This window comes from Apodemus sylvaticus, chromosome 7, assembly GCF_947179515.1.
Source record: "Apodemus sylvaticus chromosome 7, mApoSyl1.1, whole genome shotgun sequence".
Lineage (NCBI taxonomy): Eukaryota > Metazoa > Chordata > Mammalia > Rodentia > Muridae > Apodemus > Apodemus sylvaticus.
Window position 1 is genome coordinate 7,954,299 of NC_067478.1, and position 121,896 is coordinate 8,076,194.

General features: G+C 46.3%; 1 protein-coding gene and 1 non-coding gene across 3 annotated transcripts; one reads left to right on the top strand and one right to left on the bottom strand.

Moving 5' to 3' along the window:
* Window positions 1–34,182: 34,182 nt before the first annotated feature.
* Window positions 34,183–121,486, top strand: Tgfbr2 (transforming growth factor beta receptor 2). 2 transcript variants are annotated; one of them, XM_052187046.1, is made up of 8 exons: window positions 34,183–34,489; window positions 51,963–52,037; window positions 78,708–78,876; window positions 80,608–80,798; window positions 98,472–99,271; window positions 102,925–103,066; window positions 116,082–116,209; window positions 118,641–121,486. In XM_052187046.1, exons 1-8 carry the CDS (start codon window positions 34,396–34,398, stop codon window positions 118,818–118,820), a joined length of 1,779 nt encoding a protein of 592 aa, XP_052043006.1. In that variant the 5' UTR covers window positions 34,183–34,395; the 3' UTR covers window positions 118,821–121,486. The 2 variants fall into 2 exon arrangements, with proteins under 2 accessions (XP_052043006.1, XP_052043007.1); XM_052187047.1 differs by lacking the exon at window positions 51,963–52,037 and having other exon boundaries at window positions 34,184–34,489.
* Window positions 49,319–49,402, bottom strand: Trnastop-uca (transfer RNA opal suppressor (anticodon UCA)). Its single transcript has one exon. It is a non-coding gene; the product is annotated as a tRNA-Sec (tRNA).
* Window positions 121,487–121,896: the final 410 nt, after the last annotated feature.

Below are 121,896 nucleotides of genomic sequence, written 5' to 3' on the forward strand. Positions count from 1 at the left end.
GCCAATTTGGGCAAAAAGTATAACTGGCTTGAACTCTGCCTTTACTCTCAGTAAATATATATTATTTTCTTTAGAGGGTAAAAATATATAAAGGGACAAAAAGAGAACTTCTGGGCAGTGGTGGCACACACCTTTAGTCCCAGCACTTGGGAGGCAGAGGCAGGCAAATTTCTGAGTTCAAGGCCAGCCTGATCTACAGAGTGAGTTCCAGGACAGCCAGGGCTACACAGAGAAACCCTGTCTTGAAAAGCCAAATAAAATAAAATAAAATAAAATAAAATAAAATAATAAAAAATATAGCTGAGAAAGAAAGATAGATAGATATGAATGAATGGATGGATAGATAATAGAAAGATAGATAGATAGACAGATAGATAATAAGTGGTTAATGGTTAATGATAGAGATAGGTAGATAGATGCATAATTGAGATGAATGACAGATAATTAGAGATGACAGATAGCTGATAATTATAATTGGGAGACAAGGGTCAGGGCTCAGAGCCCCGACTTGTATGTACTCTGCTACGTCGCATAAGAGAAAACCACTGGTGGAAGAAATGGTCAGGACAGACAGGCTCAACTCCCTACCCTTTGCTACCTGTCACTATTTATACTCTTGTGCCTATAATCCCCTCCTTGGGTGATGAGCTTTGTTCTTTTGTGACTTCCTACATGGAGTACTTCAACGCCATAGGTAGTAGGTCTCTCTCTCTCTCTCTCTCTCTCTCTCTCTCTCTCTCTGTGAAGTCAGTTTTGTTGTAGTGAAAGCATTTCTAAACTCAGTGGCTTTTAACAACAAAGGTTAGTCTTTGCTCCTGCTATGTGGACACTTCACCACAGCTAGGCTGGGGGTCTGTTCCTCACAGAGAGATGCTAGCAAGAGAGGAACTGGAGGAAGTGGGCCATGCTCTGAGAAACTCACCGTCCGTTAGCCATAACGTCAAGTTCAAAGTCAGTAGCAGCATCGGGGAGATGTTCACCCTGCTTCTGGGAGGCACAGAAAGGAACTTGGGGCTGTGTGGGTAAGCATTTCTCCATGGGAAAATGGGTTAAATGACCACCAAAAGATAATCTACCACCTTCTTTTAAGTATATCTCTGGACGGACACACACACACACAGACTATCTGTGGAAGTCTCAAATTACTTACTCTATCAATACTCCTAGTTATTGACTTGGCATGACTCTGGACTCTATCTCTTCCTTAGCTAAAGATTTTCCTTAAAGTGAACAAATTGAGAGCCTTCAGTTCTTTCTCATTGATTAATTTGGCCATCTGAGCATTGCATACAGGCATGTCATTCATTCTGATTTCTCTCCACACCCCACCCCTTCCTCCCTCATTCCCAGCCTCTTCAGTGCTCCGCCTCCTGACTGAATCCTTTCTGGATTCCCGACCCTTGTTTTTATTTTATGATCCATTCATTTAAACCAGGGCCATCTTTTCCACCACTGGGTTGGAATTAGAACTATCTGTTGGATCCCTGAACCTATTAGTAGTAGATAGTTCAGCAGGGAGCAGATGGCACTCCTGAGTCCCCCTCAGTATATCCACTCCTGAATGTTGACTGGCCCATTCTTGTGCAGGATTTCAGGGTTCTACAGTCCAACCCTTTACTGAGAGAGAAAATGACACTGCCCATCCATTCTTTTTACAATAACAGCTATCCTAAGTCTCCTTCAGAGCATGGCCCCTAGAACGAGGAAATCAAAGTCCATCAACAGCTAGAGCACCCGCAACCAAGTTATGTCAGAACAAAGGCCGATTATCTAGAATGTCATGAATGGCAAAGTACTTCTAAGCCTCACAGTAAGGCCTTAATCATGTAAAGGTATTGCCTTCCTCACTGTGGCACAAAGGCAGCGTGCTGAGCTGGGACATTGTAATAATAATAATAAAAAAAAAAGTGTAGCTTACTCCTAACTCTCTCCAACATCCACTCAGGCAACACCTACTCCCACAGATGTGGAAGTTACCGGCTCCATCTCAAACCCATGCGTATTTGCTAGACAGAAAGAAAGGTGAAGGAGCAGAGAAAGAAGAAATGCAGGAGCTCAGCCTCCTCCTTTCAGGGATGAAGGAGCTCAGCCTCCTCCTCCCCCCGGGAGATGCTGCCCCCATCTCAGTGCTCAGCGTGGGCTCACCGAGATTCTACTGCAAAGAAAGCTGAGGTTAAGCTCTTTTTTAAATATTTGAATTATTGTTTGTTTTAATAACGAGGAGCTATAAAGAGTTGTGAAGCTGTAACGATCATATCAAAAGTCCCACCTGGTATTTAGGTGATGTCCTTCAAGGACAGCACCTTAGTTAACTCCTGGAATTAGTGAGATTGAGAACTGTTTCTAGATTGCAGCTAGCTGAACTGAACCATTACGATTTCACAAGTTCAAACATTGATTTTTATTTTATATGTATGAGTGTTTCTCCTGAATGAATGTGTGTACACCATGTGTATGCTTAAGGCCTTCAGAGGCGTAAGTAGGTATCTGATCCCCTGGAACTAGAATTAATGACGGTTGAGAGCCTTTAGGTAGGTGCTTTAGGCAACCACAGTCAGATCCTCCCCGAGAGCAACAAGTGCTCTTAACCACTAAGCTGTCTCTGATATCAGCAATTCTCTCATATAGACTTACTTCCAGATGTTTACATCTGCATGCCTAGGGCTTCTGCTATTTGAACCCATTGAGCTGAAATTGTTCCTCTACCACAGAATTCCAGAATGCGTGTGTGTGTGTGTGTGTATGTGTGTGTGTGTGTGTGTGTGTGTGTGTATGTGTCCATATATGTATGTTGTATATACTGACTGACACTCTGAACAAAAACATGGATGCTGCTAGGAAGGAAGGAGAGGAAATGGATTTGGGTTAGGAAAGGAGTGGTATCTGCCACAAAGAACTGTTGCTTTAATTTAGAGGGAATTTCCCACGATCCTTGAGGCAAGCATTGATTCAAGCAACCCCCATCCTTTCTTGTACCACACATATGCCTCTCATTCTTCAGAAATCTCTCAAATAAATACTATACAGTGTGGTTTATCCCATGTTGCAAGGCTGTAATGGCCCCGTTGAGATATGGGCTTTATGGTCTCAAGCAATAGCAAATCTATGTGTGAGTTCAATGCCACTGAAATCTCCCAGGAGATCTATGAAAGAACAAAGAGGTTTTGTGGTTATTGTTCTATTGAGAATAACTCTGCCACAGAACCAAAAGACAGCAATGTATGGGGGAAATGAAAAACCCAGAGGGTCTCGAAGCATATGCTGTTTGGACAAGGCAACGGGGATTAGAATGACCTCTTAAGAGCAAGCCAGTTGCCATTTGCAGACTGGTTCTGCAGTTCCCTGAACAAAATCCAACAGTGTGCTTAGGGTGGGACCCTGAAACACCCTCTCTCATCCATCTCATTGATTAACATGAAATTCTCAGACTCTATAATGAGAAGGAGCAAATGAAGGGACATTTAGAGAGTATTAATAAAGCAACATGTGTGTGTGTGTGTGTGTGTGTGTGTGTGTCTAGAAAGTACAAGTACATCTTAAAAATAGCAGCACTTATTAAGTGCATTTGTTCTATCAAAACAAGGGCAAGCTTGATAGGGTTGATTGATTGGTGAGTAATAAGGGCAATCTCATTATACTGTAATAAGTTATAGAAGATTGGTTCTCCCTACAATTATTAGCTAATGATGAGTCTATGGCAAGAAGAGCTATTATAATCAGCTGTTCAGACCCAGAGATAATGACACCAGCCTGAGCAGTGGCAGATAATATTACCTGCACACGTTTGCTGAATATCGTTATCCTGCTGCATCCTGGACCTGCAGAAGGATGTCTTCCCAGTGATGTAATGGCTGGGAGTCTTGGCTGAACTGGACTGAACTGGACGGTGAGCCCTTCATCCTCTTCCTGTTGAGAGTGAGCTAGAGTCAAGTTCTCTTCAGCTTGAAACTATGCTGACCACAGTAGAGTGCAAAGAAAAGTATGTTCTAGAACTTCCAAGGCCAGACCTTTGGATACCTCGCTGGTCCCACCCATGTCTCTTAGGAAAACAGAGTTTCTGTGTGTGAAGTTTGAGGTATAAAGACTGTGTGCTGGCTTGTTCAATCGTCAATAGGCCCTTCACATTTTAGTCTTTCCTGAGCTTAGATGTCCAGCCAGATATCAGACATGTGAATAACGTTATCTTGGTCTCCTCAGCCCAGACCAGCCACTGGCTAAGTACCACTGAAGGAACATCTTCAGTGCTATGTGGCAGAACTCACGCACATGCAGCCTGCCATGTTCTGACCCCACGCAGTTGTGCAGAGAAGAACCCACACTGTTCAAAGCCACTCAATCCAATCCAATTAACAAATCAGTATTGAACCCTAAATGGCTTGTTCTTAGAGCAAACCCCAGGTAGATGTGGCTCTATTCAGGAGAACAAACACATTTGGAGCATTTTCTATAAGCTCAGCTCCATCCTAATCAATAGGTGTGCTTCTTAGAATACTCACCAAGGCAATCTCCCACTGCAGTCATCTTTCTGAGGCAAGCACAGCAGAGCTGTGTGGCTTTTTATGTTCACCTAGGTAAGAGGCAACAGGGCTGGGCTCTAAAGCCAAGCCTGACTCCACAGCCTGTGCTCCTAACAGCTGCACTAACAATCACAATAGCTGCTTATATAGTCAAATTTCAAAGTCTGGTGTGGTAGGACATGTCCATAACCCTAGCACTTGGGTGGTGGGTGCAGAAGGATCAGAGTTCAAGGCCAGGCTTGGCTTCATAGTCTGACATTACTCTGGGTTACATGAGATCTTGTCTTGAGAAGCTGAAATCCAGTCAGATTCTATTTACTCTAGTTTTTAGAGGCAACTCTGGTAGGTTTCACTGTCAGATGGCTGGTATGTCTGACATCTGCTTTGTCCCCTTATTCATCAGGGACAATGTTCATGAGGTTCTTGGGGGACCAGATGCCCTGCTATGAAGCTCCTGCAGGTGACTGAGAAGGAGACTCAGATGGCACCATATAATGGTCTCTTTATAAGGATCCCTGAGAACAGGGGGAAAAGCATATTCTTCCCAGAGATCAGGATCAGAATCAGTTATAATCGCTCTGATTGCTTTGCTCTGAATGTTAGTAGCCTCTGTTTAAGCACAAACACTCTGCCGCACTCCTGGGCATCTCAGCTTGGGCTTTCTATTTTTCTTCACCCAAACCTTTCATGTTCCAAATTTTGTGGGGTTTTTTTTATTGATATATTTTTTATTTACATTTCAAATGATTTCCCCTTTTCTGGGTCCCCACTCCCCACAAGTCCCATAAGCCTTCTTCCCTCCCCCTGTTCCTCCATCTACCCCTTCCTGCTTCCCTGTTCTGGAATTCCCCTATACTCTTGCACTGAGTCTTTCCAGAACCAGGGGCCACTCCTCCATTCTTTTTGGACATCATTTAATTTGTGGATTATGTCTTGGGTATTCAAAGTTTCTAGGCTAATATCCACTTATCAGTGAGTGCATACCATGATTGATCTTTTGAGACTGGGTTACCTCACTTAGTACAAAGACAAACATTTTTTTTTCAAAAACAGCACTAGTTAGTGTTCTCTTAGGTGAGAAAGCGGAACGCAGACCTATTGAAACACAGATCCTTCCTCGGGTCTGCCATGGCATCAGCACACTCCTGTTCTTTGCCTAGGTGGACACGAAGATGAACTGTCACTCCGTGATGAGCTGCTGTCAGCTGCAGAAAGGAGGGGCAAGCAGCTCACAGAACAGAAGCTTCCCACACAGACTCCGGAAGGCTTCTTACAGATAGGTCTCCAGGGTCCTGCGATCTATGGCTGGGCCGCCATTTTCTTATAACCTATCCTGGCCTAAAAGTACATCAGGATCAATAGTTAGGGAGATGAGCAAAGATCAAGATAGAAGGACCAGAAGCAAGGAGGTGTTCAATGGTTAAAAGAACACGACTCCACACCCTAGGACCAGAGTCTGATTTTTGGTCCCCATGTGGTGGAATGACCGTCAGGTTGCCTTCCTACCTCTGCATACGTGTACCAGGGTGTGTGTGCCTCCCTGTACCTCCATAAATAAAATTAATTCAATAAAAATTAAATAATTTATTTTTATTATGTTAAGTTATATATGTGTGCCTATGTATGTGTACGTGAATGCAAGCACCTTTGGAGGAGGTCCTGGAGTCAAAGTTACAGGAAATGGTGAGCTGCCACGTGGGTGCTAGGAACCAAACTCTGCTCCTCCGGAAGTTGCTTAAGTGCTCTTCACTGCTGAGCCGTCTCTCCAGCCCCTAAAAAAAGAGAATATTTTGAAGCCACAAGGATGATGGTTTCTTGGTTCTCCTGAATTACACTTTTCTCCATCCCTTATACCCTTGTGCTTCACGGTTATGTCCAAAAGTTTCATTCCATCTCTGAAACTGCATTCCTGGTTTCTCTTGGCTCGTGTCCATGTGCGGAAGTAAAAGTCCAGATAGGCACTGAAAGTGTTATGTATAAATTACCTCATGGTCCCTGCCAGGAAGCTTTCTTTCCTTCCGTCAATGAGGCAATATTTTATAATTGTTCTGACTCCCCGGTACAGGCTCCTTCCAATGAGGAGTTAAATAAAAACAGACAAACGAAGAAGGCCAGGACTTTGCAAACAGTTGGAATTCAGGTTTTCCTTGATTAGCCTGTGACACTGGGAGGCAGACTGTCTTCCAAGCATGAGGACTTTCAGAATGGTCCTGTGACTGCAGAGCATCTTGGGGGCATTCTTCTGTAGGAATTATCTCCCTCTCAGGTAATGAGATTGTTTCTAGAAATTAAACAAGGAAGTTCTTCCAAAAATTATAGCTCCTTTTCATTTATCACAGTAATAAGAAAAAACCCTGCAGATTAATTAAGCATGTGCTCATTTGTTTCTGGGCAATATTGATTTCAGCTCAGAATTCAAACCTATCTTCTCCCAGGAAAAAGCCTGCTCCTGAGCTGGCTTGAAACCCTCTTCTGAGAGGATTTAATTCATTATACTATGTAGTCCCTGTTCATCCCCAGTTTTAATTGTTCTTAACAAACAAAGCAAATGGGTCTCGTCACGCTTGGCAGACTAGAACTAGAAAACCCTCAGCTATAGACTCCTAGCTTGTTTTTGTAATTTTTCCTGAGACTTCATTATTTGTGACAAAGTCTCCTCTTTGTTATGATGTGAGCATGGACCCAAAGCCTAAGACTCTGGGGTTCCTTCCTAGGGGAATTCCCTAGTTCCTACCATGGTAATCAAAAGGGATGGTGTATAAAATGTTTATTACATTTATTTATGTGTATGAGCATATATGTGCTCATGGAATGCATGTAGAAGTCAGAGAACGACTGGCTAGAGTTGTTCTCTTTCGACGCTGAGGGTCCAGCATGCAATTCAGGTGGCCGGGCTTGACAGCCAGCCCCTTTGTGCTGTCCCATCTCACTGGCTCAAGAGGAACAGTCTGAATGACCAAACAAAAACAAGACTTCCCTTCTGGCTCTTGAGCGTCTCGACGTCACCTCTTGGTCCCCAATTTCTTCATCTTCTTAATGGAATTACTTTTTCTTACTAATATTTAAACTCTCTTTGCAGAGTCCCCAGCAGATATGATTTTGAGTGTCTCAAAGAAATATTAAGGCAATAAATAAAGGAGGAGCTACAGTGGGATCAATCACCCCCCTACACACACACACACACACACACACACACACACACACACACAAATGCCAACCACACCTGTGGCTTTCTGTACCTTGATTCCTCTGTGATCATGAATTGACCTCTTACCTTGCCAATATTCTATATTATTTTTGTCACCCTGCTTCTGTCCAGTTTGGGGATTTCCATTTGTTTCATTTCCGTTTCTAATTCCTGTTTATGTCTTAACAGAAAAAAAAAAAAAATCAAGCTAATCCTAAGTGGGCCTCAAAGTCCTGCTGCTGAGTGCAGACAGTTGATAAAGATAATCCCCCTTTTCTCCCAGTCTGCTGTGTGAAGGCTGAGTGGATTAAGCAGATTTGAACCAAACCAACAATGGTTTAGGAAAAGGCCAAACCTAGAGCTTGTCCTCAGGGAAGAAAACACTTCTGGATCCTCTGCCTGGATCCTCTGCCTGGGGCAAGGACTCAGGCAGCCTCCCTCTTTTCTTTTTTCTTTTTTCTTTCTTTCTTTTTTTTTTAAACAATGATCAAATCCCTTAGGATACCTTAGAATTAGCCTGGCCTGATGTTCCACAGCTGTAACCACAGAACTGAGGGATGGAGACCTAAAGATCAGGCGTCTACTGTCCTGGAACTCAACAAGGTTAGTCCGGCTGGCTGGTGGCCCTCACAGATGCCCTCGACAGTGCTGGCACAACACAGATGACATCGGTCCAGTTTTTAAGCTTAGGTTCTGGAAACAGGACTGAGGCCTACCGAGTGGTCTCCCCAGTCCTGAACTGCCTTTAAAAATTTCCAATGAGCACATCTGTAGTCGCGTTGACCTTCACACTGTGTGAGCTCACCTGTGATTGCATTCACAAGTATGTGTGCAGGAGCTGCCCACATTCAAACCACAGCAACAGATACATAGCCAATTAGAGTCATTTTCCACCTAATTATATTTTGTATTCTTTGTGAAAGTTCCCAAGCTGACAACCTGACCCAAAACATCTGAACTCAGCTCCATAAACTCATTTTGAGAAGTCTGGGGCTCATGAGAATTCAGAAAATTCCTGTCCCCAAATCCTACTGAATTGTGTTCCCCTGGGTTCAAAATAAACAATGTTGATAACACATTTTGCAGACAGGCTGAAGTACTCAAATGACTTCAGTCTGGCACCCCATAATTGTTTTATTTTATGTTCATGGGGGGGGGGTTGCCTGTGTATTTATGTTATGTATCTGTATGTATGCAGTGCCTACAGAGGCCAGAGAGGGCATTGAATCCCCTAGGTCTGGAGTTACAAGATGGTTGGGTTTTAAACCAGTATATGGGTACTAGAAATTGAACCCAGATCCTTTAGAAGAATAACCAGTATTCTTAACTGCTGAGACATCCCATAATGTTCTCATGCCTGTTTATATTTCTTTCCACATTCTACCATTTGCAGAGCTGTGGGCTGAAACGTGAACTTCTGTGTTAGGCTAGGGCTCTGTCATAGCAGGTTTTCAACAACCCTACATCTGACTAAGTGTTGTGCCTACTAAGTGTTTATAATAGAATTCCATGCATTGTGAAGTTTTCCTGGCGTTCTCCCACTCCTGGACATCTAGAGTAGTTCCTACCTGGCCCCTTAGCACTTGTACCTATGTCTTGAATGAGTGTTTAGATGACAACCTTTTCCAGTAGATGTAAGTTCCTATAACACAGGGAATGTACCATAACTGATTAATTTCTGCAATGTTTGGGTACTCCATAAGTTTCATTCGATGAATGACTAGAAAGTTGAATATTAGGATGCTGTTCTCAGTGAACAACACTTCTTAAACACAAAAGACATGCCATACTGTTACATTGAAGAGACAATGCTAATACCGTCAATAGCACTTTAGATCCAAATCTCACTTATGTGACTATCAGGAAATAGGAACAAAGTCTTTGGAGATCCTGAAATAACCAACCAATGGCACAGAAGAGTCTCCTGTCACACCAGCACCGTCACCAGACACTGCACACTTCTCTATATTTTATTTATCTGTGTAATTACTTAGGGTCGGGGATTGGTTCACTAGTTGGCTAGATGGTTGCCCTGCTTTTTTGAATAGGATTTCATTTTATCCCATTGTCTGGTGGTCTAGTTTCATTCTGTTATGGTGGTAAAGTACCCCAGGAAAAGTCAATGTATGGGGAGAAAAGGATTTAGCTAACAATTTCAGGTGACAGTCCTTCATTGCAGAGAAGTCACAGTGGCAGGAGCTGGAAGCCGTGTGTTCACATTATCTCCATAGTAAAAGGTCAGAGAAATGCAGCACTTAGCATCTGCTTGATGCCACCTAGGTGAAGAGTGGGGCTTCTCATTTCCCTGAATTATCTAGACACTCCCAACAGACATGCCCACCAATCATGCTGATCCAGGCAATGCCTCCTTGAGTCTGTTTTCCCAGGTGATCCTAAGCTGCGGCAAGCTAACATCATGGCTTCCGGGTCACTGAGCTACATCTCCAGCCCTTGCCCTCTCTAATAACCCGTTGTCTACTCCCACAGCAAAATGACCCCATTTATCTCCAAGAAACATGTCACAACAACTGCATGCAAGTAAAAATAAATGTGTGAAATACAGTGTGTGAGTCGGCTTCTCAAAACACAGATCAGGTACTCAGCACCCAAGAAAGAGCTTTCTGAGCTCCCAGGTCTCCGCATTTAGTGCAACTGAGGGATAATTGCTTTTCATTCAAAGTGCTGATAGATTGAATGGCTCACTGCGTAAGCTAATACATCTTTTTTTTCTTTCTTTTTTTCTTCTCTCTCTAGTTCTCTCCAGTTCTCTTCAGTTCTCTCCAGTTCTCTCTCTCTCTCTCTCTCTCTCTCTCTCTCTCTCTCTCTCTCTCTCTCTCTCTCTCTGTGTGTGTGTGTGTGTGTGTGTGTGTCTACATGCACGTGTAGGCTACAGGATAACCTTGATTTCTGTTCTCCAGCAATACCCACTACCTTTGTATTTTGAAACACAGTCTCTCACTGGGACTTGGGGCCTTCTGAATAGTGGAGGATGGTTAACCAGATAGCCTGAGGAATCTGGGCTCTGCCTCCCAGCGCTTACATGACAAGCATGCACATCCATGTCCAGCTGTTTAATTTTGTATTTTCGAGTAGGTTCCAAGGATCAAGCTTAATGCATTCAAGTCACAGACCGAGCTGTCTCTTAACCTGTTCTTCTTTTAACTCTCACAATAAGAATGTGTAGAGCAAAGTTCACTGTGAAAATGAAAACACCTTCCCGTTGGGATTCCAAGAGAGGGTTTCCAAGTTCAAGCTGGCTTTAGCTGAAGTCCTCTTAACCCTTGTGTGAAACGGCTAACCCAGCTCCTTAAAAGTGTGTTCTGTTCCCATCTCCTCTCCCCCAGGAGGCACCCACTTGGGCTTGCCTTGTTATTAGAGGCCTGTCTGCTCAGAAAGAAGGTCTGCAGCAGGGGCAGAAATCAATCTCTGGGATCTGAAAAGCCAACAAGAATTTTAGTAAACAATTTTTTTTTCCACAGAAAGAAAATAAGTACCTGGGGTTTGGATTGTGCATGGAAGCCCCCAAAGCATTTAGTCATGATGTCAAAATAGAATAATAGCTATGAGGGTCTCCTTGATGGCCATACAGCAGACACCCTCCAGAAACACACACCAGAGCCAGAACTGGCTTTCCTGGCCTCTTCAACCTGTGCGCTCAGCATGCAGACCACAGACATCTGCTGGAGTTCAGCCACCACCATGGGCAGCAAAAGGGAGACCCTGCCTGGGTAAATCTTACTTCTCACCCTGGTTCTGCTATCAGCAATGGTAACACTGAAACTTACTCAAGTTCTCTGACTCATTGGCAAAAATTAAGATTATGTAACACTTTGTTGAGGCAGCCAGGGAACATGTTATGTTTATTGATTATTACACAACAAACCATTCTAGAATTGGGCAGAGTCTGGGGGGTGTGTGTGTGTGTGTGTGTGTGTGTGTGTGTGTGTGTGTGTATTGGGAGTTCAGGTAGCATAGTTGCTGTAGCTTGCCTGAATTCTGCTGTGTTAGAAACTCAACTGAAAACTCCCAAACCTTTGAGTGGCAGAAAGCCAAAATTACCCAGAATCCTGTCCTTTGGATTCTGAGCCAAAATGGTGCTGCTGATTCCATGTGCCCTGACAGCTTCGCCATAGGGTTTAGTTTCATGCAGGTCTTACAATTGTGGTGACCTGTAGGTGAGTAGACTTCTTCCTTAGCAACAGGGATGCTCTGCTCTGCTCTGTCCTCAGCAACCCATTCACTGGCGTATTATATCAACATGGCCTACTGAGGAGAAGCTCAACCTTGCTCCAGCCCACCCAAAATGATGTATCCTACTGTGCCCAGGAAGCCCTGAACATGAGTTTCTATGACAGGGGCGCAGCAGACCATCTTTTCACCACAGGACAAAACTGGTTTGATGATCATGAAGAGCCCCCCATGGGATTGGGCACTGGCCCCATGTCTCTGGCGAGCTTTCTCCCTTTGCACATACTGTTTCCCTAGGTCCCTTTCTGCTGGGAGTTCTTTCTCTATAAGTCATGAGGACCTCCTCCCTGGTGACCCCCGCCTGGGAAAATCCCTGAAAGTATTAAGAGCCACAGGTGGCGCCTTCCTAGCTCCACTCTTCAAGCCATGAACTCCAGGACAATTCCAGGTGCTCAAGGGAAGTCCAAGTGAAGCTGTGTTGTTGTTTATAATCTGAAGGCTCTTAAGGACTCCTACAGAAGCCACTGGGTGCTCCCTGGGAAAGGCACGCGAGAAAAGTTCTATAACGTGACCTACATACAACGGACAGCTGTGGGTTGCTAGCATAAGACAGAGTAAAGGGTAGTAACGAACTAGGTGTGCTTCTGATACATATACTAAGGAGAATTGTTTAAGTCTGATAGATTGAATGGCTCACTGCATAAGCTAATACATCTTTTTTTTGTTTGGCTGCTTTGTTGGTTGGGTTTTGTTTCTGTTTTGTTTGGCATATTTTCCAAGCCAGTGAGAGCCAAATCCACTAAGGTACATAGGAGACCACTAAGAAACAGGGTGGGTAGATGACCAAGTTCAGGTCAGAGGCTCACACATCACTGCCAGGATCCCACATGACCATGAGAACATGAGTCTACCTTTTCACAGATTTCCTGGGTTACAGAATTTGAGGACTCGACATTGGGTTTACAAAGCTATGGCACATGTCTCCATATGGGAACATCTGAACTTGTGCCCTACAATAAAGTAGCCATTTATCACAGGTCGCTATCGAGCCCTTGAGATGTGACTCTTCTGCAGTGACTATGTACAATACATTTATAAATGGAAATGTATGATGAAAATCAAAGACTTAGAGGTTGTGGTGGTGCATGCCTTAAGTCCCCATACTCCAGAGACAGGCAATCAGATCTCTAAGAGTTCAAGGTCAGCCTGATGTACAAATAGAGTTCCAAGCTAGTCTGGGCTACTCTGTCTCAAAAAACAAGCAACAGGTGACTAGAGACATGATTCCCTGGTTAAGAGCATTTACTGCTCTTGCAGAGGACCTGGATTCAGCTCCTAGCACCCACATGGTCAGGATCATCTTGAACTTCAGTTCCATGGATTCCAATGCTTCCTCTGAGCTCTGTGGACTCCTGCACAAACATGGTGCACTACGTTCATACATGCAGTTCATACATGCAGTTCATACATGCACAGAAAATAAAATAAAAAAATAAAAACAAAAAAACTAACCAAACCAAAAAAAAAAAAAAATCAAAGACCTACTGTAAAGAAAATATACTAAAGTGTGAATTGAATACTTTAAGTGAGCTAGTACTATTTAATTCAGTCTTGTTTTAACACTTGTAACATGGCTATTAGAGATTGCAAATAAGATGCTGGTGACCTCTTGAGCTTATCCTTCTGTGATACTTTGCCCAGTTGTGACCAACTGCCTGACCAAAAGCAATTTAAAGAAGGAAGGATGTGTATGGCCTCATAGTTTAAGATGATACAGTTCAGCCGGGTGGTGGTGGCACACCACTGCCTATAATCCCAGCTCTAGGGAGGCAGAGGCAGGCAGATTTCTGAGTTTGAGGCCAGCCTGGTCTACAGAATGAGTTCCAGAACAGCCAGGGCTACACAGAGAAACCCTGTCTCAAAAAACATATATACATATATATACATACATACATACATACATACACACACACACATATATATATGTGTGTGTATGTATATATATATATATATATGATGTAGTCCATAACAACCAGGAAGGACTGGCAGCTAGCTGCTTGAGGCAGCTGTTCATATTACACCTGCAGCCAGGAAACAAAGAGAAGACAGGAAATGGGCTGTAGGACCTCCAGGTCTGACCTCTGACCTTCTGCACACTTCCTACAGTAGGGCTCTACTTTAAAGAGCCCATGGGCTGGAGAGGCAGTGCCCCGGTGAGATAGCTTGCCACTCTTTCAGAGGGTCTGAGTTTGGTTCCAAGCTCCCACATTGGTAAGCTCACAATCATCAATAACCATAGCTCTCCCAATCTGACCCAACTTCCATCCTGTCTCCATCAGCCTCTGCACATGTATGACACATATATGAACATAGACATAAAATAAACCACTACAATAGTCACACATAGTCTGTCATAACAGCTTCTTCAGCTGGACAGCCAGCATCCAGAACTTAGTACCCATAGGGGACACTTCCCATTCAGTGACCTCTTTATTCTTCCCCTGTCCTAGGCCCAGCTCTGATAGCCCATGACATTAGAGAGCAGCCAGACTGACCCCGCCAGGTTACATTTTAGAGTTTATTGCACAAGAGAAAATGTCTTCACCTTCAAATTTCCTTAATAAAGGCAAACGACTCAAACCCTTGAAGGTCCTGAATCTATGACAAGGGGAGAATCCCATGATTGGTGACAAGAGACAACAAAACAGGGAATGGGGCCAGAGGTGAGTGAGTGAGGAGTCAGGGAGGGGCCATCTCTTCAACACCTGTCCCAACCTCCACCAAGGGATAAGCCAGTTTCACAGTAGGACCTTCAGTGGTACTGCATTAACTGGTTTTTTTATCCCTATAAGAAACAATAACAGTCAATATAAAAAGAAATAGTTTTATGCTGTTGGAAGTGAACGGTCAGTGAGGCTCCCTTGTCTGTGCCCCAGGCAACACCACACATCATGATGGAAGCACGTGGACAGCAAAACTGCTCATCTCCAGGACAAGACGCAAAGGAGAAGCAAGCGGCTAAACCCCTCCAGGGGCTCACATGCACTGCCCTCCCTCGCCTTTTCCAGGTCCCTACCAATTGCACTGCCCTGGAGAACAATGGTGCCAGTTCGATTTCGTTCTTTGAAGTGACACAAGCTGGAAAGGGGGAACCCCACTCGAGAAAATGTCTCTCTGAGGTTGGCCTGTACATTTTAAGTCTGTGGGACACGTTCTTGATTTTCACTGATGTGGGAGGGTCCAGCTCACTGTGGGCGAAGTGGTCCTGGGCTGTGTGAGAAAGCAAACTGAGCAAGCCAACCGCAAGGAATAGTAAACACTGTTTCTCCTTGGTCTTTGCTTTAGTCCCTACCTCCAGGTTCCTACCTTGAGTTCCTGCCCTGGCTTCCCCCTGTGATGTACTATGATCAGAATAGGAAAGCCAAATCCTCCACAGCTAGCTTTTGGTCATGTGTTTGTCACAGCAATACATTAACCCTTTATGCCACACGACCTTTGGATGGCCTTCAAGATGATAACTGACACCCTGAAGGTTAGTCAGGGAGACAAACGTCCTTCCTTCGAACAGGCCTATGATACCATTCTGTCTTGCTTCCTCTCATTCTTCCTCATTCTCTTGCTCTGCCATTGCTCTAGGGTATTGAATTGTTTGGTTTGTTTTTGAGATTCTGGCCTTGAACCCATAGAGATCCTCTTGTTTCTGACTGCCCAGTGCTGTGATTAAAAGGGTGTGTGCCACCATGCACTGACAAACCTACCATTGTTTTTGAAGACCTATGTAGACAACCATCTTTCTGGTCATGCCAAGGTAAAACGGAGGAATCACAGATCAAAGCACATTGGTTGCAATAAAGTCATTTGCCTGCTGCATGAGCAAGACTGAGCCCCAGGGTGAAACTTTGATTGCAGAATGCTACTTAGCTACATGAAGAGTCCAGCCAAGGTTTTTTGAGGGCCGGAGAGGCTGTGGGCATCACTGTATAGTGTAGATCCAATAAACCGACCTTGTGGGTGTTGACATACTTCCAACATCACAGCATGCAGGCTTTTCACTGTAGTCGCTCAAGATGCCACCTTTGAATACCACACGGCTTGTGAATCCAAGTTTTCAGCCAGAATACAGCAGTTGCATCTCTACTTCTTCTTCAGAGCATACCTCACCTTCTCCAGACCAGTACCCCACCGCTTAGACTGAATTCAGGGTTTCCTTGGTTCTTGAGATTCCTCCAGAACTTTGCCAGACATCTTCCTCGGATTCATCTACTCATCGACCCATTCATTTCACAAGTGCAATATCAGGAGCTTAAGAACTCAACCTTCAAGAGCACTAGCTGCTCTTCCAGAGGTCCTGAGTTCAAATCCCAGCAACCGCATGGTGGCTCACAGCCATCTGTAATGGGATCCTATGCCCTCTTCTGGTGTGTCTGAAGACAACTACAGTGTACGTCTATACATAAATAAATCTTTATAAAAGAACTCAACCTTCCAGTCAGGTGTGGTGGCTTGTCCCAGTACATGGGAGGCAGAGGTAGATGGATATTTAGTCTAACCAAATTTCACGAGTTGTATGTCAAGTTCCCGAGATAGATTGGAGGATCAGGAAGCTAGAACCTCAGCCTTAGCTTATAAGAGATGCGTATTTAATGTGTCTCAATCTGGGAGATGTTTTGTTTATGTCCTACGATGCTTTGACTGATACTTAAGAGAGAACACAACATTGCTGTATCTGTTTAGTGTAGGCTAGTGTTAAATGTGTGCAGAAGAGCAGTGTGTGCTTTCATAAGGAATGGACTTTAACATGAGGTTAAAGTAGACTAGCCATTGTATGTGACAGAAAACCCAGCCGGTAACATCATTAGAATGTGTTGATTCGTGCAGCTGGGATGTCAGAAGCTGGGCAGCCTTTAGGTCTGATCCAAAAGCCCCTGGCGTCCTCAGGTCTCATTTTGCTGTAGATTTCTTAGTTTCTCTCCTTTGTGGTTTGTCTTCATCCCCAGTCTGGCTTTCCTCATGAAGGTAGGCAGGACCTCTGGTGGGTCCATACCTCCTTCTTTACTTCAAGGCAGAGGAGATTACTTTTATACTAAATATCAACGAATACCCAAAGTTCCCCTGTGATTCTTAGTGTCTGTCACATCAGCACCTCTAAATCAGAAGAAAGGTGGGCTATCCTGACTATCGTGAGCCTGAGGTGTATTCACTCTGGCTTAAGTCTGATAGCACACATCCAGAGAAGGAAGGGTAAAACAAATGCCCGAGGGCCACCAGAAGGTCACTGCCAAGAAGGGCTAGCAGTCTGTCTGAGCTGTGTTGCGTTCTCACTCTGGATGTCATATGAAACCTTTGCCACAGTGTGCACTGCAAGGAAAGAATTCACAGGTTGGGTTGAATGAATTTACCCACAAGATAATTATAGTCTAGGACTGGAACTCAGTAAGTGACCAATAAAAGTAATATTGTGTGATAAATCAGTATCGCGAAACACAGAAATGTGGAGCTTGGAAGTACCTGGGCTCGCATCCAAGTTCTGCTCCGCACCAGTTGTGGGGCCTTAGACACGGTTCCTTGGCAGTGGATACATATAAAAGCACTTCATAATCATGGGCAATTCAGCTACACATAAAACAAAACCAGACTGGAAATAGTCCAACTATGAGATAGTCATTTGCCTCATGTTAGAGAAATCAGAGTGACAAGTAGCCGTCCACGACATTGTTGAGAACCAAAATGACTCTTTTGATGCTCGTGTCTTTTTCTACCTCTTCATGTCCTACCTCTTCATGATTGCTAGCTTGTTAGAGCATCATTACCTTTGCACACAAACATGCTCAGAACCCCCACGAGGAAGCCCTACTTGTGTTACCCAGAGCAATGAGACTGGCATAAACTACTTTTGTCTTGTCTGCCTACCCACCCCACAGCCTTGGCAAATATCCTGTTTGGCTAGAACAGTACCACATGCCCATGTTTTGAACTTTAGATGGCAAGCTGGTAAAATTGCAAGACAGACACTTTGGAGTGTATGTTCCTTCTCTTGATTTTGCAGGGAGAAGACTTTCTTTCCTGAGGATTACGAGCATTTATACAAAGGAGGCCCACAAACAGGATCTAAAAAGAGATCTGGGATGGAGAGTTTATAAGGTGTTGGAGGGTATGTGCATGGCTGTTTTGTGATATAGTTCTGTCACAAAGGCCCGAATATGAGAACTGTCCAGGAGGCACTCATAAGCAAAGTGAGATTATCTTCTTTTTGTGAGACTCTTCCTGGTTGCTTTTCCAGTGTCATTTCAGAACAAATGTCTCCTGTATCCTCTAAGGTGATGTTTTTATGACCATCAAAAGCAACCATGAAGCCTTCTATCCCCAGCCACTCACATGTTGCGGGAAATATTAAAAAAGAGACCCACCAACTCTCTGCGGGTTCTGATCAAGCTCCTGGGCTCCTGGGCTCCTGGGCTCCTGGGCTCCTGGGCTCCTGCAGCCACCAACTCTCTGGAGCTGCTGGTCTCTAGGCCTGCAAACTCTCTACCCTGCAGGGCCATAGGACCTCTGCTGGGCCATCTCAGTCAGGAGGCCCCTCTGTTAGCCATCTCTCTGGCAGGGGACCCTGGAGTTCCTCTCGCTTCCACGCAATGCACACCACACCCACCGTCTGCCAGCTCACCATCCAATTACCTGATAGAAGCATGACTCTCAACGCTTGATTAGTTAGCCAATTAGATTTATGCATATTATAAACACAATTACAAGATAGCAATAGATTATTCAAAAGCCAAATGATAATAAATAAAGCTTTATCCCAATATTTCTAACATTTCGATAACATCACGTCTGAAGCCATCTTGGTTCCCATCCTCCTCCTACGACCTTTGTCTGCCTCCCCAACTCCTAGCTCTGCCTCCCTTTTCCTGTCCAAATAATAGACCCTCCACTGCCCCAATGTGATTGGACAGGAAATACCCTGCAACACTCACGCATTCAGCCACATCCAAATCCCAGATCTATGGGGCAAGCATCTGATGAAGAAACAGGTGGTCCATACCATCACCCTTACACAGGTTTCCCGAAGGGCGACTCTTATAGATGCTGTTTACCAGGATCATACCTTAGACTGATTTCTATAATTGGAGACACATACCTGGTGGGGCGGGGAGTGGGGTGTGGGGTGCACGCGCATGCGTGTTTAGTGTATGTATATAACAGATGTGATGGGTATGGCACATGATCCCATTCTTGTGCAGAGGCCAGACGATTGCCTCAATGTCCTGCTCATTACTTTCCACATAATTCTCTCCCTGGGCCTAGGTTCTGGCCTGTCTGTGCGTTCTGGAGATCTTCTTGCCTCCATGCCCCACCCACTCACACATACTTGCACTTCAGAAACTTCTGTACCCACACTAATCCTCTTACACAGTGCTGAGGCCTCACGCTCAGGTGCTAATGCATGCGATGCTCATGCATGCGACGCGCATACTCTTACCCACCAAGCCATATCCCCAGCTTCAAGGAAAATACCCTAAAGTGCATGGATGTTAGTTACCATGAGAGAAGTGAATACATTTCACTGGGAGCAGGCGGCAGAGTTGAAAAAGGGGTAGTATAGTACAGACATCCATGAAACCAGTCACGCAGAACATTACCCAGTAAGTGCAAATAACACGGTGTCGTAATATCTTTCAGGACTTTGTTTAATGTGTAGAGGCGGCGTGATAAGGAGAGATGTCAAAGGTGACTTTCCCCAAGCAACTTCCTCTGGATTCTCAGAGGCTGGTAGGATCTGATAGCCCGTTAGGTACAGAAAGATTAACTGGGAGAGGTTGTGTGCCCTTTATTATAACGTGAAGATAAGTATTTACAGTAGCAGTTCTAAGCACTAAGCAATGGGCTCATTGTCAACTTCAGAAAGAGGCAGCCTTTGAAGTGCCCAGGCCCAAGTGGCACATGCAGGTTAATCATTACTATCCCCTTGAGACTTGCACAAGCCCTTATGTAAGAGCAGGAATCCCGCTGTGCATTCCTTACTCCTGGCATACCAACGCCCAAGTGCTTCATTTCCAAATAGTCCTTGCAGTTGCTCTTAGCATACAGAGAGCTATTCTGCACCAAACAAAGCCAAGGCCAGCTTGCCATGAAGGGTTACGATTGGGTTTGGTGAGTGGGAGATGCTAAAGATGAAGGACTCGAGGTCTCCCCAAATCCTGCTGCCAGGCAACATGTAGAGGGCAAAGTCTCAGACAGAATTTGGCCACATGTGCCAGTGTCTATTGACAAGCCAGCACAGAAACAGCCTCTGCTATAAACAAAGGTGAAGACCAACTTTTGGCCATTGCGCATGCGCTAACCCACTCTTGGCCATTGTGCATGCCCTGACCCACTCTTACGCATTGCGCATGCTGCGGATAGCAGTCTCTAGTCGTCTAGAGCAGTTCGTTTGGAACAAATGTTAGATTCCAAAACTGGCCAAACATGGGGTTGAGAACTTGAGGTTCAGGTTCCATTCTGGAGGATAATGGATTTTTATGTCTTGTTCATGCCACAGAGGGACTATTACTATACAGTCTCTTCAACCAATCCCCACATCTCAGGTACTAACCATTTTACCAATGGAAGATTTATTTCAGGCCTTCATCACACCAATTCACAAAACACTTTTAAGTTGAGGATAAAAATGACTGACACATGACAGAAGCTGTCTGAGGAGGTAGCCTTCTGGAGAGAGCTGCACAAAGGCTAATACTGCTCTTAAAACAGCTATCTTTTATCAGGTTACAGCATCTCAAAGACTCTTTGAGATTGAGTATAGTTAATTTACATATATATACATACATATGTATATATATATACACATATACACATACACATACATATACATATGCACACACACACACACATATATATATATACATATATATATGTATATATATATATATATATATATATACGCCTATGCGCCCCAATGTGTGGCACTGTTTCTTTTGAGTACACATCAAGTGGTACTCACACAGTCCTTTAAGTGGTTATTATCATCATTTATGTCAAGACTTAAATCACCCTAGAGACAAATCTCTGGGTGTGTCTGTGAGGACTGTCTTGGCTAGGTTTACAGAGATGTGGGTGACACCACTCTCTGCGCTGTGGCCCTGGACTGTGTACAGACGTTGAACAGAGCACCAGCGTTCATCCTTGTCCGCCTCCTGATGGTGGATGCTATGTGACCAGCCTCTTCAATCTCCTGCTGCCATGCCTTTCCCGAGGTGAGGAACTATATCCTCAGACAGAAAGACAACAAAACACTTGCTTCCTTAAGTCAATCATCAGGTAATTTGTCACAGCAAGTTAAACAGTAATTAATAGTTACTATTATTATTTATTGACTAAGGTTATTTGTCTTGATAAGGATTTTTAAGTCAACAAACTTATATAATTGATGTTGTATTTTTGCAAAATCAAAAGTTAAAATGGTTTGCTGTAATTCAATTGATAACTGATGACTGATTAAATATTTGGCTTCTGAGGTTCGTGATGTAGTTTGGTTGATAAATGCTCCTAACATTCAAAAGAGAATGAAATTCAATCTTTCTATGAGTTAGAAAAATAAAGCTTTTGTCTTGTAATTTATTTTTAAAGTTAAGAATAAGAGATAGATGTTTTGACAGCATGAAACTTATCCTCTACAAACAGATGAAATCAGCTTGTACCATCCTTCCTTTCCATAAGAAGCCTCAGCTTCAGTGTTTCAATAACAAGTTCCTGGCGCTAGGTAAACTCCAGGCCAATATTACCTCCCTCACTCGATAGCCGGGCAAGGTGGTTTCATTTGCTAAGTCCACAGCCTTTAGAGTTTCCACTCCTGACTGTTAAAATGTTTTATACATTGAACCAACCTAAATGGGGACTTACTGAGTTTACACACAAGAAGCTAAAGATCTAATAGACACAGTCTTTGCCTCAGATGGGCACAGATGGGGCTGAGATGGCTCAGGCAGTCAATGTGCCCTCAAAGCATAAGGCCTGAGTTCGATCCCCAGGACACATATCCAAAGGGTGATGCCTCCCTATAATCCCAGCACTGAGGAGATGAAGACAGACAGATCCCTGGGCCTCTCTGAGCAGGCATTCAAGTTCTACTTGATAAGTTCCAGACCAGTGTGGGGCTATGTAAAATAACCAGAGAACAAACGAACGAACAAAAATTAAAAGGAAGGAAGGAATAAGGGAAGGAGGAAAAGAAGGAAGGAAGGAGAGAAGGAAGGAAGAGGGAGAAAGGAAGAAAAGATGGAAGGAAAGAAGGAAGAAAAAAGGGAGAAAGAAGAAAGGAAGAGTGATGTCGACGAAGCTGGCCTTGAACTCACAGAGATCTGCCTGTTTCTGTCTCTGGAGTGCTGGGGTTAAAAGTGAGCCACCACTTGTTTGCTTAACAGGATCTTATATCCTCAGATGCATATTTCAGACTTTCTTTTTCCTTCTTTAATTTTTATTTGTGGTGTGTGCGTGTGCATGTATGTGTGTGTGGTACCCAGAGAGGCCAGAAGAGGGCATCAGACTTGTGGAGCTTGAGTTGAAAATGGCTGTGAGCTACATGACATGGGTGCTGGGAACTGGACTCTGATGCTCTGCAAGAGCAGCCTGCACTCTTAAAGCTGCTCCGTCTCTCCAGCTTCCCACCTCTCATACTTCCTGATGGCTGGGTTGGACATCTACCTGCTCATTTCCAGTTGTCTCCTTCCCTTGGTAAAAATCTGTCAGGTACTTTCATTCATTAAAACAAACCCGGACACTGAGCTTCCCCAGGCCACTCTTAGGTGTAGGGTTTTCTAGAAGGGCTGGAGAGATGGTGGCTCAGCTATTGTTAGTTCCTCCTGCTCTTCTAGGGAACCCACGTTCAGTTTTCAGCACATTTATCAGGTCTCTCCCAGCCACCGTTAAGTCCAGCCTGTGGGATCTGGTGCTTTCTTCCAGCCTCCATGGGCACCTGCATTCACATAGAATAGCCCTCCACACACATCACACTTAAAAATAAATCTTAAAAAAATGTTCCTTATGGTAGGTCAAAGTGCGTACATGTCTGTCCATTTACATGGTAAGAATGTAAGAATGAGCGGAGCGTTATTTGGCTTTCTTCATTTTAGGTAGAATTAACAGCTCATCCATTAGTCATGCCTCTCATAACCTGTGACCTAAACTGTGACTCTCTTGCTGTTTCTCTTTCTTCTGGTAATTTCTGAGGCTACAGAGTTCAACATGGCATCATTCCTGATGCCCCACAAGTCTTGATCTGCTTTCTATTGCTGACAGAATATCAAGTAAAGTCAACTTGGGGATAGAAGTTTCATTTGGCTTAACATCCCAATTACAGTTCATCATTGGGGGAAGTCAGGGTAGGGAGTAAAGTTAGGGCAGAGACGAGAACCATGGAGAAATGCTGCTTTGGCTTGCTCTCCATGGCTTGCTCAACTTACATTCTTAGGAAAGCCAGTAGTACACACCCAGAGCTGGCACTGCACCCAAGAGCATATCAAACTTTAGTCAGGAAAACTCTCCACAGACAAGACCACATATCAATCTGGCAGGAGCAATTCCTCAGATGAGGTTCCCTCTTCCAAAAGTGGCCTTAGTTTGGACTAAACTGACAAACACTAATGGGGACATTACAGGAAATACTAAGAAAGACCGGCCCGCCAACTTTCCTGCAATGCCACGGCGCAACACCATGTCTCGGTGGGATCCTGCTTCGCGTAACCCCAGCTCCCTGGCAGTCCTGCCAGCCTGGTCATAACTCTGGTCTCGTGAGTTCATCTCACTTCCATGCAACACCCCCCCACCCACAGTCTGCCAGGTCACCATCCAATTACCCGGTAGAAGCATGACTCTTAAAGCATGATTAGTTAGCCAATTAGATTTATATATAGTATAAATACAATTACAAGATGCCAATACAGTAACTCTAGAGCCAATTAAAAATGATAGAGCTTTATCCCAATATTTCTAACCTTAGGAAAACAACAGAGCCCATCCTGGTTCTCCAACCTACAACCTCTCTCCTGAGACCTCTGTGTCTCCCCAAGTCCTAGCTCAGCCTCCCCTTTCCTGTCCAATCACAGGCCTTCCACTGCCCTAATATGACTGGACATGGAAAATCTTGCAACACAGGGGGAATGTATTGGCTACAGGCAGGCTTCACACTCCTTGCCCTGTGAGCTCTCCAGAGCTTGGACTGTTTCTGAGTCGGGTGGTTAGAATTCATACCTGGTGATTGGTTTCTAATAGAGAAGATCTCTTACAGACAGGAGGAAAAGCCAGCCCACCTCGAGTAATGGATAGTCAGCAGGACTGGATCAACAAGCACCCAGGAAATTCCTACAGTGTACTTCGGAGTGCATCTGTGAATGTCTTTCCAACAATGATTATATTATGAGGGTTCTGAGCTAATAAATAATTTGACAGATGAAGATTTTGAAAAAACTATTGGGGGAAGGATAGAATTGTGGAAGGTGGGACCTGATTGGAGGTTTAGAGTCACAGGGGTATGACTTAGAAGGTCAGAGCTAGCACTGTCCCTCTTCCTCTGCATTGCTTTCATCATGTGCTGAATAGGGCCGTTCCGTGATCACCTCCCTGCTATACTGAACTGAAGCCCTGGAGGCTATGAAATAAAAATCAATATGTTCTCCTTTTAAATCATCTGCCCTTCAGGTAGTTTGTTACAGCAATGAGAATGCAGTCAACAAACCCAGAGTCAAGGAGAGAGAAAATGGAAAACTAGGCCCCCTCCCATCTCTCCATGTAAGAGTCACTATCTCAGGAAATTAAGAAAAGATGAGCTAATGAATGTCCTTTTAGGAAGGAGTCGACAAACTCCTGTGATAACCACAGTGAGATAGTGTTGGCTTCCACAGTGTTGTTCTATATGACCTTTAGGGGGCTTCATTGTTGAAGGCAGAGATGAAGCATTTAACTGTCCTATCCTCCTCTGAGTATGTTTCAGGGTTGGTACAGAAGGGCTAAGAAGCAAATGATACATTTTGTTTTGTTTTGAGGTGGTCTCATTGTGTATTTCAGGCTAGCTTCAAACTCATATCTTTCTGCAGAGCTCCACAAATGCTGGGATTACCGCCCAAGGCCGTGACACCTGGCCAAACTGGAGGGACGTCATGGCCGAAGGGGTGAAGCTGCTGGTCACTTGGTATCCACAGTCAGGAGCAGAGGGCGATGAAGGCTGGTGCCCAACTCAGCTCCTCTTCTTCAGTCCGGGCCTCCAGCGCACTCACATTTAAGGCCCCTTCCCTGAAACACTCTGGCAACATCTTCCTGGATACACCCAGATGTCACTTCAACTCCCATCAAGGTGACAATGAAGATTAACCATCCAATGTGGGGCAGTAGCAGCCACATGGTGGTCAAGAAGATAAGATCGAAAGAGTCCTTCATGGGCTGGAGAGATGGCTCCGCGGTTAAGAGCACTGACTGCTCTTCCAAAGATCCTGAGTTCAAATCCCAGCAACCACATGGTGGCTCACAACCACCTACAATATCATATGATGCCCTCTTCTGGTGTGTCTGAAGACAACTACAGTGTACTCATAGATATAAAATAAGTAAAATAAATAAATCTTAAAAAAAAAAAAAAAAAGAGTCCTTCAAGCAGCAGAGACAGCAGCTGAGCTGACTCCAGGTGGCCCACAGCCTATGTCTGTTGAATGTGAGATTTGAACTAAACATAGAAATTTCCCAGTGGAGGGCGATGTCATTGGATGATTGGTGTGGGTCTTCCCAGTTGCTAACATAAAATACCATGACCAAGGGTTGCGAAGGGATAAGAGTCCACCATGTTGGGGAACTGTGGCTGCAACCCGAGGGCTTGGTTGCAGGAGCAGGAAGCTGAGAGCTCTCATCTTAACTGTGCACAGGAAGAAGAGAGAAGAAGCTGGAAATAGCTTGAGGAATTTAGCCTCAAAACCTATCCTCAGTGATGCACTTCCTAAACCTCCGTAAAGACCCACTGTGGACCTAGTGTGCAAATGCCAGAGACCGCGAGGACATTCTCACTCAAACCGCCATAACCAGTGACACACAGGAAGTAACGATAGGAGAGACAGCTTTGATCATTCTCGTGCTGCTTTAAAATCATATAGTTCTGGGTCAAGAAGGGAATCTGAGACTGCAATGGCCATATCTACTAAGTGACACACAGGTTACAGCAGGAAAGCTGAACGTATCTGTGGCACCAGGACAACAAAGGAAAGACACCTGAGCACTTGGAACCCAGATGGGATGTGACAGGAGCCTGGTACCCTCTGGAAGAGGGGGGAGTGGCACCTGTGTGGTGCCTGGAGGGGCGTCCACAGAATTGGGAAAAGATGACTGAGGTCTTAGGACACACCTTAGTATGCAGCGCAGTGTGCCTTGGTGTGGGTCAACCTCTAGTCCCTTGAGATGCAGTCAGTCTTTCTAGGTAAATAACAGTCTAGGGAAGGCTTCTTCCTCAAGGCTCTGTCAAAGGGCAGATAAGGGGGATCCAGGAAAGCCTTGCCTGCATTTGTGTCTTGGAGTATCTTCAACTCAGCAAGGGGTAAACCAAAGCCATGTACTTTGGGGTGTCCTATCCTGAACTTTCTGAGTACATTTTTAAAGCACAGCCTCCAGGGCCAGGAAGGCTCTGTTTGGGCCTGGACTCTATCCCGCTGGCTATGCCAAGCATTTAATCTCACTAATCCTCAAATTCTTCATCTGCAACAGGAAGATTAGGCTAGCACTTGCTCGCAAATGTTAGCCATGATTTTCTGTCAGGTTAGGGCTAGGTTCATCTTTAGTTTTTCTGCAAGGCTTTATCTGCAGTTCCTATTTTCCTATAATTAACATACATTGTATTTGTAGAGTGTTATGCTTTTCCAAAAAGAATATGCTAATGCTTTATGTAAACATGCATAGCTGCAGCCTATTAATAGCTGAGAAGAAGGGCAAACAAGAAGATGGATTAAACAGATACAGCCCTTTTCCCTTCCAGTAAAAACTGAATACATACACTGTGGGACACAAAGTAGAAATCTAAGGGGGGAAAAGAATGTTTTGTGATTTCTCAAAAGTAAATGAAGACCTCAACATACTCCTTTGTCAGGACGGGCCAGAAGTAGGAAATATGTGAAATACTGGCAAGGTGGCTCAGTGGGGTTGGGGGGGCTTGCTGCCAAGGTTGAAGACCTGAATTTAATCCCCTGACGGAAAGGGTTCGGGGAGAGACCTGACGTGCTAATAATCTCTCTCTCTCTCTCTCTCTCTCTCTCTCTCTCTCTCTCTCTCTCTCTCTCATACACACACACACACACACACACACACACACACACGGACACGGACATACACACGCATGCTCACATAATACACATACACATGCACACATGCACACATACATATGCACACATGTGCACACAGTCACACACACTAAATTAAATAATTAAAAATAAAAGCAAAGCTACAAATTACTCTTTTAAAAAACAAAACAACTCTGATGTATACTTTATTCTTTCTCTCCTTCCGCCTTGGGGAGAGCACACACATGTCTCACAGTGCGTGTTGTGGATGTCAACGAACAACTTGCAGAGTCAGTTGTCTCCCACCACCATGGTGGGCACCTGGGATTGAACTCAGGTCCTCAGACTTAGCTTAAGGCCCCTCTACTCTCTGAGTCATCTCGCCAGCCCTGTAATTTACACTTGTATTATTCTGGGCACAGAAAATTATGATAATCCAAGTTTAAAGTGGTGTATGAAAACAGTGCCCCTTTTCCCTTGGTATTTTGAGATAGGGCCTCATTCTGTAACCTAGGCTAGCTTGGAATTCATTAAATAGATCAGGGTGGCCTTGAACGTGCTATAGCATCCTAGCCTGTTAGTCTCTGTAGTTGTGGGACTACTGACAAGAACCGCCACACCCAGCTCACATAAAATCTCTGTTGAGACCGTCAGACTTGCCTTTTGTAAGCATCCCAGAGGAGAGGCAGACTCTGAAAGTTTAGGTCTTTTCAATACTGAGCGTTGTTTCAGAGACTCTGAATGCCATGCACGTGGGGTTAGGGTGCTGTGACCTCACCGTGTGTTTTAGAAGTTTGCACTGTGCACTGCTGAATGCAGGCCCCCTCCCCTTCTGGAACCGACTGGGTTACATCAGCAGTGTGAAAGGCCAGAACAGGTGCTGTCGGGTTAGCAGTGTGATATGACAGTCAGTGCTGCACCAAGGCACAAGATGCTACGTGTAGAGCATGTCCTTAGCACAGCTGTAGTCTGTGTGTGTGTGTGTGTGTGTGTGTGTGTGTGTGTGTGTGTGTGTAGGGCAGAAATGAGTCTTGGCTGTTAGTCCTCAGGTGGCATCTGGAATGTCATTCTGTTGCTGTTACTGTTTTATTTTAAATTTTGAGACAATTTTTGTCATATTTTTTGATTTAAAGGACTCAGGTAACATCCTTGGTCTGACTTTTCTTTCTTTTCTTCATTCCTCCCTTTTTTCTTTCTTTCTTCCTTTTTTCTTTCTTCCTTCCTACCTTTCTTTGTTTCTCTTTGTTTGTTTGTTTGTTTCTTTCTTTCTTTTTGCCATAGTCCTTAACTACTACTACACAACTGCAAACAACCACTCAATGATCTTCCTCTCTTGATCAATTTTGCAGAGACCTGCCCATTCCTGGATTCCTATCATGAAGAATCTTAACCAGGTTGGTGTGGCAGTCAGCAAAGAGGCTCTTCACCAACCTGACACACAGGCACATCAACACTGTCGGCAAGCTCACAGAGATAGCCTACCGCTGGTCTAAGGCTCTGGAAGATTCCTAGGTACCACTTGCTAGGCCATTGTGTGCAGAGGTAGCCCTCCATCCTCTTGGAAAGAAGGGTTCTCTTAAGCCTCCAGCAGCAGGGCTTTCCTTGGGCATGGTGGATGCTTACAGGTGGGGCCAGATCTTGAAGGAGTGGGGGTGTCAGCTCTTGTTCAGGAAAAGGGCTGGGTGGCTGGGCTTGTGTATGATGGACTCACTTGTTTTGCTGTAGTGTTTATATGTGTGTGTGTGTGTATGTGTGTGTTTTAGACAAGTTCTCCGGCTGGCTGATCTGAGACTTACCATGCGGGCTAGCTTGGAGAGCCAGCAAGCCCCAAGGGTCCATTTGCCTCCTTCTCCTCCTAGAGCTGGAACTGCAAGCTGGTGCCACCAGGCCTGGCTTCATTCTTGTAGCTTCTGGGCTCCAGCTCAGGCTTTCCTGCTTGCAAAGCAAGTACTTTATTGTAGCTGGTCTTTGCTACTTTCTCCTATTCTTTATCCCTGCCCACAGTTTTATACCCTATCAGTAAGAGAGCTAGAGCTAGAGTGAGAGCAGCAGGAGGAGCAGAGGGAGGGGAAGGGGGAGAGGGAGAGGGAGGGGAAGGGGGGACAGGGAGAGTGAGGGGAGGAGGATCAGGAGGGGGAGGGAGAGAGGAGGAAGAGGGGAAGAGGGAGGGGAGAGGGTGGAGGGGGAGGGAAGGAGGAGGAGGAAGGGAAGAGGGAAAGGAGAGGGGGAGGGGGGAAGGAGGGGAAGACAGAGAGGGGAAAGGGGAGAGAAGGGAGAGGAGAAGAGGGGGAAGGGGAGGGGGAGAGGAGGGAGAGGGAGAGGGGGAGGGGAGAGAGAGAGAGAGAAGAATTTGTAAATCTAATTTCTTCTTTTTCTCTTCTTTGCTTGTAACTGGTCTTTGCTACTTTGTGGATTCTTTTTCCCACCTTTTATCTCCTCCCCCCCTTTCACCCCCTGTAACTAGATAGGTGAGAATGAAGGATAAAGGAGAGAGAGAGAGAGAGAGAGAGAGAGAGAGAGAGAGAGAGAGAGAGAGATCTGAATCTAATTTCTTTCTTCTTGTTTCTTCCTTGAGCACAACTACTGATAAACCTCAACCAACCCTCCTGAATGACTAACAACCACCGACCTGACATCTCTGGGCTCTAGCATTTATATATCCTCTGAAAAATTCCCAGAATTCCAAACATCACTTAACTGCAGAAACTATAGGCAGCTACTAAAACCACACATCTCTGATAGATCATGAGGCAAACATAGTCAGCTGCTGTGGACAGTCCAAAGCAGCCCCAACTCCCCACATTTGGGATTAAAACAAAAAAAAATTCTTATAATATTTCTGTGTTCATTTCAATAAACCAAAATGCCAGCATTCTCACTACACCTTATCAACTGTGCTATCTCTCCAGGCTCCTTGGGATGATTGGGAGAGATACTTGTTTTAGCACACACAGAGAAGACAGCACATTTGTTATGGATAGAGAACTTAGACAAACTTAGGGGAAATTAAGAAGACAGAAGAGAGCAGGTTCATTTCTCCTTTCTCAGGAAAGGGAAGCAGCAACATTGGCAGAAAGCTCCTGTCTATTCATATCTCTGTCGGGTTACATAATGCTTTCCTCAGAATTATGAAATAACTAGGTCCCCGAGGTCACTCGTCACCTGAGTCCTTGTTACCTCACATGCTCACTTCGCCAGCACATGTCTGACTACACAACTGAGATGCGTTTAGTATAGTGCCTGCCCTCAGGACCTTTGAAGTTGAAGGAAGAATGGAATTGGAAGCTACTGAGAAACATTATGGAACCCAGATATAATAAATGTAAAAGGCATCAGGCATGGTGGGTGAACACTTGTAACCTCTGCAGTTGGGAGCTGTAGTCAGGAGGAGCCAAGGTTCAAAGTCAGCCTCGGCTCTCTGGCAAGTCAGAGGTCAGCGAAGAACATGAGACTCCTCCACCTCAAACAAACAGACAGAATGAAAAGCAGGCTTAACATGGAATAAGCACCTGGGGGCAAGCATATGGAGCCATGCTCGAGTGTGCACACGCACCACACACACACACACACACACACACACACACACACACACACACACACAAAACGCTGAGAAGGCAGAGACAGGAGGATCTTTGGGATTTGTTGGCTACTCAGTCCAGGTAATTTTGTATCCCCAGAATCAGTGGGAGACTCAAAATCTACTTTACACAGATCTACTCAGACAGGCGAGGACAGGTGTCAACTTTGGACACTGAGACAGCCAGGACAGAGGAGGTCACAGTGGAAAACTGGGGCTCTCCAGGGGCAGGCTCTGGGAATGTAGAACAGGTTCTGAGCAGAGCTAGGTTGTGTGGAGATGGGGACTCTAGAACAGGTGCGATGAGGGGTTGCCTCATATTTTCTCAGGCTCAGCGAGCTCTGGGATGCTATTCAATGAGTTAGTAACGGAGCTTACACTTCAAAAAATGTCTTCAGCTTAGATCTCAGGCAGTGAATGGAAGGGCCCAGAGTGACGCTGCCTGAGGGTGAGTGACCTGCAAGACAAATGCTCAAGTGGCCTGGGAAGACCGCCCAGGAAGGAAGGTGAGGAATCTGACTTTGAACTCAGCCTGTCTCCCTCGATAACACGCTATAACTGCATGGCTGCATGTGTGCTGACAAGCCTCCACCCTCCTACTGTCTGCTGACCAGCCTCCACCCTCCTACTGTCTGCTGACCAGCCTCCACCCTCCTACTGTCTGCTGACCAGCCTCCACCCTCCTACTGTCTGTCCACACATTCTCTCACCAGATGCCTGAGAGACAAGAACTCTTTGGATAAAAGATGACCCTTTCTTAGAAGGTGCATCCAGAGGTAGTTTTTGGTGCTGCATCAAGACTCAGAGTTTCAGTTTTAACAAGATCTCCTTTAGCCTGCCAAAGTCGCCTGCAGGCATCGGGTTTGAGAAAGGGCCTTCTGCCTCTGCTCTGGGTGTACCTAGCAGACAGCCTGTCTTGGGCACAATTCACTGTAGGAACAGTGTCTCTTAACCTTCTAGGTGGTTGTTTATTGTTGACACAGCTAGAATTATCTGAGAAGAGGGACCAACAGTTAAGAAAACACCTCCATCAGATTGGCCTACAGGTCATTCAGTGATTGATGTGGGTGATGTGAGTACCAACTCATGGTGGGTGGTAGCACCTCTGGGCAGATGGTCCTGGGTTATGTAAGAGCAGGTTGAGTAAGCCAGGGGGAGCAAGCCAGTAAGTAGCACCTCTCCATGACCTCTGCATCAGCTCCTGCCTCCAGGCTCCTGCTGTGGGTGAGTTCCTGCCCTGACTTCCCTAGATGTAGAGCACAAACTATAAAATAAAATAAACCCTTTCCTCACCAAGTGGATTTTGGTCATGATATTTCTCTCAACAACTCTAACCTGAACCATGAAAAATTGAGAGGGCTGGTTGATCACATACTTCATGATCTAATCAGATATCTCACAGAAAAAGGAGATTATATTAATAAACTGCAAAACAGGGGCTGAGAAGATGGTTCAGTCCATAAAGTGATTGACACCTAAGTTGAGACCCACCTCTAGCCCCCATATAGAAAACCGGGTGCTGGGGCAGGAGAGACTTCAGTGTGTAAAGTGCTTGTTGCACACCTTGAGGACCTGAGTTCAGGTCCCACTACCCACATAAAAAGCCTGCCATTGCCTTGTGTGTGCCAATAACTCCAGTATTGTGGAGGAGACAGAAGGATCATTGGAGCTTGCTGGCCATCAGCCTAGTTTTAGGTTCAGCAAGAGACCTTGTCTCAAATAAATAAGGTAGAGAGTGACAGAGAGGACTCTGGGTATCCTCTGGCTTCCATAAACATGCATATTGCACACACACTCAGACGTGCCCATATATACATAGCCTCTCCCCCCCGACAAGCTGGCCCAGATGCACCTGAAACCCCAGTGCTGCTGAAGCAGAGACAGGAGGATGTCTGGGTTGTTGACCAGCTAGCTGGTCTAGTTAATCTTCCATCTCCAGGATCAATGGGAAACTCACATAAGGCAAGAGGCTGGAGAGGCGGCTCAGCAATTCAGAGCACTTGCAGTTTCTACAGAGACCCAGATCCAGTTCCCAGTACATACTCACATAGTCACCTCCTGGACTAGTTCCAGAAGGTTCTATGCCCTCTTATAGCCTCTTCTGCAACAGGCATGCATGCCAATGACACACATACAGACATGAAGGCAAGGCGCTCACACACATGCAATAAAATGAACCCTTGAAAACAAATCAGGCCAGGTGATTAAGACATACATGGATGTGGACCTATGGCCTCCACGTGCTGCATACAGACAGGTGCGCGCGCGCATGTGCGCGCGCGGACACACACACACACACACACACCATAGAGATTGTCTCTGGAAAACATGGTCACCCCAGAAAGAATGAAAATTCTGATGGGTCTTCCCACTTACTCATAGCCTTTCTACCTTCAGCCAAGTATTTCCTCTCCTTACTCAAGTTATCTTATTGAAGCAGACCCCACCACCAAAGACAATATTTTTTTTTCCAAGACAGTATAGCTTTGGCTGTCCGGGAACTCACTCTGTATATTAAGCTGGCCCAGAACTCACAGAGACCCGCCCATGTGCGCCATCACGGTCTGGCCCCTAACACTCTTTTATTTCTTTAGTTTCTTACAGACAACATCCTGAAAATATCAGCCCTACCGTGATCACAGAGCTATTTGGCTTCATCCAGCAGGCCACGCCCAGGAAATGGTCCTTCCAATGAGAAGCTCTACCCAGGTGCTCATTAGAAATGCAGACACTCTGGGTTCAGACCTACTGAACCAGAACCTGCAAGTTAGCTGAATTCACAGCCCAACGTCATTAATACACACATTAAACTCTGAGACACCCCCCTGGATTTTTGTTCCACAGTAAGAAACAGCCCTTTACAACGTGATCACGCATGCATGTACATAAAACTGAAACTAAGCTCTCGTGAAGAAGTGCTTACCGTTATTTTATTAGGGGAAACAATGTGTTCAGGACTCTGGAGCTACATTTCAGAGCTCTCTCCTGGGTCTCAACGGAATTATGAAGCCCCTGGGAGACCGCCTAGAAGCTGTGGGGGATGCCTGGAGGGGTATTAAAGAAAGTGGTTTACACCACTTTGTAGCTTGTTTTGCGAAACGTGCGCTTAGTCACTTCTGAGTTTGAACTTGGAGCCGGGACTTGGTGGGGTGGGGGTGCGTGGGAGCGCTGGCAGTGGGCAGCTCAAAGTTTGTAGGGTCCCGGCAAGGTCCAATCCAGCGGCCTTGATTGGCGGCCGGAGGAAGGCGAGGGTTGGAAGCTGGAGGAGAGGGCCGGAGCTGGAAGGCTCTTGGGCGGCGAGAGGTCCTGCCCAGCTGTTGGCGAGGAGTTTCCTGTTTCCCTCTCGGCGCCCGGGTAAAGTTGATGAGTGAGTCACTCGCGCGCACCGACCGACGACACCCCCCGCGCGCGCACACGCTCGCCTGGGGGACGGAGCCCCAGCCTCCTGCTCAGCTCTCCTCGGCCGCCGGGGGCCTCCTCCCGGCCTCCGAGCTCCCGGGATCGCCGGCCACATCTGGCCCGCATCCTGAGAGGGCGAGGAGTAAAGGCGCAGCCCGGGGTCCCCGAGGCTCGGTTCGCGGCGCCCCAGGGGCCGGTCTATGACGAGCGACGGGGGCTGCCATGGGTCGGGGGCTGCTCCGGGGCCTGTGGCCGCTGCACATCGTGCTGTGGACGCGCATCGCCAGCACGATCCCGCCGCACGTTCCCAAGTCGGGTGAGTGAGTGGCCGGGGCGCAACGCTGGGGGTTCACTAGGGCTCCCCGTTCCTCCTCCAGCCCCTAAGGCAGCGATTGACAGTCGGCCGCGGGACCCGGTGGTGCGAGGGCGGAAACGGGAAGTTTGTAGCGGCCCGAGTCGGCTCGGGCCCGCGGGGATCCGGGGAAGATCTCTCGCAAAAGAGCAGGACAGTCCACTTGCGGGGAACTTGGGGACGCTCCTGACCCCTTTGTGCGCGCTCGAGAGGCGAAGGCGGCCGCGAGGGGCCTGCACCCCCGGAAAGGGAAGTTTAAGAAGTTGGAACTTGGAGGAGCATCCGCAGGGGACTGGCCGCCCAGCTGCTGCACACCTGGGCCGCCTTCTGCCCTAGACACCGCGATCGAGCCAGACTCTCAGCCCTCAGCTTTGCCACCTCGGGGGGGATTCTGGGCCGCGACTAACTGGATACAAGTTAGAGAAAAGAACTGATCTCTAGCCTCACTGTTTTCTGGCCTGCTGGGATGGGGACCCAGTGAGGATGGGCAGGTTGATGGCTGAGAAAAATTTACTACATGCCTACTAAGTGCTGGACTGCAGGGGTGCTGCCCAGAATTAAAGATCTCAGCAGCTGGCATTCAGTGGAAACACCTAACCCAGGTTGCCCCCCAGGTCCCAACACAGGGGTGGTAGTTAAGGGGGGAAAAGCAGGAACTAGGGCTTCTTCCTAAGGACTTGCTTGGGAAATTTAAAATCTGACATTTTTAACTCTCAAGTTAGAATTGTTGCAGCTATCTGTAGTTAGGGCCACTATCTGGGCAAGTCACACGACTCCAGGCCTCAGTTTCCCCTTCTGTACAACTTAGTGGTTCAGTTTGTGTAAGTTTACACTCTTCTCATCACTGGCTTTCCGTGACCTTCCCCGGTGACTAAGAGATGGCCAGGGTCCATTTGGGGTGAAATGCAGAGGATGCAGTGGCCGTGTGTGTGTGTGTGTGTGTGTGTGTGTGTGTGTGTGTTGGGGGGTGAGGAGGTGGGGTGCGAGAGAGCTCTTTGCAGATGTCAATAGTTGAGGTTAAGAGTTTTGGATCATGTTGCAAACAGCAGTGGACTATTTCAGAAGGGAGGAACCACGGAAAGGAAAACAGTAAAAGTCCTACTAGGATTTTAGTTCTGCCATTTCATGAAGTCGGCTTTCGCATCGTTGGTTCCCATTAAAGTGCAGGTCCAGAATGGTCAACTACCTCTGATGTTACCCCACCCTCTTAAAACTGACTTGGGAGATTTGGCTCTGTGACTAACAGCATTTGCTGTGCAAGCTTTGAGGACCGGAGTTCAAATCCCCAAGGGTCTGATCGCAAAGCTGGGTGTGGTTCTTTGTCAGCCCAGCGCTAGCGAGTGAAGACCAGAGACCCCCTTAGAAATTGCTGGATGCCAGGCTAGCTCTAGGTTCCGAAAAAGACTCGATGAGAGTGACAAAGACTCACTGGAGGGTGACAGAGGACACCTTGTCACCCTCCCCATGCACACAGACCCTACCCCAACACACATAAATACACACAAGAAAAAAAAATTAAAGAAAAAAAAAACACTGGATTTTGCTGAAGACCATCCACAAGGACACCCTCCCTTTTGTGTACGTAAAATGTTTGCTTAAGATGGGGAAGAACCGAAGTCTAAAGGCCCAATTTGGGTTTTGTTTACAAGATTAAGATTTGTGATTTTTGAATTCCAGGCTCTGTAACTTGTGAGTCATATTTATACACAGTTTTAAACAATTAGCTGACTGGCTTGGTGGGTCTTTTTAATTTGGGCTTTAAATCGTTTTATAAAACGGAGAGTTTTTTTTTTTTATAAATACATTTTATGGAATTGCGATTCCAAAATGTTTGGACAGTTCATTTTGAGTTGTATCCATGTGGCCAAAGTTTTTAAAGATGGTTTAAAGTTGGAAGACGGCTCCTAGGGAAAGGCTGTGTGGAGTTCTGCTTGCCTTCTCAGTTTCCCCAGAAGGGAAAGGTCTCGGGATTTCTCTGACATAGTGGTATGTTGTGAGGATGTTTCTCAAGATACCTTAATGCAAGAGACAAAGGGAAGGAAGGAGATTCTTTACAAAGTCCTAGTCAGCCCTAAACAAACAAACATCTTAATGCTTACCAGCCTGACAGGTGAGCAAGCGATTCAGCGTAAGAGAAATTTACACACACACACACACACATTAAGCTTTATTTTCCTCATGTTTCTGTGAGGGTGCTCTGGAATAGGGTGGGCACACTCTTGGGTGCTCATGGGTGTGAATGAAGGAGGTTGATATTGGGTATCTTCTTCAGTAGCTCCACTTCATTTACCACGGCAGGCTCCTTAGATGGTGCAAGGATTCTAGCTGACCCCAGAGTGCACGGTGTGGGTTTGTCCCGCTAGTCAACTTGCCTTGGAATCCCTCCCCCAGGGACTACCTCCTGGGTGCTGGCACCAGAGGTGACCAATACATCCTCCTGGCTATTTACAGAGTTCTGGGGATCTGATTTCAGGTCCCTACACTTGCATGGCAAGTGACTTACGAGCTGAGCCATCTCCACAGCTGACAAGAAACAGACAAATTTTAATTTATAAAATTTATTTATTTATTTTGTGCATGCATGCGCGCGTGCCTGCCTCTCGATCCTGTGTGGAAGGAACCAAGGGACCTCTATGGTATCTTGGAGGTTGGCTCTCTTCCTCTGCCATTGGAGACCTGTGAACTCAGATCTTGGAGCTTACCCGCTGAGCCCTCCTGTAGGCCTCACACATTAAAATACTTGTTTTTGATGTAGTATGTTCATGCGTCTAAGTGCTCAGAGATCAGGAGTGAGGTCTAGGGGAAAACATACCCTGGATGCATCAGACTTCAGAAGACACGGTTGTGCTTTTGACTTTTTAGATGCCTACGGGAGAGTCCTTACAGGGGACTGAACATTGGTCCTAGTGTCACAGGGACCACCAGTCCCTACAGGCTCTCGAAGGATGTCCTCACACCTGTCCAGGTCCTGGACCAAAAATCTTTAGTTCTTTAATCATTTGAGCCTACTCCCCCCTTTTCCCATAAGGTGCATTTTCAGCCACAGGGCACTTCCTTTAATAACATCTTGTTTTTAACAAGTGGATTATGCAGAAAATGCTAACCAGGGCTATAATTTGCGGCCCCTGTTTTGACTTAAGCGCCCCGCATTGAGGACTCCCTATTAAATGGCCACCCTCCCTAGGTCCTCAGTGGCCTCCAAACCTCCTCTTTCTTCCCATTTCTACCCTCAACCGGCTTTCTTTACAGTTTTCCTTACATTTATGAATAACTATTTAAAAAATTCGGTTTTATTCATTTCGTTGTGTGTGGCAGCTGTGGGTGTGTTTAGGGGAGTGTAATGTATTCAGGGGCCTGTGGAGTCCCAATGCCTCAGATCCCCTGGAGCTGGAGGGGGGCGGGGTTACACGTGGTTGTAAACAACCCAGTGTAGATGTCAGGAACTGAATTCAGGTCCTCTGCCCCAAAACAATTGTTTTCCCAATCAATAATGGAAACTTATGAATACTGTCTTCCAAACTGCCTTATTATTCTTCCTTCTCAAGGGTATTTACTGAACGGGGATGTATAGACTCAGGACACTACCCCAGATAAGTGCAAGAGACTCACTTTGTTACTTTCTTACTCACTTTGTTTCTTTGAGCCCCTGTATCATGTGACAGACAGAGCACAGGACACATTGGGGCTTAGAACACTGTTAGGTCCCGTGTGGTTACTCCAGTCCCCCCCATACCCTAACCCATCCCCCCATGCTTTGCTGAATGCACAAGAGGAGGTGCACACTGGATGTTTGCTTCTGTCTCAGTGCCTCTGCATGAGTTTCTCCTAACTGCCTTTGTACTTTACTGTCTGCCTGGTCGACTAGCCGTAGAAGATCCGCAGTTCTTCTTCATTATTCATATGCAAGCTGGACCAAGCATGTCCAGCCTGTCTTTCTGTGGCATGGGCTGGGGTAGACTGAGAGCCACACACTGAAGATCAGGTTGTCCTGGGTTACAATCCTGCCTCTCCCCTGCAGGCTGGGCGGCCTAGGAATCCTCCGGCACCAGTGGGAAGATGGAATAAACAAATCCTTTCAAGGGCTTAGCCCCATCTTCATGCCCCACAGGTGGCTCTGGTCCTTGTACACTCTCAGTCACACCTGACAAAGGCCTCACCTACCCCACTCCTTCTGACTTTGCATCCCGCCAAGGCCTGGAGCAGCAGTTCTCAACTTGTGGGTCGACATCTCCCCCACCCCACCCCGGCCAGAGATGTAGATCATATCTCCCGCATATCAGATATTTACATCATGATTCATAACGGTGGCAAAGTTATGGTTATGAAGTAACAATGAAATATGTTTATGGGGTGTGTGTGTGTGTGTGTGTGTGTGTGTCAGGGGTCACCACAGCACATGGAACTGTGTTAAAGGGTCACAGTGTTAGGAGGTTGAGAGCCACTAGGGTATCCTGGGCCTCAATTTAGGCAGCTGCTCCTCTCTGTTGCCTCTGTCTGGAACACCTATCTGCCTAATTTTTCTCATCTTTGAAGACCTTCCTTGGGCCTCCTAAGGAAACCTGCTTTGAATGTACCACGTGAGCCAAGAGGCCCTCCTCTCCTCTCTCAGCTCCGAACACAGCGAGCAATCACTTTTGTGTGATTCCCTAGTCCGTTGAGCCTGGCAGCTGCTCAGGGACTAGCAAGGTCTGTCACTCAGAGGCTGGTCTCCAGGGCTGCCCCAGGACAACAGCACATTCTCTTTCAGGAAGGACTCAGGTGAACCGATCTTCCTTCATCCCTCTGTGGCGGAGTGTGACTGCTGCACAGGCTTAAACACCCAGGCAGCCTCCTGCTATGTTGGGTGTTCGGTCTGGATGGCCAGAGCATCTGAATGAACTTGGCTATTGGTTTACTCTTGCAGTCTGCGGTTGGACCCAGGACTCAGTATATCTCCATGTCTCATTTTTGTAGCAGGCTCTCACTAAACTGCCCCATTGGCCTTAAGTCCTGGGGCAAAGCCACCCTCAGCCTGCACTGCCTTTGCTTTAATAGCCAGGCCTCAGGGCCCCGCACCTCAGGGCCCAGCCTTGGCTATTTCTATGCTATGACATTGGTTCCTATAATCTGACCAAAGATAGAAAAAGATGTTTTGACTTATGACATAGTTTTTAAATGGCTACAGAGCCGGCAAAACCATGACACCTTAGCGAAGTTTTCACCTATAAAATTATGCTATAATGTTATGCTATATTCTCTCTTTCTTTTTTTCCTTCTCTTCTTCCTCTTCCCCCTCTTTTTCCTTCATTTTCTCAAAGACTGTAGAAAGGAGACAGTAATCAAAAAATATAATGCTGAATTGATACTCAGGTTTTGACATGGTGTGTGTTTGTGTGTGTGTGTGTGTGTGTGTGTGCGTGTTTCAGTTTGTTTTTGAACACAGAACAAGGTTTTATTCTGTGACCTAGAATCTAGACTAGGCTGGCCTCACACTCATAGCAATCCTCCTGCCTTAGCCTCTCAAGTACTGCTCCTCCGGGCATGAGCTGCCACATCCATCTTGAATTGACTGTTTGTTTCCTACCCACCCAGGCTTTATGTTTTGGTTTCTGAGCAGTGTATCTAAGGGAAGTGTGTGCCTCTGAAATTGGCTCTCTATCGTAGAGCATCCTGGGGATTATTTAGGTCAGATGCAAACCACTGAGGCATTTCAAAATAGGCTGTGCGGATCTGTACTTCCTGACCCTGGCTCTGCATATTCAGCCAAGTGCTATATAAAAGTTTCACCCAGACTCTCTGCAAGGTTTTGTGTTCTGCACCCGTGGATCTTTGGATGGCTGAAGTTGTTGTTTTCAGAACCAGCCCAGGGATGACCAGTAGCAGCCTGGTGTTCCCAGTGTGTTCTTCCTCCCACAGGATCCTGTCAACTCTGACAGGACCAGAGAGTGATTGATCACCTTGTTTCTGGGTGGGGTTTGCTGAGGGGTTTAGGAAGCGGCAGGGATGCCTGGGCTTATCTTGAAGTGCAGTTAGGAAGAGGGGTGGCATTACTTATTTAATCATAGAAAGAGACCTGAAAGACAATTCTTACGATTCTCTATTTCATAAATAGGTGGAGGCTGTGTGTGTGTGTGTGTGTGTGTGTGTGTGTGTGTGTGTGTGTTTGTGTAAATAGGTCTTCATAGAGAAGCTTACGGGGTCAAAGAGATGTCATATCTGAAAGTGGAGGAACCTTCACCCCTCAGATGCCCTCAGTGGGTCACCCCCGGTTGGTTCATGCACTTTTACGATTTGCTATCATTTTTTATTTCATTTTGTATTTCTCCTTATGCATATTCATTGTACATAGTCCTCTGTGCTAGAAGGACATTTTTCATGGAAATATGCATCGTTCCTCTTGATGGTCTTCGTGCCACAGAGAACCAAGACAGGAACCGTAAGTGTCTTGCCCGTGGGTTATTTACAGTTCCCAGCCTGACAGTGATGCCACAGTAGGAAAACCAGGGTGGCCTAGGCGTCTATAAGTGCTAGCAATTCAGCCGCATCATGTTCAGTATAATACAATAAATATGTATTTATTGTACAATTGCACAATGTGTTGTATAGTACATTGAAGTCTATTGCAAAATTCAAATTCCAAGCATACAGGACCATCACATAGGTCCGGGGCTCAGACAACAGCTGGTGGTTCAAAGCAGAATATATTTGACCTGAGTTAGTGAAGGCAGAGGTGAAAAATTTACCTCTGATCCAGCTAATCTGACAGCCTGTAGCTGGGGGAGGACGTCTTCTTCTGCCTCTTCTTCTTCTTCTTCTTCTTCTTCTTCTTCTTCTTCTTCTTCTTCTTCTTCTTCTTCTTCTTCTTCTGATTTATTTATTCATTATATCTAAGTACACTGTAGCTGTCCTCAGACACTCCAGAAGAATGAGTCAGATTTCATTACGGATGGTTGTGAGCCACTATGTGGTTGCTGGGATTTGAACTCAGGACCTTTGGAAGAACAGTCAGTTCTTCCAAAGGTCCTGTGCTCTTAACCACTAAGTCATCTCTCAGGCATGGAGGTCTCTTTTTTACATAACACCTGACAGACTATAACTCATTCTGGCCTGCGCCCTTCTCTTTCCCCTTTTCCCCCTCTGTCAGCCCTCGAAGCCCAGGCTGTTTTCAAACTCACTGTGTAGCTAAGGTTAACCTTGAACTCCTAATCATCCTGCCTCTGCCCTCCCAGCACTGAGATTACAGTTATGCCATATTATAACTGGTTTGTGTGGTTTGGGGATAGAACTCAGGACTGTGTGTACTCCGAGCAAGCGCTTTACCAACTGAGGGAATATCTAGATTCCCTTCATAGAGCAACTGCCCCCTTGGCTGCAGTTGATTTGGCCTCTGGCTTCCTGGCTAGGTTTTGAAGGGGGAACTGGCATCTGTGGGCCGGGGCTGTAAACGTCAGAAGGAATTAGCTGTAGGGCAAGGCCTGTGAACGGTGAGATAGTATCTGGGGAGGGTGGGGCATCTAGGCTCTCCTTCTCTTTATCTGATGAAATATTTTCTTTCAAATACTTTCAGCATTGCAACTAAAATATGAACTTGGTATATGAGCATGTCCTGGACTTTCAAGGGCATCCAACTCAGGCATGCCCGTGGGGTGGGGACACTCTTCAGATTTCTAATCCTTGTTCTGCTCCCTTTCCGACCATGTTTGAGGTATTTGGATTGCCAAATCTTTCTACCCCAAACCCACTTCTTCAATCTGCAAGGATGCTTGGGCTATATTGTAAAGGCCATAGTTGGACTAGAGTTTATACTGTAGTGGTTCTCAAGCTGATTGTTGTGACCCCTTTGGGATCAAGTTTCAGACGTCCTGCATATCCGATATTAAACAGTTTTAGCATTAGGAAGGCTGAGAAGCACTGCATTAGAGGGTATACAGAATGAGGGGGGGAGGGGGAGGAGGGGAGGGAAGAAGTGGGGTGAAAAGAGGAGAGAGAACTCTTTTGAAGATACAGTTCTCCATTTCAGTGTCTTGCTTTTAAACTTCTATTTGTATATATGTGTGCATATACACATCTGCATACTAGTGCAATGTAGTTGCCTGTGGAAGCCAGAAGAAGGCGTCAGACGCCCTGGAGCCAGAGTTACAAGTGGTTGTGACCTGCCCAGTGTGGGTGCTGGGAACCATACTCGGTCCTTTGTGTGCACAGGCCGTGCTCTAACTACTGAACCCTGTCTCCATCTCTTCATGATGGGACAGGCCACAGAGAGGAAGACAGGATGTCAGCCAGGGCTCCCCTTTCCCAGGGAAGGTCCTTGAGCACGGAAGGACTTCTGCAGTTCAATCAGGCCTTCCAAATACTGGGAGTTTGTATTTCTCAACCAAGGCACAAGGATTCATTTGGCCCAGCAGCATGCTGACTTGGTTTGTGACTTTAGCCGTTTTGGTTCATGGCATTCTCTTCCTGGGCCTTCCGGTGTTTGGGTGGGTTAGAGAATGGGAATGAGCCGCCTTCCTCTGCAGAAGAATTGGGCAAAGGTTGCATCTGCTGACTGCATCCTGTTTTCCCTGGAGCAGAGAACATGCCCATTAATGAGAGCGAGGACCCTGGCCATCTTCTAGGGTGAGGAAAACTCAGCTTCATACAGTGGCAGTTCTGTTGAGGGAACGAGAGAGCTTGGTCCGCTGGGCTTGTTCTGCGGCAGCAGCGTCCATAGTTTCCAAAGTCTTGGTTTCATTTCCTTTGCATAGGGACATGATTAGCACAGGGTGAATGCATTTTTTTTTCTGGTGTCATGAATATTTCATTTGAGCAATCCACGGCTTCTCAAGTGTTCTTTTAAAATGGGGATTTTAGGACAGTTTAGGGAAGTTAAACCCTTTCCTCAGCTCTCAGGCACAGCACTAGTAAAAATATGCTTTCTGGAGAACTGCAGGTTTGACTGAACACAGATGTCTGCAGGAAAATAAGGGCCGGTTTCTATGTCTAACCTATGCCACAGTGGCTCTTCATCCGCTAAAGCTCGACACCCTTTAAACAGATGGATTTACTTTGAGGCAGATCACTCACTGGTACCTGGGGAGGATCACTTCCGCCTCCCAAGCTCTATCGGCCTCTTTCACACAGAGAGGTGCTGTTGTTCTGGGCGCATGGTAGTGGAGGGATCTGAGGTCTTTATGGACAAACCTCAGATTTACTAACCATGGCAGGAGCTCTAGGTGACTGAGATCATCCCATGCCTGAACATGCTGAGTCCCCACAGTGTGTTAGGTACTTGCCATACCTCTCTCAAAGTAGGTTTCCTAATTCTAATGTCTTAGGTCTCTGTGGCTGTGGTTAACACTGTGGCCATAAGCAGCTGCTGAAGGAAGACACCTATTTGTCACAGCTCCTCTCTGAGGAAAGTCAGGGCAGGAACTCAAGGCTTTTAGGACTCTGGAATCAGGGGCTGATGCAGAGGCCATGGAGGAGTGCTGCTTACTGGCTTGCTCCTCACGGCTTGCTCAGCCTGCTTTCTTAGAGCACCCAGAATCACCAACCCAGAGTTGGCACTGTTCACAATGAGCTAACCCATGCCACATCAAGGGAATGCACCATAGGCTTGCACAGGGCGGCGCTCTGGTGGGGGCATTTTCTCAATGGAGGCCACTCTTTCCAGACGACTATAGCTGTGTCTAGTTGACATAAAAACTAGGCAGCACATGTGTTAAGTCTTTTGAAGGATTTGGTTTGGGGATCTAAACCTGGGCTTCTTATGGTATGCTGAGTCTCGACTGTCTTAGTCAATATAAGGGGAGACTCTGGGAGTTAAGAGAAACAATGGTATATTCCATATGTTTCTGCTGCAACAGCATTTAAAGCATATTATCTTGTTTAATTTCCCTAGTGAGCTAAAATCAGGCCTGAGCTATGTACTGTGTATATCAGGCCTGATGGACAATAGCCTCTAGGTGAAAATGCACAGTATCTTGCAAAAGACAAATTCTCAGCTGAAAGGTGGAGAAGGAGTTACACTCAGGGACATTGGGTAGCTTCAGTAAGACCAGTGCCGTATTGGGAAGACCTTGGGAGGTTCAAGACTGTAGCCTGTAGTCAAGAATACATATGGCAGATCGTGGAAGATTTGCCATGAACCGTTTGGAAGTCAACCTCCAAGACCTTCCTCGTCTTATCACATTTCCTGGTCTTGCACTGTAACTAATAAGTATCATCGGTGCAAACAGTATTTAAGAAGCCTTGCAAGGCCTTTGCTTTCCTGCTGAATGGTTTTCCTAAGTCTGACGGCAAGCCAAAATGCTGATATGGCACCACTTAGAATGAATTATGAGGACAGTTTAAAAAAAAATGGGGTTGAAGACATGGCTCCAACATTGCTCTTCCAGAACACCCGCGCTCAGTTCCCAGTACACACTTCCAGAGCTAACAATCAGCTGCAACTCCAGCTCCAGGGAAATCCCACACCCTTCTCTGGCTCCACAGGTTCTGCATCCGCAGACACATACCCAAGCAGACACATGAATAAAAGTGAAAATAAATTTGGAAATACATAAGCGATAAATTCCGATTTGGGTCTTAGAGGATAAATAGAAGGTTTTTTTCCCCTTACAACAGAAGGCATTACAAGATCATTGGGAAAAGATGATTTAAAAGCATGCAAAAAATATCAGAGAAATATTCAGAGACATTTGTCAAGCCACCAGTGGACAGAACGGTTTGTTTTTCTGTAAGGGTTTTTATTTGTGGCATTTATAATTTGTAGAATACCATGCTAATAATTCTAAGTAAGCATTTGCCCACACAGCAAAGTTCCTGTTCTTAATCATGCATTAGTTTCTCAACAGAGTGCCTCTAAAATGTCTAAACATCACCTTCCTCCAGTCTCAAAACTGTGCCTAATGGTAGGGTTCACTCACTGGCTTAGGAGACATATTTAAGAATGCCTCCTCCCCCTCCCTGCCAGCTGTAAACAGAGACTAAAGTGTGCACTATGGCTTCACTAAACAGAAACCTTCCCTCACTCCGCAGCCCCTACCTCAGGCACAGCTAAAGCCCTTCATCGCTTGCCTCCCTGCGCCAATGAGAAAGGACCTTGATCTTAAATGAAAGGTAACCCAGAACTGACCCTTATTTTGAGATCAGAGGCACAGCCAGCAGGTGGGGACGGAGGCACCAGGCACAGGACGGTGTCTGGGGACCAGCTTGAATGCTGGCTTCATTGGGACTTGTTTATATCTGTGATGAAACTTGGACTAGAAGAGGTTCTTTTGCTTTGTTGCTTTTTATCCCTGTGTGTGTGTGTGTGTGTGTGTGTGTGTGTGTGTACATGGATGCAGGTGTCCAGAGATCAGGTTCCCATGGAGCTGTGTTTACAGGCAGCTGTGATCCGCCCAACAATGGTGCTGGGGACCAAACTCAGCTCCTCTGCAAGAACAGTCCACACTCTTAATTACTAAGCCATCTCTCCATCTCTCACGTCTGGCTTTTTTATATAGTTTCTGGGGATCTAAACTCAGGTTCTCCCGTTTGTGTACCTTCCCCACCGAGCCACCTCGCTGGCCCTCTGAAACATGTCATTCTTTATGCTAATAGGGAAAATTACCAAGGTTGACTCAGCAACCATTTATTAACTCCCGAACTAATCCGAATAGAAAACAACCCAAATCCTCATAGCCCACTGTTTCCTTGGAGTTTTAAACTCACTATTACTAAAGAAAAACTAAGAGTGTGCCACCAAGGTCATTTTGAGAATTCCCTGCAGCAGGCATGTGAGTGATAGACCAGGGTCGTAGTAGGTTTACAGCCGCCCTTGGTTTGGTGATGATGCCTTTTTTTCTTTGGTCACAGACAGTGTTTGGTTCTGATCCTCCCTTGAATGAGTGAGGTGTTCAGGTCAGGAAGGTTTTTCCCAAGGTAGAAAAATCAAGAAGGACTTTAGTCTGTCTGTGTGCCTTGGGGAAGGAAAGGAAGCCTGTGGGTATAATTAGTGTTCTGCTGCCTTTCAGAGATTGCGCCACCACTTTCCTTAAAATACTCTTGGAGGGCACAGACATCGCCATGGCCTGGCAGCTTCTAGATTTCTGTTTTAGGCTGGGGAGGAGCTGCTGAGACCTGTAATTGCATTTCTGTTTAGGTTCGTTAGACATAGGGTAGAAATATTTTGGGGTGTGTGTGTGTGTGTATGTGTGTTTGTGTGTAAATCTGTGTGCAGGTACACATGGACATGTGTGCAAAGATGGACATCTTGGTTTCCATTCCACAGAAACCATCCACCTTGTGTGTTTGAGGCAGGGTCTCTCATTAGCCTAGTTGACCAGGCACCCATCAGTTTCTACCTCCCTAGCTTTGTATCATAAATGCATACACCTAATGGCTTGTGGGGGCAAAGAGGGTCCATTTTCTTCAAGGGTATGACTCTTGGTAGTTCAGCCACACCCCAGTGGTTGCCCTATACCCTGAAGTAAAAAAAAAAAATGTTAAAAAGAGAACATGTGTGCTGGAGAGATGGCTCAGCGGTTAAGAGCACTGACTGCTCTTTCGAAGGTCCTGAGTTCAAATCCCAGCAACCATATGGTGGTTCACAATCATCCATAATGAGATCTGACGCCCTCTTCTGGTGTGTCTGAAGACAGCTACAGTGTACTTATTTCTAATAATAAATAAATCTTTGGGACAGAGCTAGCAGGAGCTGAGCGAACAAGGTTAACCGGGAGTGATGAGGGTTGACCGGAGTGAGCAGAGTCCTAAATTCAATTCCCAGAAACCACAGCCATCTGTACAGCTACAGTGTACTCATATACATAAAATAAATCTTTTAAAAAAAGAGAGAGAGAGAACATGAAGTTGGGGGATGAAAAGGCGGGAGGGGCAGCTATAGGAGGAGTTAAGGAAATGAAATCAAAATACATTGTTGGCAAATTAATAATGATAGTGATCTGATAAAGAAAAGAAACAACGAACAAAAGAAAACAATAGGAGAATGCACCCCCACCCCAGCGCACCCCACATGTTTCAGCGTTTTACGTGGTGGTGCTGAGGCACAACTCAGGTCCTCACACTTTCCAGACACGCCCCTACCCACACAGCCATCTCTGTCTCCAAGCGTAGGTACAGCTCTCAGTGTTTCTCTTGTGACCCTATTATCCTGTTCACGTTTTAGTCTCTGGAGACACAGTGCTTGGAGGAAACAGTCATTTGATATCATGCACTTCACAAAATATGTAAAAAGGAAAAATCAAACCAGGGCATTTGACTGACAGTTGGAAGCCCTCAGGTTATGCGGTTCTGAGCTGAATGTAACTCTCTCAAACCCTGCCGGGCACTTTTTAAAAATCATGGCCCTTGCTGGGAAGACTTCTGTGGTCATCGTCCACATGGCTGTTCTCATTCCCAGCTGGGGATCAAGGGGCCACGCTGGCTTTAATCCCCACTGGGCTCTTTGAACCGTGTCATCTCTTGAAAACGTGTGGCATTGTCTTCCACACTCAGTGCTGCGTGTGTGCACGCCCAACAAGTTCACAAATTAATGGTAGTTGTTTGGGGAGTTAGTTCTCAATCTTTCAGTATTGCTGCCTTTAAAAAGATTCATTTATTTACATAATTTACCCAGTAAATATAGATTTTTTTCTTCCTGAAACATCCATTTGTTTATTTTGCTCACATATGGAAGAGGAGACCAGGTCATGGCGAGCATGTAGAGCAGGAGTATAATTCATTCCAGAGAGTTCTCTACTTCCGCAGAGGGCCCTGAGACCAAGCTCGGGGACCGAGGCTTGGGTGGCAAGCACTTCCGGCCACTGAGGCCCCTCCCTGACCTATCCTCCCTCTTTTTTCCAATTTTCTTATCTTGTTTTGAGGAACTTAACTGGCCGACGCTCAGGAAGGACTCCCTAAATGTCACCAGCTCTCTGGACAGGGACTTTCACCTTTTCTGAGGGAGCCACGGCTCACCGGCCTCCTCCGTACTTCAGTCGATCCTAAGGCGGTTCTTAAACCCTGGCTATTCTCATGCTCCAGGATCGTAGCTGCTGTCCGTGATAAACGCCCCTAAGTAGCGTTGTCCCCATAAATAGTTCTCAGGACTAAGTTGCTGACCTTTCCAATCATTTTTTCCCCTCACTTAAAATAAATAAATAAATAAATAAATAAATAAATAAATAAATAAATAAATAAATAAAAACCTTTGCTAACAGAACTGTATGTGACAAAAGACAGAAGAATGACAAGCTGCCCACTGCCTGGACGTCAGCCTTATGCTGCTTAAGAGCTCCACTCCATCCGGCTGACTTGTGATCCGGGGCCGTTCAGTGAGACGCTATTTACAGCAGAGCCCTGTGGGGCGAACTGCAGAGCTGCTTGGTTTTAGCTTTACTCTCCAGTTAAGCAGCTACGGCACCAACTTCCTCTTGAAGACCCTCCAGGCTTCTCCCCGTCACGCTTGACTTTAATCCGTCTGCACCCATCTCCAGTTGAACGTCCCTTGGCTCAGCCTTCTGCCGGTTCTCTCTCTAAGTCCTGGGAGACCAGATGGCTTCCCTTCTCTGTTGAGGTCAGCGTCTCTGTGTGCCTGGTCCACATACTCGGCAATGCCACCCAGATCTATTTCATGAGAACACGCATAGATCAGAAAAGGTCTCCCCCCCACCTCTCTCTCTCTCTGTCGGTTTTTGTTTTTGAGATAGGGTTTCTTAGTATAGCCCTGTCTGTTCTGGACTCACTTTGTATACCAGGCTGGCCTGGAACTCAGAAATTCGTCGGCCTCTGCCTCCCAAGTGCTGGGATTAAAGGCATGTGCCACCACTGCCCAGCAAAACAGGGTAGATACGACCAGAAGGTGGAAATGAACCACTCTGTTGCTAAACAGCTACAGGTTTGAAGCCTACACCCCAGACCACTGAGGATCATCCCAGCTACTATTGCATACTTCATGCTCTGACTCCTACTTAATTAACCAATTAATTATTAATGACTTATATTTGGTGTGTGTTTATAGTATCCGTGAAGATATACATTTGTGTGTATATTCATGGGATGTGTGGGAGTGGGGACTGGGTATGTCTATGGTACGTGTGAGGGTTACCATAGACACACCCACTCATAACATTGGTCACCTTTTAAAACTGCCGAAAACATGTCTCTTCCAAGATTTTAATGATGGTGCGAGTGAGCATGCTTGTGGTCATAACATCACCAGTTACCCTGCTGAGGGCATTGCTAGGCATTGTCACAAAGTCAAGAGTCCCAGTCACCCCTCACCCCATTATTCATGGAATGCCTAGGACGCCTCCAGGGCACAGAAGAACTCCCAATTTCTTCCTAAGAGGATTGAATTTGTTATTTGGCAGTTCTGTACTAGACATCCTGTATCCTGACTGCTTCCTCCTCACGGTCTCTCCTATCTCCCCCCAACACCCCTGTCCTTCCCCTACTCGGGGAGTACGTGGCTTTTGGGTTTGTGACCCATTTAGATAAGCAGGGCCACGCATGTGACAGTGAAGTTGGCTGAATACACTTCCAGCTTCTTAACAGTTCGGTGTTGTCTGCTTGACTCACAGCTACAACGTCAACTCCCACCAACTAAGTCCATCGGTGTTTTCTCTGCCAATGTGCAATAACAACTTCTCTCTTCCTTTTCTCTTTGCATACATATGTATGTATTACATGTGTGTGTATATAGTTCCTCTGTGTTTGTGTGTGTGTGTGTAAGCATGTTGAGACCAGAGGTTAATGTTGAATGTCTCTTTCCATTGTTTATATATATATATATATATATATATATATATATATATATATATATATATACATACATATATATATATATACATACATATATATATACATATATGTATATAATAATACTAATTATTATTATTATTATTATTGTTGACAGAACTTCTTTGAACCTGGAGCTCAGCAGCTAGGTTAGACTTCCTGGTCAGCAAGCCCCAGGATCCTCCTGTCTCCACCCCCACAGCGACAGGCTTGTATGTAAGCACTGTCATGTCCAGTTTTTTCATTCAGCTGTTGCAGTACATCTGAACTCATGTCCTCTTGAGTACATGGCAGACACTTTACTGAGTCATCTCTCACCCCCTGAAACTCCTTGTATAAAGAACTAGGTATCCGATGTCTGTGCGAGTCATGCTTTGCCAATCCAAACAGCCCAGGGCTTCTCTAGTTCTTTAGATGTTCATCTTTTACAAGTTCTGGGAAGGGAAATGAGAAACCATATACAGCCTCTGCTACGAGGCTATTGGAGCATCGGCGCTGAAGCAGGGCTTATCCGCAGGCGGGCCTTTGCGGGCAGGCCTGGGAAGCTTTGGCCGAGTGTCATTGACAGTGTCACTTCTAGTAAATCTTTCACTGTGATTTCACCAGGGTGTCCACTACTCGGCACTTAGGCTTGGTAAATGGAAGGGTCCTAAAGTTAAAAGGAAACAGACAGGCCTGAAGGCGCAAGCGATCACGTGCCCCGAAGGCTCTATGCACTCTGTTGGAATAGCCAGGGCTGAGGCAGAGCCACCCCGGGGCTGCGTGGCTGCGTCAGGGACAATGTCAGTGAGCGCCACATCTCTCTTGGTGACTCCTCTCACTGATGGGACGAAATGCCCAAGGAAAGCAGCTTGAGGAAGAAGGTTTACTTTGGCTCACACTTTGGGTTCCTGTCAATGACAGTGGTGAAGACATGGGGCCGCCACAGGCAGGAAGCAGAGAGAAATACAAGCTGGTGTTTGCTTGACTTCGCCTTTTCCTTCAGTTTGAGGCCTCAGCTCATGAGATGTCACCTTGTACAGTCAGGATGGGTCTTCTCTCTCCAGTGAAATCTCTCGAAACACCCTGACAGACACACCCCCAAGTTGTGTTTCCCTGACAACACAACTCTAAACACAATTCTAAATCCAACCAAGCTGACCGTCGAGTTGAGTCTCCTCGGGGGCTCAGTCCTTCTCTGTTCCATATAATCTTGGCACACATTTAATGCTTTTCACTGTTAGAATGGATACGAAATGAATATTAAAATGAAATGAATATTTAAAGTGAACATTAAAACGAAATGAAGAATTTTAAAAAACAAAGCCATTGTGAGAACTGGGAATAGCACTCAGTAGTGAAACGCCTACCTAACATCTGGGGGCCCTGAGCTTCAATTCCCAACACCGCACGAAGTTCCAAAATGATTATTTACCCACTTCTCCAGGCAGATGGGAAAGTAGCGCCAAGAAAATGGAGAAGAGAACCAACTTTAATTATTTTATTCTCAGTGAAATAGGCAAAGCAGCTAGACTTGGGGGCTATAGTTGGGCAAGTTTAAAGACAGCGTACTGACCATACCTGGCTGTAGTATTCTGTATCTAATCTTTTACACGAATACAACGCATAGTTAATTAGAAAAATGTGTTCACTGCATGCCATTTTAAATCTTGACACAGACCTCTGAGAGGGTATAATTCTCCATCCCGTTTTATAGATGTGGAGACGGAGGCCCAGAAAGCTGCATCCATGCACCTCAGCTGTAATAGGACCATCCACCCACTGAAACATTGTAACGTATTCTGAATTTGTCTTTTTCATATTTCTTTCGCTTGTAGTTAAAATGTTTTTTCACTGCATCCCAGTTTCTGAGTAAGTCTAAGATAAAAATCTACAGTCATGGAACTGGAAAGATGGCTCAGTAGCTAAGAGTGCACGCTGCTTTTACAGAGGCTCTGAGTTCGGTTCCTAGCACCCATATAGGGCAGATCAGAATCACCAGTAACTCCAGCTCCAGAGGACCCAGCCCCCTCTTCTGGCCTCTCTGGGCACTGTACTGTGCACAACCCCATTCTCAGACCTACACTCGTGCACATTGTTTAAAAATGTTTATGCCCAAGTCTATTGTATTTTCTCACACTTGTAGCTAGTGGAGGATGCGGCGGAACTGTTTTTGCTTTGAAATTTAGAATGCTAGAGACTGTCTTCTTTTGGGGTCACACCTTCCCGAGGGTTTCCCCCACTCCATTCCCATCTTGGTGGAGCTCAGACTGTGCAGAGTCATTTTCTTTTTCTTTTTGCCTTGCGGGACAGCCTCCTTTCCAGGTCCAGCCCAGTTTGCTCTATGAGATTGTATTGTGGTTGCCAGGAGACACACACTGCCACTTACAAAAGGCTGTGTGTGCCACACCGGGTGGTGTTGGTACAATCTTAGAACCCCAGTGCTTGGCACATGGAGGAAAAGAGGGTTGGAAGTCCAAGTTCAAATTCCTGGCCAGCCTGAGTTACAGGAGCCCTGCTTCAAGATACTAAAATAAGTAAATAAGTGAAAATATGTAACGGTCTGCTAGTTGCTTTTGTTCTGTGACTCCCCACTTTTCCAGAGCTTTAGGGATACTAGGGAACATAAATATCTCCAGGTCTTCACCTTGGAGTCCCAAAAGGCAACTATTTCCTTGGTCTGCTCTTGTAACTGCTTAAACTTGAATCTCTGAATAAAGAAAGATGTGAAGAAGAATAAAGGTAGCTCAGAGGCAGAACACAAGTAAGAGAGATACCTAGTGTAACACCAGATTGCTTAGAGAGAAAACAAGATGGCGTTGGAGAGATAGTGCAGCCTGTGTACAGCTGCGGTATTTCCAAAGGATATGGGATAAAGAATGTCCCACGGGACTGGGAGGTGGCTCAGTGGTTAAGAGCCCTTGCTGCTCTTGAGGACATGAGTTCAGTTCCCAGCACCCATGTCCAGTGCCTCACAACCCGCAGCAACTCTAGCAGGAACTTATAGGCTCTTCTGGCCTCCCTGAGTGCACACACACACACACACACACACACATACAAGTAAATAAATAAATAAATGAATGGATAAATGAATAAATAAATAAAAATTAATAAAACAAGTCTTTTTTTTTTTTAAAGAGTAGCCTTGGCTAGCAGACAGTGCATGGCTTGTCATCTTATCAGGCTAGTTGACACCCCCAATTTTCTACAGATTGCTTTGCAGAAGTATTATTATAAAAAAGGGGAAGTTGAGTCATGATATTTTATTTAATTTTGGTCAAAACATGAATTAAACAAGCTCTGGGGACAGTGGCTTCATTCTCTCAGTTTCTACCAGTCATCAGCAGGGTGAGCTTCCTGTGGCTTGAGTGAGCTGGAGAGGCCTCAGGATCTTCCTTCCTGCTGGAGATTTTCCATTAAGGTCAAACTTCGTTAAGCAATGGCTGGATTAAGGGCTGGGCTTATGTTAGAATTGGCAAACTTTTCCTCAAACTCTTAGGAATTTCACTGTTACTTTCTTCTTAAAAAATGATTGCATATTTTTAAGTCTTCTGGGATAATCCTTTTTATATAATCCTTAAAAATGTCATTTTTACATAACAGTTTCTTTGTATTAAGGAAGAAGGCACTGTATAAACAACAACACCGAATTTGAACATTTCAGCAAGGGGCCCTTCTTCAATGGTTAAGGGACTCAAAGGCAATGTGAAGGCTAAGAGAGAAACTTAAATCACAGGGAGGTGGTGAATTAAAGTGCATTGTGTTTGTGTTATGATTCTGTAGCCTTGTGCTTCTTCTGAAAAAAAAAATGTTCTGATCTGAGGAACCATTTTCTGTTGGATCATGGGAAGGTAGCAGTAGACTCCATGGCCATCCTGATGGGAACATATCAACAGATAGGCAAGTATGATTCTGGAGCAGTAGCTGAGAGTCTATGTCTTCAGACAGCAACCATCAGGCAGGGATAGATAGGTAGATAGATAGATAGATAGATAGATAGATAGATAGATAGATGGATGGATGGATGGATGGATGGATGGATGGATGGATAGATAGATAGATAGATAGATAGATAGATAGATAGATAGATGGATGGATGGATGGATGGATGGATGGATGGATGGATGGATGGATAGATAGATAGATAGATAGATAGATAGATAGATAGATAGATAGATAGATAGATAGATAGATATGTGGGACTAGCAATGGTATAGAGATAATCTCGTGTGCACTTTGTAAAAGCATTCACCTGCCAATGAAAAGCTGATTGGCCAATGCACTTAGGAAGGAAATTAGTAGGTGGGACATTCAGCAGAAAGAAAGAGGGTGGGAGATGCTGAGACAGAGACAAACACAGGGATTGGCCCCAGAATGCTGATGGAGACAGCAGGAAGAAAAAATCTGAAGACAAGTTAATCAGTCACATGACAGAACTTAGTACAGAATAATGGGATAATTAGCTCATAAGCTGGTCAGGGAAGAGGCAAAGCTTATGGCCTAGGTATTTGACAATATTTTGGAGTCTCAGAGTTGTTATTCTGGGAGCAGGCGCTAAGAGGCAAAACACAAGCATACAGAAAACTCACAACAGCAGAGTGGTGTGACCTTTTGAAACTTCAGAGCCTACCCCCGACACAATGTTTCCAACAAGGCCACATCTCCTCATCCTTCCCAAACAATTCTACCAACTGGGAACCAAGCATTCAGTGCTTATGGGGACCATTTTTATTCTATCAAACAGGCTGCCAAGTAGCCCAGGCAGGCCTTGAACTCTTCCTGTAAGGAAAGAATGACCTTGAATAACTATTCCTCCTGCCTCTGTCTCCTGGGTTCTGGGACTGCTGGGATTGCAATCTTGTCTCCATGACTGGTTTACTGGACCCAGTGGATCAAACTCAAAGCTTTGTACGTGGCAGGCAAGTACTCCATCAGTTGAACCATATCTCCAGACCTCAAGACACATTTTAGTTTTTTAAATTGTTTGTATCAAATTTATTTATTTATGTGTATGGCTGGCACATCTGTGTGCATACATGCATGTGGAAGTCAGAGGACAAATGGAGAACTTTTGGAAGTCAGTTTTGTTCTTGTGGTTTGAATACGCTTGGCTCAGGGAGTGGAACTATTTAGGAGGCAAGTCCTTGTTGGAGGGAGTGTGTCACTGGATGGAGTAGGGTTTGAGACCTTCCTCCTAGCTGCCTAGATGTCAGTTTTCTCCTGGTTGCCTTTGGAACAAGATGTAGAACTTTCCGTTTCTTGACTGGTCTGCTTAGATGCTGCCACGAATCCTACCATGATGATAATGGACTGAAGCTCAGAACTTGGAAGCCAGCCCCAATTAAATGTTGTCCTTTATAAGAGTTGCCTTGGTCATGGTGTCTCTTTACAGCAATGGAAACCAAACTAAGTCCATTCTCTTCTTCTACCTAGTGCTTTATCGGGGCATGAGGCTTGAAGACAGCCATCTTGACCCCCTGATCCATCTTTCTGGCCTAAGAGACATTTAGAAGTTCATCTTTCTTGTGGATGGGAAGGGGCTCACAGGACTGAACATCTATTGAGAAGCTGGAGACAGTTGGTGACTTCCGGGGGTGATAAAGTTGGCTTTCTTCCAGGGTGTGGGACCCCAGTAGGTTGCCCAGGCTACTGTGCACAGTCAAACATCCATGTGCTTTCAAACAAGACCAACTGGACAGCTATAACTAGACGTCTATACACCCATGCACCCATTTATCCATTTCTATTGCCTGTCTGTCCGTCTGTCTTTTTGTCTGTCTTTCTGTTTATTTATCTGTCTATCTGAGAGAGGACAGAAGGTGGGAAGGAGGCAGGAAAGGACCTAAGAAGGGCTGGAGATGAGGAATGGGGAGTGGGTTTGATTGAAACAAGACGTAGTCATGGAAACAAACAAACAAACAATGAAAAAACTGAAAAGAGAAGTCCAACCTTGTCAGGAAATCTTCCAGTCCAATTTTTCAAATGAATCTCCTTGTGTCCCGCGGTCACCACAAGGCCTGGCTGAGAAGCTCCATCCTTTCAGAAGACCATAACAAGCAACCAGCAAAATTTGTTCTGAAGAATTTGCCCAGAGTTGTCTTTGAGGAAAGTTGAAAACAAGGGCCCTGGAGTCATGTCTTTCTCCTACCTGCCTCTTCCCCCAAACAGTATTAGAAGCTGAGTCATGTCGGAAGACACACTGGGTTGGGCCTGACCACACCTGCATACAACCCTGGAGCCGCTGCCCCAAAGCAGTGTGCTGTGCTCCAGACACTTAGGGAAGTGGGGCGCTTACAGGCAGTCTCTCGCTGTCTGGCTATGACAGACTTGTCTGTCAAGTTTGCCACTCCCTGTAGACTTGAGTCTCTCCCTCCCTCACACATCTGTTTTTTTAATTTAATTTTTAAAGATTCATATATTTTATTGTATGTGTATGAGTGTTGTGTCTGTGCTCATATAAATGTACCATGTGCATGCTTGGTGTTAAGGAAGTCAGAAGAAGGTGTTAGATCAGGTGGATGGTTATAGGTCAGGTTATAGATGGTTATGGGAGCTAGGATTACAACGTGGGTCCTCTGTAAGAGCAGCAAGTACTTTTAACTGCTGAGCCATATGTCCAGACTTCTGTCTGCCTCACTGTGTGTGTGTGTGTGTGTGTGTGTGTGTGTGTGTGTGTGACACATACATTTGGATATACACACATGAGGGTGGGTGTGTCTGTATGTTCACTCCACTGCAGGCTGGAGAACAACCCCCTGGGCCCCTGTGTCACCCTGAGAAATGCCTTCTAGATTGTTTTTGAGGTGGGGTCTTTCATTGGTCTGAGCTCACCACGTGAGGTAGGCTGGCTAAGGCATAAACCCAGGACCCTCTGTTTACTGTCTTCAGCCCTAGGCTTTCAAGCCATGGCCAGCATGTAAGGTTAGAGTTCAAGCCGCTGTGCTTGCAGAGCAAGAGTGAAACCAACTGAGCAGTGGCGCCACCCCAGCCCCGGGACTCTGTCCTTTGCTGAACTGTATGTATTTTCCTACCCTGGCTGTACATCCAACTCACTGAGAAGTTTTAGAGTGACTCCACTGCCTGAGTCAACCCCGTAGGCTGTAGGCGGTTTGGCTCACTGGCTTGAGCAGGGCTCTGCCTTCATCACAATCTTTAAAAAAATTCCCTAGATGTTTCTGATGTGGAAGCCAAGATGAAAAACACTGATTCAGCCAAACCCCAGTGAGGGCACAGATGTGCATGTGTCCAGGAACGGCAAGGTATTTAGGCAGGGTTCAACACCTCCCCATCCATTGGCATGCTAACAAAGCAAGGCTTCAGAGCAGAGCCGTCCGTGTGAGAAGCAAGATTCTCTTACTTTGGAGACTTGGCCACAGAATGGTGGTTTCCTTGGGGATGGGGTGTAGCTCACTCGTCTAATGTGTGAAGCCCTGGGTTCCGTCCTCAGGAAGGCATACAATGGGAAGGATAGCACAGGCTTGCTTGTAACCCCAGCCTTTTGGAATGGAGTGAGGATGTCAGGAGCAGAGAGTGATCTTTAGCTGCACCGTGAACTGGAAGCCAGGAGTCCCTGCTCTTGAGGCCTCCCTGGGAGATCTGGGGGTAGGTGAGACTATGGGGAAGAGTATCTCACTGAACCTAGAGCCTGCTGGTTCCATTAGGCAAGGCTGGCTGGCCAGCTAATCCCTGAGAGGGCCGTCTTGGCCTCCCCAGGCCTCAGATGGCAGTCTACTGCTGCTCTTGCCTAAGTGCTGAGGGTCAAACTTGATCATCATGCAAGCATGACGAGAGATTGACTAACTGAAGCATCTCTCCAGCACGCGGGGTCCTTCCTTAGCACTGGTTACTGCAGAGGGACAGATTAAATCCATTGCTCTCCTTCCTTCCTGTGGCCTGGAATAGTCCACAGCTTCTGTCTGGCCCTCTAAGACTGATAGAAACATGGTTAAAAAATATATTCTAACTATTCTGCCTTGTTGGAGGAATGTCTAGCCAGGATGCTTTTATCATGTAGGATTTTAATTGTCATCTTTGAAGAGCTATAAAAATAGTACTTTCAGACTGGGGCGATGGATTTGGGATTCAGTGTGTAAGAGTGCTTGCTTGTACGCATGAAGACCTGAGTTCCAATTTCTAGTCTGGTTGGTGGTAGATGCATGCCTTTTAACCCCAGTGCTCTGAAAAGAAGGGAATGGAGGATCACTGGGGCTTGCTGGTAGGCAACACACACACACACACACACAGAGGCAGATGTATATGTATATATACAGGCTTACACATACATGCCTGTGCGCAACCACATGAATGCACACCCACACACGTGTGCACACACCCATACATGCTTACACACATACATAGGCACGCACATATACACAGGTGCTTACACACGCATGCATGTGGATACACACATGAATACACACACACACACACACACACACACACACACTTCTTTGCAGAGGGCTCTAAGAATAGTATTGTTGGGTTGCAGAGCTTGCCAAGGGAGTAACGTACTTGTACAAGTGTAAGGTCCAGAATTTGGATTCCCTAGAACCTACATAAAAGCCAGTAATGTAGCACCATGTGCTGTGCCATGCTGTGCCTGCAATTTCAGCACTTCTTTGATGGAATGGAAAGGCCCAGAGACAGGAGAATCCCCTATATCTCTCTGGTTTTCCTCAAGGTAGAAGGCAAGGGCTGACATACAACCTTATCTCCTGACCTCCATATGCATGGTCTTCTGCACGCACATTCTGTGAGTGAGCGCACGTGCACATGCCCGAGTGCACGCAGACACACACACACACACACACACACACACACACACAGGCTAAAACCATAATATTGCTTTGTCAGAGTAGAGTGCATCTGGTCTGTCTTTGTATATAGGGTAGTGGGAATTATGGGATTATAAATAGCTCAGACTCATCCTGGACAAAAAAGGTTGGAACAGTGGTGGGGTGAGAGAGAGCCCTGGAGAGGCTAGGGGACAGGAGAGGTTAGCACAGCATAGTCACCCATTCCTATAGAAAAGCCACAGCTTTGTATATTAACTTTGAAGATCTCTCTCTCATGGAGTCTCAGGAACAGAGGCGAAAGGAAGCCTAGGGCAGGCTGAGAGAAGTCTCAGGCTGAGGAATGCTTGCTTTTATCAATGTGTCCTGCTGAGAATTGGCTTCCCCAGGGCCTTGGGGTTTCCCCTGTGAGCTGGTCACCCCTCTGTTCTGTCCTGGGAGCACAGCGGCATTTGGCAGGCTGTGGCTGAAACCCTCCAAAAAAGCCTTGCGTTATAAAAAAAAAAATCCAATGTTTTCTCTGAAATATTAATTTCCTTGCTCTAGGCTGTTGTGGGCTTTGCCGGGAAACTTAATCTCAGCCCCCTGGCTCTGCCTTATGTGTCTGTCATTGAAATGGGGTTTAACAAGTATCACTTGATACCTTGGCAAGCCTTCCCTGTTTTAAACAGTCTTTTATCTTGGGGCCAGGGATTTGCATTTGCAGAGGCTAGGCCCGCTGACTCCAGCCCTGGCAGGTTGCAACTTGTTGCAGATGTAGTTCGGCCCATTTCTCTCACTACCAGAGCCTCCTGGTGCTGGCTTTAGGATTTAAGAGGAGAGCTAATCCCTGTCATTAGTTGTTAGTTGTTTTCTGCTTTTGCTTCACCAAGGACACAGAGGCCTGAGTCAGCAAACTGCCCGATACAAGTCACTAACTGCCTGCCCCCTTTACCCCGCCCCCTCCAGCATCACTTTCAGAATAGATGCCACCCAAGGCTGGAGCAGCAATCTTCTCCCTTCCCCGGAATTCCTCTCCATTCCCAGCCTGCCATATTATCTATGGCCTCTCTGCTTGAGGAGTTTGCTGACCTCCAGATTTTCTGCTTGTTTTGTTTGTGTGTGTGCAAGCTCGTGTGTGTGTGTGTGTGTGTGTGTGTGTGTGTGTGTGTGTGTGTGTTTTGGGGGGGGTGTTGTTAGTTTGTTTTGTTTGTTTCTGTTCGCCCAGGCTGGCTGGAACTTTCTGTGGCCCGCTTACCTCCCTCTTCCAGCCTTACAGCCCTGGGTCACCTTTTCCCCCTAAAAGAGTCTTCTGATCTCCCTGAAACCTGAGGCTGCTAGGTCCTTTGAGATTTCATTGATTGATAGAATGATGGTGTACGTGGTTGTTTATGTGTGCGTATGCAGATGCACATTGTACATGTGTGTATGCATATGCAAGGCATATGGAGGCCAGAATTCAAATTCAGAAGCCAATAACACAGCCCCTAGCCCCCTTGTTGAACGCACCTCTCTCGCTGGCCTGGAGGTCTCACACTGGGCTAGGCTGGCCATGAAGGGATCTGCCTGTATCTCCTCCCTAACAGAGCTTATTCCCTGATGAAAAAAAAAATCTCTCTATTGTTGCTCACGTGTGTCTTTTGAATGGCTAGTGTGACATAGAAAGTATGCGATTTTATTGCCTTTTTTTTTTTTTAACTTTGGGAGTATTGGTAATTGAACCCACGGCCTCAGACAAGTGTTACCACAAGGCTACTGCCCAGTCTGATTTTACTTATCTTAATCTTAGTTATGAAGAGAGTAGTTTGATGCTGGCTGCCTTACAGCTTGGGATCCTGCCCTTGACCTCAAGATTTCAGGAAGGTGCCTCTTGCCAGAGGCCTTTCTGGGGACTCTGGAGTCTGGCTCCAGCTCCTGGGGGAAAAAAAGAAAAAAGCACCCTGACTTCTAACCTAATGTCCTTCCCACTGCTAATTCTGGCTACTTAAACCTGGAGTTATTTATCGTTTATAAACTACTTACACTCATATCTGGATTTATCATGCAACCTCCTTTATTGTTCCGTGTCCCCCATAATCATATCCTGATTCCTTGGGCAGCAACTGTAAATAGGTTTTCAAGTTTTTTTTTTTTAAAGATCAGATGAATTTGGCAGAAGAGAAGGACTTTTTTCCTGGAACCTGAAGATGGGATATGGGAGGAGCTTTCTTAAGACTTGGAGGAATTATCAACAAGTGTGTGCTGAGAGCCAGCCAGGGCAGTACAGCCAACCGTGGAGATGCCCGGAGTGCAGCCAGAAACTAAGCGGAGTCTGTTTAAGTTAAAAAACAGACTCAAGTCATAAATCAGAGGCGGATTTAATGGAAAGGACCAGAGGCTGGCCGGGGTGTCTGTTAGTTATGGGGTTTATCAGGAATAGCCTGGAGCAACGCCTCATCCTGTAAAGTGCTCAGGCTTGGGGACCTGGGTTCTGCTTTCCAGCATGCACGTGCGTAAAACTGCGCATGGCAGTAAGAGCCTGTCACCCCACCTCTGGGGAGGCAGACAGGGAAAGGCCCAGAGAATCTAGCCAAATCAGTGCGCATTGGGACTGGAGAGACCCCGTCTCAAAAACGAAGCTGGAGGGCGAGAGAGGAAGGCCTCAGAGATTGACACCCCCCCAGCCTGTATGTTCATACATGTGCATGCATGTACAAACACAGCACACACACGAGAATGCGAAGTTAAAAAAGTAAAGAATGGCTTATTTGTTAATGGTTATTTTTTGAGCAGAGATTGGAATAGAGGCAATTAGAGGGAGGGGCTGGGGGTGAGAACTCTTCAGTGGAAGAGTAAACAGGGTAGACGCCCAAAGGGCCTACCTTGTGTCCTGTAGGGTTTTCTTTAGCCAATGCCTATTTTTTACAATGGACTCCACAAGAACTGGGTTCTAGGTGGCCTGATTGGTCTGGGCAAGGAGATTAGGTGAAGGTTAGCAGGACAGTGCCTATCCAAATACGCTCTCATGGTCGATTCCAGCCGCGAATCCTTCCCTCTTTCTAGTCTGAGGTAGGTTTAGTGAGCAAGTTATTTGAATGGGGATCCGAGTGAAGAGGTCAAAGTTAAGCAGATGGTAGAGCGTCCATAAAGGGACTTCTTGAGAGGTCTGAAGTAGAGTGGAGGGTGATTGCTCAGTTGCCACGTGAGCAGGAGGTTCTGAGGGCGATCCTCAGAACACATGTTAGAAAGAAACAGTGTGTGGCAGAATTTAGCATTGAGGAGGTGAAGACAGGTGAATCTCTGGGGCAGTGTCCAGCCGACCTAGCCAAAGAGTGAGCTTTAGACTCGTGGGAGACCCTGTCTCAAACAAACGGGGATGTTGCCTGAGGAGCCACCACCAGGATCGTGCTCTGTCCTTTATACATAATGGGTATCTGTGTGAACACACATTTACAAACACACATGTACCTGCACAGACATGACCTTACGCACGCGCACACATGAACATGCACTCACGAACGTGTGCGCATGCCTGCTCATCGGAAAGACAGAACAATTTGTTAGACAAATATACCTGTAGACTTTGTATAATCCATTTTCCTTATTAGAATCACTACTGTAATCACTCGTCTACACCGCCAACAGTCAGCATGGCAGCATGCTAGCTGCTGCTTTCGACCCTGTGCCTTGACCATGGCCTTTCATAATTCACAGACCTGGTCTCACGTGAAATTTCGTTACTCTATGATGGCACTGGTCTCATGGGAAAGGATCAAAGCTAGTCAGCTGGTCTCTTTTTACCTTTCTGTTGTTTATCACAAGCACTCAGCGAGGGTCCCTTCTGGAGGGTGTGCGACATGGTGCCATTTCTGAAGTAGGATAAGGCCTTCTCGCTGACACTGAGCCTGCGCAATGCATTGCTCTTAACCTCTCCAGCCTTCACAGCTGTGAGGAATAATTTTTTTTATTTTTATCTTTATTTGTTTACAATTTTTAGGAGTTATTTGTATGTGTGTGTACCTGTGTGTGTGCAGATGGGCTTGCTTGTGTGTAGAGGTCAGAAGTTGACTCTGAGTGCCTTTCTCTCTTGCTCTCCATTTCTTCTTCTACTTCTTCTTCTTCTTCTCTTCCTCCTCCTTCTTCCTCTTATTATTATTTTATTATTATTGTTATAATAATAATTTTATTATTATTATTATTATTATTGCAATGAGGTCTCTCACTGAACTCAGAGCTTGCCTCGTGGCTAGGCTGACTTGCCGGTGACTCTGCTGGTATGTGTATACCGAATCCCTCCTCGCAGCAATGAAGTTACAGGCGAGTGCCCTAGCACCTGGCTTCTTTGTGTCTTCTGAAGATCTGGATGTAGCTTCTTGGCTTCCTACAGCGCAGCAGGCCCTTTACCCACTGAACCTTCTCCCTGGTCCCAGTGTTGATTCTTAATAAGTGATATGGCCCAGGTACTTTTGCTACTCCAGCACAAACGAGCTAAATTACCAGCCTCAGTGGGCTCATTGTGGGCTCTTGGGGGAAAGCTGACTTTCTCCACATTCCTGTTAGGACCGTGAGTAAGATCTAGGAAAGGCAGCCCCACCCCTTCTCATCTGAGCGCTCTGTGAGAAAACAAGCAAAATCATCCAATTCGAGGGCAGATTCTCAGATTTCATTTCCTGCCCTAGGCTGTCTTTTCTTGAAGTCTGAACAATGCAGGAAACTCGGTTCTTTCTTCTTGCACTTCCGCTGCTTGGAAACCACACAGGGGGAAGGTTTCAGGCCCTGGTGTTATCTCAGAAACCCAAGTGGATCTCAACTCACAGTCTGTTTTCTGTGGCCAGCCTGTCAAACAGACTTTGGCTGCTAGAAATGGTCATTGTTTGAATATGGGGCTGAGTGCCATGCAGAGGCTGATTCTGCTTTCATTTCCTGAGAACGGACCGCATCTCTGGCCTCTGAGATCAGCTTGAATGTCACATTCAGTTTTGACTTTTAATGCCATCAATATCTGTTGGATGGGATGGGGATGTAGCTTAGTAGGTTGAGTGCACACTCAGCACGCATAAAGCTCTGAGAGTTAGTTCAGGAACTACAGGGAACATACAAGCCAGTGGCCCAGTGCTCCGGAGGTAGAGGCAGAAAGATTAGAAGTTCAGGGTCATCCTTGCTACACAGTGGGTTCAAGGCCAGACTGGATTACATAAGACCCCAAACAAAGCAAGACCAAACCAACCGACCGACCAACCAACCAAAGGGCTAGTTAAGAAGGCTCAGAGATTAAAAGGTGCTCTCCGTCTAGCCTGTTTCTGGGGTCTACATGTTGAAAGAAGAAGGAAACTAATTTTCACAAGTTGCGTTAGTTCTGTGATAATGCACATCCAACCATGGTCACACATGATAAATAATTTTTTTAAATTCCAGAATCTGGAAGTTAATACTAAACATATATTGAGCCCTTATTAAATGGTAGAGTCAGGGCTGGAATAATGTTATTTTCCCAGGAAAAGGACAGTCCCTTCCTTGTTATTGTCTGAGCCAACTTGAACAAGTCATGAAACCACACCTCTCCTCTGGAACCGAGAAAACTGACCTGGCTGTTGTGTGGCAGTCTTAAACAGAGTCACCTCACTGCTTACGAACCAGACATCCATATGCAGTTGCGCCTGCACTTTATCATTCCGTACCATGCAGGCTGAGACCAGAGGTGTCAAGTAAACACTGACACTTCTAAGGCTGAGGGTTTGAAACCCTTACAGTAAATGCTGCGCTCTGAGCCAGAGCTTCCTCTCTGCCCTGAAAGAAATCAGAGGAAATGCCTACAGCCGTGCGGAAAGTGGTCCTTAGTCACGTGGCAGAATTTCCCTTCCTCTGAACTCGTGACACTCAGATGGCATTTGAGAGTTTAGTCTTGAGAGCCTGCTCAGCTGCTGCCAATAGGGTTTGTATGTGAGCCTTGGGTGGGGCCGTGGAAGTTGAAAAGTGAGGGAGTCTCATGAAACAAATAAAGCAAACGGGACAATGGGCCACGATGCATTTGTGCGAGATGGTCTCCAAGCCTGTCTATGTGCCTGCATGAGTTAGTGTGTGTACGTGTGTGCTCTGGTGTGTAGAGGGCAGAGAGCAGCTTTGGGAGTCAGTTCTCAGTTTTGCCACATGGGTCTCACTCAGCAACTGAACTCTAGTTGCTGTGCCTGGTAGAAGATATCTATCTTTCTCTGTGGGGCCATCCGGCCTCCTGCACTTTGGGTTGTGAATCTGATGCTTACTGATGATTCAGGAGGCCGGCTGGTCAGCGGCCTGGACTTCTGCCCACCTCCCAGTCCCCACACTGGGCCTGTAAGCCCACACCAGCACCCTTGCCTTTGGAACTCAGGCACTCCTGTTTGCATGGTAACAATTTACCCCCTGAGCTGTCTCCCCAGCCCAACCTTTTCCTTATAGATTAAATTGTAATATCTTACTTTTTTTAGCTGAACTGAAACACTTAGATTTCCTAACTCGTGGGAGTTGGATTGAGAATGTTTTGAAAAACCAATAGACCTTAAAGATTATCATAACAGACTGACCTGTTTGGTCCATGAAAAGGCGCAGAGAATTGAGAAGCTAATTGTTCCCCCACCGGAGGCCAGGGTTGAGCCTTTTCTACCTGTACTTTCTGTTTGTATTTCCCACTTGCCAATCTCTCCTCTGGAAGGCAGAATTATTCAGTTAACCTTCATGTAAGGAAATGACTTGAGGACAGAGCAAAGACAAATGTTTTCTGTGTATCTGGATGCGCAGATCACCTCTTACCTGGATACCTGAAGATACACTACCCGAGTTCTTTCCTATTTCTCCTTGGATATGAATCTGAATGTGGCAGTTCTGTCTCTGAGAAAAACAGCTGTACACAAGGCAACTTCACTTTGGTATTTCAGAATCCCACAGTTGTTTTATATTTTTTTTATAATTTTTACTTTTATTTTTATTATATTCAACACTATATTTTTATACCAATCATAAAAACATGTTATTAAATGAACATAAAAAGATAAAGTCTTTTTGTTTGTTTGTTTTGTTTTTAGTAGCGCTTAAAATCTTGGCTCTTACTGTGGTAGAAACCCAAAATAAGAACAATTTTTAGACATTGGAGTTCATTATAATAAGACTGTACTTCAATGTCCCTCATATCACCAAAGGATTTTACCTTCATAATAGCTAAGAGTCCATAGTTTTGCTAGAATCCCACAGTTCTAAGGTGCCTTATTGCCCTGTCACCATGGCAACATTCTAATTAGCAGGTTGATTCTCACCTGGTAAATGTGCAGGAAGTCAGCAGAAGGGCCTCACAGTTGACCGTTGCTCTTAAGTGGTTACTTCCAAGCTGGTTATGAACAATCACACACACACACACACACACACACACACACACACACACACACACACACGTCCCAGGGGTTGGAGTCAGGGCCTCGTGTGTGTGTGTGTGTGTGTGTGTGTGTGTGTGTGTGTGTCTGTAAGGTAGGTGCTCTACCAATGAGCTACATCAGTCTATGCACAGTTCAAAACAGTTGCTTTGGTTCTAGAAGGGTGGTTTAAAGATCCTTGAGCACACTAATTATTGAACACAGAGGCTGCCCTTATAGGAGGGGGTTGGTTCCTCTAGAAAGTTCCTATCTAGAATCTTTCATATGCTTTCAAACTCCTACCATGTACAGCGCCGAGACAAGGTGTGACCATGGAATTAGTTTCTTAAATTATATTCTATCTAAAACCTTTGCTAAACTGCTAACCTCAGAACTCTAATAAACTCAGAGACTCCTCCCCTTGATGTTCAGAGACCGTTCCCGGCTCTCCAAGCTCAGACACCCTATCCCTCTAACATCTATAATAACAAGGTTCTCTAGGTTGTTGCTGGGCCTCTTATCAGGTTTTCCTGTGGCTTTCTCACTAAAGGAGATTCCCCTGAAATCCATCCCAGCGCATCTCTCTGTTGAGCCTGGGAAGAATCTTTATAACTTACAACAATTATAATAATAGCCGGTTCTGTTTTATCTGTTGAATGCTGTGTAGTACGGGGGTAACAGAATACACCATGTAGCACATGTCCATCCACTCAAACTTCCAAAAGCATCCCTCAGGGTCCTTAAACTGCTGCCTTCCATTATCACTCCAGCACAGATTTACCCTGCTCTTAATCGCCTTGAAAATCATCTATAAGCAGATAATTATCATTATTTTTTAATTACATAGATGTATATATATATATATATATATATATATATATATATATATATGAATGTTTTACCTGTGTGTGTGTGTATGTAAGTGTAGCATGTGCATGCCTGTGCCTGCGGAGGTCAGAGAAGGTCAGAGAGGGTATCAGATCCTCTGGGACTCTTAGAAATGTTTGTGAACCACCTTGTAGGTGCTGGGACTCAAACCTGGGACCACTGCGAGAACAAAAAATGTTCTTAATCACTGAGCCATCTCTGGTTCCCTCTTCCTATTCTTTTCCTATAATTTTCCTCATGGTACACTGATCTGCTGTTGTATAGAGCATTGCCTATCTAATGAGAGGGTGGAGTCATGCTTCTCTCTGCCTTAGAACCTTCTCATGTGGGTGTTTGTTCTCCATCGCAGACCCAAGGCACTTGTCATTGCTGAGGAAACAGACTGACTGGATGCTGTCCATGGCTCCAGAGAAAGTCCAAGGCTGAACCAGGAATTGCCCTTGCTCTAGTTAATTTGGTCGACTTGACACAGACTAGCGAGATCTGATGGGTTTGTGGGCATGCCTTGATGCTGGAGGACCCAGCCCTCTGTGGATGGCTTTATCCCTCGGCAGGTGGTGCTAGGCTGAGCAACGGAGCTAGGCTAAGTATGAGTCTGCTCGAGACATCGTTCACTGTCTTCCATGGTTTCTCATGTGAGTGTGTTCTGTACTAGAAAACAAAACAGCAAACAGCCTGCCCTGATGCTTTTGCTCCGAGTCCTATTTCTGACTCTCCTCAGTGATGGACTGTGAACCAGAAACATGAGATGAAACAAACCCTTTCCTCCCTAAGTTGCTTCTGGTCACTGTTTTATCACAGCTGCCTGAAAGAAACTTGGACAGCCCTCAAGTCTTTGACCTCAATGTGCCTGGGCTTCATTCACTGTGACACTATGCCATAAATGCCCTCTAAGGTGGGTGAACAGATCACAGATGTTCAATGTCTTTTCTAGGAGAGTCACTGTCAGGCTTGGGATGTAGTCTAGTAGAGAAGAGCACAGTGGGAAGCACCAGGACATGAGTTTGAATCCCTAGCAGCCATGTAATAAGCTAGACTCCCAAGAGTCATTTTATTTTTTATTTTTCTTGTGTGTGTGTTTGTGTGTGTGTGTGTTTTAAGTGTTTAGTATTTCCCCATTATGGTATCCTGATTTGTGAACTGTAACACCAAAAGGAGAGGGAGGTCTCCAGAGAGACAAGAAAGGGAGAGGGGGAAGAGGGAGGAGAAGGGGGAGGGGAGGGAGAGGGAGAGGGAGAGGGAGATTCTCCTTAAGTGCCTAGAGAATAAAAATCCCTTCATTTCCCAGTGACAAAGAGCCTGGACTGGGAAGGTTTTGGAGTTGCTTGGCTTGCTAAGAGAGGAAGGAGGGAGATGAAACTTACTTAGTTTGGGACTTAAAAAAATGATTACCTTTCCACTCACCTAGTTTGTTTTATCTATAAATGGCTTTTTAAAAACATCCTTGCCAAATATATATTTTTAAACCCTTCAGGGACAGCCAAATTTCCCCTGAAGTAGCTATTGGATTAATCTTTAAGAAATACAGATGATTATTACTGAATCCCTTAATTTACTTGCCGGGTGAATATAACTTTGTGTTATGTGTTTTTCTTGAAAGAGCCGAATGAGCATTAGGACTCATGGACTATTAATGGCAGTTAATGAAACCCTCCCAGCCAAATTCTGTTCAGAGAACCTGGGGTACAAGCACAGGCAGCAGCTCCTCGTCCCTGCCCCATCCTAACAGCCTGGGTAGAGAATTCTTCCTGGAGCCACAGGAAGGCAGCCTACAAGTGGTGTATTTACCAGCCTTTAACTTGGACATTTTAACCAGACATAGAGCCTATACAAATCTTTTTACAGAATAGTGACCTGTGCTATTGAGACAGACACAATCTGGGTGAGGGTTCTGGTCCCAGCTATTCCACGTCTGTTGGGAACTTTTCCCATTCCCTTCCAGTCTTCTTGCCTTTTGTAACTGATTCGTCCCAAAGCCAATCCTATGCATAGTGGACAACCCTAAAACACCAGGATGACCTCCAGGTCAGGGACTGGGACAGCTGGGATTGTCGCCCAAGGGCCCAGCTAGACAATGTGCCTGAAAGAAGTTGCCTTTGCCTTTGGGGGAAGTTGCTGGGTCGCCCCCACTGCCCAAACTTCCCAGAAGCATAAGGATACCCAACACATGAGCACAGTCCAAGGAGCAGCAGCTTCCTGAAGCAGAGAGATGGGAGGTGGGGGTGGAGAACACATCCCTCGGGCCTGGGGAGTGGCCCGGCCCACGTGTCCCCTCGGAACCCCGTCCACATATGGCCTCTTTCCCTGAGTGCAGTAGCTCGGGCGGTCCTGCTTTGGACCCCTCCACGGTTCTGTTTGTGTGGGCCTTGTACTAGTTGCTGCAGCAGGGCAGGGCAGCTGTCAGAGGTGCATTCATTCACCCTTTTCACAGATAATGTAGACTCTCCAGAGCGAATACAGGATTACACCCGCCCTGAAAGTGTTTGTACTCCACACCTTGGCCAGCTCACTGTGGGGTCTCTCGCTCTTTCATCTTATTTATTCTCTCTCTCTCTCTCTCTCTCTCTCTCTCTCTCTCTCTCTCTCTCTCTCCCCTCCAGCTCCCCCCTCTTCCATTTCCTTCCCCCTGCTCCCCTCTCTTTTTCTCTCTTTCCCTTCAAAAACATTTTTGAACTCGGGTCGGGTCTTACTCCGTATCCCAGGCTAGCCTGGAACTTACCATGTACCTCAGGCTATCTTCAATCCTCCTGCCTCAACCTCTCAGATTTTGAGATTGTAAGTGAGATTCATACCATGCCGGATTTGGATGATCTTTGTCAGAACAAGGCAGGGAGGCCTGAGCCCACGGTCATGCAGTTCAGGGGTTTTGTTTTTAAGCCCTTACTCTCTGATGACAAGAACAGAAACCGCTACCATAGTTTTTTTCTTCTCTCAGCAACAGGGAAGAGGAACAGCCCCGGTGGGCCAGGCATTTCTAGTGACCCTGATTCTTTCACTGTTTGTTGAGATCTTTCACTGTTTGTTGTTGCAGGAAATGCAATGCATTTCAAATAGATTTCAGAGCATTAACTTGGTCATCTTTGACAGGTTTTAATACAGTGCTAATGAGGTGTCTTGAATATGTATGCATGCTCCTGTGTGTATGTTGGGGGTGGTGGATGACCCCAGCTCACATTCCAGGAGAACATCACCCCTCCTCCCCCTTTTTCTAGACAGTGTCTCTAGCAAACCTAGAGATCATCAAGTATCCTCCTGTCTCTGCCTCCCAGCACTGGGATTACAAGTGTGTGCTGCTTCTGGCTTTTTAACATGGGTTTTGGGACTGAACTCAGCTTCTCATGCCTTGCAAGGCAAACGCTTTGTTGACCAAACCCCACTATCTCCACAGCCCATTTAATAAAGTACGGTGACCACTGTCTGCTTCCTGCAGCCTCCCTGATTTCATAGTAAACTAAGAGCCGTCTAGCACAGGTGCCCAGGGACCACAGGGCATTGCCACCTGGAGACACTTGCTCCACTCTGTAGGTACCCGAGGCCTGCAAAGCTGGCAATGTATACAACAGCTGCTGTTTACCCAGAATTCCATAGCCCACCTTTACCTGTAATTACGTTACCACCAGTATATAACCGGGCAGCGCTCTTTCCCCCTCCTCTTTTTGTCTTCCCCCTTTCCCCCCTTCCTTCCCGCCCGCTACGCCTTCCCTATCTTAAATATAACACACTCCCTCATGGCAAAATACTTTAATGACACAGGGAAGTGGAGTCAAAACATTAAAAAAAAAAAAAACCTGAAACTCAATTAGGAAGCATTTTTGCATCTGTTGGATGGGTTGCAGTAATTGTCCACCATGTTGGGTAGAAGTGGGGTTCCCACTGACTGGCTTCTTTGTTCCGGGTGGGAGGCCATGCGACAGGCCAGTGGGCTGGTCCCACCTGGTCTCCTGAGCCGTGGGTGTTAGCTGCCCGCATGGCAAACCACATCGCTGTCTGCCAGATGGTGGCCTGGGTGTCTGACTCTGAAATGCCAGCTGCAATTAAAAGCCATTCTGAGATCGAGACTTTCAGCGTGGGCCCAGATGGTAGCCGGCCTCTGGGCCTGTGATCGCTTAAGAGGCCAAGTCAAAGAGAAAGCAGACGGAAAGAGCTGTAGGAAGAGACGTGCTCTGAGAAGCAAGGAAGTTGGCCTTCCATTTCGCCATCTCTAAAACCCACAGAGAAAGGGGGACATGGTGGGTCTCCCTCCCTGCTGCGTGCAGTTGAACCTCTACCTCAGATGAGAATAACGTCAGACTTGCTAGGTGGGTGGATGGGTTGAGTGTTCATAGCTAGGTATAGTGTGTGTGTGTGTGTGTGTGTGTGTGTGTGTGTGTGTGTGTAAACCAGAGGGCAACATCCTCAGGCGACAAACATTCACCTTAAAAAAAAATTATTTGAGACAGGGTCGTTCACTAGTTGGAGCTTGTCAAATAAGTCAGCTAGGCTGACTGGCCCGCAGACTCCAAGGATGTGCCTGTGTCCACCTTCCCATTTCACGGCCATACCCAGCCCCCTTCTCCCTCCCTCCCTCTATCCCTCCCTTCATGTCTCCCTCCTTCCCTCCTTCTTTCCTTCCTTCTTTCCTTCTTTCCTGCTTTCCTTTCTTTCTTTCTTTCTTTCTTTCTTTCTTTCTTTCTTTCTTTCTTTCTTTCTTTCTTTCTTTCTTTTCTTTCTTACAAGTCATCTGGGGATCAAATTCAGATCTGAGCTCTATGAGTTATAGTCTCCCTATCCCCCATTCAGCTTTTTAATGAAACCTTAGTCCCAGCACTGCCATGAAGTATTCTGCATATGCGATTGGCAGCTGTAGTTAATTAGTTTTAACCAAAGGAGGTTGCCACCAATCATGTGACTCTGTTGTACAGTACAACAGTGAGCCCTGGGGTTTCCTGGGGAAGAACTCTGCCCAGAAACTTCATCATGAGTTCCTGTCTGATTTCCATACTTCTAGTCTGCCCTATGAATGTCTGACACACCAGCCCCCACAGCTCGGTGAGATTGTGCACGCACCACGCCTGCAGATTCAACATTTCTCCCTGAGGGATTCGAGCCCGTAGTCACGTTTGACAAGCTCAGCTTCAAGGCATAGTGAATTCTGTGAGTGCTTTGGGTCCTTCTTCAAGATGCTCTGCCTTCAACTGCATCAATAGCAGTGGTACAAACATCACAGGCATGTGTGGAGTCAGTGAGTTTCAGGTTCTCCACAATCCTGGCCCATAGTAAAGGGGTGCATGAATTCAGAGGTGCGTGAATAGGGCTGGTGAACTGCTCATCAGATATAAGTCCTTTTTGCACAGGCCTGACAATCCTTGAGACCCAAATAAAGCTGGAAGAGAAAACCAACTCTACAAAGCTATCCCATGTCCTTGCTAGGGCATGCTGTGCCCCCACCTCACATATACAAGAATAATCAATAATAAGGAGAACAAAGTTCACTGTACATGAAGGCACTTCAGGCAGAACGTTAAACATCTTTGATGAATTTTCCCCTAACCTTCCAGCCACCAGTAAATACTATTTCAAAGACATGGGCCTGGAAGTCCTAATCCCAATTTAAAAATCTGACCCCTTCCTACCAGCACAGATCCTTAGACAACGTTGTTTGTCTATAAATTAATACCTCCCTTCACAGTGAGAACTCAGAGCCTCCGGCAGTGAGGTTGTGGGGGATGGGAGGTAAAGATGCTGTAACCTTTGTGATGGGGTAAAGGTTTTGCTATTACTCAAGGGCTTGTGGAAGAGAAGTGAAATGTGTTGTGTCTCATGAGTCTGTCACATGCTCTGACAGCTGTCCCTGTCCACAGGCTAGCATGAGACTTTCTAGGTGAGAGAGCATCTTCTTACTGGAACTTCTTTTCAGAGAACACTTCGAATAATTAATTTGCCTGCTACTGGTAGAAAATTCCCGAAGGATGGCCAACTGCTAATGGAGGATCTGTCGCAATTAAAATGCGCTGCCTGAGTATCGGACTGTTTAAGTAAACACCCGGAGAGTAACTGTGAAGCGGGAGTAACTGTGAGACGAGAGTAAGCTGTGAGACAGGAAAACATTTTGAATTTTGGTTAGAGGCTGATGAAGAGTAAGTTAGCTTGTCTTAGTGATGTTGGTAGTTTGTTTTGTTTTGTTTCGATTTGGTTTTTGGTTATTAAATATGTGTATAGACAGAGGAGGAACCTGGGCATATGCAGGTACAGCAGGCGTGCATACACACACACACACACACACACACACACACACGTTTTTTCTAAGTGTGTACAGAGGAAAAACCTGGCATATGCAGATACAGCAGGCACATATACATACTCACACAAACACACACATTTTTTCTAAGTGTGTACAGAAGGAAAACCTAAGCATATGTAGATATAGGAAACACACACACACACACACACACACCTCTTCTACTTTATTTTTGAACTGAGGTCTCTCATCTGTCTGGAGATCACCAATAAAGCCAGGCGGCTAGCCAGGGAGCCCCAGTCTCCACCTGTCACAGCCGCTGTGGACATACAGACGAATACAGATGGACAGCCCACGTATGCCATTGCGCCCACTTGTTGTTGTTGCTTTGTTTTGTGTCTTTACATAGGGTCTGGTGAAGTGGAAACTCTGGTTTAGGTCTACAGTCTGGGGACGGAAGTTAGGCTCTCCTGCTTGCAAGGCAAGCAGTGTACCCTCTGCCGTCCCTTCTCCAGCCGGCCAAGAGAGATTTCCTGGGTGTGTTTAGAAGTATATCTTTGTCCCTAGCTGTTGATCTAGATACATGTCCTTCCAGTGCCACCCCTGTGGCCTCTGAACATCACAGATTAAACATAAGAATCGCTGCTCAGTGGCTTGGCTGGCATGGGTTCATCCTAGGGACCGGGACAGGCATATGCAGTACGACTACTGCCTCCCTCCGCCCGTCCTCATGACCTCACGAGGTCATCTGGGATACTTGAGGGCACAGAGGGAGACTTAGGATTTCACCTGTTGCTCTCGGCGGCTGGGGCGGCTGTGAGCCTTTTGAAGGCATGAGCTGAGCAAAAGCTGGTGTTTCTCAGCGCCCTATTCCAGAGTGAGTTGGTGAGGCTTTTATCAGAACGACGTGAGGCTCACACCGATGACCAATAGTGCTGTAGTCTGAAAGTATCTGTCTTGCCAAGCCATTTCACAGAAGGCCAGAGGGCGGCTGTCACATACAGGGAGGACAACATCGGCCTAAAGGAAAGGTCGAAGGTTTATGGGCTTCCAGGAGCTGATGGGATCGTTAGTGAGCAGCGATCACTGTCAGCTAACCCCTGTCAGGGGTTGCCGACTGGGTCGGTGAATTGTATCGATCATGCCTCGTGTAAGGTTTCCATAAAGGAATCCAAGGAGGGAGGAGAGGAGGAGGAGGAAAGAAAATATCCTGTCCAAACCTTAACTGTGGTATACCTTTTGCTTTGCTGTAAAGTTGGAGAAATGAAATAAATAAAAAGGCAAAGCGTGTCCCCAGCTGGCGCCTAGTGTGTCGTCTTACCTACTGCCCTTCCAAATGTGAGGTGTGGGGTGCTCTCGGCCTTTCTCTCAAGGGTCAGTGGAGAGGCTTTCTCAGGCCTCTGAGAGGCAGCAGGCATGCTACACTGTCATGCTGCTCTGGTCAGCTCAGACTGTGGCACTGAGCATCAAGAGCTTTGTGAGTTGCTCTCCTAGTTTCCCTCCCCCTCCCTTCCTGCTCTTTCCTCCTTCCCCCTCCCCTTCCTTCCCTGTCTCCCTTCCTTCTTTCTCCCTTTTCTTCCTTTTCTTTTTCTATTTCTCTCTTTATGTCCCCCCCCCCATGGTCCCGCTGTTTCTCTCCTGTTAGGCGTGTTTTCTAGGCACCAGCCCTAGGTACTTGCTGCTGTCAACACCTCTCTGTTTGGTGGCTGCTGTAGCTGCTGCTGTCACCAGCTCCTCTGCTTTTGTGGCTACCTCGGCACTCCTGACTTGTGCCACTGCTCTCTCACATCTAAGTGTTTGCTAGACAAGAACTGGCAACCCCAGGAAAGGAGCCGCACACAAGGTGACGCCATCTTTGCAGGCTTTCCTTGAAAGGGAACCCTTCCCAGTGTTGTTGGGAAGTTTTCCATCAGCACCACACCACACCCTTTGCTTTTGAAACTGGCTCTCAGGTAGCCTGTGCTGGCCTTGATCTCCCTGTGTCACCAAGGATGATCAGGAATTTCTCCTCCTCCTGCCTCTACCTATTGTCCTGGGATGACAGACATGCACCAATTTGTCTCATTTATGTAGTACTGGAGGAACCAATTAATTCTAACTCAGAAATCTTAGTCTCCATTGCACAATATCATCTGTGTAGCCTCAAAATATCCAGAGGCCTGGGGGCTGGAGAGATTGCCCAGGATTTAAGAGTGCATAGCTTTCCTGCAGAGATTGGAGTTCAGTTCCAGGAACTCATACCTGGAATCTCCCAAGACTTTGCAACTCCCTCTCTACAGGGGCTCCAGCTCCCTCTTCTTACTTTCCAGAAGTACCCATACCCACATGAACATAGAAAAATCTAATGCAGTGACTATAACAACTTATAGAAGAATGTGTTCAATCAGGCTTTGGATGGTTTTAGAAGGACAGAGTCCATCATGGTGGAAAAAAGATGTGGTGGTAGAGATAGTTGAGAGCTCTCATCTGGATCCACAGTGGGAGGTGGGAAGCATACTGAGAATGCTGGTAGTTTTTTAAAAACCTCAAATCTCATATCAGTTCCTCCAAGACCAAACTTACCCTCCTCATCCTTTCCAAAGTTTCACCAACTAGGGACCAAGTATTCAAGTATATGAGCCTATGGAGGCCATTGTCATAGAAACCCAAGGCCCAAGCTACCTTCAGAACCACTCAGGACATCTGAAATCCACCCAGGTTTTGCTGTTTCTCTGTCTGCTCAAGGGTCTTACTGTCTTGTCCACAGTGGTAAAAGCTAGTAACCACCAACCTAGCTAAGATGTTAAAATGTTAGAAGGCTGAGCGGCTAAATTCTATCTCCCAAAGACTTGATTATCTGTTGAGAAGATCATCAGAGCTTCCCAGCCAGCAAATAATGTTATTCCAAACACACACAATACCAAGAGGAAAAAAAAAATCCTGACTATAGGAAATACAGTCTCCTATTTCTTTATTTTATTATCTTGTAGGAAAATCTAAGGGATCGAATGAATTGTTTCACAAATGGATCCAAACATAACCATTGCTGAAAAAAGTATATCCATTGTTATGTTGATACCAATTTTAAACAAGGTCTGGAGCCCATTGATGCTTATATTTTTAGCTAAGCAGAGAACAGTCTGCAAAACATTGAGGATTTCAAAATAGTTTCTTACCTAAAAATATACTTCCTGAAATGAACTAAAGACCCGAGAGAGATGAATGGGCTTGCTTTTTTTCCTTCTTTTTCTATGTTTACTGTCACCACAAGAAAGCAGATCTTAAATATATAAGCTTGTATTTTTAGAGACCCAGGAAGCAGGTGTTGTGCCCAGGCAACAAAGAAGGTCACAGGGTGAAATGTTGAGGACAGAAATCTAAAATTGACAGCAGGGCGAGTAACTGTTGGAGGCTCTGGAGTGGGTACCCTCTGGGCAGGAGTAAGCTAACACAGGAGAGTACATAGGACTCTTCTCAGACCTCTTGAAGGGGACCTCTCGCCAAAGCCCCTCCCATTTGCCTCAGGGCCAGCATCTGTCCCACAGCCATATACAGCATCTAATCTTTCTTTAGTGCAGCAAAGAATATGAGTTTACTCCTCTCTGTTTGCCTGAGTGCACAGAAGTTTTGTCTTAACCCATCAGCTGCAAGCTGTTGTTAACAAACTCTGCTTACCGACTGCATACCATGTGACCAGCTGCCTCCCACCGCTGCTGCCTCACCACAGTAGACTGTACCCTCAAACAAGGAGCCAAAAGCCTTCCTTCTTTAAGCTGCTACTTTCCTGGGTCATGTCAGTGAAAAAAGGAACTAACACAGATTCTATATGGTGAGTGCTCATTGACACACTGGAGACACAGTGTCTGAGCAAGGTAGACTGAGCTCTTGGGAACATACATGTTGGCAGACGGAACACACATGTTGGCAGACAGGAAGTTTGCGAGACCCATGTAGCCTGACCAACAATCAAACAGAACATTTGGTGGTTACTAGCTGCCCACTTTGGGATGAAGAGTGTCATTTAATCAGAAACCAAAGGTGGCAGAAAGGAAGACTGAGGATTGAGCTCTGATGAGCTCCTAGGGAGACTATCACACCCTCCAATGTGAGGAATAAGGGTAAGAGAGCTGGGTGACTGTGGTGTGGGGGGCATGTGGTCTGAGATGTGGCAGGCTGCTAGCAGGTCCTCGAGGTGTAATCAGATTTCCATGGAGAGCCAGTAGAGCAAGGGCAGAAAGCAGTGGTGGAAACACAAGACCGTGTGGGCCAGAGTCTGGGGAGCGAATCTGTGAGGAGACATAAGCCTGGCCATCTTGTTCCTAGCCTCACACCTGACAGAACTGTCAGGGCCTTTGCACAAGGGATGGTTCCACCTCAGCCCTCTGCCCCTTCTTCACTATTCCTGGTGGAACATTGACTCCACCTCAAGGACCTGCCCGAGGCCTCCTGCATCTCTGACCACACCCTCCATCACTTCCTCACCCCTCATTCCTCACACTGGAGCGTACGGCAGCCTCCGTAGGACCACATAAATTCAACGCTAGTGTCTGTTTCTACCACCTCTGTAGTTCACCGTGGTGGTGACTCTCTGCCCACTTGGGCAATGACTTTTCTAGTGTCTTTATCTTAAGTGCACACCTCTAATTGGCTCCCTTTGCTCTGGTTGGATTTATTTACTTATTTATTTTAGATAAGATCTCCTGTATCCTGGACTGCCTTTAAAGTCGCTGTATATCGGAGGACAGCCTTGAGCTCTTGACTCTCCGCCCTCTACCTCCTTAGGGTTTGGATCACAGGCTGAGGGTGGAACTCCCAGTTTCATGATTTAGGAACTGAGCCACATATCCAGCTCCAGTGAACCAGAATTACTTGGAACACCCAGGGCAGTGGCCCAACCTGTTTGTTTATTGATCGATAAGGTTTATGTAGAAAACAGGCTTTATGTCAACCATGGACAGAGCACAGAAGCTACTACACACCTGTGTCACCACTGCCACACAATGAATATTGCTCCTCACATGTATTAGCCAGGAATTCTGCTCTGAAGAGATTTTTTTTTAATTACCTTTCTCCACCTTCTTTCCTTCATCTATTCACCTTGGTGGCGCACACACGCGCGCCGTGTGTCATTTGTGCAGAAGTCAGAGGACACATTTCACAAGTTGCTTCTCTCTTCCTAGCATGGGATCCTGGGATCAAACTCGGGCCTTGAGAAAGTGAAGTAACCTTTGCTCTCTCTCTCTCCTCAGTTAACAGCGATGTAATGGCCAACGACAACGGCGGTGCGGTCAAGCTTCCACAACTGTGCAAGTTTTGTGACGTGAGATTGTCCACCTGTGACAACCAGAAGTCCTGCATGAGCAACTGCAGCATCACTGCCATCTGTGAGAAGCCGCATGAAGTCTGCGTGGCCGTGTGGTAAGGGGGCCTTGGGAGAAAGGGGTCTTGCTTTGTATTACCTTAGACAATGCTGTGACAAACACCTGTCCCAGGTGGCTTCAGAATGAAGGCTTGTTCTGGTTCCAGTTCTGGGGGGATACAGTCCAATGAGCAGGGAAAAGACATGGCTGACGGGCCCTTGTTATCAGCATTTAGGGAGCAGAGAGGGAACCGGATAAGCACCAAACATCCATACACTGAGCCTATTAGGCACGTTTTACAGTCAAACCATTGCGTTTTGTTTTCCATCTTTCTAAGTCATGTGTGCTCATGGTAAGTCACTGTATGTGCCCTTCCCAACCCCAAATACAGATACCAATCAATATTCATGTCCTCTACCAGCTATTAAATCTGATTGCCAGAATGCTTCTTCTTGTAGTTTGAATAAAAAAATCACCCCATAGGCTCATGTGTTTGAACACCTAACCCCCAGGTGGTTCAGGTCATCTCAGCATCCGCATGGTGGCTCATAACCTCCAGTATCTCCATTTCTAAGGGATCTGATGCCCTCTTCTGGCTACCTCTGGCATCCATCATGCATATGGTGCACATACAGGCACCTGTAGGTGCACATAAGATTAAAATAAACAAATTAGCATTTAAATAAATATGATGTACATGTAGACCAAATCACCTGGGCATGTCTCAAAACATATGCCTTGCGGTTTATCCTTTGAGCTCTAGGCTAAATCAGTCTCCAAACATATGGATAGCGAAGAGATAAGCCATTTCCCACAGCATCAACCACTCCTATTTTTCCATTCTGGAAAGGAAGAACACCCTGCCATTCTCTCTGCTATGTTAATTATTTATTTCCCATCCTGTTCTTCTCTTGGATTCAGGAACTTGCATTTCTTTATTTAGGATCTTTCTTCCCATTTTGTCTTTGGAACCAGCCGTTGGCATGAAATGTGTTCCTGCCCCCATCCCACACACAAAGAGTGACTTGTGACCAGCAGGCAGGAAAACAGATCATAAGCTTTAAAAATGGCTTGGTAGTGGGTAAAGTGCTTGCTATACAAGCATGAAGAACTAGGTTTGGTCCCTAGAAGCATCCAGTACTCTGGAAGCAGAGACAAGAGTGTGCCTGGGGCTCCCTGTCCAGCCAGCCTAGCTAAATTGGCAAGTTCCAGTCCAGTGAGAGACCCTGTCCCAATAATTAAGGGGGGCATATTCTGCAGAATAGCACTGGATGTTGACCTCTGACTCCACATGCACATGTGCACAGCTACACATATCTGCACACATGCATGCACACCAAAGATAAAACGATCTACCACCATGTCCCCAGGAAGCCTCTTTAAGAACTCTCTGGTTGGTCAAGACCCCAACTCTGCCTTGTGAGCTAGAGGCACAATTTGAGCTCGCGGTGCTCTAAGAGTGGGGGATTTAAAATGACCCAGGTCCCCAGGAATTCCCCTTTCCACAGCCTCCCCTCTATAAGGACCCTACTAAGGAAGATGATTTATGTTTTAGGTAGAGATCTCCTCAAAGATAGTTGTCTGGTTTATAATCATAGTCAATCTCTGAGGAGAACGAAAGTTGGAGATAAGCGAAGTCGGTGCAGGAGAGTTTGGGGCAGCTCAGGAATGCTTGACAACCATTTCCTGAGGAACATGCAGACTTCATTGTCCTATCCAGAGACCCGGTCATTCATTGTCCCCTCTTTCTGTCCCTCTCTCCTGTCCTCAACAAACCTCTGCATCCCAGGAGGAAGAATGACAAGAACATTACTCTGGAGACGGTTTGCCATGACCCCAAGCTCACCTACCATGGCTTCGCTCTGGAAGATGCCACTTCTCCCAAGTGTGTCATGAAGGAAAAGAAAAGGGCGGGCGAGACTTTCTTCATGTGTGCCTGTAACACGGAGGAGTGTAACGATTACGTCATCTTTTCAGAAGGTGAGCAGTCATCCTGGGTCACAGTCCTCCAGGGGAGCACTGCTGTGTGAGGACAGAGGAGCTCAGGGAGCAGTGGGCTCCATGCTGGCCCTTCTCAGATTTGATTCCCCAGAGCCCGTCTTGGTACCCGGCCTTGATAAGTAATTTCTTTCCCCCAGAGTGATGGTTCACTCCCAAGGCTTATTCTCAGGGCATCTGCAACAGCTGGGCCTTTGTCAGCAATGTAGATTATTTAAAATTTGTTTTCTCTCTCTGTGTGTGTGCATAGATATGTGGGTGTGTGCACAATATATGTGCATGTTTGTGCTCATGTGTATGATATCCAGAAGCCAACTTTGAATGTCATTCCCTAGCAGCCATCCACCTTGCTTTTCGAAGCAGGATCTCTTACTCTGGAATGATTAGTCTGGGCTGGCTGGCCCGAGATACCATTCTATACAGAATTTATGGGTAAATAATGAACACAAATATGCTACTGAGATACTTTTAATAAATTAGTAAATCGATATATGTATTTATCTTGAGACAGTCACTCTGATGCTTAAGTTGGCCTGTGATTCACTAAGTACAACCCAGGTTGGCCTCAAATTTGGAGTCCTCCTGCCTCAGTCTCCTGAGTGCAGGGATTGCAGGCATGATTATTCTTTGATATCACATTGGTTTTAAATGTTCCTTTCCTTCATATGTTACTTCCTTGAAATAAAACAGCCTTTGAAAGGCACAGTTGCTGGAGCCTAAGGAATGTGCACAATGGACCGACTCCTCTGTGGTCTAGAGAGACCCGACCTCTCTGACTCCTAGTAGCTTCCTTCCCTCATGCCCTTTGGCATAGAGTTCCTACTTGGGCTCATAGTCTTGCTTTTTAAATTTTTTTTTCTGCCTGTGTTTTGTGACTTCCGATTAAAATGAATAGCAATGACCTTGACACAAATCCTTTAAAGTATGGATGTTGGGTGCCTTCAGTGTTTGAAGTCATCACGTTACTACTCCAGATGCCCCAACCTCTAGATGTATGTATGTATATATGTATGTATGTATAGACAGATAGACAGACAGACAGAGAGATTGGCAGGTCTTTTTTTAACCTATCTACCTGCTGCATGCTAGTCCCTTCAGAAGAAGGGACAGATTACAGAGAGACCTTGTCATCTAGTCAGAAAGTCATCCAGGTATTCCCAACCTGCAGCTTGCAGGCTGCATGTGCTCCAGGATAGCTACGGACAGAGACCAAACCAATATCACAAATTTCCTTAAAACTTTGTAAGATGTGTTTTGTGATTTGTTTCTTATTTTATTTTGGGCACGACTGATTGTATGGTGCTCCAACGTGAACTTTGTAGTTCACGCTGTCAAAAGGCTGGGCATGTCTGGAAATTTTTTTTTTTAAATGGGTCTTTGCTTCCTCAGCCAATTTCTTCCCACCCCATGGAAGCAGGTTTTGTGCAATGTCTGGTGGCTTCAGTGCACCCTGCTTGGCCAAGGAGAAAAAGGACAAGAGCCACAAAAGCAGAGGGAACACTAGCTCTAAACTGCCCACTCTTCACAGCTGTCCCCAGCACATCTCCCATGCCTTCTTTGAAGCTAGAGGACCTAAGAACCTACCTACTACTCATCTAAATTCAGAATGCAAATTAGAAGAGGGGGTGCCATGATGATCAGGTGACAGCCATCTGTCAGGCAAGACTTGATGGGTGCCAGGATGAAGTGTAGTCTAAGGTGTAGGAAGGGAAAACGACATCAGGAGTGGCTGTGTTGTGACCAGAAGATGGCATGCCAACTTTGCAAGACATTTATCTGTTTCTTTTTTGGTGTTTTGTGTGTGTGTCCATGTGGTGTCTGTGCATGGGTGTATGCACATCTCCATATGAGTGTGCACATGCATAGAGGCCCAAGTCTGATACTGGTTCTCTTTCTCTATTGCTTTCTACCTTGTATGTTGAAACAGACTCTCCCTGAACTCAAAACTCACCACTGGGCTCGGCTGGTTAGCCATCTTACTCTGGGTTTTCCTGTCTCTGCTTCTGGAGAGTTGGGATCACAAGAGGGTTGCCACACTAGCGGGATTTACATGGGTCCTGGGGATCCAAACTCTGCTCTGCTCACCATGCTTTGAGTGCAGCAAGCCTTTACCTGGTGAGACTTCTCTCCATACCCCTTGTAAGTCACCTGCTGATCTCTACCTAAATTGCTAGGACTCAAAGGTGTTCGCCGTTCTGCTTGTCTCTTGGTTGAGTTCATTAGTTCCTTTCTTACCCCATCCCTCTCTTCCTTCTTTCCCTCCTTCCTATCTAGAAAAAGTCTTAAGTATTCCACGCTGGGTTTGAACTCCCTATCTAGCTGAGGATGATCTTGAACTTCTGATCCCCTTGCTTCACCACCCAGGTCTCAGGATTATGCCGGGCACCAAGCCCACCCAGCTTTTACAAGTGTATTAGTGATCTGAACTGCGGTCTTTATGCCGTGTCGAGCACTTTACCTTCTGAGCCACCTCGCCAGCCGCACTTTGTCTTTGAGACAGGTTCTCTTGATGGTTCTGAGCTCAGCAATGCGGGTACTGTGGACATCGAGCTCCAGGGATCCTTCCGTCTCTACTTCTCTGATGTTAGAGTAAGTGCTGTCTGGCTTCAGGGCTGTTCTGGCATCTGGGTTCAACAGCTGAGTTCTAGCCAAGCCCTTTGACCAGAGCATACCCAGTCCCCTGGGTACCACACCACAGGCACACTGGAAAGGCTTGCTCTGCGCCTCTTCCAGGGCCTCTTTTCTCCCCACACACCTTCCCCAGTCAAAGGAGCGTGATGAGTTTAGGATCTCTAATCAAAGCTAACCACAGCCCTTACATTGCTGGATAATATTACAAATTAGGAGCAGTTTGTTCCTGTTTTGACTCAGGATCACAGCAGGAAGCTGTTAAGTAAGAGTGGGAGGGCTTGCCGGGCCTTTCAGCTCAGCGACTAGAGTAATGTGCTGTGAGTCCCTTCAGCTTCGCTTCTTTATTTCCACAGAAAGCTTGCTCAGGGCTGTATGGCCACGCCATGCTCCTGGCTTCATGAAGTTATTGACTGCATCTCTGGGTTATTATCAGGACTGCAGAGTCCCCGGCAGCTGTCACAGAGGCCATCTTTGTAAAAACACAGCTGTCCTACTTAGCTTTCTCTTGGTGTGGCAAAGACCAAAAGCAACTCGGGGAGAAAAGGGTTTATTTAGCTTACATTTCCCATCATTAATTCATCACTGAGGGAAGCTGGGCAGGGACTCAAGGCTGGATCCTCAAGGCAGGAACTGAAGCACAAGCCATGAGGAGATGCTTCTGATTATCTTGCTCACCCAGTGTGCTCAGCCTGCTTTATATACACCCAGGACCACTGGGGGGGGGGGCATTGACCATGGAGGGCTGGGCCCCCTACACATCAATAATTAAATTAGACATGCCCACACGCCAATGTAATGGAGGCAAGTCCTCAGTTGAAGTTCTTTCTTCTCATGTGCCTTTAGCATGTGTCAGGTTGACAAACAAAAAATTCAAAGCCATCAACACAACGTCTCTTGCTCCAAAAAGAATAAGAGAGTGTTTATTCTGAGATAAGGAGGAATCGGTATGGCTGGAAGCACGGATTCAGGTTGACCTGGAAAATAGGTTCAACAGGGGAAATGGTTACACCAACCTTTTATAGTTCTAGAACAAAAGGCAGCTAAATATTGAGATACTTAGTAAGTACATCGTGGGGGTGGGTGGGCAGCAGGCAGGCTGCCCATGGCGGAGCAGAGAAATCTCTCATGATGGTTTCAGGGCCTAGCTGATGCCATCTTAGTTTCTGAAGATGCTGAGGGAGGTCTGTGAGTCACTTCCTTCCTTCCAAAGCATCCACCTACTCCTCAAAGGATGTCAGGTCAGATCCTGAGGTTAGTGACAAAAGAGTGACTAGGGGGACAAAGATATCCTGAGGTCATCTTCAGTCTGCACCTGTAGGGTTCTAACACAAGCATTAGCAAGCTCGGATCCACTGGTCAGCGGCTCTTCTGATCTGCAACAGGGGCGTAGCTCTTCTAGAAAGCTCCAGCTAACATTCTCGCCTTACTTGTGCCTCCCTGGTAAGGAGTGCGCTTCTGAAAGGGGCAGCCAAGCCCAGGATCACATCTGAATGGGACAGCCCAGCCCAAGATCACATCTGAATGGGGCATGTGCGGGAGGGGAGTGTCACTTAAACCATGACTCAGTGGAGGGTGTAGGGGTTGTCATGACTCAGCAGTTAAGCATGCTTACTGCTATCCAATAGGACCTGTTAGGGCTATTCCATAGGACTCTTCTTTTGGACTCAGGATCTCCTTATGTAGCCCTGGCTAATTTGGAACTCACTATATAAAGCCAGCTGGTTTGAAAATCACAGAAATCCACTTGCCAATGCTTCCAGAGTTCTGGAGTTAAAAGCATTGACCAACCACCATACCTGGAAAAAAATAATCTTTTACTCTTTATTTCTCTTTTTGAGAAATAAATAAATAAATTTGAGACCAGCCATCTTGGCAAGCTCTGGGTTAAATTGAGAGACCGTGCTTTATGCATACTGTGGGAAAGTGATAGAGGATGGATTGCTGACATCCACCTTGGGACATCCAGTGCTCACTCGTGTGAGCTCACACAGACACTCACACATACCTCTTACACACAATGCAAGCATCCACCTTGGGCCTTCACATGCACAGGTGCCCAAGCAATGCCCCACCCCATACACATGCACATGCTGTTGGTTTCTGCGTCTGTTGGCTTCTGCGTGGACTTCTGTAGCCGCCGCCGCTAGCCGGCACACACGCGCGCACCCCGGACGCCAGCCGCGGACCGCGGTGGAGCCGGGAACCGCAATGAGGCACGCTAGACCAAATGGTTCCACGTGGAGTTTATTTAAGAAGGGAGGGGGTAGCCGGCGGGAACGGGAGTGAGAAGGGAAGGAAAAGAGGGAGAGGGAGGAGCGCTGCTAGGTTATATAGGAGTGGTGACGTAATTACAGGTAAAGGTGGGCTATGGAATTCTGGGTAGATGGCGGCCGTTGCCTGGGCAACGGACCTATACATTGCTTTGCGTGGTGTCTTAGGCCTTAGGTACCTACACATGCAAACACACAAACAGAGACAAGAAGAATGAACAGTGACCTTAGGATGCTCAGGATAAGTAAGCCTCTGGGCTTTGAGAATGTCGCAGGACAAGCACAGACTTGAGCTACGTAAGGTTTCCCTTGCTGCTCTTCCGTTATCCTTGGGTGACTGGTTCCTACAGGTTGAGTGTTCGCCTCTGCGCCTCTGCCCTGATGTTTCCCCATCTGAACTGTGAGGAGTGAATCCAGGGCCTCCTCACCATGGCTTGGTCTTGTGGAAGAGAAGGCTGTAGAAGATGCTGTGCTACTTTAGCTTCTGTGCCTGTCACTTGTTTGGATGTGGATTTAGAAAAGGAAATTGCAGAGAGAGAGAGAGAGAGAGAGAGAGAGAGAGAGAGAGAGAGAGAGAGAGAGAGGAAGGAAGGGAAAGAAAGAGAGAGAGAGAGAGAGAGAGAGAGAGAGAGAAAGAAAGAAAGAAAGAAAGAAAGAAAGAAAGAAAGAAAGAAAGAAAGAAAGAAAGAAAGAAAGAAAGAAAGAAAGAAAGAAAGAAAGAAAATTTTGCAATCATGGCTGGGGACATAACTCATTTGGGAGAGTTTGTCTACCATGTATGAGGCTCTGAGTTTGAGCCCCAAATGACAGAAGCTGAAGAAAGCTAGCCCTCTCCTGTACTCCCAACACTCAGAAGGGGGGGGCAGGAAGATCAGAATCCAAGTTCAAGGCCAGCCTGAGCTACTTGAGACTTTATCTCAAAAGAAATATGGCTTATGTAGGTGTGTGATTTAGTGTTAGGCGGCTTATAATGACTCTTCTTGGCTACATTTGGTTGCGTCCAGCCCTTGGCTATGGGTGGATGCTTCTGCTGATGGAAGCAAGCAGTTCCACATGTTCCCTCTCCGCCTGGGGAGATTTGTTCCTCTCCTTAAATAATAATTTACATTCTGAAATTATAAAATAATTTTACATCATTTTCCCTTCTTTTCTCCCTCCAGACTCTCCTATGCCCTCTCTCACTCTCAAATTTCAGATTCTTTTTCAATTTAATTGTTACTGCACACACACACACACACACACACACACACACACAAAGGCATATGCACACACAAAATAAATATTTTTTTTTAAAAGAAAGAAACCAGGACTTTCCAAACCACTTCTGACTCCAAGGACAACCTTTACCGTTGTGTAGAGAAGCTGTTTTGTGTCTTGTAGCCGCGTGCTTTGCTGGCCCGCCCACCCGCCATTGCATGCAGACTTTAGTGGTTAGCATGGAGACATCATGCAGGTTCACCTGAGGTGCTGAGAGATGGGAGGGGAGCGTGGACTCCTAACCACGGCTGGAGCTTCATTTCTTCCTGTCTGATTGTTGCAGAATCTCTTTTTAAACTAAAACAGCCTTTTGGTTTGCGAGCCTTGCTCTGGCAGGAAGACAAATGATTTTTTTTCTTCCCCACCCCCCCAACAGTATCAGACATGTGGTTTCCTGTCTGTGTTTAACTTTGCTAGCAGTACATCTCAGCCAGCTGGTTCCCTCTGGGCCCGTTGCAGCTTTTACGGTGGGGCTTCACGCCATCCAGGAAGCCCATTCTGCATGCACCAGATGCCTTGCACTCTTGGCTGACTTCAGGGCCCTCAGAGGGAGAGCAGTTTAGAAGTGTTGTCCCCTGCACCCTAATCTCACATTGAGGCTGTCCAGCCCCAGCACTGGGCAACCAGCTTCTTAGCAGAAATGGAGGGCTTTGTCCTTTAGGGTGCTGTTGTTGTTGTTTGTCGATGTTGTTGTTGTTGTTTTTGTTTTGTTTCAGTTCTTAGTTTTGAGACAGACTCTCTACAGCCCAGGCTGGTTTTGAGTCTTTCACATAGTTGAGGATGACCTTGAACTTCTTATCCTCCTGCCTCCCCTTCTTGAGTGCCTACAGAACAGTCCTGCACTACCAGGCCCAGTTTATGACCTGCTCAGGATCCAGCCCACAACCTTGTGAATGCTAGGCTAGTGCTCTGCCAACTGAACTTCATTCCCAGTTCCGACCTTGACCTTTCTGCGTCTCCTGCCTTCACTCTTAGGTGCTGAGATTACATGTTGCTCCACTAAGCCTGGTGTTGGGGTGCAAAGGAACCAACCGAGGGCAGCCTGCGCGCTGGGCTAGCAAGCACTCCACCTGAGCTACATCCCAGTCCCTTGAGGACTTACACACAAGACATGGGAAGAGCGAGGGGTGCTGTGGCAAGGTGGGGCCTCTGGGCACACATCACTTTCAGATTGGGCTTTCAGTGCTCAGAACAGCTGCTTCTAGCTGTGCATTTTAGTTTTGAGGGGGACCAAGGCAGATTTACTTTCTGGACTAAATGCAGAATTTAAAAGGAGGAAGGAAGGAAGGAAAGAAGGAAGGAAGGAAGGAAAGAAGGAAGGAAGGAAGGAAGGAAGGAAGGAAGGAAGGAAGGAAGGAAGGAAGGAAGGAAGGAAGAGGTGTGAAAATGTGGTTGAGAAAAATTGTTACAGTATGTAGAAACCTGTAGATTGAAAGTGCAGTTGTCTCCCAGAAGTCAACTCCATCGTTTGACTGGTGACCCAGAGCTGAGGGAGACTCTGGCTGTGAACAAACCTTGGCTAGAGAGCATATCCCAAATCCTTCAGTACAACCGAGTCTGGACAAAGAAATACACAAAGTGCACTGAAACTCGGTCAGGTCCAGCATGGGATGTATATGAGGTAACTCAAGGTAATGCATCGCCTTTTTGTAAGTTGCCCCCACCCCCACCCCCAGGCGGGAGTTCTGAAACTAGCTATGGTCACAGTGGGAGTGGTGAGCGTGCACTTGAGAACCCCGTTCTCCATGAGTCATTGCAGGGCGCGCAGGGTGTCCGGTGTGTGCACAGCCTGCCCTGGATTCATCCACAGGAGAGGCGTGGCCACTGCAGCAACTGGACCCCAGGGCTTGTGGCTGTAAGTTTGTGTTCCGTCCTACTTGTCCATATGTGTCCCACAAACTCCACACCTGTGGGTGATGGCAAAATGGTGGCTGTGGAACTGTGCGTGCTAAAAAAAAAAGTACTCTAAGAAGCTGGCAAACTCTGTGAGCTGGTTTCTATTTCTACCCAGGCTGAATTCCAGAGGGTGTGCAATCTGAACTTCTCTACGTGTAGCCATAGCCTAGCCACCTGGCTTTGAAAGGCTTTCCTGATAGGAAGCAGCTCTGGCCTACTGTTATGTAAACCCTTTTTGGTTATTCATTATGTGCATTAGAAATAACAAAAGCATAGCTGGGGAAGATGGCTCAGTCAGTAAAGATGGTAGGGACTGGGAATCCACATTAAAAACATGAGAGTGGTCTCATTTGCATGCAGTGCTGGGGAGGTGGAAGCAAAACAGAGACACTGATTCAAAGCAAGGTGAGCCCCTCTTGGGGAACACGGTAGGTGGATTCTTGTCTCGTGACTGTGCACCAGCACACACACAAATATGCGTGTCCTGCCCACACCCATATACACACTATAAAAAATACTGACTTTTAATAAAAACAGTTTCCATTTGTCCTTCTCGTTTAAGGAAAGCTATCATATGGGCCCGGAACGGCGGCTCAGTGCTTACAGGCACTTTCTGCTCTTGCAGAGGACCCAGGGTCAGTTCTTAGCACCCACGTCAGGTGGCTCCAGCTCCAGACAAGCCTAACAGAGTATCATTTCATACACAATGGTTCTGAAACTTAGCTGTTAAACTTCTTCTGTTTTCCCAGTCAGGCGACATAAACCTGGGCAGCAGTGCTCCACTCCCAGGTGCTTCATAAATTCTGCGTTAGCTGTGCAGGGTCTGGCTTAACTGTTCTCCAACCTGCTCTCAGGAATGTTTTCTAATTCCTCCAGGATATCCCAATAGATAGCCAACCCCAGGAACCGAGAGGCCCAGGGACGCACTTCTTGCTGTCTGCCTTCCTCTGGGATTGCAAGCACAGGCCACCAGTCCCAGCTTTTTAATGTGGGTTCAGAGGCTTGAACTCAGGTATTCCTACTTACAAGGCAAGCACTTCACCGTCCGAGGTATCTCCCAGCGCCCATAAAGGGTGACTTTAAAATGTCCCAGCATTTGGACTTTGTGCCAACAGTGGCTAAAATGGAGGGCCTCTCTATTGTAGCTCTCTGCTTTGAGGTTTTGTCTCCACCTCCCAGGAGTCAGCCAGAGGAGGCTTCTACACTGACTCAACTTTATTTAAAGGAGAGTCAAGAAGAAACTCATGCAAAGGAGACTGTAGGGTAGGGAGGGGAGCCGCGGGATGGTTCAGCTTGAAATATTTGCAGTAGGGATTAAAGTGCACGGAGAGAAGGCCTTTCCCCTCATTACAGGGAAAGACATATTCTCAAAATCTCTCCAGAATGCTTAGCAGCACTGTTGCCGCCATGGTGCCCGTTAAAGTCAGTCCTGTGACTCCAGCCAGTTTACTGTCCTGTTGCTTAATTAAAATCATGTTTAATTGTTTGCTTGAATTTGCTTGCTTTCCATTTGAGAGGATGAATGGGGAAATCCTATCTCATTCCACACGGCTCTGCTGGTTAATTGACTGGAATATTCTTGGGGGTTGTTCTCTGGTTGGGCACTCTGAGTACAGTTGTGCCGGCGCTCTGCCAATGATGACACAAAGAGAGTTGGTTCAAGGACTGCATCGTCTCTGGCAGAACGCCAGGAAACCTACTGTAGCTCTGTGAAAGGCACTCCCGAAACGTCAAGGTGTGAAGGAGCTTCCCAGGGAAGGTTCAGATGCACAACCGGACGTAATGATCATTTACAACAGAGGCGAGGAGTCTTCCTTTCCCGAGAGCACGTAGCTGATGTGTGCTCGTGCTGCTGCTCTGGGCCTCACTTTGAATGGGAAGGTGCCAATAGATTCTGCACCGTGACAAGATGCTTGAAGATTCGGGTGATGGCAGCAAGATATGTGAATTTTAGAACTGTTAAATATATATACAACAACATAGCTGAGTGTACACTCCCTCTCCTCCCCCTCCACTGTCTGTCAGTCTGTCTGTCTGCCTACCTATCATCTACCTACATGCCTGCCTGCCTACTTAGCTACCTACCTACTTACACACACACACACACACACACACACACACACAGAGAGAGAGAGAGAGAGAGAGAGAGAGGAGATGGAAACAAGCAGCTCCCGGGTTTCTTGTATCCTCTGTCATGCCCACATCTGATACTAGTGTCTGAAAAGAACTTAAAACTGAGACTCTCTGATGGTTTAAAGTAAAATGACTTAGTAAAATCAAATAATGAGGTCAGTGTGGCCTCAAAGACAGTCTAAGCAGAGGCCTGTGGGTGCTGCTCAGTTGGTAAGCTGCTCGTCTAGCAGGCCCTGAGGCCTAGTTTCAACCTCCAGCACCACATACAGACTGTGCTCCTGTGACACTATACCACTCAGAAGGTGAGGCTGCCGAGGTCATCCCTGGCTACATGCTGAGTCTGAAGCTAGCCTGAGCTATGTGAGACACAGTCTCAAACACTACAGAGAAAAATAAAAAAACTAAAACGAACATTCTAAATGGATTGTTATTTATGTCTTGATAACAACCCGATGAGCATAGATGAATTTGAGACATGGACTCTTGTGTTAATATTTAAAATGCTTGGTTGAACCATTCCAGTGAAGGCATTCAGAGGGAAAATTCATTAATGTAACTGTACACTAGGAAGGGACCTGGGTGGTGGTTCTCTGCTTGTCTTGGTGATCCAGTGTGTAGAGTAATGAACACGACCGGGCATCTAGTGAGCTCCTTGGAGAGACTTCACTGACCCTTGAAGTGTGACAATGTTCACATGTCACTGTGATCATCTGGAGCCACAGGATAAGTATGCAATTGTCCAGGAAGGAAGTGAAGCTAGACTAAGATACACCAAGGGAAGGAAGGACATCCTGTCCAGAGTCCCTACCTCAATTACAACTTAAAAATTTATTTATTTATTTACTCAGCACCTATGGGGAGTAATGTAGGGATCTTTACCAAGGAAGCATGTCATGAGCAGCCTAAATGCAATGCCTGCCCTGCCTCCCTCCATAATGTAGGTAAAACAGAGCCTGGCTCAGGACTGTTGGAAATAAAGCAATATAATGCTCATGCATTAGGCATCGCTTAGCGCCCTGCCTAACAGAGCTCACTGCATGCTACTTGTCTTTCCTGAGAATCACAGAGGGCTTCCCACTACAGCACCAAGCTCCTTCCTAGACTAAGCAAAGCTATCAACAGAAGCCCCAGTTGCTTTGGTGGAAATCTATATACCATACACCAATCCAGGCAGACCTACCTGTGGCATCTGCTCCCCGAATCCCAGGGAGACAGGTTGATCTTAAATCTGCTATAGGAAACTGTCCGAGAGGGCAGCACACAGATACCGTCTCCCCTTCCAAGGGTACTTTGTTTCTTGTGCGTGCGCATTGTGGGCTAATTGAAGTCAGATGAAGCCTGTAGACTTGCTCAGAGGGACTTGTAAAGGCATCTGAAATATTATAGCGCTCAAATGCAATGATCTCATGTTTTTATAGATGAATATGTATTTCTGTAATAGTGCTTGGGCAGGATCCAGCTGCAGACCTGAAAAGAAAGGACAGATGGGATAGCCAAGGGAGGAGTAAATCATGCATTGGTCAAGGTATCTCTCTCAACTACGATTTGCTATGAGCGTGTCTACAGTTTCAACTGGTGATGTAATCGTAGGGACAGCAAATACTAAGAAATGACTCAGAATACTTCATTGCTGGTGTGATGGCTAAGCAATTAGGGGTACTTACTGCCCAGGGTTAGAGGATCTAGGTTTGTTTCCCAACACTCACAAAGAAGCTCACCACCATCTGCAACTCCAATTCCAAAGCATCCAGTGCTTTCTTCTCACCCTCAAGGGCACTGCGAACGTGCACGTGCACGCGCGCGCGCACACACACACACACACACACACACACATACACACACACAGTGCACATATATTCATACAGGTACACACTCATATACATAAAATAAAAAAGTGATACATTCCAGTTAAATGTCAGAGAAGCTGAGAGCTTTTGCTCATTCAGTTCACAGAACCACTGAATTCTTCTCACAAAGCCCAGGCTAAGAACATTTGCTATTGTAAATATATATATATATATATATATATATATATATATATATATATATATATATATGAACCCTTAAGAAATTCTACCCAGAACTATCTCTAATTTTATGTTATATAAAAAGAGACTTTTCATGGGAGATTCTAATAATTTCAGAAGCGTGCCTTAATTACTCTCTCAGGTCAGACCCTCTTCTCATAGTAGAAAAATGTGCCTCCTCAGGGGTGGTGCTCTACCGTGGTTCATAACTGAGAAATAGAATAGTCTCTGTACCTCTGGTGTGGCCCTCTAGATGTCCCACCCAAGAGCTGACAGTATGGCTCAGTTGTTAACAGCATTGGCTGCTCTTACAGAGGACCAGGTCAGTGGCCAGCACCCACATGAGGGCTCACAATTCTCTGTAACTCCAGTTCCAGAGGACCCAACACTCTCTCTGGCTTCCATGGCTACCAGGCATGCATGTGCTGCGCATGTATTCATGAGAGATCAACGCTCATACATGTAAGAAGTAAAAATGACCAGTAGTTATCACTGAGGAGATGGCCACTAAAATGCTTGGTCTCGTCTCCAATGAAGACAAGGGCTGTACAAATTGAGAGGTTACTCAAAGACGTTCTTCACTGGGTCTCACCAATGTGTCACCCTGGTGACATTTAGAGACACCATGGCAGAAGGCTAAGAACACTGTCCAAATAGAGCTTGTTGCAAGGATTGGATTGCTTATTGTCTGAGTCAATCTTGGGAAATTAAACAGCTTGAATGTTAGTTCTTCCTGGGACATGGGTAGTCCCATGTAGTAATCGCAGTTTCTACCCTGTAGACATTTCCCAACAATTAAATGTAAGAATTGTGTAAGTCCTGAGAACGCAGCTGGCACAGGAGTCTCTATATTTGGGGGATAAGCAGGAAGAAACACTTAATGTGAGTTTCTGAGCCAAGCAGACCCCAGTGCGTGTCTATAGCTACAGTTCTCTTTGTCTAGGGGAAGCCCAGGGGTCAACTCGGTGGCGTGCCTGGGAGGCTCTTATTTAGATCCAGCCGCATCCCCAAACTTCCTTCCGGCCTGCCTTGTTATTGTGACTCCCTTTACCTCCTCTTTGAAGTTTCTAGATTGACAAATGTTATTCAGTCACTACACACACACACACACTCACTCATGCACACACACATGCACAGGGGGTTGGGGGAGAGAACTTTACATGTAGGTTTTTTTTAAAAAGGTTACAGGAAACCAGAGGGGAAAGTGAAGCTTTGGTTTCTAACCTTAAACTAGGGGACTTCTAGAACCTTCTGTAGTCAATATCACATGTTAATTTCAATTTAGGTGCTTGCCTCAGACTAGGAGAAAGAGATAGATGTGAGCAAGAAGGACTTTTTTTCTGTGAGTAGCTGGGAGTTATAAACTGATCAGTAATAAACGAACACTCCATGCAGATATTTAATGAATTAGAGACACAGCTAAGAAGTTATACAGATAATAGTTTTTAAAAAATTGATTTGTAATTTATTATATGTGGAAAGAAATATTCACATTGGACTAAAGTGAAGTCTCTCCAAATTTTTCTAGTGTGTAACGGGGTATTAAAAATAACATTTATAGGATAGGGAGCTGCTGTTTTTTTTTTTTCCTACAAAGTAGTACCAGATAGTAAATACTTTTGGCTTTATGGAGCAGAACTGATCTTTATGGCAGGAAGGTCCCTATTAAGTGAATCCACAGGAGGAGGGCTTCTCTCTCCCTCCTCCAACCCCTCTATTCAACAACTGTTGAAAGTTGTGGCTCAGGGTAGGGAGGTTATCTTGGTCATAAGACCATACAAGAACTAGCTAAATCAGACTGCTTTAGAACATAAGGCTCTAGTCATTTGACAGCACAAATAGAGGAAATCATGGGAGTGGTCCAGCCTGTGCCCGTTGCTAGCCTACTCCAGTGGTACTGGATGACCCGGCCAGAGCCCCATGGAACTCCCATTATCCTGAGAGGAGCGAGCGTTCAGTCCCTTAGCCAAACCAGTTTATGACAAGGTGCGTTGTGTAGATCTGGCTGAGGACAGCTAGGACAGGGAAGCCTTCCCATGCAGATGTGTCCGCAGGTGGGAAGGATACGGACTTTCACTTCTGTGCCTCCTGAACAGTGTTTTGTCCCTCTTTAATGTAGTGTGTAACTGTTAGGGCAGCCACTCCCTCTGCCACTCACACCCTGGCCTGGCTGGTCTTGTCATGTTCTAACCTCCTAAGAGAGTCCACTTCTTATTATCCAAGGCGAATGTGTGTTTTAGGGCTCGGTAGTTGAGAGCGTGCTGTAGTTGCAGCTGACCTGAGCTCAGGTTCCAACACCCATACTGGGCAGCTCAGAAGTACTCTATAACTCCAGCTCCAAGTAATCTGACACCCTCTTTGGTCTCTGAGGGGGTCACCTACACACACACACACACACACACACACATGCACACACATGTGCTAACACTTGCACATAATTGAAAATAAAATAAATCTAAAAAATAAAAATTTGTGTTTTGAAGGCCCCCACCACTAAATTGCCTATCTTTAGTGCTTTGTTAAAGATTTATTTTGTATGTATGAGTGTTTGGCTTACATGCAAATATGTGCACTGCATGTGGGTTTGGTGCCTGTGAAGGCCAGAAGAGGGGGCCAGAGCCCCTGAACCAAGAGTTAGGGACAGTTGTATGTGGTTGCTGTGAATCACACCCAGGTCCTTTGCAAGAACAGCAAATGCTCTTAATCACTAAATTATCTCACCAGCCCTTCTTTTTCTGTCTTTAAAGTGCATTAATGTATCTCTTCAGGAAACTCTGCTTTACCCATGTGGTTCCTGGAATTCTAAGGTTCCGATTACTTTAGTTTTAAGCGGCATCAGACAGAATTACTGCTTAGAGTTTGGTCAGTGGATTCAACAAACATTTCGCTGAAATGGCAGTGAGTCAGAACACCCCATGTCGGTGTGTCCTCCCTTTCACTTCATGCAGAGTCTCTAAGTGACTGACTGAATCCAATGCCAGTTAGGGACCACATTCCCTCTAAGATACCTCAGCCATCTTCTTAGCTGCCTGGCTTGAATTCTCATCACCCACCCCTGACCTAATAACCAAAGTGGCTGAGTACTGTCAGTGGAAGAATTACAAGTCCTCTGTTATCCACTCCATCTCAATACCCTCTACCAACTGCTTCCCCTCTGTTCCTTTACAGAGACACTCTGGAAAGGATCCTCAGATATGCCCTGCGTTCTTTCTCCCTCTCGTGTGTTCTTTCTGGGCCTCGTGGGTAGTTCTCATCTTTTGGAGAACACCTCAAAGATAGTCTCAGCTCCTGTAACCTCCATGTTTCTTCTGTAAGCATCCTCACGCCCCCTCAGCCCACACATTGTACTGTTTACCTGCCTCCCTTCTGGAATGACACAGCATCGCTCAGTATTTATGTGTGTGGCATTTATGTGTGTGGCCCGACTGCCCCACAGCACAGCTGCATGCCTAATGCTTAGAGTAGACAATCAGGAATGCTGCAAATACAGTGTCAGAGACTCAGACCTGCTCCTTAATGAGTATGTCATGGGCAGAAGACCAACACACCACTGGAATCCCAACATTCCTGTGGATGTCTTCAATGATCCTCTGCACGTTATAGATTACTAACCATGCATGTCCTTTTCCCCAAGAGAAGAACTAATAACAAATGATCAAAGCTCTGGCAGGTGAACCAAAGTTGCATATAAGAAGATGTCATTAGGTCTCTGGTATGTTGTGTCTGTCATCAGCAGCCATAGGCAATGCAAAGAGAGGGATGTTGAGTGGACATGAGGTGAGGTGTCAGATTTCCAGATTTGCTCCTCCTGTTTCTCAGGCCCAGAGCTGGTGTTTCGAGGTAGTCAGGATGGGAGTCAAAATCAGCAGAGCGGGATCAGTAGGAACTCAGTAGGAACAACAGGTCTGTGGCAGTCTCTAGGGCAGTGACTCTCACCCTTCCTAATGCTGTGACCCATGTCCTCATGCTGTAGTGACCCCCCAACCATAACAGTATTTTCACTGCTACCTCATAACTGTAATTTTGCAACTGTTATGAATCATAATGTAAATATCAGTGTTTCCTAATGGCCTTAGGCAGGCAAGTCTTTGACCCTCAAAGGTCAAAGGTCAAAGGTCTGCAGTTTTACCAGGTACTATTATGAATTGGTTACTCTTCTATTTCTGTGACCAAATGACTTGCCCAGAATCAGATCAAGAAAGGAAGAGATTAATCTGGCTTGCAATTTTTAGGGCCACAGTCTGTCACAGTGTCAGAAGCTGGCTGGTGGGACCTGGTCATAGTGTATCCACAGGAAGTGGAGAGGCCACTGAAAATCAGGTTATATACCTTAAAACCTGCCCTATAAGACTCACTGTCTCTAGGGAGTAAGGTTCCACTTGGTGAAAGTTCTGTCACCGAGGGAAGTGGGGAGCACTTAACCACGTCTCTATAGAAACAACCATTCACGAGCAACAGTTACGTGTGTCTTTCTTCCTCTGTCCCCAGTGCCTCAGCCTTCATTGTTGTCTAGCACATAGTAGTCACTCAGCCCTGATTGTACTGACATGGAAACACAGAAAGGTCTAGAAGTCACGAAAGATGTCGTACTAAAGTACTAAAGAAAGTTTTCCCAGCTTTCCTTAGAGAGTGGTATTTAAGCTAGAGTTTAGAGGGTAGAGGTATTAGAGTGGGTAACCTCAGACAGGGTTTGTCTTTATGCCTTTCCACAATGTCATCTGCTCCTGTTCTGCTCTGCTCCACATCCAGGCCACTATGATGTCAGCTCTGTGCCTGGGTGGTGCAGACAGGCACAGAAAGAAAGGTGTCTTGGAAGCCTTGTTACCTTATGTCAACTGTGTGTGTGTGTGTGTGTGTACATGTACGCATATATATATGTGTTTATGTCTTCAGGTACACAAGTGTGCAAGTGTGTGCGTGCAGACACTAGTGGATTTCTTAGGGATGGTATGGACCCTTTCGGGGACAGGGTCTCTCACTTAACCCGAGACTCTGATTTGGCTAGACTGACTGACAAGTGAGCCTTAGAGACCCGCCTCCATTTCTCCCAAGCTGGGATCACAAGTGTGTGCAAACTTCCATTTGGAGCTTCAGCACAGGTCCACAGAGCGGGAGCTTACCAGCTGAGCCTTCACCCAATTTCCGTCCTTCCTGTGATTACTTAAAAGGAAGAGACTTGAAGCAAGTATCTAACAATGCCTAATGCATCAAATTTTGGTTTATATGGTATCCTTGATCACCTCTGATTCAGTTTCACACTGGGAAGGACATGGATGGTGTGCCATTGTGTAGAGTCATTGGCAAGAATACCTACCTAGTATCCATGGACCCAGTTCAGATGCTACTGTGCATAAAGACATGACTATGGACTTGATTCCTGACGGGTGGCGCACACCTCCAGAACCTAATGCCTTCTCTCCTTTGCCTTCTCTCCACATCAGAATACACCACCAGCAGTCCTGACCTGTTGTTGGTCATTATTCAAGTGACGGGCGTCAGCCTCCTGCCTCCGCTGGGGATTGCCATAGCCGTCATCATCATCTTCTACTGCTATCGTGTCCACCGGCAGCAGAAGTTGAGCCCGTCCTGGGAGAGCAGCAAGCCCCGGAAGCTCATGGATTTCAGCGACAACTGCGCCATCATCCTGGAGGACGACCGGTCCGACATCAGCTCCACGTGCGCCAACAACATCAACCACAACACAGAACTGCTGCCCATCGAGCTGGACACACTGGTGGGGAAGGGCCGCTTTGCCGAGGTCTACAAGGCCAAGCTGAAGCAGAACACGTCAGAGCAGTTTGAGACGGTGGCTGTCAAGATCTTCCCCTACGAGGAATACTCTTCGTGGAAAACGGAGAAGGACATCTTCTCCGACATCAACCTGAAGCACGAGAACATCCTGCAGTTCCTGACAGCCGAGGAGCGGAAGACGGAGCTGGGCAAGCAGTACTGGCTCATTACAGCCTTCCACGCGAAGGGCAACCTGCAGGAGTACCTCACGAGGCACGTCATCAGCTGGGAGGACCTGCGGAAGCTGGGCAGCTCCCTGGCCCGGGGCATAGCTCACCTCCACAGTGACCACACTCCTTGTGGGAGGCCCAAGATGCCCATCGTTCACAGGGACCTCAAGAGCTCCAACATCCTAGTGAAGAACGATTTGACCTGTTGCCTGTGTGACTTCGGGCTGTCCTTGCGCCTGGACCCCACTCTGTCTGTGGATGACCTGGCCAACAGTGGGCAGGTGAGTGGAGGCTGGTGCTCTGTCCACGGACTTCATGCCTGCCTTCATTTCCGCCCCTTTCTTTTATTTTCTTTCTACAATTTTTCATGTAGGGAGGTGTGTGTGTGTGTGTGTGTGGGAGAGAGAGAGAGAGAGAGAGAAAGAGAGAGAGAGAGAGAGAGAGAGAGAGAGAGAGAGAGAGAGAGGTATGTTGGGGGGTGCACTTACCCAAGCATGCATGTGTAGAGGCCAGAGGTTGACATCAACTCTCTCCATTGTTTTCAACCTTCCTTTTCGAGACAGAATCTCTTACTGAACCCAGAACTCTTACATTGCTGGGCTAGTGAACTCTAGAGTCCTGGTCCCCCAACCCTACTGCAACCCAGAAGCACTGGGATTACAAAGGCATGCCCATGCACCTGGCTCTTACATAGGTTTGGGAGCCCTGAACTCAGGCTTCTGCAGCAAGCCTTCCCCCTGCCCCTTGTGGGACATACTCACTGATGTACTATAAATAAATCACCCAGAGCAATGGGTTTCATGACATTTCCACCTATGCATATAAGGAACTTCAAACAGTGCCTTGCATAAATATCTTCCTATTAACCCTTCCTTCCCCTTCCCCCTTCCCCTTCTACATCCTTAATGAGCCCCTCCCTCCACCCACCCAACCTCCACCCCCCACCCTCCATCCCCCACCCCAGTCCCCTATACTTTCATTTTCTTTCCTTCCTTTAAATTCCACATGGGATAGAAAACGATAGGCCTTCTGAGTCTGGCTTGTTTCACTTAAGAGTCTGTGTGTGTGTGTGTGTGTGTACATACATACATATTTGAAACCAGAGCTACCAATTTGGATAAGCTGTACAGAGAGCTAGCCCCAGGGATCCTCCAGTCTCTGTCCCTTCCACACAGTAGCCTGATTACAAGGGTATGGCACCACAACCAACAACCACCTTAAATGCAGATTCTGGGGAAAGCTATGCTGTCCCCTTGCTCATGTGGCAAGCTTTGTCCCAGCCCAATGGTTCTATTTTTGAAGCCTTGTCCCAGATCCAAATGGATGACCAGAAAGAAGGAAGATTTCCTTCCCAGGTGACAGCTGATGCCCGTCACAGTGGGCCCATTGTAAGATTGGCACAAGCGTTATGTAACATGTCCTGACCTGGCCTTGAACTTGGTGAGCCACTCCGTCCAGTCACCTACTGGTAGAAGAAAAAGCCCACAAGGTCTTTGTTTTAAAATGCCAGTGAAGGCCTGAAAGCAGCTGTGTTCTCTAGCTGGTTAATGGGGCACACTCTAAAACCCTCCTTGAACTGAACCAAACTTGTGAGGTTTCCGCCTTGTCAGTGCTCTGTCCACAGCAGCAAATGCGGCATGGAGGTCATCTCGCTGAGACACAAACAAATTAATATGTCAGTGCAATGACTCACAGAGCGCTCTGTTAAAAAGAAAAATGTCTTCCAAGGCATGCCAGTAAGAACCATTCTTTGGAACAGTGACATCAGATGACTTGACCTCTGCATGACAAGACAGTGATTGGCATTGGATGAACTCGTATATTTTGCAGTATCAGATGTTTTCATTTGGAAATTTCCCTTGGAAATAGTTTTCCCTTTTTCCCTGCGGGCCCCTGTTTGTTTAATGTCAATCATAAAACTGATCACAGGCCTAAATAACCAGAATAGAACTACACATCACATTCATGGAAATTAATGTATGACTTGGTCTTTTCATATGACTTCAATTTAGCAGAGATTTATGAAATTATGTCATATGAGTTATGAGGTAAATTAAAATTAAATGGTCCTTAAGTGACCCAACTGGGTGGCAGTTATTTTCACCATGAGTTTTAGTTTCAAGAGTGAAAAAAAATCTGATTTGCAAAAGCAAAAATAAACATGTAAGAGTGTAGAGAGATGGCTTTGTGGTAGAGCACTTGCTGATCTTGCAGAGATGTCAACTTTAAGGGTCTTGATCAGGTTCCTTTTCTCTGCCAGTTAAAGAATTAAAAGGGAGAAAAAAATCTCGAGGGTGAAAAGTGGCAGTAGAGAAATCTTGAATATAGCAAACAGGAACTGGCAGAATCGGCCACCGAGGTAGCGTGTTGATTGGTGGCGAGGAGACACACCATGCAACAGACAAATAGACAAAAAGACCCTCTACAGAGCTGAGAGGAACTTGAAAAGCAACAATCCAGTCTCTTCTTAAGGGCTGGGGGCCTTCTCTGCTCTGAAGGGCTTTCTTCCTCTGATTTAGAGAAGAAATTGTAGAAAGATCATAGTTCATTGGCACAACTCTTATGTAATATGTCCTGATCCAGCCTGGGACTTGGTGAGCCACTCTATCTGGAGGCCAACTGGTAGGAGAAAAAGCCTTAAAGGTCTTTGTCTTAAGATACCTGGCATTGTATCAGGTCAAGAGGGTGCAAAAGAAGCTGGCCATCTTGGAAGTCCGCCACCTTAAACACACACCCACTACCTCTCTCTGCCCTTTAGGGAATCTGTCTGATTCAGTCTCTCCAGAGGACCTGGGCTCAGTTCCCAACACCCACATGGCAGCTCAAAACCCTGTAACTCCAGCTCCAGGGCATCTGATGCCCTCTTCTGGCCTCTACAGGCACCAGGCACAATACCCACCACATAAAATAAAACTAAATAAATCCTTTTTTATAAGCGTCTAAAGTATCACAGATGTAGCCCTTCAGGTTGTCTATAACAATATTGGATGATAGGCTGAAAATAATAATTTATAGGCAGGTTAGTGGCTCCAGGTACTACTTTGAGCATTCTTAGTTTAGAGTCTTTGAAAAGTTTTCAGGGAGAGAAAATAATAGTATGTGTCGTGTCTACCCGTGTAATTCTCATCATGTAAAACAGCACTGTGTTATGCTATTTTTTTTTAAGTGCATCTGCACAGGGCTGGGGATGTAGCTCGGTCAGCAGAGTGCTTGTCTAGTGCGCATGAAGCCCTCAATTTGATCCCTAGCATCCATAAAAACTGGGTGCAGTAGCATATGCTTATAGTCTGAGCGCTCTGGAAATGAAAGCAGGGGATCAGTGGTTCAAGGTAATCATCAGCTATAAAGTATGAATCCAGCTTGGGCTACAGGAAACCCTGTCCAAAAAAAAAAAAAAGAAAGAAAGAAAGAAAGAAAGAAAGAAAGAAAGAAAGAAAGAAAGAAAGAAAGAAAGAAAGAAAGAAAGAAAGAAAAAGAAAAGAAAAGAAAAGGAACAGAGGAAGGAAGAACGAGCTAAAAAGAAAGAAAATATCACACCACTAGCCGAGGGGCTATTGCCAGTAAATGACAGCCGGTGGAGAAGGAAGAAGAGTTCTGTTACTTCAGTGGTGTAGCCATTGATAGTCAGCTATGATCCAGGGAAACTCCTACTGACACTTATACAAGCAATCCTAATCAAAAGCAGTGGATTGTTTAAAAAGGTATGGAAGCGGATAGAAGACTTGTTAGCAAAAGGGGATTCAGAAAAAGTGAGTGGGAAATAAGAGAGGATAGTGAGGGTGAAGAGGGTCAAAACACATCACATAGATGCAGGAAGTTACCTAAGAACAAAGGAAGAAGCCTCTGGAAACAGATAACAGCATACGAGAAGCCTAATCTTTAGTCCCTTCAGAATCAAATGCTGTGCTTCCTTCTGTGTTTCTTCTGCTCCTAGGTGGGGACGGCGAGATACATGGCCCCCGAAGTTCTAGAATCCAGGATGAATCTGGAAAACGTGGAGTCATTCAAGCAGACAGACGTCTACTCCATGGCTCTGGTGCTCTGGGAAATGACGTCCCGCTGCAACGCTGTGGGAGGTGCGTACTTGGCCACAGCTCTGTCAGTGGTGGGATGATGTGATTCTGCTGTCCCCGCTTCCGGATGACGTAATGCTGTCTGTCTCAAGCATGGTTCCGGGGCTCAGCACACACCTCTGCATGCCACATGGGGAGACAGTTGAGATAGTGTAGCACATAGCTATTCTACGATTATTGGGGATTATTCTGAAGAGCCAAGGTTTCTAAGTGAAAAGCCGTACATCTCCTTTCACACCGCTACATAGAATTACTTTTCTCCCCACAGATTTTTTAGTATCTTTTGAGAGGTGCTCACTAGAAACAGGGATGAGAATTACTTCTATTTACCTACAGGGTAATAGTCAGGTGAGCATCCACATTTTGTTTCTTCTCGTTTGGATTTAAAGAACTGGAAAAAAAAAACCTAAATATTTATTCTTGTAGAGAGGAATTCTTTTTCACAAAACTAAGCAGGATGGTTTTAAAACTCTGGGAGCTTAATGAAGAGGGCGGCTAGCCGCTAAGATTTCTCGTCTTCCTTTCAGCTGTGAAACCGGGGAGGGGGCTGCCCAGTTTTCTGGTACCCCCCCCCTCATTCAGCTCTCTCCTCACCTTCCCCTTCTTTGATCATTCTCCCCAAGCAGAATGCCACAGCTCCCCCAGGTCCCCTTGCTCTCCTCTCTGCATTCTGCACACATCAAGTCCTTACCACCGTTTGAGGCAGCCTTAGGGTTCTCATCTCTGTGCTAAAATAGTGGTCAAAAAGCAACTTGAGGAAAAAAGGTTTATTCTGTCTTCCACCTCCAGGTGAGGAATAGTCTGTTGTCTGGGAAAGCCAGGCAGGCCCTCAAACAAGGAGGAAGGACCCCAGGAGGAAGCTGAGGAGAGTGAGGAGGAATGCTGTGTACTGGCTTGCTCTCCATTGCTTGCTTACTCTGATTGCTTACCGCTGCCCAGGAATGGCACTGCCGCCCACATCAGTCAATCAATCAAAAGATGCTCCATGAGTCTGTGCCAGGGGAATTTTCTCAACTGAGGTTCCCTTTTTCAAAATGACTCCAACTTGTTGTGTCAAATTGACATAAAACTTTTCTAACCAGCACCTCCCCTGCCATTGCCTTGAGTTTGAGAATATCCCTTGGAAGTTCTACCCCACTCTGTGCTGCAGGTATTGTTCCCAGATGGCCAGGAAGTCAGATTGATAGTTTGCTACATTGTTTCTACTACCCATTCTCCACTCCCGGGCTTCCCTCAGGGTCTCACCTGGATAGAAAACACACCCAAGCCTGGTCCCAGTGAAATAACGCTTGACCTCATTCTCTGACTTCTGTTTTATACTGTTAGACTTAGCAAGTAGCAAGAAGAAGATCATAGAAAGCTAAGGAGATGGCCTAATCATTAAAGTCTTACCACACAAGCTTGAGACATGAGTTCAGCTCCTTGGCACCCGTGTAACATTTGGGTTTTGCAGAGAGACATCTATAGTCCTAGTGCAGATTGCTCCAGGTTAAGCGAGAGACCCTGTGGTGGTATGTAAAGTTGAAAACAACAGAAGAGTTGACCCAGTGCCAACCACACACACACACACACAAACATATGCGCACACACACACATGTACCCCCTCATAAATATGCACACACATACATACACACAAAATTAAATTTAAAACAAGATTAATACAAAGAGTGCAATGTGTAATTTCAGCACTCAGGGTGCTAACAAAAGAGGATTAATGCAAATTCCTGGTCAGTCAAGGTAAGTTACATAGTACCTCACAGGCCAGCCTGGGCCAGAGAGGAAATCCTGTCCTAAACACACAAACCCATAAACAACAAAAATTCGCAGAGACTGGAGGCTACCCGTCTATCATTAATCCAGTTTAAAACTTAGCCTACATCCAAAAGAGAAGAAACATCGTAACACTCCCGAGTCAGCAGTAATGTGCACTTCTGGATTCGCATGGCTCTGACTCAGCCTGGGTGCTTCTCACCCTTCTTCACTTGAGCTGCAGTAGTCTTCCTGACCTTAATCCTTGTGAAGCTGGAGCAGGCACCTCAGAGCCTGGATCCCACTTTGGGTTTTGCTGACGCTTTCTCATCATTAGATTGAGGCGACGTGTCTCGAATAACAACACAGACATTGTGGTAACTTCGGAGCATATGGAACCATGGGCAGGGGTGCTGATGTCAGCTAGGCAGTCTGGCTGCCAGGTTCTCCACGGTGGAGATGCCATTTTTCAGTTTGTAAGGAGTAAATATAGAGGAAGATACTCTGACTTGTTCATAACCTTACCTGTTAATTTGAGGATCTACTGTGAGAATTCTCACTGGAAACAATTATGACTATGATGTGTGCCACCTGCAAATGTCTGGTTTTTTTTTTTTTTTCAGTCCTTGTTAATTAGCAGGCTTTTCATTCGGAATCTCTAGCCTTCCTCTCTTTACTCATTATTTATTCATTATTTGTGCATTTGTATCAACTGGAGTCAATGGGTATTTCTTTCATTTTATGGATGCCCACAAATATCCAATACTTATTTTGTTGCTTAAATAGCGACCTCTTTCATTATTAACCCAAACGTCCCAATGTACTGTCCAGGGCCATTCCAGCTGGACCCATTGCTGGTTCTGAGACTTTATCTCTTGCAGAATATGGTTGGCTATCCAAACTCCAAGGAGAATCTCAGTCTCTTCCTCACCCCTTCTTGAGCCACTGTCATCTATTTCTCTGGCCTCTGTAGAGACAGGGGATTCCTGTCTGCCTGGTACAATTCTCTCCCAGTTTCCTGCCTGAGAGGCCTTCCTCCATATGTCTAAAAGTAGCTCTCTCTCTGTGTGTGTGTGTGCGTGTGTTGTTTTCCTCACAGTTAAACTTGTTTAACAACTACCAGCCATTATAAATGATTTTCAGCTTAGAAGATTCAAAAGCTCCAAAATGAACTGTGAACTGATAGGCGCCATGCCCACGGCTATGCTGATCCTGACAACAAGGGTTTCTCTGGCGGCAGTATCTTCTCCCTTGCTTTGAGAGTCCAGCTTCTGTAGCCAGCCCCAGAGGTGGTCTGCTCTCCGGTCTTATTGACAGTCAGTCTAAGGCTCTAGTGCATTCCACTTTCATGGTAGTCACAGACAAGATCCCCTTCCTGTTGACAGATGCTGAGTGAGGGGGAATTGGGGCACGTGAGGTAGCTCCACGCTCACCAACTTTTATGGGCTCTAAAAAAAGCTACGGGACAAACAAGTTTCCTTGTGGAAGGAACCGGGTTCCGGTTTGTTCAGCTCATCTCAGAAAAGCCCTTTACAACCTTCGTGGACAAAACAGGCAGGAACTGGATGGAACCCATTCTGGCTCTCCTTTGTCTGATCAGAACTTCCCACTCCTGATTCTCCTGTCTCCACTCTGGCTGTAGAAACTGAGGCTGTATTCACCCTCATGGATACCACTCTGGGATCTCTCTATAAACTCCTTTCAGGTCCTGTCTCTGGACTCCATTTCAAGCAGTTCCCTGGGACTAACCCTCTGCCGTGAACTTTCTTGCACTCAGGGACTGTTCAGTTATAGAGGCAATTGCAAAAGGGGGCATCAGAAGGAGACAGAGCTAGAGGTCCAGGCCAGCCTGAATCAGTAGATGCCAAGGGAGGACAGTGAGCAGTGTGGCTTCTGGTCCTTTGTCAGTGCTCCTCTCTCAGCCAGTCTGGTCTCTGTGCAGAGCAGTCCAGGGGAGGGAGATGCACACAGCACAGCTCTGGGGATGTTACCCTGGGCATTACCAAGAAGACAGTGTAAACAGAAGATAAATAGCTCCTTCTGAAGCCAGATCTAAGCTTCCTTTAGCATGAAATATAGCCACAGAGTTCCACAGAGCATCATGGGAAGCAAAGAGTGGTCTAAAGAGGAAGAAGCTTTGGTCCAGATTAAGGAATCACAAACACTGGCCAGGCAGTTGCTTCGTCCATCTGTGCACTGAATCCACCAGAATGGCATTTAGAGCATGCTGTGGGCTTCCTCAGTGGTGGGACAATAGAGGAGCCAGGAGCCCTGGAGCCACTGGCCTGCCCCTTCCTAGGACAGAGCCAGCCTGACTGGTGGGGAAATGGGAAGGTTGTGTGGGGGTCGGAGCCCCTCTGTGCATCCTGCGCTAGAGCCACACACAGCTCTTCAGAAGGACGAGGCAGTACTCCTTAGGGGCCTCACTTCTGACAGTCTGCATCTGTGAATCTTCCTGTCCGCCTTGGTGAATTTCTCTGTGTATGGGTGCATGTGGTCTCTCTCTCTCTCTCTCTCTCTCTCTCTCTCTCTCTCTCTCTCTCTGTGTGTGTGTGTGTGTGTGTACTTATGTGTGCACATGTGGGTGTGCAGGCCAGAGGTCAACCTCTGGTACTGTTCTCAGGAAATATCTACCTTGTCTTTTGAGACAGGATGTCTCAGTTTCCTAGGTCTTGCCATTTAGGCCAGATTTGCTGGTTAGCAAGACCCTCTGGAATGACAGGCGTGTGCTGTCATTAACAAACCCTAGGGTTTTGGTGTTTTTTTTTTTTTTTTTAATTTGGTTTCTTCTGATTAAACTCAGGTCCCTGTGTTGATTAGGCCAGCACTTTATTGACAGTCATCTTTCCTGCCCCCGGATCCCTGTTAAGAGACACCAAGGCTCTTAACTTCTGTGCATGGATGCTTTAAAATCTGACTTTTTAATCCTTATTTCTCTGAGGATATAGTCATTCACTCATTCACTCATTCATTCATTCACCCCCTCACATGATAGCTAAGGTTCTCATGCTCCGGCACTATTCTCCCTGCTGAGGAATAGGAGTTCACTTTTAGTTTTGAGGCAAAACGTGTGGTCTTGCTCACAAGCTCGCAGGAGCAGCAGCACCCTCACAATTGCCTAGACCCGGTCTCCCAGGCACAGGAGAGTCAGGAAGGTAGCGCTAAACCTGTGAACTGCAGGCCCAGAAACTCCCTCTCCCCAAGGGACCAGATCCAGGAAGGGGCGGAGCTGGGACACACCAGCAAGGGATGGATGGATACAATCAGTTTAGAAAGAAAAATCTATCAGATTTAGGGGGACAGGTAACGCTATGGTGGTGGGTACCACGGACACTTGGCGCATCTCAAAGGATGCAGAAGAAAACCAAGGAGAAGGAGCTGAGTTGTTTGAAGAGGAGAAGATGCAAGTGTGGTGGTTGGCGTACCAGTTTTCTGGTGGAGAGAAGGCAGGAGACGTCAACTGGGCAAGGGCAGACACGAGAGTGGCTCTCTTTTACAAAGAGCTTCTGTCCCAGGCCAGGCAGTTGGCCTGGGGTCTGGACAACTGGTTGCACTGTGGTGTGTGGGAGGCGGATGAGGGAGCTGTCCAAGGCCCCCTTGGGGGACACAGCAGGCACAACATGTATTCATCCTCAGGCAGAACTGGCCCATTTGTGAACCGACCCCAATCCCCGGCCACCTGGACCTCTGAATAAAATCTGAAACACAGTGGCCGGTGAGCCAGGGCTTGACCCAGACATTTCCTTCTCCTTGAAGAAGTCCCAAAGGGACAACAGGCCAAGCAGAAAGAAATGGGGGAGGAGGTTTGGAGAAACTTCGGGAAGACCAGGATGAAAACCATTTGTGTTGAATGGACTCCAAGACAGGACCATTTGGAAAGTAAATATAAAATTAGAGTAGCACTGCCTTGGGGGTGGGGGGACACGGTCCCACTACAGCCACAACAGCTGTGGGCCAGATGCAGATGGTCAAAGCCATACCAGAGCTGTCTGGGGGGTCGGATCTGTGGTGATGCAGAGAGGGGCAGGGAGGCTGCTGGACTTCCTGAAAGTCAGGAAGAGCAGCAGCTGGTCCTTAGCCTGGGCTGTAGGGAGCAGCGAAGGATGAGAGAGTTTTGTGTAAGACAGAGGAGGTGTGTTTTCAACATGAGGGGGGGCACAGGGCATCCTGTCCAAGAACTCTCAGGATGGCACAGGGGCTAGCTGGACTGTGCAGAGATGTCTGCTTTAGTCCGAGCACCCTGGATCCCTCAGAGGAACCCTGGGTTAACATCAGTTCTGGCACGATGCCAACCCCACCACCTCCAGTGCCTGTGGTTAGAGGAATGAGACGGTCGTGTCCTCTCTCCACCTCCAGCGCCAGCCGCAGCCCCACCTTCCCCAAAGCCAGAACACAAGTGTTTGTGCCCTGGGGGGAAATCAGGACAGTCAGGGAGATTTCTTTATAAAAAGTAGTTTTAGGGGATTGCCAGGCCAGGAAAGTGGGGAGGGTTGGTAAGCAGGGGAGGGGGGATAGGGGCTTTTCGGAGGGCTAACGAGGAAAGGGGATACCATTTGAAATGCAAATAATGCAAATATCTAATTTTTTTTTCTAAAAAAGCAGTTTTTCCATAGCTTGTTTAGAAGTTGCCTAGTGTCTCCATCCAGCAGATCCCTAAAGGACAGAGCCTGTGGTGGAGAGGTCACAGGGAAGGAGACATTGGTCAGGTCCTCCGCGGTCAGTGGGCGGGGTATTCCCTAGGGCGAGCAGGGCTCTGGGCAGGATAGGGTGAGCAGTTTCTGAAAGCACTTGTTTCAGACTTGCTATAGGATAAGGAAGGATTCAGGAAGTGACTTTAGTTTCTTTACGACATTATTTGTTGGGGCAGCACACATGTGCCGTGGCTTGTCGTGATGTCCAGGGGACAGGTTGTAAGAGTTTGGTTCTCTCCATCCACCACAGTGCTCTCAGGATGCAATTTGGGTCTTCAGGTTTGTCAGCTGATGTCTTTGCCCACTGACCCATTTTACCACCCCAGTAAGTGACTTTAATGGCAACGCAGTATAGCTAGACCCGCCCGACTGGGATTCGGTTTTTCCCGTAATTCATTTCTGCTACAGTTTGCTGAAGCCTCTCCCTGTTGAACTGAGGGCAACTCACCCGCTCTTTTATGAAGACGTAGACTGAGAAGCGCTCACTCATAACCAGTAAGGTAATGATTGAAATCACGTTTAATCTTGCTGAAGCCACTTTGGTGGAAGGACCCAGGGGCACAGTGGTGAGAAGAGATCTGATTTTTTTTTCTTTTTAGAAACCTTCATTCAGTAATTTCATGAGTTTAAACATGAGCACTTTCTAAATTATCTTAAGATAAGTAGATAAGCCGAGTCAGTATGAGTTCAGGTGGGTCCTTTACTGAGGAAGATTGAACGCTTTGGTCTTCCAAGCTGTGGGGAGATACTGGGAGCCAAAGGGCCCAGGCCACCGATGTTCTACCAGTCAACCACTCTGCTTCACCTCCAGGACGATTTTATGGTACAGACTATGAGAGTCCCATCAGTGCCCACCACACTAGTGCAGGACTCCCCATCTGCTAACCTTCTCCCTCAGAGGGTCTGACCTCTGACCTTGTTTCTCAGAGTCCAGATTTTAACTCAGGACTCTGCCCTATCAAGGTGAACATCTGTCAAAATTTGAAGGAAATTCAGAACTGAAGAAGAGTTGGAAAATCTTCCCACGTTCATGTTCCCAGGTTCCCATGGGGGCTCAGAGAACAGCAAATAGGATTCCTTGAATAGCCATGGAAGTAGCAGCCAGTATCTCTGCTCTAGTGTCCAGGACATGACACTAGGTATATTGGCTAAGTGACAGGTGCACACAGAGCCAAGTGTAAGTCTTCTGGGCTCACCTTGTAGGAGAAGAGAGGAGAAAGGTCAGGACCAGGGTGTTCAAAATGAGGGGAAAAAGAAGAGTCAATAGACTCTGTGGGAAGACAGAAATATCCAGCATGTATTGTTACCTGCTGTGGATGCATATATTGGGCAAGGGTAACATTTTCGGGGGTTGAAGAAGAAGTCAGTTTGAAATGTGAGGACAGGGATGGGAGATGGCTCAGGAAGTGGAGCCACCTGCTGCCAGGCCTGGGCTCTTGAGTTCAAATCCCAAGACCCATGTGGTGGAAGGAAAGATTGAACAACTCCCCAAAGGCGTCCTCTGACCTCCACAAGTGTGCCATGGTTTGCAATTAATTAATTAATTAACTGCAGATCCTCTCTCCACTTCTAACCTGGGAGATTACTTGACTGATTGACTAACTGAATTGGTTTTGAGTTGGGCTCTCTGCAGTGCAGACTGTTTGCCTGAAGGTCACTGTACAGCCCTAGTTGGCTTTAGATCCATACCACCCCCTTGCCTCAGCCTCCCTGAGCTGAGAAAACCGACATTCACCACCGTACCTTCTTGAGAAGTCATTTCCAAGGGACAGGCACCTGCTGGTTTTGGTCACATGATGCTCTTTGTCCCCATCCCATTTTTCCATGTTAGATTTAAAAGGCAACAAAGCTCTCAGATCCTCCCCGTATGACACAAAGAGCTAGTCTCTGCCAGAGCCTTGCAGGTGAATGACCCTTGACCCCCCCTCCTTCCCCATTTTAGCCAAGGAGAGGAAGCAGGCTTTGTATCCTTTTAGAGCACAGAAGTCTCACAGTTCCCAAGGTCTCAGGCAAAACGAAGGGAAACTCAGTTAAGCTTCCCCTTGCTTTGAGGAAAATACATGCCTCCTGTCCTCTTCCACTGGAGCATCCACTACTTCAGCTTCGAGCTGAGGCTCTCGGCAGCCACCTTCTCCCATGCTTTATGGAAGCCTTCTTCAGCCCACACTGAATTGAAAAGTTAAAATAAGTGCTGTGATTGAAAGCTGTGACCAGAACAACTTAAGAAAGGAGAGGTTCATTTAGGTTCATAGTTTTAGGGTACAGTCAGTCACAGATACAGGACCATGAGGAGGCTGATGGTCACGGTGCGTGTCCCACGGTCGTGAAACTGGGAGGGAATGTAGTATTCACCTAGATTTCTCTTTTGAGGCTTTTTGCTTAGTTTTTGATTGCAGCCTGCTGAATGGTGTTGCGCACATTCAGAGTGGGGGGCTCTGTCCTCCCCGAACCTCAGGAGCACACCAAGAGGTGTGTCTCCCAGGTGATTCTAAGTCCAGTCAAGGTAAAAGTAAAGTTTAGCCATCACAGATGACTCTGAGGTTAGAACGTGGAGTGGAATATAGGACAGCTGTAGTTAATAACACAACCATACGAGGGTTGCCTTTCTTCTTCCAGCCTGTCGGCCATGGGGTGGACAGTGGGCTTGAGGGTCATCCTGATATTTTTCTTCTCTGTGGTACAGTGTTTTGCCCTGCCTTTCTAAGCATGGGTAAGAGAATTGTGGTTCCTGGAGCACTCTCTGAAGTGCTCCCTGGGAAGGAGAAGCAAGAAAGCTTTCCGAAAATGCAGAAACACCTCATCAGACCACCATAATGCAGGGTAGCTCTGAGCATCTGCAAGCCCCGCCCCCCAGAGGTAGAGAGGCAGTCATCTTCAGGTGGTGCACTGAGGGGACAGAAGCCAAGAGAAAGGAGATCTTACTGGGCAGATGGCTTGGACCAGTACTGCCAGTAAGAGGAGCTGACTTAAAGATTGGGGGAGGCATTATTCATTGAGGAGCACGACAGCTCACGGGAAGAAAGGAGGGAAGGAAGGAAGGAAGGAAGTAAAGAAGGAAGGAAGAGAAGCAGGAACAACCAGGGAGAAGAAGCTGAGCCGTGACTTATAACCCACCCCAAGCCTGGCCTCAGCCTTGCCCCACAGAGGCTCTAAGAGAGCCTTGCAGAGACAAGAAGAGGATTGGATTGGTTTGCCTTGTGAATGGCTGCCCATGGCAGGTAGCTGTCATGTTCTGGCATCTCCAGACTGGGACAGTTCCATCAGCTCAGTATAATTCTGCAGAGATGGGAGAAGGAGCGAGGCCTCTGGGCAACGCTTGAGCCAGTCTAGAGTTCATAGCTTGGTAGAGGGTGTCTAGTCAGGCAAGAAACATAACTGTAAGGGCTGTGGAAGAGAAATGGAGAAAATGGAGAGTCTGTACAGTACCTAACGAGTAACTTATAACCACACAAACTCCATGATGCCTTATAACCATACAAACTCCATGATGCCTTATAACCATACAAACTCCATGATGCCTTACAACCACACAAACTCCATGATGCCTTATAACCACACAAACTCCATGATGCCTTGTCCTTGCTTGGGATAGGACAACAAGGAAATATACTCTTTGGTTGAATTGGGCCATGAGATAATTTGGAAGGGAAGATGGCGGTCTCTCCAGTCACTCCATTCATTCTGTGGGAAGCGTTGGAGATGAGTGTGGTGTCTCATCTGGAGCTGGTGCTTACTCTCCCAGGCTTTTGCTTAAAATCATCAGTTTGGATTTACTGGATGCCCGCCATGTACAAAACAAAGTCGAAAGCACCAAGCAGAGAAAGGACAGAAAATCCCACCTCAGCCTGGAGCCCCAGATCGGGGCTCATGGTTAACATCAGGCTAACGTCTGACGGAGGATAGGGAATGGGAGAAAGAAGCAGTGCGTGTACCCAAAAGTCAGATTTCAGAATTTACCCTAAGGCCAGTGTAGATAAATTATTTGAATGTTCAAAGTAAAAAGGGGAGAGGGGGGGTCACGTGTTTGTCTCAATGTCATAAATGCAATTACATTCTAAAATATAATAAGAGAAAAATCAGAATCTATGAAAAATTAGCTACAAAAATACCCCAGGGATTGTTGATAACAAAAAAAGGAGAATGTAAAATCTGGGGGAGAGGTGGGGACACTAAGAGAGAGGTAGGAGGTGGTGGGCTGTTATCATCAAAATAGAGGTATAAATGTATGAAAATATCAAAGAATAAATGAGAATTAAAAAAAAATCAGCAAGACTAGCAGTGGTGGTGCACACCTTTAATCCCAGCACTTGGGAGGCAGAGGCAGGCAGATTTCTGAGTTCGAGGCCAGCCTGGTCTACAGAGTGAGTTCCAGGACAGCCAGGGCTACATAGAGAAACCCTGCCTGGGGGGGGGGGGGGCAACAAAAATGGAAAAATCAGCAAGCAAATAAAATGATAAAATAAGATTTCCCAAAACTTTTCCACGGGGGTGAGATTGAAAAGATAAATGTGCTTCTGAGAAAGTGAAAGAGAAAAAATAAAACAGGAGATCCCTCTTTAAAATTCCATGTTACCATGAAACATGGTAACAGTTCTTAGCACAGAAGGCAATTACTAAAATGTTTGCTCATTAAAGAAAATTATCTCGAAGGTAAAGGCAAAAGATTCCAGACTATTTGGGAGGGAAGGTGGGCTTCCGCTTCAACTCTAGTAAATGTTTATTGTTGGGATGGCTTCTTTCTTTCTTTCTTTCTTTCTTTCTTCCTTTCTCTCTCTCTCTTTCTTTCTTTCTCTTTCTTTCTTTCTTTCAAGAATTATTTATTTTATGTATATGAGTACACTATAGCTGTTCTCAAACACACCAGAAGAGAACATCGGATCACATTACAGTTGTGAGCCACCATGTGGTTGCTGGGAATTGAACTCAGGACCTCTGGAAGAGCAGTTAGTGCTCTTAACCACTGAGCCATCTCTCCAGCACCCTGCTGGGCTGTTTTTTTTCTCACTCTCTCTCTGTCTCTCCATCTCCATGTCTGTTTCTCTCTCTCTCTCTCTCTCTCTCTCTCTCTCTCTCTCTCTCTCTCTCACACACACACACACACACACACACAATCCTTCGTAGTGTTAGGGACTGAACTTTAACCCAGGGCCTTGTGCACTTGTGCATGGTAGGCGAGCACTCTGCCTCTGAGCCACACAGCCCCAGAACGTTCTCATTCTCTCCGTCCAAAGCTCTCTACCAATTAATTATAAACACCAACATTTTTATCCCCCCTCCCCTCATAATCCTCTCCCAACACCCAGAGAAACACCACTCTCTCTTCATCTCTGTGAACTTGGCTCCAAAGAGATTTAACTCTCCTTCCTGCTGTCACAGTACTACACCTGAGGCTGGGTCACTAAAGGAAAAGCTTTCTTTTGGCTTGTGGCTTTGGAGACAAGGGAATCCAGCAGTGTGGCCTGGTGCTCCAGGCACCACCACAGTGTGAGGAGCAGACTGGCTTGTCTTGCTCGCCTTGTCAGAGCTAGAGCGTCCCTGTGTATCCCAGCAGGCCCTGAATCTGCTACTTCATCTGACTGTGAAGACGCCCCTGGTTCTCTCTCTCAGTGCCTCACGAGGCTAATCTCCAGAGTGAGTTTTGGTGGAGACATTCCATGGAACCACACCATATTCCCCTTAAGTGTCTGACTTACTTAGTAACGTCTTCAGGAACCATACACTTTAAAAAAATCTGCCGGGCAGTGGTGGCGCACGCCTGTAATCCCAGCACTCTGGGAGGCAGAGGCAGGCAGATTTCTGAGTTCGAGGCCAGCCTGGCCTACAGACTGAGTTCCAGGACAGCCAGGGCTACACAGAGAAACCCTGTCTCAAAAAACAAAACAAAACAAAACAAAAAACAAACAAACAAACAAAAAAAAACCCCCCAAAAAAACCAAAAACAAAAACAAAAAAAACAAAAAAAACAAAAAAACAACAAAAAAAAAATCTTTCAGACCTCCATTCCTTTGGAGGGCGATTGTCCCCGTGATCATTTTTGGAGTCTGTTTTATTACTGGGGGTCTATGGAGGACCAGAAACTTTGTAATACATTCAGCTTTCAAAACTATTTTTTATTTTAATTTTTTATTTATTTTAATTACTTTTTATTATTTTGATTGTATGAGGGTTTTGTTATTTTGTTTGTATGTTTGTTGTATGAGTGTGTATGTGTACCATGATATGTATGATAATCTGTTTCTCTCCTTAGAATAAAGGATCCTCTCCACCAACTGAGTGTGCCTGCACTATGGGAAAGCTGGGTCCCTGCCTGCCTTAGTCCCTAGGTGTCAGCTATTAGCATGATGTCTAGAAGGACCAAACAATCAATCACCAGTGGACTATGTCCCAGCCCTTCCAACCCCACCCCTGCTTTCTTACTTTAATCCACCACCATTACAAGGGTTCTAGCATTGTCAGGTTCATTCTGCCCTTGGATACCTCATACTACCCAGCCAGGCTCTCTCTCACGAAGCACACTCCCCTCAGCTGTGTAAGTGCCCTGTGCTCATCTGCCCCGTGTCTGCCTGCTCTCTTCACAGAAGTGAAAGATTACGAGCCCCCGTTTGGTTCCAAGGTGCGGGAGCACCCCTGTGTGGAGAGCATGAAAGACAGCGTTCTGAGAGACCGAGGGCGGCCTGAAATCCCCAGCTTCTGGCTCAACCACCAGGTAAGGAGTGCTGGCTTCCAATGATCATAAGGTCTAGAGGCTATGCTCACAGGCGGGCAGCAGAGGATTCTGGGAGAGGGAGCTTTGCTCTGAGTGCCGAGCCCTCGGTTCTCTGTAACTCCGTTGGGTGTGTGTTCGTAAGGAAAATTCCAATATAACTGAATGACCCTGGCCTCAGCAGGCTTATGCAGCATTCCCAGATAACCACTGCAGGGCACTGGTCACCTTTCCCAGGCTCTCTGGCTGCAGAGTTAAGATGTGTTGCTAGCTGTGTCTGCTCCCACGCCTTCTCACGAGGAGCCTACACTCCTTCCTTCTGGGCTCTGACTTTGCTTGTCCGAGGTCCTTTGACCTCAGAAAGAAATGCTTAGCAGTTGGAAGCAAACGGTGTTGTCAGGTTCTTAAGTGCTGGCTGTGCCTGGAGATGAGAGGGCAGCTGTATATGAGCATGCTTGGAAAAGAGGCTGGCTTACCTCAATGGAGGACAGGAAATCAATGCAGAGGAACCGGCTGGTGAAGGAGGGGGCGGGGCAGCCTGTTGAGTGACATTCTCACAACTCACCGGCCTTCTGTCCCAAGAACCGGAAGTTAAGGCTGTTCATGGCAGAGGTTGAGGAGAAAAGAAAGGGTAGGTTGTGAGTGAGAAACCGTTGGCCACAGGTGTGATGGACACGAGAAAGCCTCAGTAAAGAAAGAGCTAGAACAGCGTTTTCCTGTCTCTCCTGTAACATGATTCCTTTTCATCCAGCAAAGCCCTTTATTGCTTACTCTTTGAGAAGTCCTTCATCCTTGCCGACCTTGGCTGCGCAGGTCTCCCTCAAGGCAGGGGGAGTTCAAAGGAGAGCCAGAAACAGCAAGCCAGGCACAACCAGGAAGACAAACGGGGCAGGAAGTCTGCTCAGAGCAGCCCTGGCCCAGAGCCAGCCCTGTGATCAGGGAGTAGGTGAACCAGGCTTCCCAAAGTCAGAGTAGTCACAGGAGTCTCAGGCAAATTGTCCTTGGTTCTAAAAATGCAAGGCTGATTGTAGAAACTCAGGATTTAGAAGGCGCAGGAATGGTATGCTCCGTTGAAACTCTGTCACCGTCTCTTGAAGTCTCTCCTATAAAGTTCTCTTAATGAAGTCATTATTCATTATGATAAAATTCTGGAAAGAATTTGCATAATACATTTTTTCTCTTAATGAGATTTGTTGCCCTATTGATTTCAAGGTAATGCTTAATATTTAATTTAATTTACAGCCTGTAATTACTGTGTCAGAGCAAAATAAATGTTTCTGGTATAGCAACAATAACACTCTACTCTTAACAGGGCTATCAATCAATACCATCAGTTAAGTGAATTATGCAATTAATCCCACATCAAGAACTGGGGCGCAGGGAAGGGGGACTCCCCAGAAGTTGTGAAAGTTGCTGGTATTGCCAGACAAACACCAACTCTCCATGAAGAGTGTCGGATGTACCTTTGCCAGCTGTACAGAGATCCCCAGAGGCAATGTTGACCTCCAATGTTGTGGAAGGAGCTAATCTGATTTCCACCTCTCAGACTAGTCACTTACCTTCTGATTTTCTGAAAGAACTCAAGACATTAAGAAAGACATTCTTGACACAAAATGAAATCCAGCTGAGATAGAGTTCTTCGCTGCTCTAGACAGCCTTTCGTGTGTGGGAGTGGGGTTGTGTAGGAGTACCACCTTTGAAATGTTTTATGGTCAGGCATATTTGGCACACAAAGACAGTCAGAGGGCCTAGCTTAATGTCAGTGGAGATGGCGGGGTATCATGAGTCACCCTAGGCAGTTCTGGAAGCAACTTACTAAATGAGCCCAGGTTAATGTCTGTCCCAATCCGGGCTTGGGTGTCCAGCTCTGTTCAAACAGAAGGGTACCTACGCCCAGCTATGTTACAGTCTGAAAGAGGTAAGTTTTCAGAGGCCAGGAAAGAGGCAAGGGAAAGAGAGAGCCTGGGGAACAGGAGTCCTTCAGACCCTGAATGGATGTATTGGTTACATTCTATACAATGTGTGCCACCACAAATGAGTAGACCCTAAGCACTGGAGAGATGACACTATTAGTAAAGGTAATTTGCAAATTAGTGTGAGGACCTGAGTTTGAATCCCCAGTACCCATATAAAAAGCTGGGGGCCGTGATGTAATCCTGCAAGACAAGCACAGAAGGAAAAGGAGACAGAAGGATCCCGAGTCAGTGAGATCCGGGCTCAGTGAGAAACCCTGTCTCAAAGAGTAAGGTGTCTTTGAGGAAGACAGCTGACAATGACCTTTGACCCACACCTACGTACAACATACACATGAACGCATAGAAAGAACGAGCCTTATTCTGAACTGTGGACCTTGATAATGATGTATTGATACTAACTAATTCCATGGAGACCACCCACTGATGGCGCCCTTGGGACCCCCTTCTCTCCTCTGCAGGGCATCCAGGTCGTGTGTGAGACGCTGACGGAGTGCTGGGACCATGACCCCGAGGCCCGCCTCACAGCCCAGTGTGTGGCAGAGCGCTTCAGTGAGCTGGAACACCCAGAGAGACTCTCTGGGAGGAGCTGCTCCCAGGAGAAGATTCCAGAAGATGGCTCACTGAACACTACCAAATAGCTTTCTCTGGGCAGGCTGGGCCAAGCCCCCAGAAGCCGTCCTCCAGCCAAAGACCAGAGGCAGCAGGATGCTTTCCTGACTGATGCTTCTGGAAAACCAAGGACTTGCTCCCTTCTTCCCCAGTAGCTGCTCCATGTTCAGAAGTGGCAGCAATGCAGTGGCGGCGGTGGCGGCGGGGGATGAGTGACAGAGGGCATCCTATGCCTAGGACATCGTCATGGCATAAGCTGAGCTAGCACCTCCTCAGGAAATGAGATTGATTCTTACAACAGCCAATAACATTTGCACTTTATTAATGCCTGTATGTAAATATGAATAGCTATGTTTTATATATATATCTATCTATATATATATCTATATGTCTATATCTCTCTATATATAGCCGTACTCTGCAAGGAGACAAAGAAAACGATCAAAAATGTTCCCGGGGAATTAGTTTTTATTGGAGAGTTCTGGAATGGAGCGGAAGGGACTCGGGATAGCGTTGGCACTTGACAATCAGTCACACAAGCAATAGTTCCCCTGACTGCAGGGATGAGGGCACAATTGTATGAGAAGGATCCATGCCTTGCAGCCTGCTCTGGCCACAGAACACTGTTTTGCAAGCATTACCCTCTGCAGTAGGACGCTTCCCGGACCCAGGGAGCTAAGTCCTGACCCAACACTGTGTCCCAGGGTCTCCCAGGTGTCTTTGTTTCCCTTGATTGTTATCGTTGACATTTGAACCCCACATCTGACCTGTGAACCTTCTGACTTAGCCTTGAAACTTGGCCCCATCTTCCTGCTTTGACAAGCTTCCAAAATCAAAGAAGACTGCTCCCCACCCACGAGATTGATCCACCCTCTGCCGATAAGATTGAGTTCTTCGATTCTTTCCTTTGCATAAGATACTGTTATTTGTTCCCAGCCATTATCTTTTGTCTTTTTTTTTAAACGTGGCACGCCCGGCACCCAGCCCCTGAGGCTCCTTGTGTTTAATTTTTGTTGCTCTGCTGCTAGAGCCCCCAGCTTGCCATGGCAACTAGAGTGGGTTCCACTTCTCAGCCTCCCCAATAGCAGACAGGAATTGAATGGCACACACTGCCCATCCTCTACAAGTGTGTCGGGGACACTTTGAACCCTGTTTTCCTCGGTCAACACACTGTCGAAAAAGTGAGTTGAGCTTCTTTTGAACTATTTGGGAGGTTGCAGGAAAAAAAATCTAGATTACCCCAATAAGGAGAGAAGGTGGCTCCTAGCTCCGCCCCCAGGTGGCCTCATTTGCAGCCAGAAGGTGTGGACTCACTTCTCTCTGAGAAGCCCCCATGATTTCCCATTACCCACACTCACCCCTGTCTGGAAATGAAAGCTGCTTCTAGCCAGGATCCATTGTAAGAAAAGTGCATTTGCAAGCATGGAGAGATAGCTCAGCAAGTGAGGATGGTTTCCTCACAAACATGAGGGCCTGAGTTCAATCTCCCAGAACCCACTGCAAAAGCCATGTTCAGTGGGACACACTTGTCATCTCAGCACTGGGAGGTGAACATCCCTGGGAGCCCAGGGCTAGGAAGACTGTCTCCAAAGCAGAGTGACAACATCTGACATTGACCTCTGACCTCCATCACACATGCACCCATGAACACCCTTGCACACGTGCACACGGTAGAAATGTGCATTCATTTTGCCTTGCTCTGGGGACAGATTGGATTGCACAAACCCTATCTGATGTTATGATTTGAAATTGACATAAATTGGACCTCAGGAGACCTGCAGTGTGTGACCTCATCAGGTCAGGTCTCTTTGCATGCATATTAAGTTTCATCTGCCTCTCTGCAAGGGGCTGATTCTCTGCTCTAAGAATCTCCCTTTATGGCTACTGGTCTCTGCATGGTCCTAACCTGCAGAACTTACAAGTGCATATTTGAACAGGGGTCACAAAGGAGTTCCATGTAGAGATGGGGAATCTGTCCACTTGGACGAGAGCAGAGAATGAACTTTAATAGGAAGAGTGTTAATCCATCAACAAATGTGGATGTTGCAAATCAATCTTTTTTTTTTTAAAGAAAAATGTGGTTTTGAAGTTATATATTTTCAACCAAATAGGACCATGATTGGCGAACCATCAAGGGGTCTTTTGTTCCGACTGTAGGATACATGGTCAAGTTGGGGGTAGGATAAAAATCTATGCACTCTTTCCCATGAAAGTGGGCAGCAAACACCGTGGAAAGCCCCAACCCACTTGCTCCTTTGGGCTTGTGAGTGCTAACCTAGTAGCTGTTGTTCAGCGCCCTCTAGCGATGAATTTACAGAACGCTGGTCCACTAGTGGGATTTCTAGGGTTCAAAAGTGACTTCACTTCCGGGTCATCATCAGAAACTGGAATATGGTGTCATGTTACTGTGGCTTGTTTTGTTTATGCCATTTCTTTTCTTTATTCAAGAAAAAGACCAAGGAATAGCATCATTGTCATTCCTAAAAGTGTTGACTCTTGTTCACTATTCTGCATAAAGGAAAGGTTTTATTCTTTTATCAAACACTTCGGCCAGACTCATGTATTAAAATAGGAATGTGAATGCACAATATTCTTTTTTATATCAAAACCTAAAGCACTTATTTTCAACCTATGTGGTGTTTGTCTTTTATATAAATAAAAATGTCTAGTAGATCAAATAAATCCAAAGTACACAGATGACCTTGCCTTTTGTTGCTATCCCCTGTAGTCAAACCTACTTCACACACCAGATTGTTCTTCAGCGTGACAGAAAATGTCCTTTTGGACTCTTCCATGTGGACTGCCTCTTAGCAGTATTGTGAGTGCGTTTCCCTAGGCAGATGCACCATGTGCGATCTCCTCAGATTATGGTGCCAGGGACAGAACAGAGTAATGATTCCATCTAAGTCCCACTTGTGAAGCAAACAAGTTGCCATGCTTGCTAACAGAGTCTGTACAGGGGAAGTTCTGGGAGTGTGACTCACCCACAGAGTTTCACCCCCACATGTATGCAGACTTCCCCATAGCTCCTTAGACTGAGTGCTCTTCGGTTAGCCCCTGTACCCCCATATACTCCAGCTCATCCTGAGACCATAGAAGCACTTG

Bases quoted from the DNA above. Each gene is read 5' to 3' on its own strand.
- Tgfbr2 (XM_052187046.1), top strand. From the start codon at position 34,396: ATGGGTCGGGGGCTGCTCCGGGGCCTGTGGCCGCTGCACATCGTGCTG. The intron at 80,799-98,471 runs GTGAGCAGTCAT...TCTCCACATCAG, and splicing joins TTACGTCATCTTTTCAGAAG to AATACACCACCAGCAGTCCT. The intron at 116,210-118,640 runs GTAAGGAGTGCT...TCTCCTCTGCAG, and splicing joins GCTTCTGGCTCAACCACCAG to GGCATCCAGGTCGTGTGTGA.